At 36.5% G+C, this 144,179-nt stretch overlaps 1 protein-coding gene and 1 pseudogene across 14 annotated transcripts; both read left to right on the top strand.

Annotated features, from left to right (window-relative positions):
- Positions 1 to 65,482: 65,482 nt before the first annotated feature.
- DYNC1I2 (dynein cytoplasmic 1 intermediate chain 2) lies at positions 65,483 to 119,484 on the top strand. Of its 13 annotated transcripts, none has more exons than XM_032408235.1 (18): positions 65,847 to 66,012; positions 67,057 to 67,173; positions 69,360 to 69,477; positions 77,225 to 77,242; positions 77,939 to 78,029; positions 83,212 to 83,271; positions 85,437 to 85,552; positions 97,396 to 97,491; positions 97,706 to 97,868; positions 97,992 to 98,091; positions 98,582 to 98,707; positions 99,593 to 99,739; positions 100,101 to 100,214; positions 100,518 to 100,651; positions 101,535 to 101,679; positions 114,230 to 114,370; positions 116,228 to 116,353; positions 118,145 to 119,484. In XM_032408235.1, the coding sequence occupies exons 2-18, from the start codon at positions 67,066 to 67,068 to the stop codon at positions 118,253 to 118,255; spliced, it is 1,914 nt and encodes a 637-aa protein (XP_032264126.1). In that variant the 5' UTR covers positions 65,847 to 66,012; positions 67,057 to 67,065; the 3' UTR covers positions 118,256 to 119,484. The 13 variants fall into 13 exon arrangements, with proteins under 13 accessions (XP_032264144.1, XP_032264099.1, XP_032264148.1 ...); XM_032408226.1 differs by having other exon boundaries at positions 65,849 to 66,012; positions 118,142 to 118,945; XM_032408208.1 differs by lacking the exons at positions 65,847 to 66,012; positions 77,225 to 77,242 and adding an exon at positions 65,595 to 65,764 and having other exon boundaries at positions 77,885 to 78,029; positions 118,142 to 118,945.
- Positions 119,485 to 128,043: 8,559 nt separating this feature from the next.
- On the top strand, positions 128,044 to 133,013 carry LOC116634643 (annotated as a pseudogene). Its single transcript, XR_004300009.1, has one exon. The product of XR_004300009.1 is annotated as a 39S ribosomal protein L1, mitochondrial-like (transcript).
- The last annotated feature ends 11,166 nt before the right edge of the window (positions 133,014 to 144,179 follow it).

The following is a 144,179-nucleotide window of genomic DNA, read 5'->3' as shown; positions in this document are numbered from 1 at the left end:
GAACAGTCAGACTGTTTTCCAAAGCAATTCCACCATTTTACATTCCCACCCGCAATTTATGAACTTTCCAACTTCTCTACACTATGGTCAACTCTTGCTACTGTCCATCTTTTTTTTTTTTTAAAAGATTTTATTTATTTATTTGACACAGAGAGACACAGCGAGAGGGAACACAAGCAGGGGGAGTGGGAGAGGGAGAAGCAGGCTTCCCGCAGAGCAGGGAGCCTGACACGGGGCTCGATCCCAGGACCCCGGGATCATGACCTGAGCTGAAGGCAGATGCTTAACGACTGAGCCACCCAGGCACCCCACTGTCCATCTTTTTAATCATAGCCATCCTAGTGGGTGTGAAGTATATCTCATTGTGGCTTTTATTTGCATTTTTCTAATGACTAATGATGTTGAGCATCATTTCACGCTTACTGGCTATTTGTATATTTTCATTGACGAAATTTCTGTTCAGATTCTTTGCTCATTTTTTATTGGGTTATTTATCTTTTTATTATTGAAGTATTTTCTTTATATATTCTGGATACAAGTTCCTTATCAGATATATGATTTGCAAATATTTTCTCCTATCCTGTGGGTTGTCTTTAACTTTTCTGTCCATCCTAGCAGTTACACAGAGACCATGATGCTCATAGCTGCTCCTGTCCAATGGCTGAATAGGGCAGGGATACTAAGGCAGGCTCATTCCTAGGAGATGTGGGACTTCTCAGCTTTGGTTCAAGGTGACTCTGCCTCCAGAGTCATCACCCTCATAGCTTATTTTGGCTAAGGATTTCCCAAAAGCTTTCTAAGCTTCCTGAGATTGCTTAGTGGTCCAGGAACCTTGCATCTAATCTTCCTTCCCTTTCTTCTTCACCGGGATCAGACTTGCTTTGCAGTCTGATAACTCTCAGCCTTTTCCCATTCCTGCCCCATATTCTGCCACATCAACATTTCCCCTAATAAAATCTCTGCACATCTGATCCTGTCTTGGGCTCTGCTTCTTGGAGGACCTGGACTAACACACCATGTGATGGTGATATCTACACTAAAGAATGAGTTGAAAAGTTCAAGGCCACAGTCCTTCTGTAATGGATGGCAGCAGTGACCAGAAGCAAAAATAAAAGTAGAGATTTGAACTCTCTAGTTTGCCATGGTGTTTCTACTCAGTGAAAGGAGCAATGATTTTCCAGCCAGGTAGATCCTACAAACTCTGCCACTTGCTAATTTTGTGATTTTGACAAGTTATTTAACCTTCCTATGCTTTAGTTTCCTCATGTGCATAATGTGCACAACAGTGCTATCTCCTGCACTGTTTTGAAGATTAAATAAAATAATGTAAAAAGCATGTAGCAAAGTGCCGGCACATAGTGGGAGCTCGCCAGATGTTAGCCTCCTTCCTATATCCCCTCAGTCAAGACTTAGCAACATCACACTTGACTATTTGGTTTCCCCCCAACCCCCTTGGCTTTATATTGTTTTAAAAATTTTTTTAATTTAAATTTTAGTGAGTGAACATACAGTGTATATGCGTTTCTGGAGTAGAATTCAGTGATTCATCACTTACATAGAACACCCAGTGCTCATTACAACAAATATCCTCCTTAATACCCATCACTCATCTGGCCCATCCCCCACCCTCAACCCTCGGTTTGTTCTCTATTGGTAAGTGCCTCTTATGGCTTGTTTCCCGCTCTCCTTTTTTTCTTTTCCCTCTTCCCATATGTTCATCTCTTTTCTTTCTTACATTCCACCTATGAGTGAGATCATACAGTATTTGTCTTTCTCTGACTTATTTCACTTAGCGTAATATACTCTTGCTCCATCCATGTTGCAAATGGCAGGATTTCATTTTTTGATGGCTGAGTAATATTCCAATATATATATACACACACACACACACATACTACATCTTCTTTATCCATTCATCAGTCAATGGACATTTGGGTTCTCTCCATAGTTTGGTTATTGTTGAAAATGCTGCTGTAAACATCAGGGTGCATGTATCCCTTTGAATCTTAATTTTTGTGTCCTTTGGGTAAATATCTAGTAGTGCAATTGCTAGATCATCAGGTAGTTCTATTTTTAACTTTTTGAGGAACCTCCATACTGTCTTCCAGAATGGCTACACCAGTTTACATTCCCACCAACAGTGTAAGAAGCTTCCCCTTTCTCCTCATCCTCGCCAACATCTATTGTTTTTTGTGTTGTTGATTTTAGCCATTCTGACTGGTGTGAGGTGGTATCTTATCATGATTTTGATTTGTATTTCCCTGATGATGAGTAATGTTGAGCATCTTTTCATGTGTCTGTTAGCCATCTGGATGTCTTCTTTGGAAAAGTATCTATTCATGTCTTCTGCCCATTTCTTAAGTGGATTACTTGTTTTTTGGGTGTTGAGTTTAGTAAGTTCTTAATTTTTTTTTAAGATTTTATTTATTTGAGAGAGAGAGAAAGAGCACAAGTGGAGGAGTGGAGGGGCAGAGGGAGAGGGAGAAGCAGACTCCCCATAGATTATATGGTTTGGGATGTTGAGTTTGGTAAGCTCTTTATAGATTTTGAGTATTAACCCCTTATCAGATATGTCGTTGACAAATATCTTCCCCCATTCCATAGGATACCTTTTAGTTTCGTTGATTGTTTCCTTCACTGTGCAGAAGCTTTTTATCTTGATGACGTCCCAATAGTTCATTTTTGTTTTTGTTTCCCTTGCCTCTGGCAATGTGTCTAGTAGGAAGTTGCTATGGCTGAGGTCAAAGAGGTCACATTTGGCTATTGGAAGGCAAGTAATAATTTCTCTCTAGGATGAGTCACACACACTTTTTAGAAGTAAGCAGAGTGCTAAGTATCAATTTTTTTCTTGCCTGTTTCTCAGGCTCCCTTTCCTTGATCTACTCTGGCCATTGCCCTCTTGAGTTCCTGGACACTGGATGGATGAGCCTTTCTCAGCAGGGTTCCAAAAGTAGGTCCCAGGCTCAGAGCTACACACCAGGACAACCCAGCTACCTGCCCTGGCAAAGCCTCTCTTCCTCCCCCTCACCTCACTAGAACATTCATGTTGCTCTGAAATGTTTGTCTTTGCCTCCAGCACCTATTACTTTTCCAAATGCTATGTCCCTTACACACAGTGTTAACAGTTTACATCTTTCTTTTTTTAAAAAAATTGTTAGAGTCTGCTCCTTTCATGCTTCATCTTGGCATCTCCCCACTCTCTTCCCTTCCACAGACACTCTAATTTCAAAGGGTCTTTGTGTAAGGACGAGTTTTGAAGTAAGTCTCTAGTCATTCTAGCATATCCCTACCCCAGTAAAAACCATGTCATGGTTGGAAGTGTGGATTATGGGTATATACTGCTGTGTGGTGAAAATTACAAAGTTATTTTTTACCTGTCAAAATACATAGAAAATAAAAATATAAGTTTAATTCTGTAAGTTTGTATTTTAAAACTTTAAACACTATAAACACCCTGTTAGCTAGAAATGTTCTAGAAAACATTATAAAAGAGCTGGGATAATACCCAGGGACTACTTTTATTTCCATGTGAAGTAAAGACATCTGATAAGGCATGGGATTCTGTGTTAAAAAAAAAAAAAAAGAGTAGGGACCCCAAACCTGGACCAGTAGTCAAATAATTTTTTCTTAATACAATACTGTTTGGTCTCCACTTGATAAGTAAATAAAAATCTCAGCAAGCTGCCCTATAGGCTTGACAGAGTGTTCCAGCTCTCCATCCATTTTCCAACCAATCCCTCGGCTCCCTGCCCCTAATCTCAGCCACACCCTGGGCACAGCAGGCCACCCCCAGCCCCCCACTCCTCTCCTGACTCACCTCCTCTCTTCCTTCCTCCTTATCCTCAGATTTGAGATGTAGGAGGGGAAGAGGGAGAAAATAAAACCATTTGTGAGAGAGCCACAGGGCTCTCTTTCTTTTTCCTTTGATTGTTCCTGATTTACTTCATGGTATGATGGTCTGCTACGGAGAACAAAAGAATCTTAATTAATGGATTGGACTTCTATTCACAACTAACTCAGTTGTTTGCTATTATTTTATCTACCATCTCACATGCACAAAGTACTTGTAGGCACCACTATCTTACAATTATAGTGGCTTATTTTTTGATTTTGTAAATAATAAATGCTCATTAAAACAAAACCAGACACAGAAAATTATAAAGTTCTAAAACAACAGCAACAACAACAACAAAAAAACAAAAAAAAAATTATAAAGGTAAAAACCACCTAAAATCCCACCATCCAGAGATAGCCACTATTTCTATTTTGGCAAACATCTTTCCTGGTATTTCAATATGCAACCTATGTACTTTAAAATTCTTCAAATAAATCTTGGCTAGAGAAAACAAAGGGAGGGATGCTACTTATTTAGGACACATACATAACAGTTGTGTTGGCTCAGAGCTAACAGTCTCAGAGGAGAGACAAACCCAACACAGAACTTTCCCAGGAACTTGAGTTGCCTCTGTCAGATTCCCCAGAATTTCTCTCTGTTCCTTTGTTCCCCCAACCCTGCCCCCCCGCCCCCGGGGCCACCTCCTCATAGGCACCTGTGTCACTCTCAGAAAACATGTCAGGGCTTGTTTCTTTCTCTTGGGGCCATGTTGTGTTGCAGGGGCTCAAAGGCCACCTTCTCTTTTTCCTTCACATCAGTGTTTTTGTTAGGTACCTCTTCTGTTCCTAGGCCAAGAATTTCCCAACTTGGAGGTCATTTCAGGGAAGCTTGAAAGTAAAAACAGGTCAGCTTTGAGTTTATGGAACTATTTGAACACCTGCTGTTTTTCTTGGGAGCCTTTAGCATCCTGTGGAAATTGTGGATACCATTGTACACAGGAGGAGAGCTTCCTGCATTTTTTACTTCTATAAATATATACAACAAATATTTGGAAGACCAGAGTGGCTTTAAGCTAAATTATCTTTCCTTACCATTTTAAATTATGAAAAGTAAAACCACTGAACATATCAATGGTTCTGAATAATATTCATGAGAGGAGCTTGTTAAATAAGCAGATTCTTTGGCCTCATCCCTGGAAACCCAATCAGGTGGTATGGGGTGGGCCCCCGGAATTTGCATCTTTAATAAGCGCAACAGGGATTCTGAGGAAGTAGCCCTCTGTTTTGGGTTGAACTGTGTCCCCCTAAAAGGGAGTTGAAGTCCTAACTCCTGGTACCTATGAACATGGCCTTATTTGGAAATAAGGTCTTTGCAGATGTGATCAAGTTAGGATGAAGTCATATTAAATTAGGATGGGCTCTAAATCCCAGACTGGTGTCTTTAGAAGGAGAAAGCGACAACACAGAGACACACAGGGAATAAGGCCATGTGAAGATGGAGGCAGAGATTGGAGTTATGCTCCCATGAACCACGGGACACCAAGCAACCACCAGAAGCTAGAAGAGGCAAGGAAGGAGTCTTCCCTAGAGCCTTCAGAGGGAGTCTGTCCCCGTTGACACCTTCATTTTAGGCTTCTAGCCTCCAGAACTGTGAGATAAGAAATGTCTGTTGTTTTAAGCCACGCCGGTTTATTATGGCGGCCCTAGGGGATTAATACACCCTCACACTTCACTTTAAGAAGCACTGATCCACAGCAAACACAAACATGTAAAATGCATATCAATATAATGTACTTGATGGTGGGTACTATGATATTTCAAATTAACTAAAAACTGGGAGCCTTACCCATGGATACCTTAGTTTGCATAACAAACACCCGATTATGGTTAATAGTCTAGAGAGACCCATTTTTTGTTCTAGGGTGTTAAGGACCAGTGCCATCTAAAACATTTTAACCCAATTGTATTAATTTTCTATGGGTGCTGTAACAGATTACTGCAAGATTAGTGGCTTATAACAGCACAATTGATTATCTTACCATTCTGGAAGTGAGAAATCCAAAATGGATCTCACTGGGCTAAAATCAAGTGTTGGCAGGGTAGATCTGGGGGCTCTAGGGGGAGAATTTGTTTCCTTTTCCAGCTGGAGGCCACCTGCATTCCTTGGCTTGGGTCCTCTTCTATCTTTAAAGCCAGCAATGGCTGGTTGAATCTTTCTCACATCACATTACTAACCCTAGACACTAACTCTCTGCCTCCCTCTTCCACATTTAGAAACATTGTGATTACATTAGGCCCACCCAGATAATCAAGGATAACCCTAAATTAAAGTTAGCTAATTAGCAACCTTTATTCCATTTGCAATCGGAATTCTTTACTATTTAATGTAACAAATTCACAGGTCAGGGGATTAAGACATGGATAGCTTTAGGAGGCCATTATTCTGCCACTCACAGTAACCAATCTTTGTACTCATTCAAAATTCTTTTCCTTTCCTCCTTTTAAAAATCTTCACAGTGATTCTCTGAGAGAAGTAGGGCAGATATCATAATTACCATTGCTGTTTTGCAAATGAAGGAGATGTAGTAAGAGGTAATGATAAATCCCACATCACTGAGGCAATTTGCTTATTCATTCAACACATATTTATAAATCATAGCAAAGTTGGGATTAGAACTCAGATGCCTCACTCTGCCAAGTTCTCTCACCACCATTTGACTCAGCTCTGCTCTTTTCTAGAACTGAATAGAAGTCATAGCCAGGGCAATTGATGAAGATATTTAAGTCTACATTGTCTCACAGTTGTAGGAGATTAAACAAAATCAAAAGGTCATTCTTTTCTCTTCCTGCCTTCTGCAAGGAGAGCCAAACCCTCGGATTCTTGAGGCCAGCCTCTTTTTTTCTAACCCCCACACCCCACAACCTCATACCCCATCACTTCCCCTTTCAGAGAAGAGGATTAAAATCTTCTTAGAGGCTTTTAGGGGTTAGTCAGTGTTTTGTTTTAAAGGTTAACCCTTGAAGGAGCTAAGCTAAGCTTGCTCCCTGAAGCACAGTGAGGTGGCTGACTTGTGAGGTAGATTGTGGTGGGTTCCCCAGAGTGGAGAGTGTTAGCTTCCTTGAGACTGGGAGGGAGAGCCGTTAGGCCTGTAGGAGTTTCTATGAGTGTTGTACCCCTGGGACCTACTTGAAAGCAACATTTCAGACGGAGGTGGCTCTATGGATATCTTAACGGAGCTGGGTACATAGTCGATGTTAAATAAGTAAGAAATAAATGTGGCTGAAAATCCCCGAACTGGATTTCAATAAAAAAAAAAAATAATTAAGCAGTAATTTTGTTTTATCTTCCTGTGATCATTAAATTTGTGTGTCAACCTGGCTAGACTATGGTGCCCAGTTGCTGGGAAGGTATTTTATAGATGTGATTAATATCTACAATCAGTTGACTTTAAGAAAAGGAGACTACCCTCAATAATGTGGGTGGGCCTCATTCAATCAGTTTTAGGTCTTTTTTTTTTAAAGATTTTATTTATTTATTTGACAGAGAGAGACACAGCGAGAGAGGGAACACAAGCAGGGGGAGTGGGAGAGGGAGAAGCAGTCCTCCCGTCGAGCAGGGAGCCTGATGTTGGGCTCGATCCCAGGACCCTAGGATCATGACCTGAGCCGAAGGCAGATGCTTAACGACTGAGCCACCCAAGGACCTTTGGCTCTTTAGATCTTAAGAGCCAAAAACTGAGGTTTCCTAAAAAGGAAGGAATTCTGTCTCAAGACTATAACATAGAAATTTTGCCTTAGTTTTCAGGCTGCTGGTCTGTCCCATACATTTCAGATTCCAGACTGTGCCATCAACTCATGCCTAGTTTCTGGCGTACTGACCTGCCCTAGATTTCAGACTTGCCAGCCTTCACAATCTCATGAGCCAATTTCTTAAAATCTCTCTCTCTCTCTGTATAACACAGAGGAAACACAACTATCACTCACTTATAAAAAAAAAAAACTCATTGTAAAGGGATAAATGAAAAAAGAATACAGATCTACTATTAAATTGAAAGATACTAGAAACCAGGAGCTGTCATCATCAGTTTTAAAGACAAATGGTTTTTGAAAATCCAAAGATGGCTATTTGAGGCTGGTCAGTGGTCCTCATCCTGATTTTCCTTTACACTGTCTATGCCCTATGGCAAGTCTCCATCCTGCCTCCACACAGTCTGAAACAGCTTAGGCAAAAGGGGAAATTTGTTGGCTTCCACAGAAGTGGTAGAGCATAGACAAAATGGTCTGCAACCTGGACTCAAACTTCCTGGTCTTACCTTTAATTTCCATGGAAATCTGCCTTATTCTCTTCTACTCTACATTGACTTTCTTCATGTGTGGAGGAACATGGCTTCTGGCAGCTCTAGGCTTTCATCTTTCCCCCTCCCCCACTTTAGAGCAGGGGCCAGCAAACTTTCTGTAAAGGTCCAGATAGTAAATAATTGTAGACTTTGCAGGCTTCTAGTGGTCTCTGGTGTCTCTCATATGGTCTCTGTTGCACCGTACTCAATTTTGCCAGTGTAGCATGGAAGTAGCCATAGACAATACGTAAATATTTTTTTACGTAAATATACATAAGTTTATGTCCCAATAAAAATTTCATTTATAAAAGTAAAACAGAATTCCAATAAAAATTTATTTATAAAAACAGCAGACAAAATAGAATAAAAGATTTTGCAAAGCATGTATCTTACAAGGAATCCATATCTAAAATATATAAAAAATTCTCTAAACTCAACAGTAAGAAAACAAATGATCCAGTTAGAAAATGGGGGAAGACTTGAATAGACACTTTCCCAAAGAAGATGTATAGATGGTAACTAAGCACATGAAAAATGTTCAAAATTGCTAGCCAGAGGGAAAGCAAATTAAAACAATGAGATACTATTACAAACCTATTAGAATGATTAAAATAAAAATGCTGACAGTACTGGGGCCCCTGGGTGGCTCAGTCGATGAAGCGGTGAAGGGTCTGCCTTCAGCTCAGGTCATGATCCTAGGGTCCTGGGATCGAGTCCTGCATCGGGCTCCCTGCTCAGCAGGGAGTCTGCTTTTCCTCTTCCTCTGCCTCTCCCCCGCAACTTGTGCTCCCTCCCTCTCTCTCTCTCAAAAATAAATAAATATAATCTTAAAAAAAAATACTGACAGTACTGATTACTTAGAAGGATACAAAGAAGCTAGATCTCTCATATATTGCTGGTAAGAATGTAAAATGGTACAGCCACTCTGGAAATCAGTCTGGCAATTTCTTTCTTTTCTTTCCTTTTTTTTAAAATTTTATTTTATTATGTTATGTTAATCACCATACATTACATCATTAGTTTTTGATGTAGTGTTCCATGATTCATTGTTTACGTATAACACCCAGTGCTCCATTCAATACATGCCCTCTTTAATACCCATCACCAGGCTGACCCATCCCCCCACCCCCCTCCCCTCTAGAACCCTCAGTTTGTTTCTCAGAGTCCGTAGTCTCTCATGGTTTGTCTCCCCCTCAGATTCCCCCCCCTCATTTTTCCCTTCCTACTATCTTCTCTCTCTCTCTTTTTTTAACATATAATGTATTATTTGTTTCAGAGGTACAGGTCTGTGATTCATCAGTTTTACACAATTCACAGCACTCACCATAGCACATACCCTCCCCAATGTCCATCACCCAGCCACCCCATCCCTCCTACCCCCCACCACTCCAGCAACCCTCAGTTTGTTTCCTGAGATAAAGAATTCCTCATATCAGTGAGATCATATGATACTTGTCTTTCTCTGATTGACTTATTTCACTCAGCATAATACCCTCCAGTTCCATCCACGTTGTTGCAAATGGCAAGATTTCGGCGTTTTTTTGATGGCTGCATAATATTCCATTGTATATATATACCACATCTTCTTTATCCATTCATCTGTTGATGGACATCTTGGCTCTTTCCATAGTTTGGCTATTGTGGACATTGCTGCTATAAACATTGGGGTGCATGTACCCCTTCGGATCACTACATTTGTATCTTTGGGATAAATACCCAGCAGTGCAATTGCTGGGTCGTATGGTAGCTCTATTTTCAACTTTTTGAGGAACTTCCATACTGTTTTCCAGAGTGGCTGCAAGTCTGGCAACGTCCTAAAAAGTTCAGTGTAAACTTGACATAGCAATTGCACTGCTGAGCATTTATCCTAGAAAATGAAAACTTTTTACATAAGAACCATATATGAATGTTTATTTATAATAGCCAGAAACTGGAAACAACCTAAATGTCTTTCAAAAGGTGAATGGTTAAGCAATCTGTTATATATCTATATGATGGAATACTACTCAGCTATAAAAAGGAACAGACTATCGATACACACAACAACTTGAATGGCTCTCAAGGGTATTATGCTGAGTGAAAAAGCCCAATTTCAAAAGGTTATGTGCTGTTTGATCCCACTTATATAACATTCTTGAAATGACAAAATTATAGAGATGGAGAAGAGATTAGTGGTTGCCAGGTTTGGAGAAGGAAGTGGGGAGTATGTTATTAAAAAGGGGTAGTAAAAGGGAGTTCTTTTGTGGTGATGGGACAGTTCTGTATCTTGATCATGATGGTGGTTATAGGATTCTATACACATGATAAAATGCCATGGAACTATACATAAAGACAAAAAGAAAGTGAACAGCTGGTGAAATCTGAGTAAGGTCTGCAGTCTAGTTAATAATATTGTGTCAGTGTCAATTTCATGGTATTAATAATATATGATAATTACATAAGATGTCATTGGGTGAAGCTTAATGATGGGTATTGGGATCTCCCTACTATTTCTGAAATTTCCTGTGAGTCCATAATTATTTCAAAAAATAAAAACAAAACAGGCAGTACTCTGAATTTGGCCAGGACATAGTTTGCTGATTTCCCTTCTTTGGAAAAAAGAGCTTCTTTCTTCCATTTCCATTTCACAAATATCCCAGAAGAAGACTCTGATTGTCCTGGCTTAGGTCATGTGCATCTCCCTAGGATCAATCACTGTGGATAAAAAAGCAAGATCGTGTGATTACATGTTGGAACTGGCATGGGATGAAGGAGGAGTTGATCCCCCAAACAAAGGAAAGGGTGCAGGGTAGACAAAAGCATATATGTCCACTGTAATGGGTAACTTAAAAGTCTCAAAGGTAGGAAGTACAGATGGGCCTCAAGCAGAATGACAGCCAGGAATCCAAAAACCATTAAGAGCTAAAGAAGCTATACTCTTCATGGAACCACATGGCCTCTTGTCTCTTCTCTGTGCATCTGCATCATCCTTCACTTATTCTTCAGTGTGGTTTTCTCTGCTTTTCTGTGGGGGCTCAATGTGGTTCCCCACAGCCACTGTGTTCATATATTTTCCTAATTAAAATGCTTATACTATTATTCTTGCATTTTACATTGTGTTGAAGAATACTGAAAGATAGTAACCTTTTGCTTTTCCACTTTGTGAAATGTGTATTACCAATTATAGGCAATTTTTATTTTTATGGTGCTATTCATCTAGCCTAGCCTAATAAGCTATGTGTATTATTTTTAAAGGCCCAGAAATATGTAACATTTGGAATCGATTTAAAACAAAATGTGGCCTCTAGTGAGGGTCTGTATATACCATTTTAGTTAAAAAGTTTAGTAAATGAAGAATACTTAAAAAAAAAACAACCAACCAATCAACCAAACAAACAAACAAAAAAACAGAAAAACTGTCATCTCTTAGTATGTGATCAAAATTTCTAGAAAGATCTTTGGAGCCAATGTCATCCTTTAATTCAATAACTATCTATGGCAAGTGGTGGTGTTAGATAGTAAAGACATGGCCAAAGGGGCCCACCCTCTGGAAAGCTATACTTCTCAGAGATGGGGGTCATTTACTGAGCAGATAGCTGCCAAATGTGTCTACCACACTACAAGAGACAAACAGGTCCTGACTAGGCATAGCTATGGCGTAGACAGCTTCCTATCCATCAAAATCGTGATCCCACTTCCTTAGGGTTGAATTTGCACTGGGAATCAGCTACTCAGGACTACATCTCCCAACCCTCCTTGCATCTAAGTGGAGCCATATTACTAATGTCTGCCAATGGAATGGGAGTAGAAATGATGTGCACCACTCCAGGCCTGGCTGCCCCCACCACCTCCCCAGCACCCACTTCATATACACTTTGTGTCCCTTCACCGGCTGGAGGCAGAGGTCTAGTAAATATTTTAGGTTTTGTAAACCATATAGTCTCTGTTGAAACTTCTCTGATCATTTTGCAATATATACAAATATCAAATTATTATGTTGTATACCTGAAATTAATATAATGTTGTATGTCAATTATACCTCAATTAAAAAATAAGTAACTAATGGGTCCTGTCCTTATGCTTTAATAAAACCGCCTTTTTGCACCAAAAAAAGGTAAATAAAATGTGAAACAAAACAAAAACAACCTGTTCAATTCTGACAGCGTGGCACAAATGCAGCCATCGGCAATAGAACAAGTGGCTGTGGCTGTGTTGCAACAAAACTTTATTTCCACAGACAGGCAGGGGTGGGCTGGATTTGGTTCTCAGGAGGTCTATATTTTTGCACTGCCTTTGTCACGTGACTTTGGCTACATCATGTAAGTTCTCTGAACCTCAGTTTCTTCATCTGTGAAATGAAGAATTTAAACTTGATCTCAATATCTCTGATAACTCCATGACTCTACCATTTTGGTCCATCAACTATTATTTCCACTCAAGTTCTAGCCAGGATGAATTTCGTGTGCACACGTGCATGCGTGTGTGTGTGCATTTTAAAAGTTGCATGAAATACCGATAACCTTCATAGCATCTTATAAAATTCAGAGAAAATTTACTAAAAATATATAGCAATTAACCTTTTTCTCCAAGTTTGGGGGGTAAGTAGAGGAGAAAATTGTTAAGAGAAGACGAAAAACATCAGGTACCTCTACAGTTAATAGAATTTAACAGATTAAATACAGCAAGCAAGGTAGTGAGTTCCCAGTATACATTCTCATTGAACAAGACTGCAGGGTGCTGGAGCTTGATCACAGCCATCACACAAGAGGAAAATTGGAAGTCTTTCTTTGGGAACTGCACAGCATCATTTATTAAATAAGCATCCTGGGAGCTAAAGAATTGTTTAGTTCAACAGCAACAAAACACATCGAGAAGAGAGGAATGATGACATGAGTCCTCCAAACAACTGAGCAGTTTGTTAAGCGGAGGGAAGTTAATGTGTTAAAAAAGAAATATCAGCTATAATGATAGTAGTAATAACTGAGATTTATATTTGTGTTTGGGAAGCAACCAACTTTCAAAGAACTCTAAGCACATCAACCTCTTCAACTTCACATCAGTGGAACATGAGCCAATGCTATATGATTATTCTATTAAACAGATGAAAAAAGCTTGAAAGGCACGTATTCATGTCACATTTGTGTGTTCAAGTTTCAGTGTACCTAACATAATTTTAGGGGACATATTGAATATTGTATAGAAGTTATCCACACCTAAAACAATGGGAGTAACTATTTTGGTATGATCAATAATATAGGAACAGTAAAAGTCATTTTTCAAATAGTAGGTCCCATGTTATTTTAATCCTCACAGTCCAATGAGGTAGGCTGAAATCATGGTGTGAATCCCTTAGTTAGCTGAGGAAATCAAGGCTAAATGGCATGTCCTCCCTCACCTACGTAGCTACAAGCAGAATAAATGCCAGAATCCAGGTCTCCTGACTTAGAAAACACTTCCTTGTGTTATTCATGGTTAATATGCGGAAGTTTCATCTTGGATAACTGAGTGAACTAGAACCAGTAACGTCTTTTCAGGACTGGCATCATAAGTTGTATGTTCTGATGCCCATGCTTCCTTACACTGACATCTGAAGAAGGATTCACCTATGGTAACAGTGGTACTACTACTCATGGGAAGTGTGCCATTATGGTCACAAAGCAAGCCTGGGACTTTAAGAGGAGCCAGAATGACTGAGGAGGTGAGAGGGAGCCCCTACTCATGTTTTTCTTTAGCTCTGCCAAAGAGGATGCCAACCTATCTTTCAGTCCAACTCTACAGTCATTAATCTCAACATAGACAAGAAGTATTCATTGGTTCCTCCATCTTGAGTACTCTTCCCCCACTCAGTTAAATCCAGCCCCGACTTCACCTTTCATTTCAAGCACCGCTTCCTTAGGGAAAGAAGCCTTCACTGACCTCTAGTCCTTTGTAATGCGCTCTCCTTTCCTTCAGCACACTTAACTCACTGAGCAATTATATATCTACCTTGGTGATTATATGAGTATTGTCACTCTCTCCTGGTGATTATATGATTATTGTCACTCTCCCCAGCTGGAGAGGTTGAAAGTCCCATGAGAGCAGGAATCTTGTCTGGTTTTGCTTATCACTGTGTCCCTGCACCTAGCAGAGTGTCTGGTCACATAGCAGGTGCCCAGTTAGTATCTATTTGAATGGATGGATGGATGGATGGACAGAAGGACAGACAAATGAATGAGCAAATGAATAAATTATACTTAGGTCTAGGATTAGGGTGGCCAGGTAAAATGCAGGATGCCCAATTAAATTTGAATTTCAGATAAACGATGAGCACTTTTTAGTATAAGTATGTCCCATAGAATATTTGGTATACACTTTCACTGAAAAATTACTTGTTGTTTATCTGGAATTCAAATTTACTGTATTTTTATTTGTAAATCTAAATGTTGAAGGTAGGGGAAAACTTAGAAGTGATAGCTCAAATGTTTTAAAATTTAATTTTGTTTTAATTTTTCTTTTTTTAATCCCAGCATAATTAACATACAATGTTATATTAGTTTCAGGTGTACAATATAGTGATTTAACAATTCCATACATTACTCTGTGATCATCATGGTAAGTGTACTCTTAACCTCCTTCATCTATTTCACCCATCCTCCCGCCTGCCTCCCCTCTGGCAACCACCAGTGCTCTATATTTATGAGTCTGGTTTTTTGTCTCTTTTTTTCTTTGTTCCTTTGTTTTGCTTTTTAAATTCCACAGATGAGTGAAATCATATGGTATTTGTCTTTCTCTGATTGACTTATTTCACTTAGCATCATACCCTCTAGATCCAGCCATGTTGTTGCAAATGGCAAGATTTCATTCTTTTTTATGGCCGAGTAATATTACATTATCTATACCTATATACATGTGTGTATATATATATCTCACATCTTTTTTTTAAGATTTTATTTATTTATTTGACAGAGAGAGATAGCGAGAGCAGGAGCACAAGCAGAGGGAGTGGGAGAGGGAGAAGCAGGCTTCTCGTGGAGCAGGGAGCCCAATGCGGGGCTCGATCCCAGGACACTGGGATCATGACCTGAGCCAAAGGCAGACACTCAACGACTGAGCCACCCAGGTGCCCCACATTTCACATCTTCTTTATCCATTCATCAATCGATGGACCCTTGGGTTGCTTCTATACCTTGGCTTCCATATCTTGGCTATTATAATTAAAGCTGCAATAAACATAGGGGTGCATAGATCTGTTCAAATTAGTGTTTTCATTTTCTTTGGGTAAATACCCAGTAGTGGAATTACCGGATCATATGGTGATTCCACTTTTAATGTTTTGAGGAACCTTCTTACTGTTTTCTACAGTGGCTGCACCAGTTTGCATCCCTACCAATGGTGTGAGGGGGTTCCTTTTTCTCCATATCTTTGCCAATGCTTGTTGTTTCTTGTGTTTTTGGTTTTAGCCATTCTGACAGGTGTGAGGTGGTTTCTCATTGTGTTTGATCAAATCTTTCATTTTAAAGACAGAGAGTGAGGCCAAGAGAAATGAGTCTCAAGGGAGATTTTCCTTAATGGTGATTGTATATATGACCTTAATGTCTTTAAACTGTGAGTTTCCTTTCTAGCTCATCTAAATCTTTTCAAGGAAGGCAGAGCTAAGAGATCAGACATTAAGACCTAGGATCCAGCAATACCTAAGCAATTCTTGAACTTTTCAGCAAAATGAGCCAATAAATTCTCTTTATCACTTGAGCTGGTTTGAATGGTATTTCTATCCCTTTTAACCCTGAGAGTCCTCACAAACATTGTAAGTGCTTCTACATTTTCTTATTCAGTTTGTTAGGCTAATCATGATAGTGCCATGTACATAGCAGAAGCTCAATAAATATTTATTAGATAAATCATAGCCTTGGTTTAGGTTATCACTTTCATGTTACTATTTAAACATTTTCTTTTTTTAAAATATTTTATTTATCTGACAGGGAGAAAGAGAGAATGCACAAGCAGAGGGAGTGGCAGAGGGAGAGGAAAAAGCAGGCTCCCTGCTGAGCAGGGAGCCCATCGTAGGGCTTGATCCCAGGACCCTGAGATCATGACCTGAGCCCAAGGCAGATGCTTAACCGACTGAGCCACCCAGGTATCCCTATTTAAACATTTTCTTGGGGCATCTGGCTGGCTCAATCGGTAGAGCATGTGACTCTTAATTTCAGGGTCATGAGTTCAAGCCCCATGTTGGGTGTGGAGCCTACTTAAAATAAAAAAAATTAAAATTAAAAAAAATAAAAATTTTCCTTACCCATACAATGTGTTATTGTTGTTTACATAGGCTCCACCCGGCATAGGGCTTAAACTCACAACCCTAAGACCAAGAGTTGCATGTTCTACCACCTGAGCCAGTCAGGTGCCCCCATGTGGTTGTAGTTGTTGAAGAAAGTCTGAATTTCTTTGCCTGAGTTCAGAGAAAATAAACAAATTCATTATTGTTTTTAAATGTAAATACATAAAATAAGGAAACCGGGGGTTGCTTTCTGAGGATAGCTTAAGCATGGAAATAGCCAGATTAAAGAATTCTGTATTTTCAAATTACTTCCATTCTTCTTCCCCAACCAGTCCTAATTTTTCAGAATAAGAAACCGAGATGTAGACCTCCATAGTACCATTAGAAATAAAACAGGTATTTTAAAATTAATAAAATCTTGGATAATATATTTCTAAGACTAAAATCCCCTTTCTTATAATTTCTTAAATTTTTCTCTCGGGACTAAAACCTCAACACAGATGGATGATTTCAGCATATTTGCTTATTCACACCCAGATGTGAACATTTAACCCCATACCTGAAAAGCCAGTTGAACAGCTGAGTCGATGTTTGCCCTTCTTTCTCTTAATTTTCCAAAGAAAATGCCTTTCTGCATTTCTGAATGCAAATTCCATAGTCTTTGTTCAAGCATCAGACCTTCTATAGACAAGCTTCCAGGACATCTGAGAGCCAAGCTCCAAGAAATTCATGTGAATATCTATTTCTGGATTGGGAATGGACTCACAAACACACCTAAACACAGTCTTCTAAACCATGTGGTGTTCAAACATGACATTCTGACCCCTCCAACCCCCACATCAAATGAATTCATTGCTTTGGATCAAATTCCATATTATTACATCAACAGTCTATTATAAATCTTCTTCACATTGACATCTAGTTTTGGGTGTGGAGGCAAATTTCCTAGTAAAATTAACACCTGGAAAATGTGTTAGACACAAAATTTAAAATCCTTTAGATGCTTTTGTCTTGTTTTGTATCCAAACCCTAAATCTCAATATTATTAAAAGTGAATTTTCCTTAGATAATCTGGAAGAAATTGATGCATTCCTAGAGATGTATAAACTACCAAAACTGAACCAGGAAGAAATAGAAAACCTGAACAGACCTATAACCACTAAGGAAATTGAAGCAGTAATCAAATATCTCCCAACAAACAAAAGCCCAGGGCCAGATGGCTTCCCAGGGGAATTCTACCAAACATTTAAAGAAGAATTAATACTTATTCTTCTGAAACTGTTCCAAAAAATAGAAATGGAAGGAAAATTTCCAAACTCGTTTTATGAGGCCACCATTACCTTGATCCCCAAACCAGACAAAGACCCCATCAAAAAGGAGAATTACAGACCAATATCCTTGATGAACATGGATGCAAAAATTCTCACCAAAATACTAGCCAATAGGATCCAACAGTACTTTAAAAGGATTATTCACCACGACCAAGTGGGATTTATCCCTGGGCTGCAAGGTTGGTTCAACATCTGCAAATCAATCAGTGTGATACAATACCTTAATAAAAGAAAGAACAAGAACCATATGATCCTCTCAATAGATGCAGAAAAAGCATTTGACAAAATACAGCATCCTTTCTTGATCAAAACTCTTCAGAGTATAAGGATAGAGGGTACATACCTCAATATCATAAAAGCCATCTATGAAAAACCCACAGCGAATATCATTCTCAATGGGGAAAAACTGAGAGCTTTCCCCCTAAGGTCAGGAACAAGGCAGGGATGTCCACTATCACCACTGCTATTCAACATAGTACTAGAAGTCCTAGCCACAGCAATCAGACAACAAAAAGAAATAAAAGGCATCCAAATCGGCAAAGAAGAAGTCAAACTCTTTGCAGATGATATGACACTTTATGTGGAAAACCCAAAAGATTCCACCCCAAAACTGCTAGAACTCATACAGGACTTCAGTAAAGTTGCAGGATAGAAAATCAATGCACAGGAATCAGTGGCATTCCTATACACCAACAATAAGACAGAAGAAAGAGAAATTAAGGAGTCGATCCCATTTACAATTGCACCCAAAACCATAAGATACCTAGGAATAAATCTAACCAAATAGGCAAAGAATCTGTACTCAGAAAACTTTAAAATACTCATGAAAGAAATTGAGGAAGACACAAAGAAATAGAAAAATGTTCCACGCTCATGGATTGGAAGAACAAATATTGTGAAGATGTCAATGCTACCTAGAGCAATCTACACATTCAATACAATCCCTGTCAAAATACCATTAACTTTTTTCAAAGAAATGGAACAAATAATTCTAAAATTTGTATGGAACCAGAAAAGACCCTGAATAGCCAGAGGAATGTTGAAAAAGAAAAGCAAAGCTGGCGTCATCACAATTCTGGACTTCAAGCTCTATTTCAAAGCTGTCATCATCAAGACAGTATGGTACTGGCACAAAAACAGACACATAGATCAATGGAACAGAATAAAGAGCCCAGAAATGGACCCTCAACTCTATGGTCAACTAATCTTCAACAAAGCAGGAAAGAATGTCCAATGGAAAAAAGACAGCCTCTTCAACAAATGGTGTTGGGAAAATTGGACAGACACATGCAGAAGAATGAAACTGGACCATTTCCTTACACCACACACAAAAATAGACTCAAAATGTTTGAAAGACCTAAATGTGAGACGGGAGTCCATCAAAATCCTAAAGGAGAACACAGGCAGCAACCTCTTCGACCTCAGCCGCAGCAACTTCTTCCTAGAAACATTACCAAAGGGAAGGGAAGCAAGGGCAAAAATGAATTATTGGGACTTCATCAAGATAAAAAGCTTTTGCACAGCAAAAGAAACAGTCAACAAAACCAAAAGACAACCGACAGAATGGGAGAAGATATTTGCAAATGACATATCAGATAAAGGGCTAGTAACCAAAATCTATAAAGAACTTCTTAAGCTCAACACCCAAAGAACAAATGATCCAATCAAGAAATGGGCAGAAGACATGAACAGACATTTTTCCAAAGAAGACATCCAAATGGCCAACAGACACATGAAAAAGTGCTCAACATCGCTCGGCATCAGGGAAATCCAAATCAGAACCTCAATTAGATACCACCTCACACCAGTCAGAATGGCTAAAATTAACAAGTCAGGAAATGACAGATGTTGGCTAGGATGCGGAGAAAGGGGAACCCTCCTACACTGTTGGTGGGAATGCAAGCTGGTGCAGCCACTCTGGAAAACAGTTGAAAACAACTCAAAAAGTTGAAAATAGAGCTACCATACGATCCAGCAATTGCACTACTGGGTATTTACCCCAAAGATACAAATGTAGGGATCCGAAGGCATACGTGCACCCCGATGTTTATAGCAGCAATGTCCACAATAGCCAAGCTGTGGAAAGAGCCAAGATGTCCATTGACAGATGAATGGATAAACACACACACACACACACACACACACACACACACACACACACTGGAATATTATGCAGCCATCAAAAGGAATGAAATCTTGCCATTTGCAACGACGTGGATGGAACTGGAGGGTATTATGCTGAGTGAAATAAGTCAATCAGAGAAAGACAAGTATCATATGATCTCACTGATATGAGGAATTCTTTATCTCAGGAAACAAACTGAGGGTTGCTGGAGTGGTGGGGGGTGGGAGGGATGAGGTGGCTGGGTGATAGACAACAGGAAGGGTATGTGCTATGGTAAGTGCTGTGAATTATGTAAGACTGTTGAATCACAGACCTGTACCTCTGAAACAAATAATACATTATATGTTAAAAAAGAAGATAGCAGGAAGGGAAAAATGAAGGGGGGGAATCGGAGGGGGAGACGAACCATGAGAGACTATGGACTCTGAGAAACAAACTGAGGGTTCTAGAGGGGAGGGGTGTGGTGGGATGTGTTAGCCTGGTGATGGGTATTAAAGAGGGCACCTTCTGCATGGAGCACTGGATGTTATACGTAAACAATGAATCATGGAACACTACATCAAAAACTAATGATGTAATGTATGGTGATTAACATAATAATAATAAAAAAAGTAAATTTTCTTAACACCATGATAACAAATAAGATTTTCCTTCCAGTCAAACCATGACCATTTGAATATAGTCAGTAACTGTAATACAGGAGGAACTTCAGTGGTTTTCCCAAAAAATTATGTATCCCTCTTCCTCATGCCTCATTGTGCATTGACCAGGCTTTTCTTTGACCTTCAAAAATAAAACCCTTGAGATTCATTTTCCTGTTAGCTCCTGTAACAATTACATTAAACATTATGGAGTTCACTTGTTTGTTTTGGTTTTGGGTTTGTCTGTTTTTGGAATCTGAAATCTTTATGTCTCTTTAGGCTGCTAGAAACCACAGCAGAGTTTGGTCATGTTTCTTGGTGCTGGAGTTTGGGTGGAGTCATTATACAGTTCTCACAGGTCTAATGCCATTGGACAGACTTGTAAGCTTCGCACTAGGGTTGGAAACACATATTTGTTGCTTGATATCTGATTCCTTCAGTCTTTCATTGGACTATGGCTTTCATTACCTTTTGCTAAGCTTTTGGAGTTTCTTCATGAAACTGCTCTTTGTCTCCACTTCTTTTTTTTTTTTTTTTAAGATTTTTTTAATTTATTTATTTTGAGAGAGAGAATGAGAGAGAGAGAGCATGAGAGGGGGGAGGGTCCGAGGGAGAAGCAGACTCCCTGCCGAGCAGGGAGCCCGATGTGGGACTCGATCCCGGGACTCCAGGATCATGACCTGAGCCGAAGGCAGTCGCTTAACCAACTGAGCCACCCAGGCGTCCCTCTTTGTCTCCACTTCTTGTTCCTGTTCCTCGGGTCACAGGTTAAACCTTTCTCCAGACTGTGGAGGACTCAAGGTCTTACCCATGTATGACTTTGATCTTTGTCCATTCCCTGTCGTATGGAGAGTAACATAGGGAATGAAATAAAATCTGAAACCAAGAGCTGGAAGGGGGATTTCCTAGAAAGACAATAATACCTTTCAAAATTTACCTCTTAAGAAAATAAGGTCTGAGATAAGTCTTTCTTTTCCCCAAGGTTGATCTTGTTCAAATGACCTGGGACTTAACTCTCTCCTCCAAAAATTGTGGGATGAAGAATCAGGATGATATCCACAGAGAATCTCAATTTAAATGTTGTTTTCTAACACTTACTGGCTCTCACAGCAAGGAGAAAAATGTTATGTATGTTCTTTTAAAAGCTATGTTTTTGAAATTGCGTCTTTTGATACCTGTTCTTGGTTGCTGTTACTGACTAGGATGACCTATTTGCCAGTTCCAGCAAATGACAGCAGTTTCCTGGGCTGAGACTACTCTATAAGCTTATGGGGAGAAAAGAAAAAAAAAAAAAATTAAAAGCAATTAAGTTGAGGTAGGCTTGTAAAACAATGAATTAAAAATCCAAAGGGAGCAGGGAATGTAATAATTTCTCTGCCATGGCAGTTTCTCTTTGTTATAAATGTCCTTATTTTTAACATGAGTTTCCAGGGTGCTAAACCAATTAAACTGAGGCTATGCTTAAATATTCTCTCTTAAAGCCTATTTTAAAACATAAAGTGAAGCTTGACTTGAAATTAACCTTTCTGAAATAAATAGTTCTGACTTTTTGCTAAGGAATGGAAGAGTTAGCTACTGTCAAACATGCATTTTCTCACAAAATGTACAATTACTGTTCTTTAAAATCTGAACAGAAAAGATAAAAGCAACTTGGTTTCAAAAGCTTAAAAATTCAAGATTTAAGGTAGCTTTACATTGATTTTTTAGGGAGAATGTAATATTTTCATCAACTGCCCCTTAGATATATTTATTTCTTTGGTGTCAAATCTTTGTTGACTTTTTGTCATTAAATTTAAAATTCAACCACATGAACCCAGGGGTGAAGAATCTGAGCCATTTATGGCTCTTTAAAGCTTGTCCAATCTTGTAGGTGTATTTTGAAAATTTTGGACTTGCTTCTACTGCTTAAAAATGCCATTACGAATTATATACACTGTGAATGTAAACAATACATTCTTTGAAAGGCTTAAAACGACATTGCAAGGCAGAGACACATGAGGGCACTGTAACCAACCCCAGCAATCTGAGAGGTGTTTTTATAACAGCCTTTGTGAGGGTGTTGGGGAGAGATGGGCAGAAGGGAGGGTGGGCCTTTATCAATGACATTGATAAACCTGACTTTTAAACTTGGCCAAGACTTGTATTAGCTTTTTTTTTTTTTTTTTTGCAGTTAAATAGTGGCTTCTGTTTTGTTTTGTTTTTTTCTTTTTCTTTTCCTTTTTTTGGTTATTTGTTTATGTATTTATCATAGTTGACATATAATATATTAGTTTCAGGTACACAACATAGTGATTTGACAATTATGTACATTATAAAATGCTCACCATAAGTCTAGTTACCACCTGTCACAACACAAAGTTATTAAATATTATTGACTATATTCCCTGTGATATACTTTTCATCCCCATGACTTATTTATTTTATAACTAAAAGTTTGTACCTTTTCATCTCTTTCGCATATTTCGCCCACCCATCCATCACCTCCCCTCAGGCAACCACGAGCTTGTTCTCTGTATTTATGAGTGTTTCTCTTTTTGTTGTTTGTTTGTTCATTTGTTTTTTAGATTCTGCTTATAAGTGAAATCATATGGTATTTGTCTTTCTCTGGCTATCAGCTTCTTCTTTTTATACCAACTTAATGTTATTTAAAAAAATATTGCTTTGATGATATTTGCGCTCTTAAGTGTAGCCACATTCTTTGGAAAAGAAAAAGAAGAAATGATGATTATTTACATTACATTAGTAATGTAACAGATAACAGCAGTGATTGTGAAAGGTCAGCAACTCAGTATAAATCACAGATTGGATGTATAGGTCAACTTAGACAAAAATGACCTGGAATCAGAAGTGGGCACTATTAGACTATTACCAGGAAGGAATGGGGGAACCCACCAAGAAGCCTCTCCTCTCATCCAAAATTACAGATCTGTGAGTTGTCTGCATTGGTGCTGGAAAAACCTCCGAGAGCAGAAACAGAAAGGAGGGCGCTGGCCCACGTGGTCTCTGGCATGTGGTGCTTCTGTTCATGGGTTTGCTGGATGGTGTTTCCCTGTGGGGGTCTTTTGCCCCAGGATCCGTAGGGCCTTCATGTTCATACTCACCTGGATTGTAGTGTTTGAGCGTCTGGACTATAGACTGTAGATACGCTCACCTGGACTGTAGATTTTAGTGTCTGAGAGCCTCCAAGCGGCCCAGCTGCTACATTTGAATTGTGCCCTTTTCCAGGGTCTGCGCATCGATCGATCCATCCCTTCTGCTCACTCCTGCAGTGTGCCGAGAACCACAGGAAATGAAAGTTGGCTACTGCGACTGAGGGCCACGTCACCGACTTCATGGTAACTACAGCAATTATTTGCTAACAGTTCAAAAGTAGCTCAGGCTTTTGCTAATGGGACAGACATTTTCTGCCTTCAGGGTGAGTTGGTGAGGTGGGACATTACCAAAACAACAGTACCTCCCAGAATTCTACAGAGGTTTTAGGTAGATGTTTATTCTTGCCAAATGCATTTAAGCTTTACACAGTTTTATTGGACCTAATTTTTAAAAAATGAGGCTTGTTTTAGGTTCCAGTTCTCTTTTTCCATTTAAAGTTGGGCACAGTTTTTCACTAATCATTCATCTACATTTCCAGATATTATTTTTTACCTAGTCCGAGGACCAGAGTTTCTGGAAAAATTGGAAAAGCACCCAAAAGTGGCTTTGCAAAATTTATTCTAAAGGAACTCATTGAAAGAAATTTTTTTCTTGCAGTCTTTAAAATTATGCGTATGAGTGAATTAACTTTGAGGGCAGCCAAGTGCAAACCCAGATGCCAATTTTCCCTTCATATCCAAGTAGATTTTTATGCTTTGCCTACACAACATAAGGGTATTTTCTCTGTCATTAGTTTGTTAATGGGTCAGCTGCTGGTAATTTAATGAAGTGGTTCAAAGGGAATATATTCCAGATCATTTTAAGATTGGCCTGTATTAGAAGCGGTCCAAGTGCCCATTGATAGATGAATAGATAAAGGAGATGGGATATATATATATGTACGGAATAATATATATAATAATGGAATATTATTCCATTATTCCATAAAAAGAATGAAATCTTACCATTTGCAGCAACATGAATGGATCTAGACAGTATAATAAGCCAGTCAGAGAAAGACAAATACCATATGATTTTATTCATATATGTAATTTAAGAAACAAAACAAATGAACAAAGGAAAAAAGAGAGAGAGAGACAAACCTAAAACAGACTCTTGACTATAGAGAACAAACTGGTGGTTATTAGAGGGGAGGTGGGGTTGGGGGATGGGTGAAATAGGTGAAGGAGATTAAGAGTATACTTATCTTGGGGCACCTGGGTGGCTCAGTCAGTTGAGTAGCCGACTCTTGATTTCGGCTTGGGTGGTAACCTCAGGGTCCTGGGATGAGCCCAGCGTTGGGCTCTGCACTCAGCGGGGAGTCTGCTGGAGATTCTCTCTCCCTCTCCCTCTGCCCCCGCCCCCACTTGCTCTCTCTCTCTCTCAAATACATCTTTTAAAAAAAAGGGTATACTTACCTTGATGAGCAGTGAGTATTCTGTGGAAATGTTGAATCACTATTGTACACCTGAAACTAATATAGCACTGCATGTTAATTATAATGGAATTATAATTTAAAAAAAGAAAAGTGAGATTGGCCCATATTATATGGTGTTTAAAGGTGCCCAAAAGGAGCTGGTTTGCAGAACATTTGGATTTTGCTATACCCTTCTGTGTGACCTACATAATAGTAAAGCGGACTTCATTGTGCAGATATTTCAAGTCAGTACTGATTTAAAATCCCTACATTCTTAGGCCTTCCTTTTTTACCCATTGAATTAGAATCTCTAGAGACTGGACTAGAATTCACACGGCACTCCCCATGCCAGGTGGAGAATGGGCCGAGAATGGAGAATGCGTAGTACCACGGGGATCAGCCGCGGGCCACCAGCCCTTCCTACTGCCCCTCCCAGAGTGAAGGGAGTACTGCAGCCTGGCTTTGCGCACCTGAACACACAAGTTCAGAGATGTTAAGAAAGCCACACGGTAAGAGAAGAACTGAGATTCATCTGTAACCAATCAGTGCCAGGGCCAGGCTCTCCCCACTTCCTTGCAGGGAGAGAAGAGGTTGCAGAAGAAAACTAGAGGCAGAACATTATGAAGCAATGGCCTGGAGTCCCATGAGACTCCTGACCTCTTGGCAATGACCTGCTGCCCCAGCTGTTTCTGAATTTCCAGAGGGATATTTTCCAGTTGCTTCTAAACCAGTCTGCAAGCTCTAGTCACTCATAGTGTCCCCTCCATTTCCAATCCCTGCTTGCTAGTTTGTGTCATCTATGGATGCTTGGGGAGCAGTGTCCTCACCACGGCTGTGATGCTCAGGGGCTCAGGGGGCTGCTTCTGGGCAGAGGTGGGAGAGCAGACCCCCTCCAAACCCTCCGACCTCCAGACCTGGGCATCGCACCTCCAAAAGTCTCCCAGAACAGCTGTCAGTTCTTGGTCTCTGGACACGGTGGCTTGCACCTTGCTCAGGAAGTCTGTGCCAGCACTAAATCTTGCACCCAGAAGCTTCAAACACTGCCATCACACTAACGACATTTTATTTTTAAAAAGACTATCACTTAAAAATATATACATCATCCACATTTCTATTTTATATTCTAAAAATTTTAATTCCCAAAATGGCCAGAATGTAAATGGACTCAAAGGACCATAGTGGCCAGCAGAAAGCAAATGACAAGAACTGACCTACTGGAGATTTTTATCCTAGAATCAGGTACGAGTTGAAAGCTTTCCTCTGCAGTCTTCATCTCCTCCAGCACCTTTTCTCCTGCCTTTTCCACTGGCTGTGCTTTCTCTTTCACCTCTCTGCGTATCAAACACCTGACAAGGACACTGGCTAATGGCCCTGGTCATCCACCCATGCCCTGCTGCTAGCTCAGGATTGCTGGAAGCTGGAGCACTTGTTTTATATATGTTTTAATATAGATAGATAGATAGATATTGTAATTACACACACACACATAAACTATATTTAGTGATAATCTAGTTACCAGTGAAAACACTAAGTGATTCAAACCTGGCTTCCAATCTCAGCTACACGAGTTCCTTAGCATGGCAAAGTTCCCTAATTCAGTCTCCATTTCCAGATGTACAGATAGTGGTCATTCCCATCTCCCAGTGTTGTTGAGAAGGTGAAATGAGAAATTACTCATAGACAGCATGACGTCTTCAAAATGCTCAGTCAGCATCAGTTGCTTCTTCATGTCTGTGAATAAAGTAGACCTGTAATATCTCTGACTCTGACAGTGGCTTCCAAAGTAGGGGGATCAAGAGCGAGGGCTCTGCACCTGGATCAGGTGGTGGCTGATGTGGAGCCCAGAACTTTGCTGGGTGTGGCAAGGGGGTTTCTGGGTAGACCTTTCCAAATATCTGGGAAGGAGTGATGAATGCACTTGATTGAAAGGACAGATGTCTGAGGATTCTGAGCTCAGCTCTATGATCTGCCTAGATAGGAGAATACAGTATAAAATCAAGTGCTTCTGAGACATTTTCTGAAGAGGGTGAAATGTAAAGTTCTGGCAAATGCCTGGCAGTTTTGAAAAAGCAGAAATATTTTAAAATGAAGAATTAAAATGTTCCTTAATGCATATAATAAAAATATTAATTGATATCCTATGGAATCAATTTTAAATGTATATACATGTCATTTCTCCCTTTAAAGATACTAATGGTTGAGTGATACTGTGAAAATCTAAGAAGTGTTGGATAATGTATTAGCAATTAAAGTCACTCTCACAGTTTCTTGGACATCTTACATGATTCCCCTTAGTGGATTTTGAGGGGGCTGAGATATCCACCAGGGCAGCAAAGAATCTCTCAGGTTAATTACAGCTGTTGAAGGAGAACATATGATTCTTTGCATCCACGAAAACAGAATTTTCCAGAGACCAGTCTCCATGGGAAATTAAATACCACTGATGTGTTCTTTTTGTTCTGTGCAAGCTCTGGTTGAGTGGGTGTGTGTCTGACAGTGAGGATGCTGTCAGCTTCTGGCTGAGGCTGAAGGAGGGAAGGAAAGAGAACCAGTAGGGACAGAGAAAACAAAACTGAGCACCAGATGATGCTTGATATGGGATGAAAAGAATTTTTGCACCAATGAACTTTCCAAAACCATTTAAGGGATATCAATGTCCTGGAATACTCTTCAGCCAATAAAATGATAATTATGTTGATAATTTTGACACATGAAAAAAGGTACATAAAATAGTTTAAACTGCAAAATAGGTGAATTTAAAATGCCATAATATGTCTTTGGAAAGTGTGTCAAATGTATATGTCTTTTGAAAAAATTAGAAGCTAATTTGATGTGCAGGAAATGTGTAGAGTTCATTGTCAGTTTACTTTTGTGGCAATACATTTAAAAAATACCACTTTGGGTGAATATATAAAGTAGCCTCTATTTCATTTAATAATAATTTGACAATCAAGTGGCATTCAATATTTGCTCTATAGTATAAAGGGTGAAAAACCACATATACAAGCATGTGAGTAGAGAGATACCGGATATTACTCCAATAACATGGCAAGCCATTGTTGGTCCAGGGGTAAGTTTTGAAATAGATTTTAAAAAAAAGTTTTTGCTTAAAACTCTCAGTCAACTGTTTGAAACATGGAAACAAAGTGCAATGCAAAATGCATCTATTTGTTGAGATACATGAGGCTTTATGTATCTCAACATATGTTGTCATGTAGTACATGTATGTAGCACAACATGTATGTAGCACAACATGTATGTAGCACAACATGATTTTTTTTTGGTAATTAACTGATCAAAACAGAGTCTCACTGAAATTCTACTTAACATTTTCATTTCCTTGGATGAAAGTCTGCATTTTGAAAAATTGCCACCGCTTTCCTCTCACTAAACTTGATGGCATTATGACTTGTCCTTCAAATTTTATGTTGGGCTTAGTTTCTAGACTATTATTCAGCAGCTCAGCCCATAAAACTTTCTACCTTCAAAGGAAAAGAGCTTCCAGAAAGCAACATCTGCCATTTTCCTTGCAGAGGGAAAGAGACATATCTTCATGAAGACATCTAGTAACAGAATTTCAGACATTTAGAATAGGGATTATGGAGTTTTAGCCAAGATTCGAGATCATCTCCAACCTTCTAAAATCATACTACATATAAAGGAATCTTATAGTGCCACCTTGGGTAGATGTTAGATTTCTATAGTTTTCTATCACCATTTTATAACAAAATCCGTAATGGATGCACACACAGAATTAATGGAGTATGTATTGAAATAGTGCTGATCTGTTTTCCCTTTCTTCTTTTTTTCAGGCTTAGGTCTATCTTGGACAAAACCATCCCTTTCTTCCCCAGGGCCTAATTTCCAGTCCCCGTCAACTCTGCTCTCTCATTCTACCTATTCCTTCCCCAGCCTGGAGTTTTCACACCCATCCTCCTGGGCGCTGTTCCTTCCCTGCCATACCACTTCCCTAGTTTACCTGACCCTAACTTTCATCCTTTCCAGGTCCAAGATCTCAACTAACTAATATAATCAATCAGTGTTAAAATGTGCTCGTGGCTCAGGTATTTAAGTTGATTCAACATTCAAAAATCAATGAAATCTATCACATCAACAGACTGAAAAAGGAAAATCACATGATCTTATCAATAGATGCAGAAAAAGCATTTGATAAAATCCAATACTCATTCATGGTAAAAACTCTCAATAAACTATGGATAGAGGGGAACAGCTCATCTCAATGAAGAATATCTACAAAAATCTATAGCTAACATCATCCTCAATAGTGAGAAATTTGAAGCAGTTCTACTAAGCTCAGGCAAGGATGTCCCTTCTCACCACAGATGACATGATTGTCTACGTAGAAAATCTGAAAGAATTGACAAAAATACCTGGAATAATAAGCAATTTATAGCAAGGTTGAAGGATACATGATAATATTCAAAAGTTAATCACTTTCCTATGTGCCAGCAATGAATAAGTAGAATTTGAAAATGAAAACACAATACCACTTGCATTAGCACCCCAAAATTGAAATATTTAGATATAAATCTAACAAAATATTTGCAAGTTCTATATGAAGGAAATTACAAAACTCTGATGAATAAAATCAAAGAACTAAATACATGGAGAGATATTCCATGTTCATGGGTAAGAAGACCTAATATTGTCAAGATGCCAATTCTTCCCAACTTGGTCTGTAGATTTAATGCAATTCCAATAAAAATCCCAGAAAGTTATTTTATAGATATCAACAAATTAATTCTAAAGTTTATGTGGGAAGGCAAAAGGCCCAGAATAACCAACACAATATTGAAGAAGAACAAATTTGGAGGACTGATACTACACAGCTTCAAGACTTATTAGAAAGCTACAGTAATCAAGATAGTTTGTATTGGTAAAAGAATACACAAATAGGTCCATGGATTAGAACAGACAGCCCAGAAATAGACCCACACAAGTGTAGTCAACTGATCTTTGATGAAGAAGCAGAGACAATACAATGGAGCAAAGATAATCTTTTCAATAATGGTGCTCGGACAAGTGGACATCCACATGCAAAAAGAAATCTGGACACAGACCTTATATCCTTCACAAAAATTAACTCAAAGTGAATCAAAGACTTAAATGTAAAATGCAAAACTATGAAACTGCTAGAAGATAGCATAGGAGAATACCTATGGTATGGCATACGCTATGGGTATGGCAATGACATTTTTTTTTTTTGAGGTTGGGTTAGCCAGTTTAGAGTGTCTATCACTTACTGATTATTTCTTATATGCCAGACAGATTATCCTAGAATCCTACAATGTAGGAAAGTGAGACTTAGAGTTAGTGAACTGCCCAAAGCCTCAGGGCTGTGAAGAGATAGAAACAGGATCAAAGCCTAAGACTGGTCTCAGAGCCCATATCTTTCCAGCATTCCCTGGGGCCTCTAAATTACTTGTTTATCATGAAAGGATATAACTCAGGAACAGCCAGATGGAAGAGATGCATATGTTAAGGTGTGTGGAAAGTGGGGAGAAGCTTCCATGTCCTGTCCAGTTGCACCACCTCCCAGAATCTCCATGTGCTCACCAATTCAAAAGCTTGGCAATGGCTTTTTAGTACAACACCAAACGCACAATTCATGAAAGAAATAAATAATTGATAAACTAGACTTCATTAAAATAAAAAATGTCTGCTATTTGAAAGACAGTGTCAAGAAAATGAGAAAACCACAAAGAAAATATTTGCAAAAGCCACACCTGACAAAGGACTGTTACCCAAAATATACAAATAACTCTTAAAACTCAACAAGAAAGCAGCCTGATTAAAAAGTGGGTCAAAGACCCTAATAGATCTCTCATCAAAAAAGGTGTACCGATGATAAATAAGCACATGAAAAGATGCTCCACATCATATGTCATCAGGGAAATGCAAATTAATACAACAATGAGATAGCACTATACCCCTACTGGAATGGCCAAAATCCTGAACACCGACAACACCAAATGCTGACGAGGATGTGGAGCAACAAGAACTCTCCTTCACTGCTGGTGAGAATACAAAATGGTACAGACACTGTGGAAGACAGTTTGGTGGTTTCTTACAAAACAAAACACATTCTTACCATACGATCCAGCAATTGAGCTCCTTGACATTTACCCAAAGAAATTGAAAACTTATGTCCACACAGAAACCTGCACATGGATGTTTATAGCAGCTTTATTCATAATTGCCAAAAGTCAGAAGCAACCAAGACATTCTTCAGTAGGTAAATGGATAAATAAACCTACAACTGCTCTAAAAAATATTGTCTTAATAAAAACAAAAATGTGCCAATGGAGGAAGACTATGGGCTCTCCCAGGTAGTCAGTGTTTTGTATCTGGTGATTTCCAGAGACAAGACACCAGGCAGGAGTTTACTCTCTGCATTACAGAATGTGGATTGGTGATGTCTCTAGGTGCATTATTTTTTAGCAAGTTGGTTAAAGAGGTGGTGGTCAGATTTTTAAAACACCAAAACATATTTCTAAAGCCGTCCTACCTGGAAATTTCTTCTTTCCTCTTCTCTCTCTTTCTTCCCATTGTTCTACTTTCTAACTTCCTCTTTCTTGTGGTTTTTGGTTCCTTTTTCCTCTGGTTATTAACATCAGCACATCACAAACAGATTAATCTGTTAAGCACAAGTAAGGGCCTCACTTGCCCCATTTGTAAAATCAGACTTATTTTTGTTCTAGGAGTGTAGCTGAGGTGGTGTTAGCTTCCTCTCTTTGAAATGTTTCATAAACTAAAAATATATGTATATTTTATATAAAAAAATAAAATGAACTCCCATGTACCCACATTTGCCCATTACTTGCCTCTCCCTAGTCCTACCCTCCACTCAAAGATAATCGTTATCCTGAAATTGTGCTTATGATTTTCTTGTTTTAACTTTATTTCTTTACCACATAGAGTTGCAGTGCTAAAAGATGTGGCTTAGTTGCGCATGTTTTGGGCTTCATATAATGTACTTTTTATTTCTGCAACTTGCTCTTCTTCTCAACTTCTTCCCAATATCATGTTTATAAGACTCAGCTCTTGATCTGAGCAGTCATAGTTCATTTACATTGTTCCATGGGAGTCTAAAGGATGAACATACGGCCATTTTGTATCCATCCTTTTGTTGAAGGACATTTGAGTTGTTTCTAATTCTTAGATAATATGAGTATCAGTGTTTTTGATGAACATATCAATGTATTTCTGTTGGGTATACATACAGGGAATGGAATCAGAGAGGATGCCCATCTTTATCTTTATTAGATAATGGCAAACTGTTTTCCAAAAGAGCTATATCAATTTCTATTCCTACCAATAGTATATGAGAGTTCTTATTGCATCGTATCCTTACCATCATTTGATATTTTCTGACTTTTAAATGTTTGCCAATATGGTGGATGAAAACTGATATCTTCTTATGATCTTAATTTGTATCTCCCTGATTACTAATAAGGTTAAGCATGTTTTTCATACATTTATTGGGCACTCATATTTCCTGTTTGTGAAATGCCTATTCATGCTTTCTGCTCATTTTTCTACTGGGTTGTTCTTATCTTTTTATATTGATTTCTTAACATTTTTATATGTTCTGGATGCCAATAACTTGTTCATTATGTGTGTTACAAATATCTTCTTCCAGATTATGACTTATCTTTTCATTTTTTTTTTAAGATTTTTATTTATTTATTGAGAGAGAGAGAGAATGATAGAGAGAGAGCATGAGAGGGAGGAGGGTCAGAGGGAGAAGCAGACTTCCTGCTGAGCAGGGAGCCCGATGCGGGACTCAATCCTGGGACTCCGGGATCATGACCTGAGCCGAAGGCAGTCGCTTAACCAACTGAGCCACCCAGGTGCCCCAATCTTTTCATTTTTTTATTGAGGTATGCTTGACATTCAATGTCATATTAGTTTCAGGTGTTTAATATAGTGATTTGACATTTATATACATTGAAAAATGGTCACCATGAGTATAGTTACAATCTATAAATCAATACAGTATTATTGACTATATTCCCCATGCTGTACATTAAATACCCACAACTTAGTTACTTTTTTTGCAAGTTATTGGGGCCTTGTTTATTTTTTTTAATTTAAATTCAATTAGCTGACATATTGTACATACTTAGTTTCAGATGTAGTGTTCAATAATTTATCAGTTGCATGTAACACCAGTGCTTAGTTATTTTATAACTGGAAATTTGTATTTTTTAATCCTTTTTACCCTACAACCCCCCTCTGCTCTGACAACCACCAATCTGTTCTCTGTATCTATGTCTGTGTTTTGTTTTGTTTTGTTTTTTTGTTTTGTTTTTTAGATTTCATATATAAATGAGATTGTGCAGTATTTGTCTTTTTCTGATATATATATATGTGTATATGCATATGTATATATATGTATATCTTATTTATCCACTCATCCATCCATGGATACTTGGGTTGTTTCCATATCTTAGCTGTTGTAAATAATGTTGCAATGAACATAGGGATGAATATATCTTTTGGAATTAGTGTTTTCCTTTTCTTCAGATAAATACCCACTAGAGGAATTGCCAGATCACATGGTAGCTCTATTTTTAATTTTTTGAGGAACCTCCATACTGTTTTCCATAATCGCTGCACCAATTTACATTCCTACCAACAGTGTAAGAGAGTTCCCCTTTTTCCACATCCCCACCCAACATTTGTTATTTCTTGTGTTTTTGATTTTAGCCATTCTGACAGGTATAAGGTGATATCTCATTGTGATTTTGATTTGCATTTCCCTGATGATTAGTGATACTGAGCATCTTTTCATGTGCCTATTGGATTATTTTCTTAATGGTGGCCTTTTGAAAATCAGGGGTTCTTAATTTTAATGTAATAAAATTCATCAAACTTCCTCTGTTAGAACTTTGTGTATCTTGTTTAAAAAACTGAGGTTATAAAATAGTTCTTCCATAATCTTTTTCCTAAAAATTTAAAAATTTTACTTTTCACATTTGAATCTTCAATGCAAACTGAAATTGAAATTTGGGGTATAATACAGATTATGGAGTCCAATTTCATTTTTTTTTTTTTTTTTCTGTTTGGGTATCTAGTTCTCCAGTACCACTAATTGACTAACTCACCTTTTTTGAGTGGTCTGTAATACCAGTTCTGTGCTTGAGCAAGTTTCCACATATGTGCGGGTCAGCTTCTGGACTCTACATTCTATTTACCCCTACACCAGTACCATAGTGGCTTAATTACTATAGCTTTATATTAAGTTTTAATATTTGGGTAGAGCAGGTTTCTTCATTTTGTTATCCTTCAAGAGTGTCTTGGTATTTCTTGACCTTTGCTGTTCCATACCTGATTTTAGAATCAGCTTGCCAAGTTCTATTGACAAGCTCTGTTGGGATTTTAATTGGAATTACATTGATTTTTAGATCAATTTGGAGAAAATTTATACCATTATGATACTGATTCTCTCTTCCTATGATTATCATATTTCTTTTCTTTTTACTTAAGTCTCATTTAATATTTTCATTTAATATCTATTCATAGGGGTTTTTAATATAATATTTAGATGATGAATATATTTAGAATTACATTTTCTGTTTGGGGATTCTAGAAATGTGTTGACTGGGGCGGTCTGGATTTGTAATCATTTGTGTGTTCTTTTAGATTTTCTATGTAGACAAAAAAATCCCCTGAAAATATTGGCAATTTTACTTCTTATTCTCCTTTCCTTCTCCCATTATACCTCCGATGCAATATTGAACTGGAAGTAGTAATAACAGTGGGCATCCCACTCTTATTCGTGACTTTAAAGAGAGGGACTTTAGAGAGGAGAGGAAACATTTCACATTTAATGTTTACCCTATGTAATTGGTAGCTGCCTTTTACCAGAGTGAAAGTTCCTTCCCATTCCTGGTTTGGTAAGCATTGTTTAAAATCATGAATTCTTCTTGCTGTATGTCAAACATTTTTTCTACATTGATCGAAACATTCTTGTGCTCTTTCTCCTTCATTTTGTTAATAGGGCAATGATAAAAAAGATTTTCTAATGTTAAACTAATTCTGCTTTCCTGAAATAAACCTAATGTCATCATGGTTTATTATCTTTTTTATGCATTGCTCAGTTCAGGCTACCAATATTTTATCTGCAATTTGTTCATCCATGTTCATGAGAAGAATGGCCCTGTAAATGTTTACCCTTAGAATGCCCAGATCTGCCCTTTGGTGTTACGGCAATACTTGCTTTGTAAAATGAGTTAAGTAGTGTTCTTGGGTTTTCTATTCTCTAGAAGAGTTTGTTTCAGACTGGAAATTTCTTCTTTGAATGCTTGTCCCATTTGTTTCTGTGCTTTTTAATTTGATTCCTTTCATCCCACCTCCCCAGTATTCCTTTCCCACACTTCTTCCTCCTCTCTCTTTATTTGTTCCCTCATGCTATATTCACTTTCTTTTTCCTTAAAGAGCTTCTTGGACTTAAAAGCATCAAGGAAATTGTACTGAAGCCCACGTATCAAGATATTTTAACTGATGTTTTTAACATTTCCAAATATAACATTTCTCTGTGTTCAGTGTGACCAATTAGTACTGCCTAGATGTGAAAAAAAATCTTGCAGTCATTTAAAATAATACTGATTGTTAAATGAGAATTTCAGTCCTCTGTTCGTAACTACTTATTTTGAAATATTTTTGAAACCAATTCAGTCACATTCATAACACGGTAATTCTAGACCTCTCTGCCTTGTGACACTCAACAATGAAGGGAAACAATTCAGTTATGTAAAGAACACCTCAAAATTTCATGAGGGCAAGAGCCTTTTCACAAATAAGCTATGATGATTTTCCAGGTTTTTCAATGAACCTTTAGTTCTATGCTTTATATTTCATAGACATATATCCTCTCTTCTTTCAGATAACACAAATGCAATTTTCTTGATGGATCATTATTTCTGAATGGTAATGATTGCTTTAATTCTCTGTAAGAAAAATATGGGACCTTTTTTTCCTTTATTTTAGTTGAAATGTAAATATTTTAAAACGCTTCATGTCAATTTGATTTCTTTTTTTTTTTTAGTAACTTTGTGGCTAAATACCAAATGCTCTTACAAAAATGCAAATCTCTTATTCAAAATATAATTAAATTATAACATACACAGTTTATAAGCAATTATAGTCATATAATGTGTATAATTTGGAATTTTTTTGTAAAAAGGCTTGTAAAAAAGAAAGAAATATTTCTTTCTGGAAATCTCATCTAGAGATTTTCAACTTAATTACATCTGCAAAAGCTTGGAACAGCACAGCTACCACATTAGGACAAGAAATATTTCTTTCTGGAAATAAGTTATACTATAGCAAAAATACCATTTCTAGGTAAGAATGAATGTAAAGTAGGTCTCCCTGAAAGAATACCAAGTAAGCCTTCCTCTTTAGGAATTCTACAGGGGTCCTGCTAGGTAATTAGGTCATTTTATGCTGAGAACAGACACCAGCCTCAGAATCTATGTGACCGTAATTCTTTGGTCACATATAACGATTGTTAAGATTGTCAGTGTCTATTTTGTATCACTTCTTGTGAGCAGTCCCTCCCCAAAAACCTTAACTGAATTGGAATACTCCAATACTGGATTTTTGAGTTTTCATAGATTTTAACCAGAAACCCCATTTTTCTCAATCCTAGTTTTGGTAGACACTATGATGAGTTACCCAAATACTCATTCAGGAAGAAGGATTTCGTGTTGGTTTTCTAGGAATGATGGGGAAAAATGCCATAAACTGGGTAGCTTAAAACAACAGAAACGTATTTTCTCCCAGTTCTGGGGACCAGAAGTCTGAAATCCAAGTGAAGCAGGACCTCACTCCTTCCAAAGACTCGAGAATAGAATCCTTGTTTCTTTAAACGTCTTGTGGCTCCAGGTGTTCCTTGGCTTTTGGTTGCAGAACTCCAATCTCTGCCTCTGTCTCCACCTGGCCTTCTTTCCTGTGTACACTCTGTGTCTTCTCTCCTGTCTCTTCTAAGAACACTTGTCATGGATTTAGGGGCCATTTGGGTATTCCAGGATGATCTCATCTAGAGACCTTCAACTTAAGATCTTACATCTGCAAAGGCTCTTTTTTCAAATGAGGTCACATTCACAGGTTGTGGTAGTTAGGATGTGGACATATCTTTCTGGTGATCAATATTCAATCTTCTGCAGACTTATTTCTCCAACTACTGGTGGGGCTACCAGAAGGCAGTCTCTCCTGTCAGCCTTCTTTGGGGATGGCCTCTTTGGGGTATTGCTTTGTCTAAAGCTTCTTTCTATAGACAGCCCATAGGAAAGTGGATATAAGGTGGATCAAAGTGATCAGAGGGAATGTAGAGGCCAGGCCTCCTTGGCCCAACTTGGAGTAACACTGCAAAAACCCTCCAGTTCTAGAGCCCTGCCGTGGTGAGGTGAGGTCTTCATTTCAGACTATACCAGAGCTCAACTTCTCTGATCATCCTCCTCTTCCTCATCCTCTTCCTCCTCCTTCTCTTCCACCTTCTCCTCCTCCTCTTCCTCTTTCTCTACCCACATTCCCTTCCCCCTCCTACTTCTCTCTTTCTCCTGAGTCTGCTTAACAGGGAACCCAGCCTGAAACACTTTGATGAAAATCATTCATTCATTTATCCACTCACTCAATTTATTTAATTACATCAACAAATATTTATTGATTACCTACTGCATGCCTGGTGCTTTCTTTCATAAGTATGTCACAGTGAACATATTTGAATCTTTTTTTGGTATATCAGGATCTCTGGGTGCCTAAAGCTGACCATCTTGGGACTCATTTGTTAGTTGCAGATACTAAGGGCTTAGGAGAAGACCACACAATTTGACCTGGAAGGTCTCTTCTGTTTTGAATTAATCCCAACCTGACATAAGCTTCTTTTGCTGTGATTTTCACTTTTCCCCTAACAAAAGCACCCACAAAAATCCATCAATTGAGTGTCCTGATCTCACAGAGCCTGTGTTGATTCTAGACTTTCCATACTGTTTTAGATCCATCTCTTAAACTTTTTAAATCTCAGTATAGAGACATGGAAAGAGGAAATAATGACAGATTCACAGTGTTAGAAGCATCATAGAATTACAGAATGTTAAGGCACTATCAGAACCAAAAAATTATATGCAGCCCAACCCCCTTTCACTGCCGATGGCCACAGTTGCCACAGTTGCCTGAGTCATGTAGTGTATGTGACTTTGATTGTTTTATGTAGGGGTTGTGGTCTCCCCATCCAGTTTGTTAAGTTTTTTTTTTTTTTTTTTAAAGATTTTATTTATTTATTTGACAGGGAGAGACAGCCAGAGAGAGAACACAAGCAGGGTAAGTGGGAGAGAGAGAAGCAGGCTTCCCGCCGAGCAGGGAGCCCGATGTGGGGCTCGATCCCAGGACCCTGGGATCATGACCTGAGCCGAAGGCAGACGCTTAACGACTGAGCCACCCAGGCGCCCAGTTTGTTAAGTTTTTTTGGACAGAATCTGAACCTCATACTTTCCTACTCTGCTCAGTGTCTAGAAAAATAAGAGGTGGGTTTTTTTTTTAAAGATTTATTTTATTTATTTGAGAGAATGAGCATGAGAGAGAGCACAAGTGGAGGGGAGGTGCAGAGGGAGAGGGAGAAGCAGACTCCCTGCCGATCGGGGAGCCGTGGAGCTCGATCCCAGGACCGTGGGACCATGACCTGAGATGAAGGCAGACGCTTAACTGACTGAGCCACCGAGGCACCCCAAGAAGTGGGTTTTGAATAAATAATTGACTGATTGAGCCCTCTTCATCCAGCAAAACTATTTCAATCTAATAGGTAGGGTTTTAATCTTATGTATATGCAGAGACTTCTAGAGGAAATCCAAAAACCTCCCTTCTCACTCAGATCCTAGGCTTAGCAATGATCCCTATGAGGGAGTTCCTCCTAAAAACATAACCCAGCCTTGCAGAATAGTCCAGAAATGTCATATGTACGCATATAATTTGTACTAGCCCTGTTCCATCAAAAGAAGTTTACAGAGAATGAAACAGGTTAGAAATAAAATAGCACTGTTTTTAAATTTAAGTGTTTAAATAGCTAATCATTACTGGTTTTACTCCATCTCATTCTAAAAAGGATTTGTGTCATTTATAATAAAACACATATTTCAATATATTAAAAAACCGAGAAGGTGAGAAAACTGAGGTAGAAAATAAGATAAAGCTTGGGGTAATGCTAATATCCAAAGTTCATGACATTGCTAGTGGTAGGCCTAAAATTTTGTTGTGAGCATTCCAATTAATTAATAACAGTTGCAGTAGAGTGGTCTAAGCTCCCAACTCATCAGAATCTGTCCGCGCCCGCCCCCCCCCCCCCTTGTTGAATCTAAGTCAATCACAGTAATCCTATTCCTCTTCTCAGGAAGTAGTTTAAGACTGTGTATGTGACCTATTTTTGGTAAATTAGACATGAGAGAAATTCTTCTAGGAGAGGAGGAGCTTTCCAGGAAAGGTCTCCTCATTCTTATTCTTAAAAGAGAGACAAAAAATATGCAGTCCCTTTCTTCCTCTGGATGTTGTCTGTCTGGATATGATGCCTGGGCTGATGAGCCATCTGGGGATCAGCCTGAGAATGAAGCCAAAACATAGGAGGTAAGGGTGGGCAGAGCCAAGGGGATCCCTGTGAAGAGGAGCTGGGGCCCAGGGGAGTTCCATTCTCTCTGACCTCTGGTTATGTTAGTTATGGCATTTTTTGGTTATTGTTTAAGGCAACTCGAGTTGGGGTTTTTCTGTTTCTTACAGCCAAAAGCATCCTAAATGGTTTAAAAGCAGCAGTTAAGGATAAAGTTCTGAAATTAGACAAACCTGGATCCATCATTTAACTTGTTCTATGTAAACACGAAAAAGAATTAAAATCTTTAAATATCAGTTCTTTCACCTGTATTTTGGGGGATGTAATACCTACCATACGGAGTCATTGTACAAACTTAGTGGAGAAACAAAGCATGTGAAATATTTAGCACAGAACCTAATGCATTGTAAGTGCTTAATAAAGAGTAGATTTTAACACTGAGGAGCAACATGGGTAATCAATACCTAAGTGACTAGCGCTTTGAAATGGCAATTGAACTTTCTCAGGCTGTCATTCAGGCTCTCAACCTGCCTTTAGTGAGGATGGAAGACAATTGACCACTTCTCACTTGTGAAGCAATCCATTACATGCTGCACAGTCATTATTAGGGGTCTCATTTGTTAATCTCAGCTAAATATCTAAAACCGAAATCATGAACTAAGCAACCTATATCCAATTAAGTTGTGCTCTTACTGAAAGGACACAGTAGTATGACAAGGACAGGACTCAAATGTCACTGCCAAGTGCCCACCAAACAGTTACCAGGATGGTCTTTACTGTGTCAGCTCTTTTGGGCTTCAGTCTGCTTATCTCTGTAGATAAGCTCTTTTGAGTCTGGGGGGTGCTGTCAATGTTAGGGACCTTTGTTATAAAGGTTCCTTCCTCCTTCAGGCCTCACCGAAACAAATCCTTTGGAGCCAGCCACCAAGAGACAACACAGGATTTTTTCATTTGTTTTCAAGGGGCTGTACGTGGTCAGTCACTAGGCCATCTCCAGACTGTCCAGTGATCTCCTAGCATTAAGTCTTGTCCATTCAGCTGGAGAAGGATTTCAATCTAATGTTGTTTGGTCCAACTATCAGAACGCCCAGCATTGCATTAGTAGCAAGGGTTGGGGAGGGTGGATACGGGAAGTGGTGGGAGCTGAGGGAGAAATGTAGCAGACTACCCTGAACAAATCTCTCTTGTCTATAGACCTGCTTTTCACCTTTCTCCAAGAAGCAGTAAAATATAACTAATTTAGGGGCGCCTGGGTGGCTCAGTCATTAAGCATCTGCCTTCGGCTCAGGTCATGGTCCCAGGGTCCTGGGATTGAGCCCCGCATCGGGCTCCCTCTCCCACTCCCCCTGCTTGTGTTCCCTCTCTCGCTGTCTCTCTCTCTCTATCAAATAAATAAATAAAATCTTTTAAAAAAATAGCTAATTTAATGATGTTTCTTGGGGACAAGGATTGTACCTTCATTGGTACCATTTATTGCGTGAAAGTGTTAAGCATAGTTTGTTGTTGTTCTTATAAATTTTTAAATAAAGTTTAAATGTCAATATCTTCAAAATAAAGACATCAGCACTTTTTTTTTTAAAGATTTTATTTATTTATTTGACAGAGAGACACAGCAAGAGAGAGAACACAAGCAGGGGGAGTGGGAGAGGGAGAAGCAGGCCTCCCGCCGAGCAGGGAGCCCGATGCGGGGCTCGATCCCAGGACCCCGGGATCATGACCTGAGCCAAAGGTAGACGCTTAATGACTGAGCCACCCAGGCACCCCCAAGCACATTTTTGAAAATAAAAGATATAACAAGGTAATTTACTTTTTTAAAAAGGAACATGCTACATTGGGGAGGAGAATCAGGAGCACCAACCACAATGAACTCAATAGCAGAGGCTCTTCTCCAGTGTCCTGGGAGTTCTTTTATATTCTCAAGAAAAGGGAGGGGGTCAGAGAATTACTGATTGGATTCCCTTGGTTTTAAGAGAATAATGACAAAGCCAGGTTTAATTGTAGCTGGAACAATATATAATGCTTTTGGCACTTTGGGGCAATTCATTCCTATTGTTTTAATTTTTTAAATATGCAAATCAAAAAAAGAGAAACAAAATGAAAATTAAAAGCACACATAGCCCACCACTTAGAAATCACACTTTATTTTGATGGCTACTTTTCCTGAAAACATACACATAGGCATCCATACGTATATTCATGTATGTGGAACCATACGTATATACTCTTGTACAAACTGAATTTTTTAAGGCAGCATAACATTACAGATATATTTCCATGTCAATAAATACATTTCTGTATTATATTTCTACAATGTAATTTTAACAGCTACATAGTATTCCATTATATAAGATCTATATGTTTTATATTACAATGCGCATAACTAAACCATTAGTGTGAGATTGTTAGACTTTTCCAATGTTTTTGTTGTTATAATTAACAGCACTATGATAATTGTAACTAAATTCCTTTATACCTCCTTATTAAATTCCTAATTTCCTTAGCATAGTTTCTGAAAAGTGGAATTGCTGGTTCAAAGTGTTTGTACAATGTTAAGTTTTTAAACCTAGATTGCATAATTCAGTAGGCACTTTAAACATTTTTATGAAGTATATTTTCTACTTAGAGATAATTCTGTTGGCCTATTAAATCATCATACCAAAATTTTCACTTTCTTTCTCTATATTTAACAGATTCATAACCGATTGTAATAGGTCTTATTTTTACTCAAAGTTAAAATTTTTTTATTTACTAACGGATCATTTTCTTGAATTTCTTCTGAACTCAGAATCCCAATAACTGGGTTTGTAGCCCAGTGTTTTGGTCTGTTAATATAGGCAAATCTCTCTAGTAATTCTATTCATTTTTTGATTAAATTGATCATATTGCATAGAACAGTAAGCTGTCACTATTTAAATTAAGTGAATTTAAAGTAGAATATACCAGGCCTTTTGGATTTGCAAAATACTTGTAAAAGCCATGCCCACATAGCAGTTAAATGCTCAATCTTTTGATATTAGCACAGCATGAAAAGCAACAGTTTTTATATTTTGGTGACAAACATTTACTTTAAAAATATGTATATATATATATACATATATAATATATGCAATATATATGTATATGCATATGCATATACACACATATATAACATTTATTCTAGAAATATGCTTTATTGCTTACAGATATGGAATAAATTAACTACCAAGCCAAATATTGGCAAATATGTTTTGTTATTGCTCGTAATCTGTATGGAAGACCACTAGCTAGATGCTCCCTTTCCTGCTATTTCAACCTTAGCAAATAAGAATACAATTTAGCACTTTGCTTGGTGATTAACTCAGTTCAAAGGCTCAGGAGACGCTAATGGTTAGACAATAAACAGAGTATTTTAACTTTAAATTTTAGCCTAAGTTCACAGCATGGGTTACTTCATTCAAATAAAACTGAGAAAAATGTGGAAAAATATGACCCTTTTAGGGACAACTGTTATGACATACATGGGTTTCCTAAAGTAAGTGTAATTCGAGTATAGAAGATGCATTAAGAGACAATATACTAATTCTTTATATTTGGGAAGCATTGTGGACATGGGAAGTGGTAAGTCATTTTGATAGGAAAATCTGATTTTTAGAAATACAACAAATTGAGCAGCGGTTATGACTTTAATCATCTGAATGAAACAATGAGCTAATTATATATAATGACTCGCTGCTGTACTTTCAACACCTTCGGGGATCAATTTCATCCCAAAGTGAACAGAGCCAGCACCACATGGTCTGCTATCAAGCACTGACCTCTCTGATTCAAATGCAAAATGCTATTGCAGATGAAATTCACTGGGACAAAATGTTCAATAGAAAGATTACATTTCCAGTGGGGCAGAAAGATATTTGCCAGCATCTCATTAAGGCTTTGATACCAAGTCTTGGATTTCAATCAGCATTGAGATAGAATGGCAATAATCCAGTAGCAAGAATGTGTCTAGGGCTTTGTTTCCTGTAGCATTATGCATTTTCCCCATCTACAATAAAATCTTGAAAAAATTTCCAAGGGAATAGATATGGAAAGAAATAACCTTGTAGTCATTTTAATGTCAGCCACACAACGCATTCAGTGAAGCCTCTGCGGCCCGATAACTTTGCCTCTCACTAGGGGAGGAGAAGGTGATATCATTTACATTTAGCCCAACACGTGAAAAAGCCTGAAATTCTCTGCACCGTAAATGTACCATCAATTCTTCCATCTTTGCAGCCCCACCTCCCATCATTAATATAGTCCAGCCATCTTATCGCTGGCATTTTATCCTCTTCCCCTAGAAGTAATTTACTGACTTAATGGAAATGGGAAAGATTTGCTTTAACAGAGTTTATGAATTTAAGCAAAAGGTCCCACTGAACATTTCCCTTGGGAGAGAGGTTATTCTTTGGCCAGGAGGCATTTGTAATAGTCCAGTAATCAAAAAAGATTTGCCTCGGACTTGCTAATTTGCTCAGTCTCTTAAGTAACAAAAGGGTCTAAACTCTGCCTCTCAATTTAAAGTGAGCCCATAAAAGCTTCCAGCTTAGCAAGAAATCTAAGAATCCACAATCCGAGCTTTTAACCCCATTTCAATTTGTGCAAGTGTAATATCATTAGGGACTGATTTCTACTACAGGGTAGCTGTGGCTTTTCATGGAATTTAGTTCTTTCCCCAAGAAGCGGTGGGGTGGGCGAACACTCTGAAGAAGACAAACTACTGCAGAAATAAAGCTTGTTTCCCCTAAAGGATCAGAAGCTGGGAACACTGCAAATTTCCTGGGAAAGCCTCTTTCCCATGAAACTTGGGGTCACATGCAGCCAGGTAAGAACTCTGGGTTGGAGGTGGAAATTTTAACTGTATTCTTTTTAATTTGCGGGGCTGCCTCTGAAAAAGATACAATCAGGCAGAATTATGACACCGCATCCGCAGATGTATCCCCAGCATCGAGAACAGTGCCAGGCACTGGGATGCTCGGTAAGTACTAGCTGAATGAATGAACTGTAATAGAGCGGATCCACTGTCATTGTTTGGTCCTGGATGCTGTCGCTTTGCCTCAGGCTGCCTCCACATCCTGCCATTCTTTGGCTGGCTTCCTTGGACTGGTTGCTCCAGCTCCTCATGCTTCCAGACGCCTCTTCCTGGAACCAACTAGTCAAACCCCACAACTTAGTGGGGAAATGTGTAATGAAGATTAGGGACTCTTCATTAACCCAGAAAACAAGTAGAAGAAAACGAACCTGTAAATCTAATATCTTGCCCAGCAACCTTGGTATGTAAGAAAAAATTCACGCAATCAAGAACCTGGGATAACTGTGATTTGCTAGATTCCTGAGACGGTTCTAAGTTCCACAATCTTGTTTCCCTGCCGCTTAAATCGTTGGCCAACCAATGCTTATCATAATTAGACTGGAAGGTGGGGAGAGGAAAAAAATAAGATGGCAGAAAGGAGGGAAGAGGTTTTGTTAAAGCTGAATCGAACTGAATTATCTCCTCTGAATACGTCATTCTGAGAATTACTAAAAACCCCACCAAGTAAGCATGGGCAGTCCCCCACACATAAGGTAGAAGGGTTAATAATACAAGCACAGGTGCCTCAGCATCTTCTGATACGCAAGATAATATCAGCAGTGATGAGACTAGTTATGGTTGGTTCATAAATGCAGATGAAGAACCGACTAGAAAGAAAACATGGCACACTTAGGCAACTGAGAATAGTTCTGTTCGATAGAAACATAAGCAAGACTTTTTCCTTATTGATCCCATCTTCATCTCTGTTAAATTCTTCCTGAAATATCCTGCATACTGGTCCAGTTCCTCCTGATCACTCTGTACGGACACCACCAGGACCTTCTCCTGGCCTATCTCGTTGCTTTCTTAATTGGCTAAATCATGCTGAAGTGTTTCAACTTGTAGAATCAACGAATAAAATAAATATCACTTTGGTTAGAATGAACATTCCTGCGGACTACTACTTGCCATAAGCAAGAGAGAGAGAGAGAGTAACGTGTATAGGGATTTTAGCCTTTGTAAATTATGCCTGCATTTGTATTTTTTTTTATTTTACAAAATGTGGACAAATTTTTGTTTTAATTTTGTAGTTACTGTACACATGTAATTTAAGCAGTCAAATAAATAGTATAAGGGCTGTGCCACAAATTTCCCCACCAATAAAATCTGCTCTTTTACCTGTTTATCTTTTGTTTTTGTTTTTGTTTTTGTTTTGAGAAAGAGAAAAAGACAGCTGGGGAGGGGCAGAGGGAGAGAGAATCCTAAGCAGGCTTCACACTCAGCACGGAGCCCCATGCGGGGCTCGATCTCACGACCCTGAGATCATGACCTGAGCCGAAATCCAGAGTCGGACTCTTAACCGACTGATCCACCAGTGCCCCTACTTATCTTTGTTTCTAAATAATATTCTTAGGCTACTATTTCTTCATTTTAGATTTTATCTGACTATCTGCAATGGAAAATGAGAATTTTTTTCTTACCATCATATTCTGTCCTTCATCTCCTCTTCATCTTCCTATGTAGTTATAGCATAATTTCATTCAATCAATATTCAATGTTTACATTATTATCATGTTGTTAACATTATTCACAGCAGACCACACGGTATACCATAAATACATTTTCTTTATGATACAATATTTGTTTTCTCTGGCAATCATTGCCTCAGATTTTCATTTGTGTAAGTTTCTGGGATTCATCCCCAGACTCTCTGAAAGAAGTGTAAACATCCTTCTAGTTCATTTAGACACATCAAATAATCTAGCAGTTGCATTTTAATTGTTTTACTGACATCCTACTGGAGTCCCACGTTGGCCAGCTCCCATCTGGTTCAATGCCTGTTAAATGCTGAGAATTCCCTTCTCCCTCATCCTATATTGCCTTCTCTGTTTCAAAGATCCTATGTCTTTTTTCTTGGCTTACTCACTTGTTTTTGCAGACACTGTCACCAAATTTCTTTTCTTCTTCTTTTTTCAAATATTATTATTATTATTATTATTAAAGATTTTATTTATTTATTTGAGAGAGAGAGAGCACAAGCAGGGGGAGTGGCAGGCAGAGGGAGAAGCAGACTCCCCACTGAGCAAGGAGCCCGATGGGGAACTCGATCCTGGGATCATGACCTGAGCCGAAGGCAGACACTTGACGACTAATTTTTTTCAAATATTATAAATTTGTACAGGCAATGGAAACTATTTCTTTGGGTTTTTTTTTTTAACTCCCTATTTTTCATACTTGAATTTTAATGCAACTTGCATAATATCTGAACATCAAATACCACCAAAACTCCATAGATCACCCTTTGAGACTTTTACTGTGTTAGTTCAATAATCAACAAAAACACAATCATACTTAGACCTATTCTTGTTGCTATGAGAAATAGAAAAATGTGACACACAAGGAGTTTACAGTCTGACTGAGAGATGTGGTAGTCACAATTAACGGCCTTCCAAAGATGGTCACATCCTAACAGAGTTTGTGAATATATTGTTACATGGCAAAAGGGAATTAAGGTGCAGATGGAATTGGGGTGCCTGGGTGGCTCAGTCATTAAGCATCTGCCTTCAGCTCAGGTCATGATCCCAGGGTCCTGGGATCGAGCCCCACATCGGGCTCCCTGCTCCGCGGGAAGCCTGCTTCTCCCTCTCCCCCTCCCCCTGTTTCTGTTCCCTCTACTGCTGTGTCTCTCTCTGTCAAACGAATAAATAAAATCTTTTTTTAAAAAAAGGTGCAGATGGAATTAAGGTTGCTCCTCAGCTGGCCTTAAAAGAAGGAATTGATGATGATGATGATGATGATGGTGATGCTTCAAATGGGTTCAATGAAATCACAAGCGTCCTTAAATATGGAAGTAAGAGGCAGAAAGTCAGTGTTAGAATGATGCAGTGTGAGAAAGGTTTGACTGGCCATTGTTAATTTTGAAGGTGGAAGGTGGCCGCGATCAAAGGGATACAAGTAATCTCTAGAATCTGGAAAAGACAGAAACACAGATTCTCCCTTACCACCTCCAGAAAGGACTACAGCCCTGCCAATCATTTTCACCCAGTGAGACCCATTTCAGACCCCTGAACTACAAAACAATAAAATAATAAATTTATGTTGTTCTAAGCCACTAAGTTTGTGACAATTTGTTATAGCAGCCATGAGAAACTAATACAAGGAGATAAGATAACTCTACACACACAATTAGCCGTTTCCATCAAGTAAGATTATGTCATTATTACCAGCTTAAATTGTGTAGTTTGTATAAAAGGTAAAGGAAATCCAGAGACATGAACGTGTAATGACATTCATTGAACATGTACGAGATGCCAGGCACATGTAAGATGCCTTAAGTCTGATGTCTCAATGGGTTAATTCCAGTGATTTGATAGTTGTAAAGGAAAGATGGAAAATAGAGAAAGACAATTGCCTGTTCATAAGAGGCTTACATACTCATCAGATGTGAATTTAAATGGAATTTAGGAGGTTGTGCTCTGTTTTAATTGTTTTGCAGAATGTTCCATTTAAAGTAGTGATCACTTTTTAAAGTGTGGCTGAGCATGGACCTCAGTCTTTTGAGTTGAAAGCAAATGCCTTAACTCTATCCATTCCTATGCACCATTAAACATGCAGAGATACAAAGACACATACACCTGGACTGAACTAGCCAGCCTACTGAAGTGCCGGGGAGAAGTTTGTATGCTGAGAGTATCCGGCATGATGCGCATTAACTTGGTTGAGTTTTATTTATTTTTATTTTTATTTATTTGACACACAGAGAGAGAGAGAGCACAAGCAGGAGGAGCAGGAGAGGGAGAAACAGGCTCCCATGTGCAGCTTGATCCCAGAACTCTGGGATCATGACCTGAACTGAAGGTAGATGCTTAACCAACTGAGCCACCCAGGCACCCCCTGGTTGAGTTTTAAGTATGTGAACAAATATGTTCAAATCTCTTCATGAAAGCACATTCTCTCTGAGCCATTGATGTATGCCACCTGAAACCTGCAGTTAAACAAAGACAGAACAATTGTTCTAGTCCCCTAAAGTAATCTGTTGAGTCAGCGATTTTATTTCCTCTCATTAAGTAGAGTTTGGTCTTAGAGCTCCAGAAATTAATTACTTATTTGGACGCAAACTTACACCAAAGAGCAGAATTGGACATTGACTCTTCCTTATTAAAGAAGATTAACCCTTCACATGAGGATAAGGTAAGACTTTCAAAGTCACCTTGATTAAATCCTCCTAAAACAATTCTACCTCAAAAGCAGTGCAAGAAAAGAAATGCTCACCTATGCATTCCTTTCACATGCTATGGATATATCTTGCTATATTTTTGCTTTTCTTTGCAATAAGCATTGCCAGTTGTCTCGCCTGTGGGTATTCACCAGACATATAATCTTTTCTCTGAGAATCTGAACTGTTGTTAGTGATTGGAATTCCAAGGCAAACAAACATGCCAAGAAATGACTACAAGGGCCTGATTATCCTATAAAAATATTCTTCAGTCCTTAATTATTTCTCGCATTTGGCCTTAGCATCAACAAAACCTTCTTCCCTTCCCTCCATAGGAAGTTGCAATAATGTTTTCACTGGAGGCTCCAGTTGCCAGGGCTGGTAGGTATCCTCAGTGCCAGGAGTCCTACTACAGTGCCAAGAATATGGGAGTTTTTAAAAAGAGGAGTGTGGGTTTTCAAAAATGACATTAAACAACTCCCTTACGTAAATCAAGACATTCCTTGTCTGGCCTCTCCCTGGTTGCAAGTTCTTGTGGTTTACAGTAAATAGAGGAGAAAGAAAGATGAATCCTCTGTCCTGACTGCTTTGTCTCATATGCCATTTGAAGAGAAGCATCATGCATCGACAGTGCAACCCTTTTTTTTTTCTTCACACACTCCAGACTCGAAAAGAGAAACTACACCAAAATCCAAGGAAACGGAAGAAAAAAATCAGAAGAAGATGGAGGTCAGTAAACATATTAAAGGATTAAGGGCCAAGGATGAAAGAAAAGAATTCTAAAAGACCCTCAGTTCATTAGATTAGGTTGTTTAAGCAAGTCAGCAAGCCAATGGGCTTGGGAAGCTCTAGGGTTTTTTTTTTGGTAATGTTTTTAAGTTTTTAGCCTCTTAATAGCTGCGTTACATATTTGGTCAATTAATGTTTAACCAATAGAGCATATATAGTTTCAAGTTTTTAAAATGAAAAAGACTCAAGGCCAGGAAATATTATATAAGGGAATATTTTGGTTAAGACAATCAGGACTTGAATAATATCTTCCTCTGTTTCTCAGGATAACAAATCTATCTTCTGGTTTTGGACACAACGTCTTAATTATACTCTATGCTATTTTTTTAGGGATATTTGAAAGGGAAAAATTGTTGATTTTTTTTTTTTTTTTAGTAACTTTGCTGGAGTGAACTGAGTGAATGGCAATAGCCCTTCAGGAGAATTTTCCAGAAAAAGGAAACATTTTAAGAAAAAGGAAATTTTGGGGGTGCCTGGGTGGCTCAGTTGGTTGAGCGTCTACCTTCTTTGGCTCAGATCATGATCCCAGGGTTTTGGGATGGAGCCCGATGTCGGGCTCCTTGCTCAGCAGGGAGCCTGCTTCTCCCTCTCCTTTTGCCTGCAGCTCCCTCGGCTTGTGTGCTCTCTCTCTCTGTCAAATGAACAAATAAAATCTTAAAAAAAAAAAAAAAAGAAAGAAATTTTCAAGATTAAATTCTGAACTAAGAAAGCAGTGTAATCTATTTTAAATTAGCATTTTATAATAAAGTAAGTATAAAAAGCAAGGATTTTATATTGTTTTCCTAGTTGCAGAAGATCCTATTCAATTCACTGAAATATTAAGGAATAAAGGAGCTAATGTTTACAGAGTACCTACCGTGTGATTTACAGAGTGCCTACTACGTTGTGGGCACTGTGTGGTCATTTACAGTGCGTGGAAGCCTTAATTAGGTACTAGTATCCTCATTTTTCAGATGAGAAAACTGTAGTTCAGAGAGGTGAAGCAATTTTGTCTGAGTGCATATAATCTGTAATTGACAGGACCAAAAAAAAAAAAAAAATCCAGATCTGTCTTAGTCCAAAGCATGCCATCATTCCACCCCTCACCCCACCCAGCGACTGTGCCCTCAGGGAGTTAGCTGTCTAATGGTAGATATGACAAACACTCATAAACATATATACTATTAAGACCTTTAGAGATGAATGTCTTGGTACTTCAAAGGAGAGACAGAGAGGTCATCGGGTTGGAAATGGCAAGCCTAGCCTCAGCCTTCTGAATGGTTTGGAATAATTTGCACTGCAGAGTGGCAACCACCCCACCAAAACCCTTCAGCCCCACCTTAGAGTCCTGCTGACCGGAAGAGACACATCTGATTAGGACACGTGAGCTAGTCACATCTCCCTGAAAAAAGGCTAGGCCTAGCACATTTCTGACTTCTGCTATGGATACCTGCTCTGGCTCTTGACCGGCTCACCGGCTGTATTCATCTCCACTTGCCACCTTTCTCACTAAAGCCAGCCTCTTCGGTTCATTCTCAGTTCCTCAAACACTCCAAGCTCTCTCTCACCCGCCCTCCCATTTTCGGGCTTTTACACATGCCCGTACCCGCGATGTTCTTCAGCACCGCGGTGTACTCCCATACCTTCCCTCCACGCCCCCTTCCCTATCCATCGGGATACTTAGATGAAATCACCAGAAATTGACCCTGGCTGCTTTAACCTAAGAGAAATGCATTGGAGTATATTGAGTGGTTCACAGAATTTCCAGGAAGGCTGGAATACCAGGTTTGGAGAACAAGGAAAAAAAAACAAAGCAAAGCTAGACAAACAGAACGTCTGGCAACATCATGCCTAGAACCAGTCTGAAGAGGACTCTGTTGCCTTCGCCTCTGAATGCAAAGCTCTCTTACACAAGGGAATCCTGGAGTCGGTGCTCCAGGAACTCAAGGTTACTACTCTAGGCATTGCCGCCAAAAAAAATTCTTGGCTCTGCTTCTTGGTATCCCCGGCTCTTGATTCACTGCCTTGGGCAGGTCACTCTGTTTGTGTGGGTCATGCGCCTAAACCCTAATGCAAGGAAGACTAGGAAGGTGAGTTAGAGTGGGCTTTGGAGAAGCCTGCTTCTTACCAAGATTCACATAGTGGGAAGGCCTTAAACATAGGAAAGGAGTTCAGTTGCCTAGTAGCCAAAAAATTCCATTCCTTCTTCCCCTGCTTGCCTTTTCAAGGCTGGCCACTTTATAATTCAGGTCTTTGTACTAACCCTTCAGAGGCTTTCCCTTGACCACCTTATCTTAAAAGATCTTCAGTCTGTTATTATCTGCACCAGGTTTTTTCCTTCATAGCACTTATCACAGTTGATCATTATTTGTTTGGACTATATGGTTCAGGAGTACAGGGACCGTGACTGTATTGTTCACATTGTTTCCTGGTACCCGGGACCATGGCTCACACAGAGCACTCTCAGTAAATAGTTGTTGAGTGAATGACTACATTCATTAATACGTAGAAGGCAGAGACTCTATCTGCTTAATTTTCTTTAGATTAAATGTAGCTTTACATTGAAGAGAGAGTTTCCACAAATTACACTGGGAATTAATCAAATTACTTTAAGCCAGAGCCACAGTCTTATCAATCAGCACAATACCATGTACAATTTCGCATTTCCATTTTCTTATTTGGTGGTAATATTTACGTAACTGGCATATTATCATGCTATGGGTTTTCACTCAGCAGTTTCTGCTCAAAAGTAGCCACTTCTCTTACCTGAAAACACAGAGATTTTAAAAAATACCTCTTAAAAGGTATATCTTGTTCTCTGTAACAAATTAGATATAATCTTGTATGCTATTATATGCCAAGTGTTTTCTTTCTTCTTTTTTTCTAAGATTTTATTTATTTATTAGAGAGAGAGAGAGAGAGGAGCCTGCTGTGGAGCTTGATCCCAGGACCCTGGGATCATGACCTGAGCCAAAGACAGGCGCTTAACTGACTGAGCCACCCAGGCACCCCCCAAGTGTTTTCTTATACAGAACTTCATAATTGAAATCCAGAGGTGGCATTAGTGACTAATGGCTTTCCATCGGTGTCATTATACCTTTTTAAGAATGTCTTCCCCACCATTACACTGTTGAGTCCCTTAATGGTGCCTTACTTGGTGCTTTTATCAACTGCAGGAGCTCAATAAAAATGTTTTTAATTCACCATTAGCTTTATAGTAATGTGTGTAGCCATCCAGGCGCCACTTCCAACAAGCTGGCTCCTGGCCCTGTGCCTCTGGAATTTGAGTATGGGCTAGTACTTCTCCACCACAAGAGACCTTGACTTCTAGGGTCTTGTCTTATAGATTTTTGCATTTTCCATAATGTTCAACATAGGTCTGGACACGACACACATTTTTACTTGGTGAATGTTGGCTGCATGAGGCTAGTGGCTATTTTATTTTATTATTATTTTTTTAAAAGATTTTATTTATTTATTTGATAGAGACACAGTGAGAGAGGGAACACAATCAGGGGGAGTGGGAGAGGGAGAGGGAGACGCAGGCTTCCCGCTGAGCAGGGAGCCCGATGTGGGGCTCGATCCCAGGACCCTGGGACCATAACCTGAGCCGAAGGCAGACGCTTAACGACTGAGCCACCCAGGCGCCCCGCTAGTGGCTATTTTAAAACCTCTTTTAAATGTGTGTGTGTTCTCTCGCCACCGCCGGCGCTGTCTGCCGTGACTGCAGCTCTCTCCCCGTCCCACACCCCAGGACGTCTAGAGCTGACATTAAATGGGCTTTTAAGGATCCTTTTCCCATTTACAAAATTGTGTGCAATATTTTGTGTGTAGGTGAATTTATTCAAGGAGAGATTGCATTTTCCATCCACTTTTCTAATGAGTTAGAAAAGTTTAAGAATTACTGCTCCAAAGGTTTCTCAATCTCAAATTGTGTGTTGGAAGTATAGGTAGAGAAAGATTCTCCCTACACGCAGACTTCCTCTATCCCTGTATTCCCTGGAAAAGTTGTCACAGTTGTAACAGTAATAATAAAAAACATAAACATCGTGGACACCTATTATGAGATAGTCACTTTTCTAAGTATTTTTCACGTATTTCTTTTTTCTTTCCTTTTCACGAATTTCTTTTTTCTTTCCTTATTTCACCCTGAAGCCCTATGAAATAGGTAAGTCAGCTACCAAAAAATCTGTTTTAAAATATAAATTAGAACATATAATGCCTTGGGTTAAAAATACATCAGTGATTCTCTCTTGCCATCGAGATAACCCGCAGGCTCATTAGCATTCGTAATGTGGACCCTGACTCCACTTCCACCACTTTTGCACAGTGCACAGCTCCAAGAGGCGGACTGTGGACCAGAGCCCTGGGGACCCAGATGGCAGAAGTTTCCACTTCTGTTTTTAAACAGCAGAACCTTTTTTTTTGTCTTTTTACTAACAAAATTGTCATTAACCCTGATATGCAAGATAGGTAAGACCAGCATTTTCTCAGCATGGATTTATTTCACGCATTCAGCTTTATAACATTTAACATTTACTTCTTACATAAGTTAGTCAAACAGCACACTTTTGAAACTGGGGTTACTGGAGTTAATTGCAGTCTTTATGGCGATGTAGACACCGAAGAAATTTGAATTGGAGGCTTATGGCCTTTCTAAAAATACTCATACAGGTTTCAGGGATTCTGTGGAACACAGTTTGACAAACACTGCTTCAGCCTCAAGTTCTTCCCACAAGGCAAGCCTTTCTCAGCCTTACCTGTCCAAAAGCTGCTAAAGATGCCATATTCTTTGATGTCACATTTCCTACGTTTGTTATATGGATGACATCATGCTTTCTTTGAATGTTTGGATCTTTCTGAGGGGTTTTTATATCCACGCCTGTGTGAACACCTTTCTCTCTGGGACCATCTAACTCTTCTTTGCCAACTCCTCCTCTGGGTCCTGCTGTCTCACCACCCAGAGCCATTCACTGTTGACATATTGGCTAATTTCCCCCTAGTTTTTTCCCTCTGTATAATTGTGTACAAGTAGTTGAAGTCATACTTTATATAGAAACTTAGATTCTTATATTTTTCACTTGCCATTATAACAAGGCAGTAATGTTTTCTCACATCATCCAACTCTTTGAAACATCATTTCAGCAGTGGTAGATGTTTCTGCCATGTGGCCTATGCCACAGTTGACTCCAGTTATTCTCTGTAGTTGGGTATCCAGGTTGCTTCTAATTGTTCACAATTATTTTTAAAGGTCATTTACAAATGTTTGTAAATATTATTTTTAAAATTTTTGGGGGGCGCGCCTTGGTGCCTCAGTCGGTTGAGCGTCTGCCTTCAGCTCAGGTCATGATCCCAGGGTCCTGGGACCCAGCCCCGCATCCGGCCCCCTGCTCAGCGGGGAGCCTGCTTCTCTCTCTCCCTCTGCCAGCTGCTCTGCCTATCTGTGCTCTCTCTCTATGTCTCTGTCAAATAAATAAATAAAATCTTTAAAAATAAATAAAATTATTTTTGTAGGATGGACTTTCAGATATTGAACAAACTGTTTAATGATGCAAACATTTTTCAAGCACTAGTTATTTTCCTAAAAGCAGCAACATCGTGTACACTTATTGAAAGCAGGTAAGAATATCCGTCCACCTCTTGAGGCCTAGAAGTTTTAAACAGTTTCTAACATGAGAGCCACAAAGTTATACTTCCTTATTTAAATTTGTGTATCTTCACTACTAGGAATTAATCATTTTCACACATATTAGCCATTTGTAGGTACTCTATTGCAAACTATCTTTTCCTTTGCCTATTTATTTCTGAGTACCCTAGTAATTTTTCTCTGATTTCCATGAGTTCTCTGAATGTCACAAAATAATTTATAAGTAGTACATTCACTGATTTTAATCCAAATGTTTTGCTATACAGATGCTTGAAAACAATATATCAAGCTTCACTCCTAATCTTCCTTGTTCACTTTGTAACAATGAGAAAAGCAAGATTCCAGTTTGTGACATCTGAACTATTAGAATTGTAAATCTGTAAGGTCCAAAGTAGTAAGTACTACTATAATTACATTGTAATCCATCCAAAATTCAATGACTATTTCCTGAGAGCCCATCATGGGCTAGACTTGTTCTTAGGGCTAGGGACACAATGGCACCAAGCAAGGTAGGGGCCTGCACCCCTGCAATTTAGTCTTCACTCAGGTACCTTGATGGTCTAGAAAACACCTGAAAGCAGCCTAACTGATGACACAAATACTGTTCTTTTTAAATTGTGCAATTGTGCAGAGAAAAGCTTCGTAGGCAGTAAGTTAAAATGATGAGGGGGCTATTAGTGAGAGAGTTACAGAGAGCACCTGGTGATAGCTGATATGATAACCTCTCTGGCCCCAAAGTCCTAGAAGCTGACAGTTGGGATCATCTAACTCCACCTACTCCTTCATTTCTATTCTAGTTTCTAAGATTAATTTGGCTCCAGGGTCCGGGAAATATAAGGACAAGGGGACCCATACCTTTTTGGCTCAGCCTAAAGTCATGCTTAATGCTGATCCAGTTCTCACCTTATATCTTTTAGCAACTTTTTGTAGCCCATGTGTGACTGAAGGAATGATGGTTTCATTCAGTGAGACTGGGCACAGGGGAGTTAGCAGGCTTGCTGGGAAATATGACAGGTCAGTTTTGGACATGTTGAATTTGAGGTGCCTGTAGGATCTCCAGGAGATATCCAGTGGAGAGTTAGATGTATGGCTGGAGAACTCAGGAGATAGTGTTACACTGCATAAATATTTCCTAGTGTATAAATATATATATTTATATATTACATATATTATATTTATACATACACAGAGACATTTTTATTTATTTTTTGAGAGAGAAAGAGAGTGCATGTGCACGAGTTGGGGGAGAAGCAGAGGGAGAAGGAGAGAGAGAATCCTAAGCAGGTTCCATACTCAGTGCAGAGCCCGATGCAGAGCTCCATCTCACGACCCTGAGATCATGACCTGAGCCAAAATCAAGAGGCAGATGCTCAACCGACTGAGCCACCCAGGCGCCCCCACACAGACAGCATTTTAAAAGCTAAGCATCTGTCAGTGATCAAGACTTCTGGAAAGATCACTGAACAAACCAAAGTTCTTTTCCCATTATGCAAATCTGTACATGTTATTAATCAACAGTTCTGTATAACTAGAAGTTCATTTCCATGTTAATGTAGAAAGTCATAACCATGCCAAAATTTGCCTGAAGTCAGTAAGGTCAAATGTTGAATAAATATTTATTCAAAGAGGAATATTACAGGTCAAGGCTTCTGACCTGAAAATTAATCAATCTGGGTCTGATTTGAACTTCACATAGGGTTTGTGGTTGTTTAACAAGGTTTTGCCTGCCGATCAGTAATTATTTCCCACCCTTACACTCAAAAGACAACATATTGAATACCCAGTAGTAACTTTAAAACAATAATACACGATTGATTCTACCACAAGAAACCAAATCAATACAAGAGATTCTGGGGGTGAAAGAGTATCTCCCTACCACACTTGGGGGGTACATATTCCTTTAATGGGGCACTCATAATTCCCATTACAGTTAATGTGTGTATCAGCAGGCATGCAAGCCTTGCTTTCTCTATCAGAAAATGATTCCTTTTGTGTTGATCTTCTAGCTGTGTTTTCATTCTACCTTTTAAAACCATTACACCTAACAGAGTTTTGAGTGCATTATAGGTAACTTTCAGAAGCCATCATTATCTCCTCTCTCTTAACCACATAATAGGGGTAGAAAAGTGAGAGCACAGTATATACACCACGCTGAGGAGAAGGAACTTGCCTTGAATTTTTGAACCCTCAGCCTATTTTCTGTAATGCTCAGTGGTGAATCACTCTTAAGTGCTCCATCATTCACTAGGATATGTGCTTCCTGCCAAAGGTTACCAGATTACAAAAGTATCCTCAGCTCAGAAGGGACTCATAATTTACCATCACCTTATTTTGACACTAAGAAAGAAAATATGTGCATCAAGACAAGTAGAGGAAATAATGAAAAAAAAAAAAAAAACCTATATTAAGTTAACAATGCAGCAAACACTCCAAAGGGAAAAATACAGACTAGAACAATAATAAGGATGATAGAAAAGTAATGCTGTTAAATTATGAGGAGAGATTTGCTGGCCAGCTCATGAACACTCCCCTGAGTGAAGATAGTTTCTTAAAGAACTTCATTTAGGCATGAGAGGAAATGGGAAAGTTAAGATAGTTCCCAAAGTTGGAAGAAAATAGGTAGTTGTGCCAATGTCTGAAAGACAAGGTCAAATACATTTCTTGAAGGTGAAGGAAGTATCTGGAAAATTTTAAAAAACACAAATGACTTTGGAAGGAGTTGTTAACATACAAAAGATGAACAATGTAAGGTCACAGAGGCACGGTGGTAGAAACTTCATGAACTTAGACCATCAAAGTGAAATATTAGCAGGTTAACATGTAGAAAAAATAGGAGAGATACAGTATTTATGAAAAGGTCCTGAGAAATGCTGCATGCTCTTTGCCTGGTAAAAAGGCCATGGGAATGTGTATCTTAAATTTTAGTATATTTCATTTTAGCAAAGTTATAACCAAACAAGTGACATTTTACAGAAGAACACTAAAAGTATAATTACCAGAAAGCTTCATGCATTGCTAATGCAACTACAATTTTCTTTTTTGCAACATAATTTCATCATAAACTTTGATGAAAATGCATATCACAAGGTTGTCAACAAACATTTATAAATGCTATAGTAGACTGTCTTGGAAAGACTTATTGAGATCACTGAGTAGTATAACACATTTTTTTCCTTCCTCTCCTGATTTGGGTGTTGTATTTTTCTGATGGGTTATATGTTTGTTGGTTGGTTTAAAAGTGCCACAGTTCAATATGCTACTTTTTTCTTAACTTTTTTATTAAGTATAACATATATACAGTAAAGAAGGCCCTTCATAGGGGTAGAATTTTTTACAGATTACATAAATACATAAAATTTATACACTTTTAATATGTACAATTGTACAATAAATTTTTATAGATTATATAAATTTCTGTAACCTACACCCAAACAAAGATATGTAACATTACCAGCACCCTCAAACTTCCCATGCCCCTTTCCAGTCAGTACCTCCACCTTCATAGCTACTATTCTGACTTATAGCATTAGATGAGTTTTACCTGCTTTAAAATTTCATATAAATGAAACCCTGCAATGGTTGCCTTTATAAAATTTTCCGTAAGTGGGCATATTGAGTTCAAGTGTAATTCTGGATATGAATGTGTTCAACAAATGCATTTTTCCTCTATTTCTACCCTCTTTTACAAACTATTCTGAGAAATTTTAAAATGCAGATCCCCCCAGCCATTCCCCCAAAACAAAAAACCCCTTCAGTACTAATGCTAACTATGACTCCTCTCAGCCCTGCCAACTTAAGTAGAAGTGACATAGTGGTTTGAACTAATATCTGGAGTAGTGACCTTTTCTTAGTCATTACAGTCTTTCTAATCAATGCTGATAATGAGGATTTCTTTAAAGTGTTAAAATGAAATAAAATAAAAACATGTGTGGGTTCTTTTTGTGCTTTTTTTTTTGTTTACACATTTACTTCTTAAAAAAAAAATTAAATGGGCCACAGGAGAAAGTCTTTGTTTTACCCTAGATCCCAAGACAACTAACCCTCTTCTCTAGAAACATTCATTATTCTTAGGAGATAAAATTTTGAAATAAAAAACAAACATTCCAGCAGAAATACAAAATTCTTTTAGGTAAATTCAAATTAGCAAGTGTTATGTTTCTTTCATCTGATGGATAAACTTTTCTATAATTCCATTGAGTCTCTTTCAGATGATAAACTAGAAACATTCATTATTAATTCACTTCTTGTGTGTCTTTGTAAAAATAGTACACACATGGATATGTTTCTTCTTTTTCTACACACATGGAATAATTCTAAGCAAACTATCCTGTACACTACTTTTTCCAATTATAAATTATATTGGAAGTTATTTGCCATCAGCACATAGAGAACCACTATGCCAATTTTAATGGCTTCATAGTACTGCATTCTATGGCTATATCCTTATTTACTTAATCAGATTTTAGGATTTGAAAAACAGGTAAGCATCCTTGTTTGGCCAGTGATTCTTTAATCACAATGAGATAGAAATTTTAGGACACTAAGAGACAGAAATTAGCTAAAGGATTTTACATATCCTTTATTCCCAGTTAAGTGGATGGAAATTCCAAACAATATCTGGATACTTCCCACAGCACTTTCAGCTCCCTGCCTGAAAGCAGGAGTCTTCAGCTGATGTAGTTACCCGGGTGAGTAGGATCAAATAATAGTGGGCGGTGGGGAGCGGGGGCGGGGGGGGGTTGCACATGGTCTTAGAGAAACCAGACTCCACAGAATAATCTTGGCTACTCTTCTAATCAAAGGAAGAGGTATTCTGCTTCAAAAAGCAGTAGTTTCAAGACTGAAAGTTTTCCCCCTGAGATCAGGAACAAGGCAAGGGTGTTCTTTTTCACCACTTTTATTCAACATTGTACTGGAAGTTCTAGCCAGAGAATTAGGCAAGGAAAAGAAATAAAGGCATCCAAATTGAAAGGAAGAAGTAAAGCTATTTCTATTTATAGGTGACATAATCTTATAGGTAGAAAATCCTAAAGAATCTACCAAAAAGCTGTTAGAGCAAATAAATCCAGCAAAGTTGCAGGATACAAGATTAACACACAAAACTCAGCTGATTTTTATACACTAGCAATGAACAATCCCAAAAGGAAATTAAGGAACTAATTACATTTATAATAGCATTTTAAAAAGTAAATGCTTAGGTAAAATTTAACCAAGGAGGGCAAGACTTGTACACTGAAAACAAAACAAAAAATATTGCTGAAAGAAATCAAAGGGCTAAATAAATGGAAAGATATTCTGTGATTGTAGATTGGAAGACTTACTATTGTTAAGACGGCTATCTTCCCCAAACAGATCTACAGATTTAATACACTCTCCACCAAAATCTTAACAGCCTTTTTAGCAGAAATAGAAATATTCATCCTAAAATTCATATGGAATTTCAAGGTATTCCAAATAGCCAAAACAATCCTGAAAAAGAAGAACAAAATTGGAGGTCACACACTTCCTGATTGCAAAACTTACTACAAAGCCACAGTAACCAAAACACTTCCATTGCTCTAAAAAGTTCCTTTATGCCCCCTTGGCAGTGAGTCGTTCTCTATTCCAGCCCCAGGCAACCACTGATTTGCTTTTGTCATAGTTCTGCCTTGTCTAGGATTTCACAGAAATGCAATCATACAGTATGTAGTCATTTCTGTCTGGCTTTGACTTAGCATGATGTTTTGAAGATTCATTCATGCCATTACACATATGAGTAGTTCATTCCTCTCTGTTGTTGAGTAGTGTTCCATAATATGGATATATTAGAATTTTATCTGTTCACCAGTTGATGGACATTTGGGTTATTTCCAGGTTTGGCTTTTTTGTTGTTGTTGTTTTGTTTTGTTTTCCTTTCTTCTCTACAGTTTCATTCTGCGGTGTCAAGTTCTAGATTTCATTTATCCCATTTGCAACTAATTGGAATTCTTGAATCTGTGGATTGATGATTTTTGCCCGTTGTGAAAAAGTGCCTTTTTGGATATTTCCTCTGCTCTCTTCTCTCTCCCTTTCCCTTCTAGAACTTCATTAGATGCTTGTTAAACCTCTTCCTATCCTCCATGTTTCTAATCTTTCTTCCATATTACCTTTTTGTCTCTCTGTACTGCATTCTGGATAATTTCTTTAGTACTACCTTCCAATACAAATATTTTCTCTTCTTGATCTACCCCTAATATTTCTAGGACCCTGGAAAAAAGTACAAATGAAAGGACACATACTATAGAGACACATTTAAAAGTCAGAAATCAAACTAACTAAAAATTAAATAAAATATATTCCCTCCTCCTATCTTGACAAAAACCAGGTTTGAATTTAAAATTCTTGGATACCTAGAGCTCTGCCCTATAATATGGTGGCACAGGGAATGCTGACTCCTAACTGCTAACTCTAAACCCCTCTCTTTTTATCCTCAGCTCCATTCCATACTGCAATGGCCATTGAATATACACACTTAGGCAGCCAACCTACAAATCCAAGTCCCATCATAGTCTTATGAGAGCCATTTCTTGGCCACCCCCTGAGAGTGCAGGCTACCCTCAGGAGGAGAGACCTGGAGAAGAGGTCTCCATAAGGAACCGGAAGCAGGCTTGGGATGATTTGAGGTGGGAATTTCAGGGTCCCTGATGTCAGAAGTATGATCTGTAAGGGGGCATATAGATTTCATATGACTGGCCATATCCTTAGCCATTCAGATTCCTTGGGGCTGGATAAAGGCCAGAGCTGACTCCAAAGTACAGGGCCCAAGATTTGGTATAAGGGTAATACTGCTCTCTTTAGCTATGTTCAACTCATCTCTTGAGTCTTTTATTTTAGTTAGTATATTGTTAATTTCCAGATGATCTAGTTGGTTCTTTTTAAAATCTGTTTTAGTCATATTTTTAGTTCTTTTATCTTTTATAATAGTTAACCATATTCATTTTATATCCTGTGTCTGATATTCTAATTTCAGAAGTCTTTGTGGGTCTTATTCTGGTATCTGTTGTTTTGGTTGGTTGGTTCTTGCTTTTGGTGCCTCCTTTCTTTGTGTGTTTTGTGAATTTGAGCTCATATTTCTTGAAATTTATCTATGTAGAATTCTTCAAAGTGTTGAATTCTTCAAAGCTTGGAATAAGAGGAGCCCCTCCAAAAAGATTCATGTTTGCTTCTCCCAGGCACCTGAGTACATGATAAGTCTGGATAACTTTAAATCACATTTTCAGCCCATGTTTTTATGAACCATCCAGGTACTGAAATTTCAGGTTGAAAAGCCATGTGAGGGCCCACCTGTGATTGCACATTCTCATAAATTTGCCTCCTCATTCCCATCCCATCAGTGCCAAAGTGGCTAGGCATTTCTTCAGGAGTGGGGGTAGATTTCTTACATCAAGGATGTATTTGGAGGTTTCCTTTTGAAATAGCAGTCTAGAGTAGGCCTTGGGCTTTGTCTCTTGTGGTCTCCTGCCTACAAGCTATGAAAATTCACCAAGTTAGGCATATGCTGTCTAGATTCCCACCTTCTTTTGTCCTAAGTACTCTTTACTTTCTTGCCAGCTCATTAAAGCAAGAAGGAAGGTATTTTATCCTGCATTTTTAATTCTTTTCAGGAGGAAGGCCAACTGGGGTACCTAACCTGCTTTACTGTTCTAAAACCTTAACATTTCTCCAGTCTATTTTTCTTAATTCCCACCGTAAATGCATTGGCTCATACACAAGTAGTTTCTGGCTCCATCCAAAAGCCTTCCAACTATATTCCCTGCTTCTAGTCTCTACCCTGCCTCTTCTCTCCATCTCCCATCCCTTCAACCAAGCTGTATCAATTAGGGTCTCAGCAAGAAGCAGAGTTCACCCAGAGTTCAAATAAAGATACTTTGATGAAAGGACCAGTTACAGAAGGGCTGACAGAGGTAAGTGAGCAAATTGGAGTTGATGAGGCACTTGGAGACTAGCTACAGAGGGGATGCTAAAGAGACAAAAGGAGAAAATAAAGTTTCCAGAGCCCAGTGAAAGGTAGAGTCATGGAGGAGGGGCCACTTGCAAGAGCTGTAGCCAGGAAGGAATGAAGCTACTATTGGAGATATAACATCAGAGGAGGGAAGAAGTAGAGAAGAGAAGTCAAATTTCACCTTCCATCTGCCTTCTGAGAACCTTGCTTAAGCCTTTCATTAGGCAAACCCAACTACAAGGGAGTCATCAAAGAAGCTGATGTCACTCCCCAGAGGCATAAAGGTTGGCAAAGAAGGGTAGGAAATGAGTCTAAGGGCCAAAAATATCATCATATCGGACTTTCTTCAGAACACTTTGAAAGGAGGGGCGTCTGGGTGGCTCAGTTGGTTAAGTGACTGCCTTCGGCTCAGGTCAGAACACTTTGAAAGGTCAATGTGTAATATGCTAAACTTATCATACCATCCTCCTATTTAAAATCTGTTAGTGGATTCACATCATCTTCAGGACTCTAAACTGGGATATGTGACTTTGCCCCTGCTTGTGACTTCATTCCCCTGTTCTTGTCCTAGCCTACAGCCGTTTTGAATTATTTCCAGATTTTCCAGTAGTCCATGCTCTCATATTATATACATTGGCCACATTCCTTCCTCTTCCTAAGGCAACTTTCCGCATCTTCTTTACTTGGTTAACTACTATTCAGTCTTTCAAAATCAAAGATTGATCTCTGGAATCACCTCCTTCTGAAAATTTTCTTTTCCAGAGTGTTTCCATCCCTTCTCTACTGAATCTCATCGTAATATTTAGTTGAACTGAGTGTCCTGACAGGGATATGCATTTTAGCTCTTACATACAGCACCCAGTACCATTCCTGGCACGTGGTAGGCAATCAATAACAAATTTTCAAATTAATAAATGAAAACTAAATATTACAAAAGAAGAAAGAAAACAAAAAGGAGTACAGTGTATGCTGATTAACATAACATAATAAAAACAAGGAGTACAGTTATGGGGCTCTTTGAAATTTTAGGTTATGGGGAAAAGTCTTGAAATTGAAAGAATTTTCTTTCTCAAATTTATTTCTGAGTTATTTATCTTGTATATAGGCAGGGTAAGATAAGGAAAAGACTAGGCACAGGCCTAAGGACTTAGAATTTGAATCCTAAAGGTTAATCCTAGATTTGGGCAATGTCACTCTAGACTATAAGAAAGACATTGCTTTGGTGTTAGCTTTAATTATTTCCAAATAATGCTTTATTTAAATAAGAAAATTTAAAATGTGTATTGACCCATAAATTTCTGGTAAATTCATATTCCAATAACTTTTCCTTTTTTATATGTTAAAACACCTAACAACTGTGGAAATCATTCTTGCTTGGTCTCAATAGTATAAAATGATTGATTTCAATAGCGTAAAATTCTCTTTTCAAAAATTCTTGAGAGAAAATCAAAATGCTACCTACCACACTGCAACAAAGTACTGGAGAATTATTTGCAATGCTGAAAAACATTTATTTATCAATTTATTTATTCCAATAGTAATCATTTTATTTGTAGTCTTAAATAAATATTCCATGTGTACATGATGAAACTAAGGAGAAAATAGGGTAATTAGAAGTCTTTATTGCTGGGGTGCCTGGGTGGCTCAGTTGGTTGGACCACCTGACTCTAGACTTTAGCTCAGATCTTGATCTCACGGTGCGGAGTTCAGGTCCAGCTTTGGGCTCCACGCCTACTTAAAAAAAGTTTTTATCGCTAATTTTCATAACTGTAACACTCCAGCTAAGCAAGTTTACAACTGCACGAGATTACTAGTAAAAATTGAGTAAAGACTTCCAAATCTTTTTCTAATTAAAGACAAATGGTCACATTTCTGACAGAATGGGTTACACTACATTTTCAAAATTTAGTTTTATATTTTAGCTATTGCCTAAGATGCCACATGAAACCTCTATGAGGCATTTTTTTCCTAAAACTGGTGTATATATCTAAAAAAATGTTCTTCACGTGCAGTGTAATACGTAAGTTCACCACTGGAAAATAAGCCTTCTTAAAATCCGGCCAATGTTGAGTCAAAGATCTTAATATATAACACATACAACATTGTGAGCAGGGACCAACGGACCAGAATACGTTAAAGGGGAGTGCTGGAAGCTTCTCTTTGGAATACTGAAGATAGATGGCCTTGAAGTGGGAAACCGCAAGCCTAGAAATCACTACACGTCCCAGCATACTTTGCGACTACCATTGACCATAACTCCCAGAATGCATTGCTCGAGGCACGCAGGTTTCCCTTGTAGCTGGGGATTGTAGTTCTCTCTGGTCGTGTCACTCTGTAAGACGAGGGTGGTGTGGTTGCTTACCTAGCCGGAGGACATCAGGCGTATTCTTCCAGTTTTTGGCAAAGTGGAAACACTTCGGGCCCCTAGGCTGACTGGGTTCTTTGTCTTATCTTTTGGTTTCTACTTTACACAGGTAAGTTACGGAGGGGCGGCAATTCACGCAGCGGGGCCCCACCCCTTCTTTCCGGGAGCGACCTCGTTCTGGTGAAGCTATTTGTCCCTAAGCTCTCGCCGTAGTAGCCGCCGCCCAACCCTCTTTGTGTGCTTCGCGAAGCCGCGGAGCTAGTGGCGGCGACTCTTGGGAGTTGGGAGTGAAGGAGAGGGACGTTACCCGGACGTTGGAAGCGGGCGGACTCTTTTTCCCATCACGCCAGCTGACAGGTGGGTTGACTGTGCTTCCCTCAAGGCTTTTGTGCCTGCTGTGCCTCACGTCCCGGCTCAAAGGGCGGTTTGGCAGTTTGTGCTGACAGCGCTGCCCGGCCCGGCTCCTGAAGGGGAGAGGCGGGGAGAGCCGGGTGCGGTGATTCAGGAAAGCCGGGGGAGACGAGACCACTCGCTCCCCTTCTTGACCCACCCGAGGATGGCCCGCGGAGCCTCGAGGCTTACTCGGCGCCCTGTGGCCCCCCTCTCCCAGACGTCCTATCCTGGACCGCGCCCTCTTAGTGGTGACCTCAGAGGAAAAGTGCCTCTTTTTCGCCTTGCTCCATTTTATAAATAAAAGTCATTCCTACATGGCGTTGACAGCGTCTTCCCTCCCCGTGTATGTCGGAAAGTACCCGAACGTGGAGGCTGTAGCATAAAATGACAGAGGCTTTCTCTTCCTTGTAGTTTTGAGAAAGTGAACTTGTCAGTCACGGAGCTTCCGGCCTGGGAGGATGAGCCGGTCAGACTTTGCTGTTGGGCTTTGACTAAAAGTATACTTACTTTAAATATAGTTGATAGTTAATGATGGTAAATTTTGTGTTTTGCTTGTCCTGAATATTATTACTATTACACATCATTTACGGGAATTTTGTCTGAGCGCATATTTTTTTAATCAAATTTCTAGGGATGAATGCAAAACTCTGGTAATAGATTTGATCTATGTCATATAGCCTAAGAGCTCTTTAATGCCAACCCATGTCCTCTGTTTTAAGAGTCAGAGACATTGTGTTAAATCTGGGCATGTGAACATTAAAGAGCTTACTGTGTGCTAGCTACTTTGTTCAACTCTGAATATTTATATACATTTCTTTATAATGTTATTCAAGTCTTAGTAATATATTATGCTTCCATATTTAAAAAGTAGAGTTTATATGTTGTCTTTCGATAGCAGTGAACTACCGGCCTCTTGAGATAATTCTCTTCTTGAAGACTAATTTTTTTTAAAAGAGCGCTACTTTTACCAACCTACTGATGATTGTAAATGATTATATGTTTTTTAAGGTCACAAACATGTCAGACAAAAGTGAATTAAAGGCAGAGTTGGAACGAAAGAAGCAGCGGTTGGCCCAAATTAGAGAGGAAAAGAAGAGAAAAGAAGAAGAAAGGAAGAAAAAGGAAGTATGTTTTATTTTTTTAAGTAAACAATGTAAAATAATTGGGTTTAATATCAAATACTTATACCTTTATGTAATACTTTCAGAATAGTTAAAAATCCAGCAGTTGTGACTGCAAATACAGCACTGTAGGTGAATTTTACTTTAAAGAAACCAGGTATGTGAAAATGACAAAATTGATAAATTAAAATATTTTTGTTATTGAATAAAAATATTTCATATAGATGATGCATTTTGAGGATTTGGTTTATAAAATTTCAATTTACATATTTCTCTTCTAGGCATATGTTTATTATATAAAGTAAGGGACATCTGCCTTGTAATAGCTCATAAAACGGCATATATATTATAACTTAGTTTGGAATTTGAATTTACTTATCTGAATGTTTTGCTAGCCTACACTGCTAACAGTTTGTCAGAATAAATAATAGAAAAGAGAAATATATAATAGATTATTTAAGTGATTAGGGAATTTATCTCTTTCATCATGAAATATTTTCCTTGAAATATTTTTGCCAAGCAGTAGGTTTGATATTACCTTAAAGATAGACCAGATAGGTATGTCTTCTGATTTTTCACACCACCATTTCATCATGTATGGCAAATATACATTGACCCTGAGCTGGAGATATTTTACTTGTTCCTGTATTGATATGTACATTTTCCCCAACTATTTGGACAGATTTGTATACTTTTACCACAGATATGTTTTAAATGGTCAGTGTAAGATAATGTTTCCTAAGTGTTACATTAGTACCGAGGTTTCTATTTGCTAGAGACTTCTAGAAATCTCTTAAGGGAAAAGAAAAATCAGAAAAAATTGAATCACAGACCTGTACCCCTGAAACAAATAATACATTATATGTTAATTAAAAAAAAAAGAAAAATTGAAAGTACAATTTTTGTACAGCATTGCTATGATGCTGTAAAGGCCTTTGAAGAATTTTCTAATTTATTCTGAACCTTTCTGTGATACATTATTGTAAGACCGTTGGAGGTTTAAGTTAGCTGTTTGATTAAAAGTTAACTGACAGAAACATGAGTCTGATAGGCAGAGCCATTCCAAAGTAGTATCTATAGCCTTAAACCCTTCAGTACTGAGAGCATGTTTGATTTTTGTTTTCTAAGGATGGCCGTAAGTGGCATAAATAGCCTAGGGATATCTACTACATGATTTACAGCTAATTTAAAAGTTATAAAACATTAGAAGAGATAATTTAATAGTATTAAATAATGAGTCTACTAATACATTGCTATATAATACAGGTAAAGTGTCAACTTGATAATATAGCCTGTTTGGCTATTTTGATGAAGTTCACAGATGACTTTTTTTTAAATGGTATCATAGAATATTATGATTGACAAAATTCACTACAGGTAATTGTGTGAGTAATAGTTGTCTAGGCAAAACAGGGCATCTGAGCCTATTTTGTATATATAAAACTTTTTCTTTGAAGGCTTAAATTTCATTTGTGATGTTTTGGATGATCTGAGGTTATTGAGGCTTATCTAGTTTACCTGGGAGATTTTGCTAAAACTATAGGTGACTGAAATAAAAGCTGGCAATAATTTTGATAACAAATGTTTTGTGTTGTGCGAAAGTGAATTTTAACTTTACCAAATTCAACCATGTTTTTATTATCATAAAAGTAAGACCTATAATTTAAAAACAAAAATAAAAACCTTTCTCCAGATGAATTTTTGACAAACATCCTCTACATAAAACTGCAAAATACAATGAAGACTTCATACAGAAGTTTGAGGTATTCATACTTGATTTTCAACAAATCACATTGTCCATTTACTTAAAATTTGTTACCTGTTAAATAATTTTTTTATAGTGTTGTGATACTTACATCTAAGCTTTTGTGCGACTGGGGGAGGTTTCCACAATTCCTAACTGTGGATAGCAATTTCATACTGTAGATAAATAGAAGTTGACTATACTTTTTGAATTTATCTATTAGGAAGAACTTTTGTGGGAACTCCTTGATTACATATCATTTGGAGATTACTTACTAGCACTCTATTGAGAATGGTTTTCATTTAGTGAGTATAATGTGTGTTCAAAACTAAGTCACCCCCCCCCAGAGTAAACAGTGTTAGCACACATTATTTAAAGTACACTTTTTTGGCAAGCAGAAATGTTTCATATCCTACGTAAATTTAAATTTTTAACTTTAAAAATAGACTGATCAGAAGAAGGAAGCAGTTGCGCCTGTGCAAGAAGAATCAGATCTTGAAAAAAAAAGAAGAGAAGCTGAAGCATTGCTTCAAAGCATGGGGCTAACTCCAGAATCCCCCATTGGTAAGGATAAGAATATATCCATTTATAAGAGCCAAGAATAGATGCTATTCAGCTCAGACATATCTGAGATGAATGTGTTGACTTTAATATATTTTGCATATTTTTCTTATTTGTGTCTCTTAAAAATGATTAATCTTATACTTAGAATTATCTTTTTTCACATGTGCCAATACATGGTTATTTTGTTTGTTTAAGAGAGCTGCAAGATTATGTGTACTTATTAACATACACTGAACAACCAATTGACTTTTCTTGTTAAATCAGTAATTTATTTCAACATTTGTTGAGCAAGTTTTCTGTGCCATACTGTATTTAGCTCAAAGATGACTGATTCCTGATCTTAACTCTATATTTTTTTCTATAGGTTAAGGAGAGGTATAATGAATCAAAGTTCTAGAAGTATATTAGTTTCAAAGGTATAGGAGTGGAAGGAAAAAATAGCCTTCTGCTCTCACTGCTAATAACGGAAATAATATTGGTAGCCTATTTTGACAGCAATTTGACTTGTTCTTTTTTGGGCCATTCATTTTGATAACAGTACTAAACCAAAAAGCTGAAATAGTAGAGGTACTGAAGACAGTCTAGTTACATGTCAGAAAGCATTAAACACTTGCTTAAAATAATTCTGACCTGGATGTTGTTACATAGTATTTTAATTTGACATGGCCTGTGTCATTTAGGCTAATTCCATCTGGTTCAGGGGACAAATACCAGAAGTAGCAACTGCTGTTTGCCTGTTGTGAACTACAACATGACTTTTTCTAGAGCTGATATTTCTAAAAAGGTTTCAAGATGAAAAAGCTGGTTACTCTCATGGTCTGCTTCATTGTTATTTCTTTCACCTCATTTGCCTTTTCCCTAATGGTAGAATTTGAAGATTCAAATATATTTATATGTCTTTATTTAATAAGTTTACATTCATATTACAATTTTAAAAGTAAATGCATCAGAACAGTATTGTTAATAAAATAGTAACTAAACTAAGTTGCTTATTAGTTGTATAGTCTTTGATCAGTTTTTCTGTCATTGGCTTTGTTTTCCTCCAATAGGAATTTTTTTTCCTTTTCTATTTTTAGGATTTCAGTTTCACTGAATTCACATGTTCATATTTCTGAGTCCATGGCCCTCCTCCATTATCGAGTCTTGAAAGACTGTTCTTCGGAGGGGGGTGGGTGTGAGTGTGTATGTTTCTCCCTCATTCCCCATCTCCAATTCCATTCCATTTCCCAGTCTTGCATTAAGTACCGTTCTTGCATTTTTAACATATGTCCTTTTGATCTGTCCTACATGTGTTTACGTATTTCAGGGTTTCATATATATATGTGTGCATATACGTTTTATACACATAAACGACATTGTGTTATATGTATCATTCTGTTTGTATCTTTTTGTCAAGCAGCATTTGAGACCTGCCCATGTTGCTGAATACAGATCTAGTTATTTATTTTTGACTGATGCATAATATTCCATTATATACCATATTTTACTTATCTGTTCCCCAAATGATAGGCATTTAGATTGCTTACATCTCTTTGCTATCACAATCATCACTGCAAAGAATATATACTTTCCCTTTGAGAACTGTGGAAGAGTTTCTCTGGGGTGTATGCCTAAGAATTGACTTGCTGTGTTACTGTGTATAAGCTTACTTACATTTATTAGATTCTATGTACCACTCTCAAGAATGACTACAAGTTTACCCTCTCAATGCCAGTGATGAGAAAGTAACTATTTTACCATATCCACATCATCACCTGATTTTCTCCAGCTTTCCAATTTTTGCCAACTTGATGGGTATAAAGTGGTATACCAAAATGTTTTAATATAAATTTATCTGTTTACAGTGAGGTTGACCATTTCTCAAATATCTATTATTTTCTCTTCTATGAATTGCATATTCATATCTGTAGCCCATTTACAATTAAGAGTTTTTTATCTTGCTGTAGGATTCCTTGTATATTTTAGAGGAGGACTTCTTTGTTTTAGTTTTTAAAAAAAAAAACCTTCTCCCAGTCTATTACCTGTTATATAGTATCTTTCATTGAACCTAATTCTTCATTTTAATATGTTCAAATCCTTCATTTTGATAATAGTCAGGCCTGCCAATTATAACCCTTTTTTGTGCTTTTTGGTCTTTTTTTTTTTTTCTTTTAAGAAATCCTTTCTTTGAAGACACAATATTATATTTTCCTACATTTTTTCTGTTAGGCTTTATAGTTTCAGCCTTCACCTTTAGACATTTGGGTTATATTTTTGAATATAGCATAAAGTAGGGATCCAGTCTAGTTTTTCTCCATATAGTTAGCTAATTTTCTCAGTACTGTTTATTAAATAGTCCATCCTTTCCCTCACTGATACTGATGCCAACTTTGTCATACAGTTTCCATATATTCATGACATTTCTGGGCTCTGTATTTTCACTGTTATCTAATTTGTTTGATTCTATATTATTAAACCACAGTTTCAATTACTATGGCTTTGTATTCTATGTAATTTTCTTGTACGGTCCATATTCATTGGCCATAATGGTTATAATTTTAAAATAAATTAGACAGCTTTCCCTTTTGATATTTTGTAGAACAGCTTGTAAAGAGTAGATGTTACCTGTTTCTTTAAAACTTGGTAGAATTCAACTGTAAAACTGCCTGGGATTACAACTTTTTTTTTCTAGGGGATAGTTGAGAATGGAGGTTATTCACCATTTCAAGTCTCTTTTTAAGGTTATAGTCTATTTAAGTTTTCTATTTATTTTTGTATTGGTTTGATTTTTTTAAAACAATAATAAATATTTATTATCTCTCATAGTTTCTGCCTATCAGGAATTTGGTAGTGGCTTAGCTGAGTGGTTGTGGCTCAGGGTGTCTCATGGCATTGAAGTGAAGATGTCAGTCAGAGCTGCAGTCATCTGAAGGCTTGCCTGCTGCTAGGATTTGCTTTCAAGGTGCCTCACTCACATAGCTGGCAAGTTGGTGTTGGCTGTTGTTGGTGGAAGGCCTGAGTTCCTATCCACATGGGCCACTCCACAGAACTGCTGGAGTATCCTTGCAGAATGTCAGGTTCTTCAGAGTGAGCGATCCAAAGATAAAGACAGCTGGGAAAAAGCTATTATTTTTATGACTTACTCTTGGGAGTCATCAGTTCCACTACATTCTTCTGTTGATTGGAATTCACAAAGAATTTGGACATTCTTTAAAACTGCCAGAATATTTGCAACAAATTCATAGGTCTCTTCATATTTTGAGATGATCATATGCTTTTTTTTCTTTTAATGTATTAATTTGATGATTTATAATGATAGCTTTTCTAATGTAAAAGCATCTTACATTCTGGAATAAACAATTTAGTTATGAGATGATTTTTTTCTTATGCATTGCTGAATTCATTTGCAAGTATTTTGTTTAGGAGTTCTTCATCTATACTCATAAGAGAATCATGCCTATAATTTTTTTCCTTTTATTATATCTTGTCTGGCAATTATAATAGATATAGTGGTTATAGTAGCCATATTAAAGGGGTTGTGTGGTTTTCACCTTCTTCTATTCCCTGACAGATTCCTAAAGATCTTTCCAGTATTTTTTTTTTAAATTAGGCTTGAAGAATACAGGATACAGTTGAAGGCAGTGTCTACCAAACTTTCTTGACAGTAACCCAAAATAAAAAATACATTTTATATCATGACCCAGGATGGATACTTGTTTTTCTTTTCACTACAGAATGTTTTTAGTAAATATTTTTAAATTATAGAAGTGTAAAAATACTGCTAGACTATTCAAGAGGATTTATTAAAAACATCAATCTCTTCTTTTCCTAAAACAGACTTTTTTCTTTTTTTGATTCTGAAAATAATGTTTTTTAAAAAAGATATAGCTAATAAAATCTCTTTTAGCTTCTCATCATTGGTAGATTCTTATTTATTTGGTAATTGACTGCTTTTTGTCAGAGATCCTTGAGAGCAGAGAAAAGCACATTTTTATCCCTGGTGTCCAGCACAGACTAGACACTTAAATGTTTGTTCAATTATTATTAGGTCGTATGTCTTTCTACCTTGTAAGGCCAAATAAAAGCCATCTGCTTTAAAAGCAAAAACAAAATCTGATTGTTTAAATTTCAGAAAAAAACATAGTGGAAATTGAAATTTGAACATTTGAACATTTCATAAAAGAAGCATGGCTTTTTTTTTTAGACTAAGTGGCCAGTCTTAAGAAAGTTAAATTTAGGTACAACTTTCAAGACATGTTATATCCAATGTGGAGTTCTTAAGCATTGATGATTGAAAAAAATAAAGTGAATCTCTTTTGTATGTATAACTACTGTTTTGAACATCTTGTAAAGAGATGAAAACAGACACTGTCAAGTACTCTGTAGCCTGAGTCTGTATCAGTAGGGCACAGAACATTGATTAGTATGATGGTTTATTATCTGGATTTTCTTTTACTAGGAAAAAACAAAAGGACTTTGCTAGTCAAAAATGAGTATTGCTTCATTTATTTCCCTCACACTCCTTGTAACTTTTGAATACCTTAAATCTCATTTTTTCCCAGTTTTATTGAGAAATAATTGACATATATCACTATGTAAGTTTAAGGTATGTTGTATGATGTTTTGATTTACGTATATTGTAAAATAAATACAATAGGTTCAGTTAACATTCATCATCTTACAGTATACTAAGCAGGAAAAAAAATTTCTTCTTCTGATGACAACTTTTAACAATTTTTGTATGTATCATATAACAGTGTTAACTATAGTCTTCATGTATGTTATATACCTAGTACTTATTTATCTTATAACAGGTAAATCTGATTTTTAGATGGAATGAATGCTTCCCATGCACCAAGTCATTTCTTCAAGTTTAGCCTAATTTTAACAAATTGTTCATTATAGTATTTTAATACCACAGAATTTTATTTTTATTTATTAATTTCTTTTAAAAAATGTATCTGATGCTCTGAATTACATTGAAGAGAATAAAGGAAACGAAACATTTAGAGATTAGTGGAGGATATTTAAACTTCATTATCAGGAGAAAGAGGCCATCGAAGGGGAGAAATTAATATTTAAGAGAGTTAAGGTTTAAAGCAGTACCTTTCAGGACAAAAAGAGGAAGTTACGAGAAAGTTATTTAAATGTTATTATTCCAGGCTAAGAGTATCCACAAGGGGGCATTATTGTAGTGCGGGCTATGTTTGAGTATTAAGTATCCTAGATTAGCTAGAGGAGGCTTTACAACTTTGGGTTAGCTCAGAAGCTCACTCCTTCCATTTTACTGTCTCTACCAGCTTCTACTCCCTACATTCACTTTCCTTGGCTGTTCACCTTTTCTAGGTTCTTCTTCCTGGCAAAAGCCCCTTCTTGCCAGAGGCTTTCTTCTACTTGAAAAATAATTGGGCTGTGCATTATCCTTCATCTCTAAGACGTTTATGTGAAGTTCTGAGTGGTCAACTCAAACTTAATTCTAATCATAAATCTAGGTGGATTCCTAGGTGCTTTCTGGTTTAAAAATATTCTAGGTGTTCCTTTGCAGGCCAAAAGGCAGCAATGTTGATTTTATATCCTTGGAAGGCCAAGATCTAAGCTGGCAGGAAAGGCCTTCTTGATTGGGTTTTTGTTCTAGATAATTAAAGAGTCACAGTCTTTTCAATATTACTTACGTGATCAGTGAATGCCATGGTGTAGATTTTTCACTTTACTCCATGTTTCTCGTCTCATTCTCAAAGAAGGAAATAAGTATCTTCTCTAAACTTCTAATAAGTTTAAATTCGTTCAAATATTCACATGTGTTAACGTTAAATCTTTTATTTTGTGCCTTTTAAAGCCTTGTTTTAGGCTATTTTATAGATATAAAATATATAAAATGATATATATTTTTATATATATATAACTGGAATAAAAGTAATGTGATTGAATCACTGTTCTTATTAAGCTGATTATATCTGAAGATACTTGGCAAAAGCTAATTAGTAGTGGCTTTTGTTATTTTCACAGCTGTTTGGACTCTAAAATCATCTTTACAAATGAATTCTAAAATTGAGTCTTTTTGAGATTTGAGACTCTTGAGTGCAGAGGTTTTTTTAATCTCCCTGAATGCATGCTGTTTGTTCTTGGGCTTGTTTGTTGAATCTGGGAGTATGGTGGCATTGCCTTATTGTGCAATTACGGTAATCTTTGATTTTTCTAGACTAATTAGGTTGAAATATGGTAGTGACCAAACAATACTACCATTCCCTTTTTTTCTGTTAATATTACTCCTTTTTCAATAATGGTAATTTTCTTTTTCTAGGTTTGTCTCTTCTGTAGTATACATTATTTATTATTGCAAGATGAAGTGGGTTAGCCAGATAATAACTTTGAGTCTTTAATGAGTCCTTTCTCTAAACTGGCTTGAAAACTATCTTTTGTGAGAAATGATACAGTTCTGGGATGGAGATTTTTATTGAATTACAAATGTGATGCCATGGTGATTAACCTTGCTTCTGACTGACAAACTATGATAATTTAGTAGCATCACCCCTGTAATTTATTTTTTATCTTGGGAACTTTTATTTCTGACACTTTTATTGGCTAGGTTAGTGTATTTATGTACATATAATTACTGTTTAATCTGTTTCCATAAAGAATTTGAGGTAACATTTTTTTATAAAGTAGTTTTAACCAAGTAAGATACTATTTATTTTTGCATCAGTTGGGACTTAGTCTAGGGAAAGCCTCACATTGAGAAACAGACAAAAAGATGAGGAATATAGCCTAAAGGAAGTTAGGGGACATTAATGTTCTTTTATTTTAGATACAAATCATAATTAGCTACTTTGAGTTGTACACGCAGCACCTAGCACAGTGCCATCCATCTGTGAACTATGTGAAGGTGATCTGGTTTTATCATTGTTTCTGAGAGATGTAGTCACAAAATTAGAAACATTCAATTAAGTTTTTATAGTCCTTTGGAACTTAAGCAAGAATTACTCACTGTATCTCAGGAAACATTCTAGTTATGATTTTTTTTCTTCTAATCTTACTATTGGTTGCCAATAGAATTTGCCATTGGAAAAATAAGGATGATTAGTTTTGTACCTATGTTTAAGATGTAATTCATCATGGGGCACCTGGCTAGCTCAGTCAGTACAGCATGTGACTCGGGGTTGTGAGTTCACGCCTCACGTTGAATGTAGAGTTTACATTACCAAGAAAAAAGAAAAGGCAAAAGATGTAACTCATCATACTATACTTGTACATTTTGTTAGATTAGCAAACCTACCTTTTTTATTGTATCATGTATAAACATTTAAATATAATTTTAAGGGTTCAATGAATGTGACTATCCCCAAACCATAGATTTTTAATTAAATACATAGTTCTTTAGATTAGTTCATTTATAATTAGGAACTTACCTTCTTTTCAGTAGACTATTAAAAGAAGGGCGTGCAGCTCAACATAAAATGTGTTAGTTACTTAATATTATATACTGAAAAATTATTTTACAAAGATACTTGGGATTGGGGACATTTATGGTAAAATTTAACCAGAAGATGGCAGTGATGATCCTCCTATACTCCTGCAATGGTAATCAAAATGTTTTACAAATGTAATAGCATGAAATGTGCACGTTCAACTGTTGATATATAATGTTAAGAGTGATGATTTAGGGGAAAGCATTTGCTGTTTGTTTTATATACTATGAAAAATGTGTATTTTTCTATAAGAAGGGATTAAGAATATTTTGGGTGTCTGTATCTTTGTCTGTACACTTCAGTTTTTTCTGAATACTGGGGTAAGGAAGTTATCATAAGTCTTGCCTTGTTTAAGTTGCATGCATCATTTTATGTTATGCATCATGTCTAGAAGGCATGCTGTTTTATGGCCTGTTTGCATTTTTCACCCAAATTGCTGGAAACTAATGGACATTTTAAAGGAGCCATTCCTTTAGCTGTGGTCATTTTCTCTAAATTGGCCAAGGGGAAAATGAAATCATTTAAGGCATTAATTTCTGAAATAAAAATTGTTAGACAAAAATTAACATTTTAAAATAAATCTAAGAAAACCAAGGGTAAATGACTTGAAGGATATTTCAGAGTTTTGATTTTTGACAAGTAATATTTATAATCTGGTGATCTTAAAAGTGAGAAGTTAGAAAGGTGGGGGGAAGGAATGCTCTCCTTTGAAAATAAGTACCCATATTTGGTGTTGGCTGGGATGAAGATGCATCCTTTCATAATCTTGCTTTTTTTTAAATATAAAACCCAAATGCATTTTGCCAGAGAAATTGCATGAGTCTTCAGCATGCATTGTTAACTTTGTCTTTCTCCTCTTTTTTCTACTATTCATTTTCATTCATGTATTTTTGTTTTTTGGTTTGCCATTTTTTCTTTTTTGTTAATTACTTCATGTTAAATTACTTTTGAAACGTCATAAGCTGAGCAACCTCTCCGTGTAGTAACAGCGGATACCTGTCTATTTCACTATTTAGTCCCTCCTCCTATGTCTCCATCCTCCAAATCTGTGAGCACACCAAGTGAAGCTGGTAGCCAAGACTCTGGAGATGGCGCAGTGGGATCTAGGTACAGTAAATTTCTTTTAATAGTTTAATGATAGAATGTATTTAGTGCCTACATGCTGTTGATGCTTTAGAGGAACTCTAAATAGTTATGTTAAAATTAACATTTTGAAATCTAAGTGGCATAGAAATTATTTGTTTTAAATTGGGGGAATTTTTTTAATAGTATTTTAACTGTCCCTCTTGATTAATTTAGACTCAATAGTTAACTGATTTCACACTAATTATTTTATATTAAAATAAAGAGATTAATTTAATTTTTTTCTGTTTAAGCATACTTCACAGGTTATTGTGTAAATGTTCTGTATGTATAATATAATATAAACAATGTAAGTAGTGTGTAAATAGTGTATGATAGTATAAAATAGTATAAATATAGTATAAAATAGTTTATAAATAATGTAAAACCTCTGTTGTGCTTAATTGTCCATTCAGTAATTGAAAATCTAAACAATTCAGGTAAGCACTTCAATTGTGTTCTATTGAGTCACTAGTTCTAATTAAAATAGAAAATAATAGTGCATAAAATATCAAATAGAGATAACTGCTAAGGAAACAGGAATGTTTACTGTCTTGAGGGCATTATGCTAAATGAAATAAGTCAGAGAAAGACAAATACTGAATTATGTCACTTATGTGTGGAATGTAAAAAAAAAATACCCCAAAACCCAAAGAAATCCAAGCTCATAGATACAGAGAACAGATTGGTGGTTGCCAGAGGTGGGGGATAGGAAATGGTCAAAATGGGTGAAGAGTTTCAGAAGGTACAAACTTCTAGTTATAAAATAAGTAAGTCATGGGGATGTAATGTGTACAGCATGGCGACTACAGTTGATAATACTATATTGCATATTTGAAGATTGCTGAGAGAGTAGATCTTAAAAGTTCTTATCACAAGAAAAAAATATGTTTGTTAACTGTATATGCTGACACATGTTAACTGGAATTGTGGTGATCTTTTCACAGTATATATAAATATCAAATCATTACTTTGTACACCTGAAAGTAATATAGTGTTATATGTTAATTATACCTCACTTAAAAAAAATGTTTTCTGCCTAGTTTTCCCATACTCATGTCTTCCTTGTAAAACTATATTTCATATTTGTTTTAGGATCCTGTACACATGTTGGGACTTGCTTTCCAAAAGTTCAGTAAGATTTCAGCCTCTCTCCAAAGATTGTCTTGGGGAAAGTACTTTTACTTATTCCTCTTTGTCACACACACACACACACACACAATAACAGCAAGTCTTTTAAAAACAGCGTCATACTGTTTGACTCCTTGTGTCAGCTGAAATGAGATTAAACATAGTTAAAGTCTTTATTCAGAATCCTTATTTTGGGCAGGAAGTTAAATGTCCTCCTCAGAAAAATATCTTAACATACCTTAATATCTTAACATACCTCTTAATAAGAAATAAACTTGAGAAGTCTCATCTTCTTTGTGCCTAAGTTCCTCTGATTGAAGTTATAAATAAGTAATGAGTATCTAAAAGACAGGCAAGAAAAAAGCAAGGAAGCTATATAATAAACTCGATATTTTAATCAATTCCTGCATAATCAGGTTATCATTAACAATTAGAAGACAAAAAAGTCTCACCAGTTTGGATTTGAGATGTGTTTTCCAAAACTGTTTTATAAATAGAACCAAAATTGCAAATCTAAGCTGTACTGTCATTGGAAGTAAATAATAAAACCATCATTTAAGAAAAATCAAAACTTTTTTTTTAGAAATAATAGTACCTTATAAAATAGTATATATTCTAGATTAAAGGCTAAATTTATTTAGTCTGAACTCATTTTTAAGACTAAATTTGTTTCATACTTCATGCTTCTCTATTTTTGTACAAATATGTTAATATTCCTCTGCTAATAAGCTAGTGGTGCTTTCAAGAGAAGGCTTTTTTTCCCCTTCTACAGCTTTACTGTAGTACAAATATTTACCCAAACAAAGAATTATTATATTTATTAAATTTATTTGTATTATAAATTACTTTTATGTAGATATTGTACTGTGTTCATTCTGAACTCTGTGTTCTTGATTTTGAGTAGTAGAAAGATTATTTTAAATGTTGCATTAGCAAGTTTGCTTTCAAAACTATGTAACATCTACTTGACTTTGTTCTTTTTTTGAAGATTATTTATTTGAGAGAGAGAGAGAGGGAGAGAGGGAGTGCAAGTGGGGGGGAAGGGTCAGAGGGAGAGAAACTGAAGCAGACTCCCCACTGGAGTGCAGAGCCCTGTCATGAGGCTTGATCCCATGACACCTGAGATCATGACCTGAGCCAAAACCAATAGTTGGATGCCCAACCAACTCAGCCATCCAGGCACTCCCATCTACCTGGTTTTTGAAATTAATGTGAATTAGAACATGTCCTTCTGAGTTTCATTGGGAAACCTAGAGTTTATTAGAGACCCATTGAAATATTGTGAATTGGTACAGGGAGTAAATACTGTTAAGAAAAATATTTATTTGTATGTAGAACACATATTCATCAAATTGCCAATTTAATGTTAAATACTATATAGATTACCACAGAAAATGAAATATTCATGGTCCTTGTCTTCATGGAACTTATATTCTAGTGATTACATCATTAATTTAAAGATACTATTCACTGTACTGAAAAGTTCCAAGCTAACTTGTGTTTGTTTAAGTTTAAAGTATAAATTTTTAATGATAAGTTATAAAACAAGAAAACAGGTACTTAAATATCTTCAGGGGTTTGTTCTTATTAGAGAATGAATGTAAAATTTAGTTTCTTCTCAGTTTAACAGGAGAGCAAAAAATACTCCTCTTTTTGAATGAGATGACCTTGTATCTTTTTAATCTTACTACATACATTGTCTCCTTTGAGAGCACAGACTTGGTTTTAATCATTAATTTTCAAGAAGGCTGCATATGTTCTTTTTTGTGTATATATGTATACATACAAGAGTAAAAACTATGAGTTCTACTACATCATCTCCAGATTGCATAGTAGAGAGATAATTAATCTGGTTGATTAATTGGTGCTATTGGCAGTGAAATAATAGCATTTCTAAATATATGGCTTTTGAAAAGTATACTAAGATCTGAGAATGAAACTGAATGAACTTGAATTGAGCAGGCATGTTGGTAATGAAAGAATGAAGAGAATATGAAGAAATATCACAGGAAAATACATGAAGATGTGTGGGATGTATGAACCTACACACTCAACTCTGTTAACTGGGCAAGACAGTCCAAGATTAGTACACTCAAGGAGTAGGAAAAGATATATTAGACATTACCAAATATGGTATCAAGACATATCTGAATGCCAAAAATTTCTATTGGGCCTGGTTGTAATTTATGAGTAAATGTTCAAAGGCTGTGAAAAGTGATATCTCTCTAACTCTGCAGATTTGGAGTTGAATTTCATTAAGTTTCTAGTTCTCTTTCTCAGTCATTTCTGTTATCTCTACAGTTTAGCTGACAGTTTCTCAATTGGGTAATCCATGTTTCTTCCTTTTTCCATTCTTGATCAGTTTATCTCTCAGGCTTTTGGATTATATTGGAATTTTACTTTATGTGTCTGCTGATGCCTTTAATAAACATGATTCTGTATGTTGTGCAGTGTATTTTCAGTACTGGCTATATTTTTAGGTAGAGTTTTGCTTAATTTTTTTTTTAAGATTTTATTTATTTATTTATTTATTTGACAGTAAGAGAGAGACAGCGAGAGGGGGAACACAAACAGGGGGAGTGGGAAAGGGAGAAGCAGGCTTCCTGCCAAGCAGGGAGCCCGATACGGGCCCGATCCCAGGAACCCTGCGATCATGACCTGAGCTGAAGGCAGACGCTTAACAACTGAGCCACCCAGGAGCCCCTGCTTAATTTTAGGCTTAAATGACATCCTCAACAAGGAGCTGTAGGTCACTGATAACAGCTATACCTCTCATATAATGTAAAGGCTGGGGACAGAACATTAGTTGGAGAGCACCCAATAGAACCCCTTCTGATTTAACAAAGCCTAAGTTTGTTGCTGTTCATTGCTTAGTACAAAGTAGATCTTCAGAGTGACCTTTTCTTTGCATACACACAATCGTGTTTAAATCCCCAAGTGTTTCTTTATATTTTTAATATGAAGAATTTGTCTAGTTCAATTCATCTGAGTGTTTTTATTGATAAATTGTATAGACAGGTAAAATATAGAAATCATTTGTTGTATTTAAATATTGTAGCTGTTTTAGTTGTTTGTTATGACTTATGTAAGTGAGTATATATATAACCAAAAATAGTAGTACTGAATATATTGTGCTTAACTTTTTAATAGAAACTATGAGTATCATACAGTACTGTACATAATTATCTTATATACTGCTACCTTGTAAGCATGCCCATGTGATAAAGTACCTTTTGTTCTAGTCATACAAGATTTGGCTTAAGTGGAAAAGATCCTATGTAAGTTATTTACCCAGTAGGCAAGGCTAAAACACAACCAAATATTTATTTAGAATTGATACTCTCTAGAAGTTTAGTTAATTTAGTTAAGTCCTTTGAACATAAAATATTTTTCCTGGGAAAATTTATTTTTTCCTAGAGACAGAAATCTTTAGTTGTTTTCTAAAGCAGATGACATGTAAGCCCAAGGCAGTGCTTAACCCATAAATTACATAGGGGTCACATTTTGGAAACTTTAGCTTTTTTGAATCCCAGTGGAATAGTCTTTGGTTTTCTTACCAAAAGGCTTATGTGTTGATTCGTTTCCTTTACCAATATGACAATTTACTGCACACATTTAGTGCTTTGGGCAAGATTATAATATGTTAACCTAAGATGTTTTTAATAATGCTTTTTTAATTAAGAAAATTAAAATTTTAGCTATTTTTATAGCCTAGCTTGTTATCCAAAAATAATATATTATTTGGGTTGTCGGATGCTTTGGCTGTTCTTGTCCATTATTAGGCAATATTAGTTTCCTGTAATCTGAAAATACTGTTCTTAACTAATCTGGGTTGTATGTTTGCATCTTTAATCACCTTCTGCTTATGACATGCACGAGAGCATTGAATGATACCTGGGGTTTTTTTCTACTAACCAGAACATGCGGTTTTTAATTGTGAACAGTATTTTAGCTTTACCTATTCATAGAATGTATTTGCTTGACTAACTTATGGCCTTTTTTGCTAATGCTTCATGGTTGTCCTACAACCGTTTAGGACGCTGCATTGGGATACAGATCCATCAGTTCTTCAGCTTCACTCAGATTCCGATTTGGGGTATTGAATAGATTTTTTACCTTCCCTCTTTTATAATTAATTTGATTCTTTGTGAAATTGTCCTAATTTTATTTAAGTTTCTAATGTACATTATACAGTTAGGAAAAGCAAAAGAGTTAATATTTTACTGTGACACCTCATTTATCCTCTATCATTAGTGAAAGAAATATTTTATGTATCTGATTTTCTAGGTTCCCTGAGTTTACCCATTTAAGTGTCCAGAGTCCTTTGATTATGTCTGTATTTTTGATGTGAAATTTTCTAAGCTGTATTACAAACTTCCCAGACTTTTTCTGATACGTATTCTACATAAAATTGAACCTTTTCTGGGTTACTTGATATAAATATTAATTTATTTTCCTATATTAAAATTTCCTGATGATTTCTAAGGTTTTTAAGAGGAACAGAGCTGTTGGTCATCTACACTATGGCCCCAGATTGCTATTGATTTATTCTTTAATTCATTTATTCACTCATTTATTTTTTCTAGTCTCCAATGCAAATTATGTTTGTTGCTGCCATTGTGCCTTACTCAGATAGTAATTTGGTAATTTGTACCTTCTAAATCATGTGACCAACACCTTTTGGAATTATGTCTAAAGTAAGAGTAAATAAGCCTTAAATTAGGGCACATAAGAAAAGTATATGAGCTTCTTGTACATTAACGGGAAGCTTCTCTGTTGGCTGCCCTGAGACTCCCCCCACCCCTAGTTGCTTCTTTATTCTCAGGAAAAGTGGCTTTTAGATAAGTGAGATATTACTTCCCTACCCTTCTACCCCTAAATCTTAGAGTATTTTGTTTGTTTGTTCTAATGTGATTTTTGTCTAATTAGACCCTATATGCAGCCAAGTTAGTAACTTATTCTTAATGTTCTTGGCTTGGCCTTTTTTTCCCAGATATGTGAGTGATTTACTTTTTAAGTAGTTTGTATCTTAAAATTCAGAATACAGTGTTTCTTATTTTAAATTTTATTCTTAGAATACGAGATTACTTCAAATCTGCTTAAGTTTTCCCATTTAATTCTTTGATTATGCACCTTTTTTTCTCTTTAAAGCTAAGATATTCCTAAAGTGGAAAACACATTAAAATTTATTATAGCCCACATTTGGGACCTTAGAGAAAACTAACCCATTTAGTGTACTAATTTTATTATACTTTTTTGTATAGGATTTTGAAAATGTTTTATAAGAAAATAGTTATTATTACATATATGTATATATTTCAGGTATCCTGCTTGATATTCTAAAGTTACAGCAATGCTTTTATTAGATATCCTTTTAAGACAGTCTTATAATTGAGAACTTCTTTGGGAGCTTGGAAGCATACTGTATTATTTGATTGAGCATTTAGATATCTAATAAATCAAGAAAAGATCCTCCATATATCTAATAAAAGATATTTTTCTTTTGATCCATTTTCCTCAGCTATAATTCTTTTCTTCTGTTTGTCAAAAAAGAATGTATTCCCTCTATTTAAAACAGAAGTGACTTTAATAGTTTTATTGTATTCAAAATATCTGTTGCTTTAATCCAGGTGTAGAATATCTGCATTGTAGTTTGTCTGTATATGAATCAAGGACAGTACTGACCATGCAGAGATTAGAGATTTAAAAGTTTAAATATTTCATTTTAAAATCTAAATTGACTGTATGATTCTCAATTTCTGCAAAGTATAAGTAGAAAAAAGGTTTTCAACAGAAACTTATTTTTCATTCTTAAAGTTTAAGTCTCCTAATGGTGAAGGAAACTAAACGTGGTCTGAGATCCATGTATCTGCCTCTTCAAAAAAGTTTGGAATCAATATCCCTTCTAAGAAGTGTTCTCATAACCAACCATATTTAGTAGTCCACTCTGAAATTCCTATCCTCCTAGTCTATTATTACCCACACATTTGCTCTAAGAAACTAAATTATTTGCCTTTTTAAAGTGAAAAACAAACATCTTGAATGATTCAGAAATATCTTTTGTTTTTGCTATCTTCTAAATTCTTTTGTTAAAATAAAGCCAATTCATTGTTCATCTAAAATTTCTTGAATAAAACAGGGATTTAAATTACAATGTTGGATACACAATGTTTAATTCTTAATTTTCCAAAAAACATGGTTTGATGTAGTTAAAATGTCTCATTTGTTGTATTTAAAAACATTTGTCTTCACTTTATTTAGACGAGGACCTATTAAACTTGGAATGGCTAAAATTACACAAGTTGACTTTCCTCCTCGAGAAATCGTCACATATACAAAGGAAACTCAGACTCCAGTTATGGCTCAACCCAAAGAAGGTGAATATCTATCCTTAATATGATGATCATTAAATTCCCATATTGAATAAATAGATTCTTTTTTTTATCTTTCTTTTTTGTTTTTTGGCATATATTCTAAGGGAAACATCCTAAAACTAATGCTTTAAGGTTTCTGTATTGATGTATTTGTTTCTTAGAGTTTTAAACCTTTTTCTTTTAGAAGTTAATAAAAGTATAAACTGTATATATGGTTTTTAATTTTGTTGACATAAGCTTAAATTTTTAATCTTCATTTTGTCATTGATATGTGATGCTTTAGAATCAGAAAAGCTTAGGAATGATCTATTTCTCTGTCACTGAGCACAATCCTTCCTAAAAGAATGTATCACACAGTAAATGAAACCATGTAAATTATTTTCTTTAGAGCATATGATATTCTGATATGCTGTCGTTGTTATCCATATTAATGAACACATCTAGACCTAATTCTAAAACTTTTGCTTTTATGATCTAAGGGCTCTATTATGTTGATTTCATAAGCAGCCTTTAATTTGTGTGTAATAGAGAGATGTATACACAGACATTATATTGGATGTCGAGTCTTTTTATTCTTTTTTTTTTTTTAAGATTTATTTATTTATTTTAGAGAGAGAGAGAGGAGGAGCAGGGGCCTAGGGCAAGGGAGAGAGAGAATCCTCAAGCAGTTTCCCTGCTGAGTGCAGACCCTGACGTGAGGCTTGATCCCAGGACCCTGAGATCATAACCTGAGCTGAAATCAAGAGTTGGCCACTTAACTGACTGAGCCACCCAGGCGCCCCAGGAGTCTTTTAATTTTTTTTTTTTTTAAGATTTTATTTATTTATTTGACAGAGAGAGACACAGCAAGAGAGGGAACACAAGCAGGGGGAGTGGGAGAGAAGGAGAAGCAGGCTTCCCGCTGAGCAGGGAGCCCGATGCGGGGCTCGATCCCAGGACCTTGAGATCATGACCTGAGCTGAAGGAAGATGCTTAACGACTGAGCCACCCAGGCACCCCAGGTCTTTTGATTCTTAAACCAGGAGTTACCATTTTTACATTGGGGACTAATTTTTATTTTTATTTTATTTTAATTTTTTTTCTTAAGATTTTATTTATTTATTTGAGAGAGAGAGAGCACCATTGGAGAGAGGGGCAAAGGGAGAGGGAAAGGGAGAAGCACACTCCTCAACTGAGCAAGGAGCCCAATGTGGGGCTCGATCCCAGGACCCTGGGATCATGACCTATGCTGAAGGCAGAAGCCTAACCGACTGAGCCACCCAGGTGCCCCGGGGACTAATTTTTAAAATCTCATCAGATAATGATTCAAGCATAAAGTTAATATGATAGTTCTTGTTTTTTCCAGTTAGGCTAATAAATTTATGTCACACATAAAAGAGATTTACATAATAGCCCTAATACAGGTCCATAGTTCCTTACCTGAAACCTTTGAAGCCACGTATGTATTTGAATTCAGAATTTGTCAGATTTTAGAAAAGTTACTAGTAAAGTCTATGTACTGTAAGTAAACACTCCAGCAGCAACTTGGGCATTAATACTTTAGCAGCAGAAGATATGAATATTCAAACTAAGTAAGATAAATAATGATTATAAATAGCTTTACCTCTGGTTATGTCAACGTTTATCACCAAATGAGCTATGGATTTTAGAGTTGTTGATATTTTGCACTGTGGTCCAATAATAAAAATTCCTTTCAGCAGTCTGTGCATAAGGAATGTTTTTCCTCTTTGGCCAGGAAAATTTATTCCTGTTTAATTATGGAATATCAAACATTAAAACTTTGTTTATCAAATATTTAAATTAATTTATTTTTAAAATTTGAGTTTCATTACCACCTTTCTCCATTAAGGAGAATCAAAAACAATATTCATTTCAGAAAGCCCAGAAAATACAGGTAAGCAAAAAGGAGAAAAAAAAATCCTTGGAGCGCCTGGGTGGCTCAGTTAGTTAAGCATCCAACTCTTGATTTTGGCTCAAGTCATGATCTCAGGGTTGTGCGATCGAGCCCATGTCCCAGCATGGAGTCTGGTTAAGATTCTCTCTCCCTCTCTCTCTCTGTCCCTCCCGCACCCCCAAAAGAATCCTTGAAACCTTTAGCTGTTACCAAAGAAAATCTTTAAATTTTCATGTTTATATATACCTCAAAAGAAATTAGGATTATACCTATTTACAATCTATGTACTTTTTAACAACTCTCCTTTCCCTGTCCATTAAGGATGGAAGTGAAATAAATACCTTAAACTTTTCTGTTCACTTTCATCTTGTTCCCCAAAAAGAGTTGACATTATCATACATACTATTACACTTCAAAAAATTTGAGGAAATCAGGGTAACATTTTTATCCAGGTTCTTTTTTTTTTTTTTTTACTTGATCATGTGAATGTTCATTTCTGTGGATACATTTTTTTCATTCCTACTTGCTCCATTGATTGGTAAAATAGCTTTCACAGGAGGAAAATCCTCATCTTACTAGAAAAAAAGCCACTGATGGTAATCATGAGACATAAGCAACTTAAACGAAAAAAAGGAAAGATGAAGTGTTGAATTAACAGTATGGAGAATACTGCAGGATTCCATAATTTCTGGAAAATAATATTTTATTAATCAGTATATTCAGGTATTTTAATGTCTGTCTTTCTGAAGCTACATTATTATATATGTTAACTCAAAAAAGTGAGCAAAATAGCCAAAATGAGGGCACAGTGACTCATTTAAAAAGTATATTAGGCTGATTTTCTTCATCTAATAACTTGGAGATTTATTTTTAGTTATTCCATCATACTTATGCAATGCATTTTGGATTGTTTGAAATGTAAAGCATTCTGAAGCTATTTGGGGTAATGCCTATCCTATTCAGTTTAAGTGAAGAATTCCTTTTTTTAAAAATAATTTTTTTCTAATTATTAGAGTAGTATATCATGGAGAATTTAGAAAATACAGAGAATGAAACTAGGCCACTATCTTCCATCATATACAAAAATAAATTCAAAATGGATTAAAGATTTCAATGTAAGACCTGAAACCATAAAACTCCTGGAAGAAAACATAAGCAGTAAGCTCTTTGACATCGGTCTTAGCCATACATATTTTTTTAGACCAGTTTCCTCAGGCAAGGGCACCAAAGGCTAAAATAAACAGATGGGATTACATTAAACTAAAAAGCTTTTGCGAAACCATCCACCAAACTAAAAGGCAATCTGTTGAATGGGAGAAGAACTTGGCAAATCATACACCTGAGAAGGGGTTAATATCCAAAATATATGAAGAACTTAGACAATATCAAAAAAACAACCCAATTAAAAGATGGGCAGAGGATTTGAATAGATATCTTTCCAAAGAAGGCCTACAGATGGTCAATAGACACATGAAAAGATGCTCAACATCATTAGTCATCAGGGACATGCAAGTCAAAACTATAGTGAGATATTAACCTCATACCTGTCAGATTGGGTAGTATCAAAAAGACAAAAATAACAAGATTTGGTGATGATGTAGAGAAAAGGGAACCCTTGTACACTGTTAGTGGGAATGTAAATTGGCACAGCCACTCTAGAAAAGAGTATGGAGGTTCCTCAAAAAATTAAAATGGAATCACCATACAATCCAGCAATTCCACTTCTGGATATTTATCTGAAGAAAACAATCTTCGACCAATAGTTGAAGATACGGAAGCAGCCTAAGTGTCTGTAGATAGATGAATGGGTAAAGGAGATGGAATATTACTCAGCCATAAAAAGAATAAAATATTGCCATGTGTGACAACATGGATGGATCTAGAGGGTATTATGCTAAGTGAAATAAGTCAGATAGAGAAAGACAAATACTGTATGTTTTCACCTGTATGTAGAGTCTAAAAAACAACCAAAAAAAAACCAAGCAGAACAGAAACAAGATTCATAGATATAGGAAACAAACTGTTGGTTGTTACCAGAGGGGGGGCAGAGATTGGGGGTGGGTGGTGAAGGGGATTAAGAGGTACAGACTTCCAGTTATAAAATAAATAAGTCATGAGGATATAATGTACAGCATAAGGAATATATTCAATAATATTACAATAACTTTATGTGGTGACAGATAACTAGACGTATTGTTAGGGTCATTTTGTCATGTATAAAAATACCAAATCTCTATGATGTATACCTGAAACTAATAGGATATTTGTGACAATTATACTTCAATTAAAAAATACAGAAAGGATATAAAGGAAATGTCATGATTCCATTGTGTAATAACCACTGTTAATATTTTGTTTCCAGTTTTCTAGAATGTATTTTTTCAAAAATTCTCTGTATATATACACACATAAATATATATATACACATATGATTTTATATCCTATTTGAAATGTGCATTTTTAATTGCTTATTTTGAGATGTGTGTAAATATTTAAATATTGACATGTAACTTATTGCCATTGAACTAATTTGAGTGTATAGCTGTATAAGACTGGCATTTTTAAAAAAATTCTTTTTCCTATTTTTATTTTGTAAGTAATTAAAAATGTGAAAGATCATGATTTGTTAGATAAGCTGATGATCCAGAAGCACAAGATAAACTCTATTCTTTCCAGTTTTAAATTATTTGGGGCAAGGCTTTTAGCATTAGCAAACTTTAGCTTCTTTGCCAGATTTTCTCTGAGTATAGAGACTGTTTCTTCTTCATTGCTGTAATGCCTGCGGTTGAATAGTGCCTGGCATGTAGTAAGAACATAGTATTTGGCGAAGGAATTAATTGCTTTTATCTACTAAGGAGAATGATTTTGCTTACTTGCATTGTTTATTGTCATGCATTTACTTTGGAAGTAACTACTAGGAATAGGTTATTTTCAAATGTTAATGCTACAGTATAATTATTGATGAAATTGGGTGAAAAAGTATGATTAGTCTCAGTTCTCGGTTTTAATATGACTATATCATATTCTAGTCTTTATTTGCTCTTATATCCATAAATGAAACCATTATAGATTCTCCTTAAAGCCTTCTTGAGTTCCATGTTGACAAACTATGTAGATACAAATGTGTTATTTTGTGTTCTATGTATCCCTCTGAATGCTTTGAACAAAATTGAACCTGTTAACATCTTTCAAATATATTATTTTAGCTATTCGTTTGTAATGGTTCTTCAAACTTTGTTTAAATTAATAGCTGAAATTTTTAACCACAAGGAGTGCTCACATATCAGGTACAGTGTGAAGCACTTTACATTTAATCTCTAATCCTCTCACCAAAACTATAAGAGTTAACTATAGGTTCTATTTACACATGAAGAAGGTAAAAGTCAAAGAGATAGTTTATCAAGGGTCACATAGCTGGTGTAGCTATTCTAAACCAAGTCTGATTCTAAGGTGAGCTTTCTCTCTCATGCTGCCACTGAAGCAGCATTTTTGTGCTTTTATGGTACTAACCTATGATAAAAAATTCAATTTATAGTGTAATACAGTACAAGCATGGATACAGATGTATAACCGAAACAAAAGTTTTATTAAATAGCACCTCCCCTTCTCCTGTTATATTTCATTTTTTAAATGACAAATGACCATAATATGCTAAATTCATTGGTTTAGTTAGACCAGTAGTTTGAAAAACACTTCATTAAAGGATAGCGTGGTTTAATTAACTTATTTATTGGTATATCTGCATCAGGATAATATTTTATAGTAATTGTTTAAGATAAATGAATAAACAGCTTTGTTCTTTCCTAGTGCTAAATATAATTTTTCTTATCTTTACTGATCGAAGGTGAAAGTGACAAGATAAGTGAACTCAGCCCAGTTTCTAATGAGTATGTCTGCGTCAGCACCACTACCTTTAAAATTTTCCTATGTGGACTAGACTTAAATGCTAATTTTTAAAGGTCCATGTTTATTCATTTGCAACCTAACAAGCATTCATGATTCTACAGTTTTATTGAGTATATGCTATATATATGAAGGCACTAGGTCATCCTTTGTTTTTTTTTTTTTTAGTTATGTAAGTGAAGGAGAATGAGAAATTTATCCTGATACCATGGGGCCATCCTTAGCCTTTGAAGCTATTTATAAAAATGAGATCATTTCCTTTCTATATTATTATTATAATTATTTTCATGTCTAGGGCTCTTACCATTAAGTTTCTTTTCCCAATTTGTGGAAGTTTTAGAAAGAGGGAAAGAAAAACCCTGAAATTAAGGTTTTATAATGAAAACACTTTGTGTTTAACTATACTTGTACTTATCCATTGCTTTAATACAGTGGTTCTCAAACTTAGCCTGGTTGGTTTCCATTTAAGAATTATGTAACAAATTCCAAAACTCACTATGAGACAAAATTGCTGAAATTACAATTTGAGTGTAGCAGACAGTAAATTAAACTTGGGTAGGCAGTGTAATCAGTGCAGGAGTAATATGAGTTACTAAATTGAAGATAAAAATTGGTCTTAGGCTTAACTCTTATCTTTCTACCATTTTTTTTTTAAATGGCTGAATCTTAATCTTTTAAAAAAGCAGTGGTTTTTATTCTGCCTTGTTTTTCTTTTTCACCATTCTAGCCATCTTCTTGCTTTCAAGTTTACTCTGTAAGTTGGTAGTACTGTTTCTGAACTGAGGTGCTTTCCTGTCTTAAAGCACCTACTGTGAAAGAAATTGACTAAGAACATGTGACCTCAGTCAATTTCACTCTCTGCAGGTAAAAAGCTTCTCATGGTGCCCACAGATAAACTCCTGGAAAAGTTACTTTCTTCCCTTAGCTTTTAAAAGTCTGTTAACTCTTTTGAAAATGGCATTATTTTTTATCTAGCTTTTCGGTATGGATTTTTGTTGTTGCTATTTTTAGATAGATTTTTAAAGAGGAAGAAATCCTATGTTATCTAATATTATCAGTTTATTTATACCTGAGGAAACTGAGGCCTGAAGAAGTTAATTGTGATGAGCCTGTGGTCACAGTGTGGGTGACATAGGGCTACAACCAGAACCTGGCTTTTGATTTCCAGTGAAGTGCAGTTCTTAACACTATTCTAATTTCTTATCTGTGTGGAGTTTTAAAATTACTTTTGGTATTGGTTTAGTAGCCAGATATTTTTCCTTAGGAACATGTCAATTAGTATTTATAATGTATAGAAAAGTATTACATGTAAATAGCTCTAAATTTTTTCTTGCATGATCTTAACATTTGTCTGTAATCCATGCTTCCCAGGTAGACTAAATTTCTGGGCCCTCTGGTTAATATTACCTTTGTCCAAAATGGAATTTTTAAAAATTCTAGAATAAATAAGACCTATAAAAATGAGTTTTAACCCTCAGAGAATCTGTGAGAATATAAATATAATTGAAAATTAAAGCATTTCTTCTTAATCTTAAAGACTTTTAATCAGCATATCTGAAATTACGGCATCAGAAAAATGTAATATTTATGAGATCGTAGATATCAGGGTCTATGTCAATGATGCCAATATTGCCTAGATAAATCTGAATTTTGTATTAAAAAGACCATACAGAGAAACAAATTGTGTTAAAGTAAATGGTATAGTTGAAATTTTACTTCTTTCTTATTTTTCCCCCAAGTTAGCATTAGATCTGTATTCAAAATATTTCCTGATTTAAAAGACTGCTACATATTTTCGCTTGTTGAAGATCTAAATTATTAAGGAAATCCAAGAGAACTTGCATATCATTCTAGATATTTAAAAATATAAAAAGAATGGGGTCCATTGATCCATTCATGAAGCTTTGTCCCAATACAAGTTTCTCTTAATATTGATTTTAAAGAGTAAGGTATAAGTAGATGAAATTATGGACAACTGGATTGAAATGAAGTGATTCAAAATGATTTTGATCTAGAAAAGAAAGGGTTATTTTGAAAATATTAAAGGAAAACTGTTTATATCTAACTTATATTTTAAAATTAATGATTAAAGCATTTCCCTCTAATCTCATGAAAGATTTTGTGAAGTTATTCATAAGTTGAATTTTTGAAAATTAAATCATTTTTATATACAACAAATTTTCTGATTTTTAGAACTTGGTGGCAACTTCCTTTGTACCATAAATAATCAGGCTACTTGGTAAATAAGGAATACTCCATAGGACATTAAAACTATCTTAAAATACGGCACACCAATATAATGAAACTACATAATACATTTATAGACAACAAACATATTTTCTGAACAACATTAATGCACTAATGATGGGACTTGTTTTTCACTTGATAATGAGAATTAATCATGATAAGTGATAGATTTAAAAGTATCAGTGTTTAGTGAGGATTTCCTAGGATGTTGCATATTACCTGTTAAATGTGTTGTAACATTTTAAAATAGTTCAAAGTGTACTTTGTGGCTTATTCTTGGCTTAGATGTCTCTTAAGTGTAATGTGACATACAGATGAGAAAACTTGCTCTGAAGACTCCTTCCTTCAGCTTAACAAAAGCCACCCATTTTACAGATGATTTAACTTTGATTAACCAACTCCATTGTAACAGATTATTCCGACAACTGGAATTTCACTCTTTGGTGTTATTTCTAGGTGCAGCTTAATTTACAGAGCAGCTTTTCTTTCCATCTCACCAAAATACATCACAATTTTGATGTTAACTCAAAGTAAAAATTCAATGGTTCATTAAACCTAGTCTTAGCATTCATTGACAAGAGATTTGTCATTTTAAAAGTAACTGCTACTTTTATGCATTCTTTACTGCTCAGTTTATAACCTTAGATTCCCTGTCAGAGAAAGCATGGAGTTAACCACTTAGCATATTGCAATGAATATTCATCAATAAATTGATGTGACATGGCAGTCCCATTTTTCAGTCTTCCTGCTCTGTTGCATTCTTTTTCTGTTTTAAATACATTATAGTTTATCATGTAATAAGGACTAGCTTAGAAAATCTTCAGAATTATGATATTATATTTTTGATCATGTCCATAGTCCTTTAGTAGCTATCATATTAGTTTTTAAAAAGAGAGTGTATTTATTCAGAGGAACATTCTCTAATCTGGTATTACTGATGGGCATTTTTGCCAAATATTTGATATATATAGATAATTGTTTAAGACCAGCTTTATAATAAAAATACAATGTTTTGAAGTTTTTAAGAAGAGCAGATCATTTGTTTTTTGTTCCTTGAAATTTTATTTGGCTTAATCTTTTGACCTGTCATAGTTTTTAGATTAGTTTTTCATCCATGTAGAAAGGGAGGTAGGTACATTAACTCTAAAACAAAGTCCTGAAAACATGTATCTAAATAGTTGGTAATCCATCATTCAGCTACAACTAAACTGATCTATATGGGCAAATAGGCATAGCAAATGCCATGTAAGAGGCAGATATAGATCACTGTCTAACATACTTCATCTACATTTTAAATTTTAGAAGGAAAAGATGGTCTATAAACAAGATCTTTTCTGTTAAATATGTAGATTATGAGGTCACTTGGCACTAAAGTACTGACCATATGCATTATGACAGGAATTTGACACCTGTCATTGGAAATAGTACTTAGAAGCCATATAATGCAACAAAGTTGAGGGAGGAAAATACAATGTGGCTAGGAGGCTGTAATTTATAATTCACAGTGCTCAAGAAGACCTGTCCAGGGTGTCTCAAAATCCCCCTCTTTGATTTTAGGATTTACATACCGTAAACCCTGCTAGTAAACAAAATTGGTTAGGATAACTGATAGCCAGAAAATGAAAAAATATATATATATTCTCAGACTTAATTTTTAATTTGTTTAAATATATCATTATTCTAAAAGTCAACCTCTGAGTTAAATGTAATTAAACTGTTTTATTACATTACACCTACAGGTGATTTTATGGTAGAATTTCATCATGTTGGAGCAGTACAGTATAGAATTGTCAACAGTTATACTGTTTTCAGATTAATAATCTGTTGTATATGAGAATTCATCTAAAAAGGAGTACTGTCTTTCTGTTTCTGTGTGATTATTTTGCCCAAAAAAAGCTTTCATTTTTTTAAGTAGCACAAAAGCTGTAATTGGCATGCTTTGTAAGGAAGTGTCAATGTGCAAGAGAGTGGCGATCACTAAGAATTCTTTTACGTGTTCTTTCCCCTTTGCACCACCGCCTCCTCAGCGGGGTCACTGAGATCACTAGCTTTTCTTGAAATGGCCATTTTCACTGGCAGGTGCATTATACCCTGTATTTTCAGATTGTTTTTCCATTCTGAATGTTTGGCAGGTTGATTGCTCTGGCTGCATTGACGGAGAAAGGGCTGACAAATGCGGTTGGGCTGGCTGAAAAGACAGTGATTACTGTTTTCCTTTGTGGCTGATTGAGGCCCTTGAAAGGAAAAATTTTAACCTTCACCATTTGGTTCAAAAGTATGAGCATATATTGAAATCATTCGTGCCATTTATCCTAGTTCTGTAAACTTGTCAGAACGTAAAAATCGCTCAATTTCAAGTAATGTGGGATTGGCATACGTCATTATCATTTTGATTAAGTTGGAGGTTGTATCATTGTGTGCATTATACAGTGTCATTTAAAGCTTTCTTTCCTACAGGTACAGCTATATTTTTATTGCTTATACTATAGACTTTGAAAGATTTTCATAGCTCTCCAAACCTAACACTATGTGTGTGGTTTGGCAGCTGGTGTGGCCTACAAGCTGCATTTTGTTTGCAGGGTAAAGGCTTATCTGTAGGCCTCCTGGAGTGTGGGTAATTGCACAGTCTCACCAGTGGGGAGAGATGGGATTGGAAGCAGCCAAGCGGAAGAATGTTGTGCCATCCTTTTGCCACCTTGTAGCAGAAAGACACAATCCCAGCAGTGCCATCTGGTTGTTGCTATCTAGTCAGCTGGCCTGGCTGCTGGGACCATGACTTGGCAGCTGGTTCCCATCCTTGACCATTCTTTTGTGTATGGAGCATGTATGTGTGCTTTAGATAATTTTGAACATGGATCAGGGAAATGACTATAAATAACAAGTCCCCTTATTGAATAGGCCCTCATTACTTAAGATGCACTCTGCTGCATACGCCTGCTGCCATTCCCTTATAGACAAATGACACATCTGTTTAGGCAATAAAAATAAGCATTTTCCTCATAAAAATCTGTCTCAGTATATAGTAAAAGAGAAGGTATGCAGAGTTGTATGCTCTATAACATTTTAAAGTAAGTGATTTTAAGTTAGTTCTTGGTTTGGAGAGGAGATTTAGTAATAAAGTCTTCTTATAAACATTGTATATTATCTCAATGTATATTTTTGTTCCAAGTTAAGAAAACATTATTTTAAGTGCTTATTGCCACATCATGCAACGGTAGATAATGAGACTTGCATTTAAAATGACAGAATAGAAAATGTGGTCTCATAGCTATTATCTTTAAAATCTGCCTCTCAAATAGCAATCTGAGAGTTAATGTAAGCCGTCTTTATGCCATATGAAGACCCATTAGACACTGATGGTTTCAGATCACAAGTAAGCAGCCAGCTCTGTAGGCTATTTTAGACATTTGATTTTCTTCATTCTACAGCATTAATGTGTCAGCATGCTACATAAAACTATGCAGGAGTTGCATGTTGTTCTGTCTGGAATGATAAATGCTTGCAAGCTTTTAGAGATTTCCATGAGGAATTTGTCCTAGTTGCTTATATATCTTAATTCAGTTTACGTGCTACAAAATTTGGAATGACTATTAGAGGTACCACATAGGTATGTATAAACACCAAGAAGTTCCACTTATTTCTTTCTTTAAAATTGTGTTGATGAAATTCATATTATTCTTGTTCTGTCTTATCAGTGGTTTACTTTTGTGTTTATGTAAAGTTAGTTGTATACCTTCTGAACTGTTGCTCAAAAGTTCAGTTATTTTCATAATAATTTTTGTGTTTTTCTGTTTTTTTTCAGATGAAGAGGAAGAAGATGACGTAGTGACTCCTAAACCACCTATTGAACCTGAAGAAGAGAAAACTTTAAAGAAAGATGAAGAAAATGATAGTAAAGGTATCTTAAAGAATTAACTTTAAAAAATTTTGTTGATTCTTATTAAAATTTTTTTTGTTATTTATGTGTTAAAGTAGACTACAATGCTCTAAATGAAAGAGGTGAATCTGGTTGGAAAAAAATATGTGGCATTCATTGATCCAAACTGATAGTGAATTGACAGGATTTGACAGACGTAAATTAGACTGACTTCAGGAAAATACTTGTTTTCCAGCTCCCCCTCATGAGCTGACTGAAGAAGAAAAGCAACAAATCTTACACTCAGAGGAATTTTTAAGTTTCTTTGACCATTCTACAAGAATTGTAGAAAGAGCGCTTTCTGAGCAGATTAACATCTTCTTTGACTACAGTGGAAGAGATTTGGAAGACAAAGAAGGGTAATGTTTAATTGCTAAAATTATGGCTTTAGCAATGTTACTTTAAGGTTACTTAAATTACTTTCAGATCAAGAGTGAGAAGTTGTAACATGATCTTTTTTTGGATTTGGTTTTTTTCTGTAGAGAGATTCAAGCAGGTGCTAAACTGTCATTAAATCGACAATTTTTTGATGAACGTTGGTCAAAGCATCGTGTTGTTAGTTGTTTGGATTGGTCATCTCAGGTAAATTGTAACAAAATTGGTTACTCATTTTTAAATTAAAATTAACAAGAACTTTTAATTATGGAGACTTTGGGTAATTAAATCAGTGTGTGTCATTTAGAGTAATAATGGATGATGGTTCTGTTATTGTATTCATTTTATCTTAAATACTTTGGAAGAAAGGATTGGAAACATCATTTAATTTAAAACTCAAGATTGAATTTATGCCACAACCCAGGTTTACTAATTTCAGTTGCTCACCATATTCTTTGGTTAAAATTGCAATGTGTTTTAATAAAATGTTTTAATGTTAAAACACTTTAAATCACTAACTATACTAATTTAGAGTTTTACTAACACCCCAGTAATCGTAACTCTCGTGACACCTTTCTTGGGGAAATGTTAAGTATTTGTATTTTCAAAATAATTTGATAAAAATAGTTGAGTCACTAAGAGTGTGCAACATTTCTTATGCGTAGCAATTTTTTCCCCACTTGATTCTTGTGAGCAGTATCCAGAGCTACTCGTGGCTTCTTATAATAACAATGAAGATGCTCCTCATGAACCTGATGGTGTAGCCCTTGTATGGAATATGAAATACAAAAAAACTACCCCAGAATATGTGTTTCACTGCCAGGTAAGATGGTGTTTTAACAGTTTTCCCTAAGTTTAAGAATTCATTAATGAATTTAGACAAGTGCCTTTTTTCTTTTCTTGTCAACATAATGATTTCATTGGATTGGCATTTACTAAACCACCTCGTATTTGCAAACAGATGTTAACAGAAAACTGAAGACTTTTCAGTTCAACATGATCAGCCTTTTGTAGCTTTTCTGACATCTCTTATATAAGTTTAATCACACCTGAAGTCCTTTGCAGTTGTGATTTTCTGTTATTGTGATTGATTATATAAAAGGAATCTTTTATAAAATGTCTTCTCTACAGGGAGTTTCTCATGAACTTATTTGCTGAAAAAACAATTAGACGGTCGGCCCACTGAATTACTTATACATGGCCTGAGGAGTTGGAACTAGATAGTTTTAAATAGAAACATATGTTTGAAGTAGGAAACAGATGCAGATTTTTAAAGTGAGTTTAGTGGAAGGTTAGAATTTGCGAGCCTTTTCTAGTTGCATAAGTTATCTTTTAATAATCATAATTCTGAAAAAAATGCTTAACTGAGTCAAAACTAGCTTATACTCTGTTGTCAGGTTACTGTTAGAGCCAGTTGTCTTTTGATTTAATACTGTAATCAAACAAAATAATTTTTTTGCTTTCTTTATAAATTGTTTGAATACATTTATGTAAACAATCATTACATTTGACTTAAGCAAAAACTATTCTAAAGGTATATTTTTATATTCTGAAATAAAATGAAATTTTTAAACGAATTAATTTACTCTTTTTATAATCTCTAATACCTTACAATAAAAGGGAAAATGTTTGTGTGTAAATTTATTTTTATAACTTATCAGGCTTCTTCCATTTGAACCTTAAGTATAGAAATCTTACTTATTTACAGTCAGCTGTGATGTCTGCTACATTTGCAAAATTTCATCCAAATCTGGTTGTTGGTGGTACATATTCAGGCCAAATTGTGCTGTGGGATAACCGTAGCAATAAAAGAACTCCAGTGCAGAGAACTCCGCTGTCAGCTGCTGCACACACAGTAAGTAGTAAAGAGGTTATTTCCATTAGACTTCTGTGCTGCTTCACCATTAAATGCTTAGTAGTGTCCATCAGAGTAGTCTCAGAATGTGTTTCCTTTGATGTATGAATTCTTCATCACTTGGCCACCAAAAATGAAGGCCTTTTTTTGTATTTTTAGAAATCTGTTTTATTAAAAATTCATCTATCTTCTGAGACAAGCTTTTATTAATTAACAGAATAGCATCAAACTTCACATTAAAAATACCATGAAGATATGAGACTGTTTTGATGTGAAACGGAATACCTGTGATTTTAGTGTAAATATGGTTCCATCTTTTTGGCAAAATAATCTCAGAAAATGTCTTTTAACATCTCTTTAGCATCCAGTATATTGTGTAAATGTTGTTGGAACACAAAATGCTCACAATCTGATTAGCATATCTACTGATGGAAAAATTTGTTCATGGAGTCTGGACATGCTTTCCCATCCACAGGTAGGTTAAACTTGGAAAACTGAAATTTTGAGACAAATGTTATTCTTTAAGTCCATGTAAATCCCAGCTTATGTTTTTTCATAAATGTTTTATAATAGTATTATGATAACAGCTTATAAATCTAACCTGTTATAGTTTGTCATGAGATACTTTATTTTCAAACCTACTTCATTTAATCAAAGTAAATTTGTATAAGTATTATAATAAAAGAATTGTTTATAAACCAATTAAAACTAGAAATGTTTCTTAGAAAATTAAAAGTTGCAAACTTAGAAAATAATTTCCTCAATTTTTTCTACATAGGATAGCATGGAATTGGTTCATAAACAGTCAAAGGCAGTAGCTGTGACATCTATGTCCTTCCCTGTTGGAGATGTCAACAACTTTGTTGTTGGGAGTGAAGAAGGTTCGGTGTACACAGCATGCCGCCATGGCAGGTAAATCTAAACTGGAATTTGCAATTATTTAAATTTCTTCCTTTAATAGTCTCATTAAAACAAATTGCCCCTTGTTTAAGTAGAAATTTGTCATAGAGCCACTCATTATTTTTGACAAATTGTATTTGAGTTCAGGTATATAAAATTAAAACTTAAATACTTTTTAAAATAAAAGGTTATTTTGGATCATGATATGTTCTGGATCTTATGGGTTGTGGTGTGCTGTGGTTTTGTATGTATGCATGTACTCACAGAAGTTAGTGGTAGGAAGTAGCTTTCAGCAGTTGCAAATATAATATGCACATGCCACATACTGACCCTTAAAGTTGTAAATAAGATTTTCAGCCGTTTTTCCATTTTGATTTATTTGGACTTTGAGCTTTAGTTCATCTTCCTGATAATTGTGTAGTAATGTCACGTACACATTTTAAATTGACTAGTATTTCTCCTGCTGTTCAATCTGTTTTGAAATTGTCTAGCTGTACCTTATCAATTGCTTCCTTAAAAAAGAAAAATGGAGTGTCCAGATTTCATCTCAAATACAGATCACCTTCACTTCAAAGCTTTTGATATAAAAATAGTAGCCCAGATTTTCTCTCTTACGTATAGCCTCCCTTTGTCTCTATTCCATCACCTCAGATAATTGGACTTGTGAGTTGTATTGTCAACAAGCATGTTTATAGTTCAAACTGTACTTACTGTTTTAGTAGTGTTATCAAATCTGGATTGAGTAACACTCAACATAAGTTACTCTGATGTGTTATGAGCAGAGTTAGGTTGGTTGAAATTATGTAAAAATCTGATATATAATCCTTAATAAGATGTATTTATAAGCAGTTTACTTCCAAGAGATTTTCCTAATATTTTCACTTTTATGAAATAGCAAAGCTGGAATCAGTGAGATGTTTGAGGGACATCAAGGACCAATTACTGGTATCCATTGTCATGCAGCTGTTGGAGCAGTGGACTTCTCACATCTTTTTGTCACTTCGTCATTTGACTGGACAGTAAAACTTTGGACAACTAAGGTATCTAAAAACACCAGATGGCTGCTCATTTCCTTGGGTTTCTGACACAAGGTGGTGCTCTAATACTACACAGGAAAGGCGAAAAGCTTTCTAATAGCTTAGAATGATTCATTGATAGATCAAACCTGCTAAGAAGTTATACTGAACATGAGTGAGCCACTGGATGTTGTAGTTTTCATAAAAGTGTGCTGACAAATATGTTAACCCCACGTAACCAAAGACCAGTCTTCCCATTTCAGGCTCTTAAAGCACAGAACTGTTTACTCTGAATTGAGTTCGGGAAAAAGCACCTGAGTATCTCTCATAGCACCTTACATAGCTGTGTATAGCCCAGCACAAAAGCCATACATTTGCTCTTGGAAGAGCTTTTAGAGGCTGCAGTGGCTCCCGGAGCTGCTGGAAGATGGAGAAAAGACAGATAATGGATGTACAATAAGTCCTATACAATAAGGCTATAATAACAAACTTAAATCATTAAGGAAATATTGTTAAAGGCAGGGATGAATATATATTTTTGTTTTCCATAATAAAAAAATTAGTTTTTTTTTTGCTTTTAATTAGCTTCAGTTATTTGAAAAACCTACTATGTTATAAAGTGATTCCTGATCCTCTAGCATTCCAGATAAATGTGACATTGCCCTGCTCCAGTGAAAGTCTCAAGGCAAATCCAAGTAGGGAATGTTACTTCTTGTGATAGGCCTTATAGTTTCATTTGACCCCATATTAAATTTAAGAAGCCTTGACTTTTCTGTCTGGCTTTTCTGCAGTATTACATTGTAGTTGGCAAAGCTGCATAATCAAAATATCAGATTCTATTTAAATGAAGTTAAATTTTAAGCTGTATTTTTTCATGTTTCTATTTGCCTTACTCTAAATGTTGACTTTTTGAATAGATTACCATGAGACAGAGTTTAGAAACCTTATTTGGTTCTTCAGCTTCTTTGAGGAAACCTAGTGGTCTTAAGAGATGTTCTTTACTGTTAGAGTGAACTCATATTTATATATCAAAGGTTGGCCTCAGAAATCTGGGATGGACTTACTGTCCACTCTTGTTCTTTCATGATGCTTTCTTTCAATGTAATATGAAGTGAGTTAGAAAACTTTGCCTCTAAAAGCTTGCCTTTTAAATTTGAGCATTTTCATGTTTGGCATTAGTGAGCATAAAAATAGCACTTAAGGCTAATGAAGGAAATATATAGAAAAGGGCTTAACACAGTGTCTAACATGTAATAGGCACTTAGCAATGTTCACTTCCTCTTTCATGGGGATCAGACAGAGCCCTGAATGCATTTAATCAATCATCTGTTTTCTTTCTTGGATTGTTCTTGAATTTTTGTTTTTTTTAATGAGAGTTTTCAGTGGAAAAGTATAGAAGAAGATTCTTACAACCATAAGCAAAGAAACGTATAATCTAGCTCGTAAAACCAAAGCAAGGTGTAGAATAGGAGAGATGAAGCCAACTATTTCTGCATAGGCTGCAGGTAACCATACAAGTAGCTATATTTCTTGATGTGCTTTCACCTTGGTAGTCCTTTATATAGACACGGAAGACATCTTTGTTAGGTTGTTGGCCAACTTCCTTTTTCAGTAATTGAAAAGAATCTTTTATAAATTTGTAGATTTATTTTAATATCTCAGGGCTTCAGTTGCCAGTCTTTAGCTTTAAATTTGAGGCTTCCATCCTTGCATATATTACCAGCAGGATTGGAAAGTGAAGAATTCCTCTTCATTGCCTAAACAAGAACAGAACTTATGTCTGTGATAGCAGACTGATTGATGCTTGCTTTTGTGGTACTCACACAGCTGGTTGATTGGTGGTTGGTATTTTTTGTTCTGGTATTTTGCTGTATTTCAACATAGAACTGCCTTCTGAATAAGAATGACAGGAAGGCATATCTCTTTCTTTGCTAATTGAGCTAGGCATTGCTTCCCTCTGTGTGCTTCATTTATTCATTCAACTGTGATACGTGTGTCTCCTCCCTCCACACATACACATGTACATACCTCTCCAGTGTTAGTGGCCAAAGGATGAGCCAACAGAGAACAGAGTGTTTTTATACATGTTTACGGGCCCTCTAAAACTTTATCAGAAGATTATCTTTTATTCTAACTTTTCTGCACACAAGTAATTCTCTATGAAGGCTAGAACAGCAACAATCTGCTGAGTAAATATTTTTTTATTCGGTTATATCATGGCTCCCAGTGTCACTGTTTTGATCTTGGATTTATACTTCATGGTACTTGTGTTGCTGGTATTTATTTCTACCCTGCCAAAAAACTTGATAGAGTCTCTGTGCTCTCCAACACAATGGTTATGAATAATAGGCAGGTGATTTTTTTTTTTTTTTAGTTTTTTTTTTGATAGTTTGTGGGGTTTTTTTTGTCTTATTTATTTATTTATTTTTTTGAAGTTTATTTGAGGGAGAGCTGGGGGGGGCGGGGTGGGGCAGAAGGAGAGTAGGAAGAGAGAATCTCCAGCAGACTCCTGCTAAGCCTGGAGCCCAACACGGGGCTTGATCTCATGACCCTGAGATTATGACCTGAGCTGAAACCAAGAGTCAGTCTTTTAACTGACTGAGCCATGCAGGCACCTCAGTAGGCAATCTCTTTAGAAACATTGTTCCAATTCCATTTTAAGCTTTTTAAATCAGTATCTTCACATTCGTGAATTTAACAGACTTTAAATGTTTTTCTTTTTGGCCTCTACTTTTTTAAGGGTTTTCTGACTCACGGGATTGAGCCCCCGTAAACTAGAAGGAACGAGTTACTAAAAATTGTTGTATCTTTGTATCCTTTAAGATCTGGCTCTGCCCTAATAGCAAAACAAGATTTCTCCTTTTTCAGAAAGGGGAACCCTCCTACACTGTTGGTGGGAATGCAAGCTGATGCAGCCACTCTGGAAAACAGTATGGAGGTTCCTCAAAAAGTTGAAAATAGAGCTACCTTACGACCCAGCAATTGCAGTACTGGGTATTTACCCCAAAGATACAAAATGTAGGGATCTGAAGGGGCATGTGCACCCCAATGTTTATAGCAGCAATGTCCACGATAGCCAAACTATGCAAAGAGCCTAGATGTCCATTGAGAGATGAATGGATAAAGAAGATGTGGTGTATATATATATATACAATGGAATATTATGCAGCGATCAAAAAAATATGAAATCTTGCCATTGCAACGACGTGAATGGAACTAGAGGGTATTATGCTAAGTGAAATAAGTCAATCAGAGAAAGACAATTATCATATGATCTCACTGATATGTGGAATTTGAGAAGGCAGAGGATCATAGGGGAAGAGAGGAAAAAATGAAACAAGACAAAACCAGAGAGGGAAACAAACCATAAGAGACTCTTAATCTCAGAAAACAGAGGGTTGCTGGAGTGGAGGGGGGCGGGAGGGATGGAGTGGCTGGGTGATGGACATTGGGGAGGGTATGTGCTATGGTGAGCACTGTGAATTGTGTAAGACTGATGAATCATAGACCTGTACCTCTGAAACAAATAATACATTATATGTTAATAAAAATAATTAATTTAAAAAAATAAAACTGCCAGCAATATTCTTCACAGGTGCAAAAAAAAAAAAAAAAAATCCTCCTTTTTCTCCCTTTTTATAAGTCCTCTAAAAATATCCCAGAAATCTCAATTTGACACTGCCTCAAATTTAAAGTAATCTACTTCTGTAGTCAGCATCTACTTTTTGCCTAGTCAGGAATTTATAATGCAGTGACAGAGTTCTGGGTCATCAAATTGTTTTCATGACTTTTTTAAAACTCAGTTATTTTTAGTAAAGAATATAAACAGAGGTAGAGGATTTTCCACATTTTGGTAAAGTTTATACCAACCAAGACATGGCTTCTAATATATTTGGAAGACACTATTACCTTTCAAAATGCCAAATTTGAAAATTCACAACAGAAGTACTTTGGCAGCCCTGAAAAACGGTAGGAAGAATGCGTGAGGAGTGAAACTACTGGAAGGTAACCAGAGGATTCTGTAAGAACTTGATTAGGGGTAGACCTGGTAAATTAGCTTGATGTCCTACCACATTTAACCATACTTGTTACAAATTACTTTGTAATAGAATTGTTTAATTGGGACCAATATATTTTCATGTATGTACAGTATATTCTAGTCTCAGAACAAATGCCTGTCAGGACTCTATTTACCATTAAGTGTTGAGGTTAAAATCATTAATGGGGTAATTTCTTAGAGTAGGTGGTTTTCAGACTTCAGTAGTCCATATACACCTTAAATTTTTTCACAATCTCTGATGTCTTAAATCCTCTTTTATATTTTAATAGCTTCATTATTTAACTCTCAGAGAACACCAGCATTTAAAACAGGGTTAAAGAGATTCTCCTAATGCTTGGAATAGCAACTGTGCACGTACTAGACAAGTTCAAATGAAAAAATGCTTCGAATTTGGAGTGTTTCTTGGGGAAGGCTGGGACCCGGTCCTCCATGTTAGCATTTACTATAGTGACCTGCTGCTGGCCAGTATCCAGACTGTTCTTTGTATATTCGGAAACTTAGTCTTGTCAGTCTACTAGAGTGATTAGCTAGGGAGTGCTGACTGGAACTAAAGGCTTCTAAAACACTGATATGGAGAGGGTCAATTTATTAATTTAACAATGAGAAACAACTGCCAGAAGACCCAGATACTCATGCTGGCCTGACCAGCTCATTGTTTCCCTGTAGACAACCCACGTGGGAAGCCAAATTATAATCAGAAGATTGCTTGGTGAGCAAGGAATTGGAACAAAAGAAGTTTTCTAATTTGAATGTTAATGATATCAAGCAAAGATAGTGTGATTCATTCATTTTCACATGGAGATAGCCTTGCCATGGGTGGTAATTCTTAGAATCCATTGGCTGAGACTCTCTCCTGGACAATGCTTGAATTGAGTACTGTCTTCATTTTTCTTTTAAGACTCTGCTTCTTTGTATTTCCATTGCTTTTAATAGAAACATTCCTTCTCAAAAAGTTCATATCTTCAGTCAGGTTATATAGGAAGATATTTTTGACCTTGGAATTACTTCTTTTTAAAGAGATTCTGTTGGGGTGCCTGGGTGGCTCAGTTGGTTAAGCATCTCTCAGGTCATGATCCCAGGGTCCTGGGATCTATCCCCGAGTCGGGCTCTTCGCTCAGCGGAGAGCCTGCTTCTCCCTCTCCCTCTGCTGCTCCACCTGCTTGTGCTCTCTACCCCCACCCAAAATAAAATCTTTTTAAAAAAAGACATAAATAAGTTTAATCTAATTTGCATACAACTTGTTTCATATTTTATAAAAATGGAATCATAATATTTACTTATTTGTGGCTGGCTGCTTTTGCTTATTAAACTTATGCTTGTGAGATTCATTCATATTGTTGAGTAGAGCTGTAGATTGTTCTCTCGGTTGTATACTATTCCATTATGTAAGTATATCACAATTTATCCATTCTACTGCTGATAGTATTTGGGTTGATTCCAGTTTGGGGCTGTTATGAATAGTGCTGCTACTAGCATTGTTTATACTTCTATAAAGTTTACCCTCTGGGGCGCCTGGGTGGCTCAGTCGTTAAGCGTCTGCCTTCAGGCTCAGGTCATGATCCCAGGGTCCTGGGATCGAGCCCCGCACTGGGCTCCCTGCTCAGCGGGAAGCCTGCTTCTCCCTCTCCCACTCCCGCTGCTTGTGTTCCTTCTCTCGCTGTGTCTGTCTCTGTCAAATAAATAAATAAAATGTTTAAAAAAAAGAAAAAGAAAAGTTTACCCTCATGAATCACTTGTAGATGTCTTTTTGATGGACATAAGCACTCATTTCTATTGGGCATATATCTAGGAGTGAAATACTTGGCCATAAGATATGCCTACATTCTGCTTTAGTAGATATTGCCAAACAATTTTCCAAAATGGTTTTACCAGTTTGTAATCCACTGGTAGCATATGAAATCTCCCTTTGTTCTGCAGCCTTCTCAACACTTGATATTTTCTACCTTTTTTTCATTTTAATAATTCTGATAGGTGTAGTTGCATTGCATTGTGGTTTTATTTTGCATAACCTTGAGACTAATGAGGTCAAACACCTCTCATGTGTTTTTTGACCATTTTGTGACATTCTTGTTCAAATCTTTTACCCATTTTTCTGTTGATAACTCCTTCTTTAGAAAATTATGTAGGCCAATATATATGCTTACAGAGTTGAGCATGTGAACATGATTTTGATTTTGAACAACTGTTTTAAGTCCTTGATTGGAGACCATAAAATTGTCTAAAAATGGGATGTTCTTGAGGAAGTACACTATCACCTCAGGAATAATACACCTTAGCATGGTGGCTCTTAATCATGGTGTGCATCAGAATCACTAGTGCAGCAACAGCAGAAACACTGATGAATTGTCTGATGGGGGTGGCTGCATGTGGAATTTAAAAAGCTCTACAGATGAATGTGATACCCATCCTATGTTGAAAACCACTACTTCAGAGTGAGACTTCATTTGGCATTGTTGCCAAAGAGAGTTATAGAAAGTAGTGATCTTGAGAGGGAAAAAAACCTCTTAGTTTCAGTTTCTAGCTTACTTTTAAGTTTTGTGAAAAATTTCTTAATTACAAGCAAACATTTTTGGCTATTAAGCCATGCTCTTGACATTTACTATAATATCTGAATGAAAATTTTAAATATTTTTAAACTCTTTTATGAAAAATTCCAAGTAGATACAAAATCAAAGAGAAGAGTATAATGAAGCCATGGTACCCAATACCTAGCTTCCATGGTTATCAACACATGACCTGTCTTGTTTGAGACAGTTCATGTACATTCCCTCCCTACCCCTGGATTTTATTTTATTTTATTTTTTAAAGATTTTTTTTTTAATTTATTTGACAGAGAACACAAGCAGGGGGAGTGGGAGAGGGAGAAGCAGGCTCCCCGCCGAGCAGGGAGCCCGATGTGGGGCTCGATCCCAGGACCCTGGGATCATGACCTGAGCTGAAGGCAGATGCTTAACGACTGAGCCACCCAGGCGCCCCTCTACCCCTGGATTTTAAAGCAAACCCAGACATGTTATGTCATCTACAAATATTCAGTATGTATCTCTAAAAAATAAAGTCTTTTTTTTTTTTTTTAAAGATTTTATTTATTTTTTTGATAGAGACACAGTGAGAGAGGGAACACAAGCAGGGGGAGTGGGAGAGGGAGAAGCAGGCTTCCCGCAGAGCAGGGAGCCCAATGCGGGGCTCGATCCCAGGACCCTGGGATCATGACCTGAGCCGAAGGCAGATGCTTAACCGACTGAGCCACTCAGGCACCCCTCTAAAAAATAAAGTCTTAAAAAATAGCTATGATACTCTATATTACACCCCCCAAAATAAACAGTGATTTCTTAGTTTCATTAAATAGCCAGTCAATGTTCAATTTAAATTTTTTTTTTTTACTATTTATTTGTTTGACCAAGATCCAAATGAGGTCCATATATTTGCAATTGACACATCTTTTGAATTCCTCTCTTAAGATAGGGCTTCCTTCCCTCTCTTCTTGCTTCGTTGTTGAAGAAGAAACCAGGTTGGTTGTCCTGTTAAGAGTTCCTCACAGTCTAGATTTTGCATTCTTACTGTATTGTTCATACTGCTGTGTATAGTTGTAGATTGTTTATACTTCTGTAAAGAAGAGTTTACCCTCATGAATCACTTGGTATCTCCCTGTCCTTATGTTGTTGTCTCCTCAGTTTTTTTGGTCATCTGAAGCTCATTTTGCAGTAGCGTGCTTGTGGATGCATTATTCTCATATTCACAAGAGCCTATTGGGTTACAGAGGTCAGTTTGGCTGTATATAAAATCCATGACTTATGCTGGTTTTTTTTATTACCTTAAATATATTATTCTGTCGTCTTCTGGCAAAAAGCATTGTTGTCAGAAAGTCTGATGACAATCTGATTTTTTTTTCCTTAATTGTGACCTGGTCTTACAAAACCTGGGTGATCAAATTTTTTTTCTTTTTCTTTCTTTTTAAAGATTTTATTTATTTGTCAGAGCACAAGCAGGGGGAGCAGCAGGCAGAGGGAGAAACAGGCTCCCCGCTGAGCAGGGAGCCCAATGCGGGACTCGATCCCAGGATGCTGGGATCATGACCTGAGCTGAAGGCAGACGCTCAACCGACTGAGCCACGCAGGCGTCCCTTTTTCTTTTTCTTTAAAGGGTTGATTGTCCTAGATGCACAGGATACTCTTAAATATTTAGTTTCAAGCTGTCTTTTATTTTAGGAGAATTCTCTTACTATTTTTTGTATTCTATAGTATTGCTTTGGTTTTCTTCTTTAGGGGCTGCCTTTATAGGTATATCTTTGTTAATTTCTGTCTATCACTTTATGTCTTTTTTAAAAATAACTGTTATTGAGATATAATTCATACACTATAAAATTCACCCTTTTAAAGTGTACAGTTCTTAGATTCACAGAGATACGCACTATCATCACTGTCTAATTTTAGAACATTTTCAAATTTCAGAAAGAAACCTTAAGTCCATTAGCAGTCACTCGTCCTTTCCCTCCACCCAGCTCCTGGAAATGACCTACTTTCTGTTTCTATGGAACTTCCTGTTATAGACATTTCATGGCATCACAAAATGTGACTGGCTTCTTTCACTTTGCATATTTTCAAGGTTCATCCATGTGTGGCATGTATCAGTACTTCATTCCTTTTATGGCCAAATACTATCCCATTATATGGATATACCACTTTTTGTTTATCCATTCATTAGTTAATGAATGTTTAGATTGTTTACCCTTTTGGGCTGTTGTGAATAATGCTGCTGTGAACACTCATGTACATTTTTGTTGTGTATATATGTTTTCATTTCTCTTGGGTATATACCTAGGAGTGGAATTGTTGGGTCATATGTTAACTGTAATTAGCATTTGAGTAACTTTTTCGAAACAGCTGCACCAATTTACATTTCCATCAGCATGTATGAGGGTTCTGATTTCTCACCTCCTCACCAACACTTGCTATTATCTGTCCTTTTTATTATAGACATCCTAGTGTGTGAAATGATATCTCCTTGTGGTTTCAATTTGTATTTCCCTGATGGATAATGATGTTGAATATCTTTTCAAATGATTATTTGCTGTTTGTGGATCTCCTTTAGAGAAATGTTTGTTCAAATTCTTTGCCCAATTTTTTGATTAGCTTATTTTCCTTTTTTAATAAATGAGTTGTAAGTGTTCTAGATATAAATCACTTATCAAATGATTTCCAGGTATTTTCTTCCATTGTATAGGTTGTCTTTTCACTTTCTTGAAGGTATTGTTTGAAGCACAAGAGTATTTAATTTTGATATGGCCCAATTTATTGACTTTTTCTTTTGTTGCTTGTGCTTTGGGTTTCATATCTAAGAAACCATTGGCAAATCCTAGCTCACAACAACTTACTCCTATGCTTCCTCCTAAGAGTTATACTTTTTACCTCTTTATTTAGTTTTGTGATACATTTTGAGTTATTTTTCTTTTTTGTTTGTATTTTAATCCCAGTTAGTTAACATATAGTGTTATATTAACATACAGTGTTATATTAGTTTCAGGTGTATGATATAGTGAATCAGCAATTCCATACATCACCTGGTGCTCATCACAATTGCACTCCTTAATCCCCATCACCTGTTTAACCCATCTCCCCCATGTACCTTTCCTATAGTAACCATTAGTTTGTTTTCTATAGTTAAGAGTCTGTTTCTTGGTTTGTCTCTTTTTTTTCTTCCCTTTGTTTCTTAAATTGCACATATGAGTGAAATCATATGGTATTTGCCTTTTTCTGACTCACTGATTTTGCTTAGTATTATACTCTCTAACTCCACCCATGTCATTGCAAATGGTAAAATTTCATTCTTTTTTATGGCTGAATAATATTTGTGTGTGTGTGTGTGTCTATCCATTAGTTGATGGACGCTTGAGCTGCTTCCATATTTTGGCTATTGTAAATATGCTGCTATAAACATAGGGGTGCATATATCTCTTTGAATTCGTGTTTTTGTATTCTTTGGGTAAATACCAGTAGTGTCATTGCTGGGTCATAGGGTTACCTCTGTTTTTAACTTTTTGAAGAACCTTCATACCATTTTCCACAGTGGCTGTGCCAGTTTGCATTCCTGCCAACGGTGCAAGAGGTTTCCTTTTTCTCCACATCCTCGCCAACACCTGTTTCTTGTGTTGTTGATTTTAGCCATTCTGACAGGTGTGAGGTGATATCTCATTTTTTTTTTTTTTTTTTAAAGATTTTATTCATTGATTTGAGAGACAGAGAGAGCACAAACAGAGGGAGGGGCGCATAATCAGACTCCCCACTGAGTGAGGAGCCCAATGCGGGGCTCAATCCCAGGACCCTGAGATCATGATCCAAGCTGAAGGCAACCGCCTAACTGACTGAGCCACCCAGGTGGCCCTCACTGTAGTTTTGATTTGCATTTCCCTGATGATAAGTCATCATGAGCATCTTTTCATGTGTCTGTTGGCCATCTGGACATCTTCTTTGGAGAAATGTCTGTTCATGTTTTCTGCATTTTTAAATTGGATTATTTGCTTTTTGGTGTTGAGTTGTATAAGTTCTTTATATATTTTGGATACTAACCCTTTGTTAAATATGTCATTTGCAAATATCTTCTCCCATTCCATAGGTTGCCTTTTTTTTTTTTTTAAGATTTTATTTATTTTTTGACAGAGAGAGAGACAGTGAGAGAGGGAACACAAGCAAGGGGAGTGGGTGAGGGAGAAGCAGGCTTCCCACGGAGCAGGGAGCCCAATGTGGGGCTCGATCCCAGGACCCTGGGATCATGACCTGAGCCGAAGGCAGACGCTTAATGACTGAGCAACCCAGGCACCCCATCCATAGGTTGCTTTTTAGTTTTGTTTATTGTTTCCTTCACTGTGAAGAAGATTTTTATTTTGATGTAGTCCCAATAGTTTATTTTTGCTTTTGTTTCCCTTGCCTCAGGAGACATACCTAGAAAAAAAGTTGCTACAGCTGATGTCAGAGAAGTTACTGCCTGTGCTCTCTTCTAGGATTTTTATGGTTTCAGGTCTCACATTTAGGTCTTTAATCCACTCTAATTTATTTTTGTGTATGGTGTGAGAAAGTGGTCCAGTTTCATTCTTTTGCACATATCTGACCAGTTTTCCCAGTGCCATTTGTTGAAGAGACTTTTTCCCATTGGATATTCTTTCTTGGTATGTTGCAGATTAATTGGCCATATAATTGTGGGTTTATTTTGGGTCTTCTGTTTTTGTTCCATTTATCTGTGTGTCTATTTTTGTGCCAGTGTCATACTGTTTTGGTGACTATAGCTTTGTAATATAACTTGAAGTCTGGAATGGTGATACCTCCATCTTTGCTTTTCTTTTTCAAAATATCTTTGGGTATTTGGGGTCTTTTGTGGTTCCATATAAATTTTACAGTTGTTTGTTCTAGTTCTGTGAAAAGTGCTGTATTTTGGTAGGGATTGCACTGAATGTGTGTAGGTTACTTTGGTTCAAATTATAGACATTTTAACAATATTTGTTCTTCCAATCCATGAGCATGGAATGTCTTTCCATTTCTTTGTCATCTTCAGTTTCATCAGTGTTTTATAGTTTTGGGGGTACAGGTCTTTCACCTCTTTGGTTAAGTTTATTCCTAGGTATCTTATTATTTTGGGTGCAATTGTAAATGGGATTGCTTTCTTAATTTCTCTTTGTGCTGCTTCATTATTGGTGTATAGAAATACAACAGATTTCTGTACATCAGTTTTGTATCCTGTGAATTTACTGAATTTACTGAATTTGTTTATCTCTTCTTGCAGTTTTTTGGTGGTCTTTCAGGTTTTCTATATACAGTATCATGTCATCTGCCATATAGTGGAAGTTTTACTTCTTCCTTACCAATTTGGATGCCTGTTATTTCTCTTTGTTGTCTGATTGCTGTGGCTAGGACTTCCAGTACATTTTGAGTTACTTTTTGTGTATGGTATGAGGAAGGAGGGGTTCATCTTCATTCTTGTGCATGTGCAAATCCATCTTGTCTACCATTCTTTTGATGAGGCTCTTCTGTTCTGTTCTCTGGCTGTCAGAAGCCCCAGGCCTTTCCACACTTCTTCCTGCACAGATGTTTGTACCATGTAGGTCTTGTTATTGGCAGAAGTTTGTTTCTACTCACTTACATTTGGAGCTTTGTCAACTGATTTTGTTGTACATATTGTCTTTGAATCTTTGGTTTTGCTATCCTCATTGCTTTGTTTGGGTTTATGGGTAGAGTTAGAGGAATTCAAAAAGTGAACTGCCATTGCTATCATCCTCCCAGCATCTTCTCATGGACAAATGTTTTTGAAGCACATTCTTTTCCTTTTTTAAAACAGTATGGTGTCTGCAAGTTAAAAAGAAACTGCAATCCAATAGTTGATTCTTAGTTTATAACTCCAGGTAATTCTGTAGTGAAACAAATAAGAGGAACTTTTTCTAGGCTGAGTTAAATATCATAAAATGTTATCCATACCTATTGAATGTGTGTTGTATTTTGACTATGCTAAGAATCAACTTTTCCCTTTCAGAATAACAAGCCTTTGTATTCATTTGAAGATAATTCAGACTATGTTTATGATGTTATGTGGTCACCCACCCACCCAGCCCTGTTTGCTTGTGTGGATGGCATGGGGAGGCTGGATTTGTGGAATCTCAATAATGACACAGAGGTGAGTAGGAAAATAACAAAAATTGCATTGAAAAATAGAAAATTGGAGATTTATTGAATAATTTGTGAAATTCCTTTTATCCCAAGGAATGTGAAAGGGCTTGGTGATTGTAGCTTCATCACAAAGAAACCAAATAAGCTTTGTACCCTTAATAATAAACACCATGCTGTGCAGTACTGAAGGGAGAAATAATGTTGCCAAGAGCACTGGGGCATTTCCTTTTACTTCTGAAAAGCACTATCATGTCTGTAATGTCCTGGCAAAGTCTCATTCATAAGGCAACTGGGATATTTTTCACTTGCAGGCTACAAAGCAGATAGTTTCAGACTGTTGAAGTATATTAACCTTAATTCTGAATTTCTAAATTATCTCTTAGCCTTGACAGAATTGTATTATCATCCATAAACATTAGTTTTAGCCTGACTTATTTAAATGAAAGAGAAATGCATTTTGATGACTTGTTCGATGAAGGATTGAAAACAGTGTTTATTGTTACTATAAAATGAATATAGAAACCACAAAATTTCCTAATTACTATGCTAAAATCACTTATTGGCAATGAAATTTAACTATAGCTATTACTTATTTTTAGGTATGTGCATTTTTACCAACTTAGGCTTAAAATGTTCCTTGAATTCTGTGTTGATATGAGGTGGTAAGAAGTAATGTTTTAGCAGTTCTGTCAGAAGCAGTTACTGAGGGGAAAATCTCTTGGTGCCTTACCCCACATCCCACTCTTTCCCACATTTCTTCATATTTCTGGTGGCAGCCATCCAAATCCCTCGAAGTAAAATAGTTGGTTATACAGGGCAAGGAAGTTACGGATTTGAAATGTAAGAGTAGTAAAGTGTGCTAACTCCTGGTTTAGTAGTTTGAAGAGGAACATTCAGATACTCCTAGGAAAAGGTATTAAGCCCTGACTAGATGGTTGGGCTTAATTATACTTTTATAGTTACCTCGAATGGTACCAATTGCATTTTTTTAGTTTGGGTTTTGGTGTTTGAGATTTGTGGTTACCCTTAAATTTAGGTCTTTCCTATAATCCTTAACTCAAAGAATATGTCTAAATTACAGTTTTTCTCTGTAACAGTTTTGGCATTCTAGGAGTTAAATTAGTCATCTGGGGATGACTAGTGTCAATTAAAAGGATTATTTTTAATCAGGTTTCAAAAATTTTATTGTGCTTCCAGTCTGAGTCAGACATTGGATGTTTGCTCTGTGTGTGGCAAATAAATTTCGTTTTCTTCAGCATGAGAGAAGTACAATCAGATTCCGGGGAAGTGGTGCCATTGTTTTGGTGCTATCATCCTACCCTGTTCCACAGTTTATGGGAATAAGAGCTTTGGAAAAACCCATACTGTACCTTCACTATGAACTGTTTCTAGGAACTGTGGATCAAATCACAGGTTTCAGCTGACAGAGTCACAAGCTACAAAAGTAATTTCTGTCCTCTAAAATTGAACCATAATCTGTTTATGAGGGCTTTTGAAATGTTTCTTTAAAATGGGGTTTTGGCCATCTGTTTTCAAACAGCTTGATTTCTTAAAAAAGTTAAAATAACAACAAAGAATCCTTTATTAAAGAGAAGATCTTTCAAAATGATGTATGTATGCAGTCATATGAGAATTTCTTATATAAGAACTTAAGTTATTTTCCCAAACCATTTTCAAGGATTGACTGTAATGTCATTCATAATGTATCACTGAACAGGAAGAAAGTTGGGAAAATTCTTTATCTATTTTCATCTTTGTTTTAAAAAACGTAGCCCGATTGGAGGAAAGAAGAGTTACTGTTTTACATGTTTATAGAAATCTTGATGAAACTTTTAACACTGCACTATATTTTAAATGACTTCAGGTGCCAACTGCCAGCATTTCTGTGGAGGGTAATCCTGCTCTTAATCGTGTAAGATGGACCCATTCTGGAAGAGAGATTGCTGTGGGTGATTCTGAAGGCCAGATTGTCATATATGACGTGGGAGAGGTATGGGGCTCACTGCCTATAATTTTGATACATCTGTTTAGCTTTCAGGGCATTGTAGTTACGGTATCTTTGTGGCTAAAACTAGTCTTCAAGGTTCATGAGTGGTATAAACCATATGGTTGTAAAGATAAAACTTTTTCCACGACAGAAGCAACTCCTAAGATTAATTTTCTTTCTAAACTGGATGTTCTGTGTCTCCATGCAACAGATTTTGAGGATAATATCATACATTGGAAGTACCTTATTTCTTGAAGCATAAATTACTAGAAATTAGAAACTCTTCAGGAAGAAGAAATTTGGAGTTAACAGTTGAGTTATCCTTTGTGTTACGGACTTCGGGGCTTTACAGATTTAAGTTCTTATTTTTCTGTATTTGTAGATTTGCTCGGGCCAGGTAGTAGAAATCAAAAGTAGTATCTTTGAGAGTTATTTGATGACTGTGTGAAATGTGAATCTTGACTTGTGAACCTTGTTGCAAAGCCATTATCATTGAATCCAGCAGGATAAGTTGCAGCTCTTTGTCATCTTTTGTACTTGGGTTGGCTATACACAATGTTCAGGAGCAATTTCCTTCTTTTTAGCCCTAGCTAAAAGAAGCCTTAGTCACTGTTTCTTTTGCTATGCCTTATGATTCCCCATCCCCTCTGGACACCCTGTGGCCTCTAGTAATTGGATCTGGAGGGAGGTAGATTGAATCATTTAGAATAGCCAATTGAACTGTCCACGCAGATGGAATTGTTCTGTATCTGCACTAATCTAGTAGTCACTAGCCACATATGGCTGTCAAACACTTAAAATGTGGCTAGCGGGGCACCTGGGTGGCTCAGTCGTTAAGCGTCTGCCTTCGGCTCAGGTCATGATCCCAGGGTCCTGGGATCGAGCCCTGCATTGGGCTCCCTGCTCCGCATGGAAGCCTGCTTCTCCCTCTCCCACTCCCCCTGCTTGTGTTCCCTCTCTCGCTGTGTCTCTCTCTGTCAAATAAATAAATAAAATCTTTAAAAAAAAAAAATGTGGCTAGCACAACGAAGGAACTAAATTTATATTTTATTTCATCTTAAGTAATTTAAATGTGAATAGTCACCTGTGTCTGGTAGCCACCGTATTGGATATCACTATCCAATCTAATCTAATATGGTAGATTAAGAAGTAGGCACATTCATTTGCTATACTGAGTGGTTTGTGCCCTAATATGGCAGTGTTGAGATTTCACCAATATTATGATGACAGTTACCAAAAATTTTTGGTCATTGGATGCTTCATGGAGGCAAAAGCATCATGAGCCTCTTTTCCCCTTTAGCTATTTGTAGATCACTAAAGTGGTAAGAGATAATGTACCTTCTGATGAAGGGATTAAGATATCAAAAACAGTTATCTTATGCTCCAAACAGAAATAAATACTCATAAGAAACCAGCTCTTTGAAGCATGCTTCAAAAACTATTTCATATTTGGAACAGTGCAAGAAGTAAAAAATTTTAAGGAATTCCTCCCCACCAGCAAAATCTGTGAGATAGTACATAGGAATTATATTTACAGAGTATCATTGTTATTCTCTCTTGTACTGATGGTGATAACAGCAAAAGCATTTCTGAGGCTGTCACAACACACTTCCCAAACATCATCTTTTGTTTTGAAATGTGTTGTGAAGCATTGTTACAGTCCCTGTAATTATGGAAAGACCATTTACAGCATTACTTTTTAGTGGAAAAATTATTTGAAAACAAACCAAAATACTGGGTAAGATAATCATTTATTTCAGTGTATATAAAACGTTGTCTTTCTTTTAACAGCAGATTGCTGTCCCCCGAAATGATGAATGGGCACGGTTCGGCCGAACACTCGCAGAAATTAACGCAAACCGAGCTGATGCAGAGGAGGAAGCAGCTACCCGAATACCTGCTTAGCTCCTGAAAGGGGGATATTGTAGCCTTAGCGGATTTGGGGAAGTCTCTAAGTAGAACCTAAGACTATTTGCATGTTTCTGTCTAAATGTTAATTAAAAGGAAATTTTGTGGATTTAACCATGGATTTAATGCAGCAAGTAAATCTTACAATGTCCCTTTTTATATAACATGCATCTTGTTCTGGATTTGTGTCATTTTTAATACAGCTGATTGACTTTACAGATTGCAGCCTTTTCTGAATTCTTATACACAGGTGTATATTTGGTATTAGTTATTCTTTTGAATTCTTTTCAACTTATAACACTATATAAGTTATTTCTCAAGTACAGATTAAATCAGTTCTGCATATTTTTAGTCACAATTCCCTGTTATACTGATACTGTCCTCACTAACCATAACATGTAAGAACATTGTTTATTCTTAGCCATAGCATGCATACATCTACCCAAGCGCCATTCTGATATCCTTTTTCTTCTTTATAATTCATGTGATAACTGTCTATAAATAAAAACAAATATGCTTTAACTTTTCAGATTTTCATTTTGATTTAGCCTTGCAATTTTAATTTTCCCTTTTATAAAGTGTCTTTTTTTCCATATCTTTCTTTAAGCTCTGGTTGTAAGCAGCCACCTCAAGTCTCATGAAGTTTTGTGTCTTAAATATGCCGTACATTATAATGTAGATCTCTTGATGAATTATGGATTGATGTTTAACCTGTCAGTGAAAAAATGTCTCCTAGGTTAACTTTTGCTTTACTCCCTTATTTACTTTCCATCTGAGATGTAGTTCGTCTAAAGAATAAACAGAAAGCTGCCTATTATTTTCATTGATTGAGATTATTATGTATGTGAGCTCTCTGAGACTGAAACCTGTGAGAGAAATTGATTTCATGGTTGCAGTAGTAGCTATGAAGGAAAAGTGTTCAAATGAGCTTTGTCATTGAATCAACTCCACATCTTGAGATCTGTTACCATACAACCTTGTATAAGCAAGTCTGAAAGGTGAGTGACAAATACCTAAGCATGAATGTTGAAATCAACCTATTTCAGAATTAGAGGAAAGCATTATGATCAGATCTGTATTTTATCCACTTTAAATTGTCCATTTCCTTGATCCTAACCTCTTATCCTTCTAAAGTTTAACTATTTATTCAACAGAACATGAACTAGGAAGGAAGAATAGATATCAGAATTTGAGTATTTTTGTTGTTGTTTTACAATTCTAACAAAGATCTATTGGAAGATAAATTTCCAAATAATAAAATTTCTAAACTATGAGTATTGTGTAATGTAAAAATAATCACCTATGAATATTAGACCCAACTCTAGTTCTAGCTCTGGCACTCATGAGAAGTGTGATTTTAGCCAAGTCTTTCCATCTGTTTGTGCCTCATTCTTTTCATCTAGGAATTAAGTTTGGATTAGATGATTGTTAAATTTCCTTCCAGCTCTAAAATTATTGATTGTAGTTACTTCAGGCAATTCTCCATTTTTATATATTTAGTTTTTACAAATTAGCACCCCATAATTGCCTAGTATATACCAAAGATAAGTTTTTTATATTAGTAGGCAAACATCTCAAGTTAGCTCATGGTAGCAATGTCTGTGAGTCAGAAGTTCAATTTCAGCAGTCACACTGTCTTTGTTTTTTTTGTTTTAAGATTTTATTTATTTGAGAGAGAGAGCACACACAGAGGGAGAGGGGAGAGAGAGAAGCAGACTCCCCACTGAGCAGGGAGCCCGACGAGGGGCTTGATCCCAGGAACCCGGGATCATGACCTGAGCCGAAGGCAGACACTTAACCAACTGAGCCACCCAGGCACCCGCTGGTTATTACATTTTGCCATCAGTTTGTAAAAAGGACTAGGAAAAGGGAAAACATCATTATAACTAAGGTTGGAAATCAAGAGATGGGGCAAATCAGATGCTCATTGGACTAAAATTGATGTGTTCGATTGTGAAAGAATAAAATTGGTAAGTAAAATACTTAGCACCAGAATTTTTGCTTTTGAGGAATAACTTCTCTCCCTCCCAACCCCAGCCCCCAAATGCAATGTGGACCTTTGCCCATATAACTTAGTCTACATTTTTAGGAACAGATAAATTTAATGTGAGTAACTGCCTTTTAAGGTTGAGTATATGATAGGGCAAAAAGGAAGAACTAAGACTGTCAATATTGATGTAAAATCTTCTGACAAGTCAAGCTGACTAGAAAAGTGTAGCACAGCTCTTTACTCTTTTACAAATGAAAACCTTAAAATTTTCAGAAATATCGAGTTATGGAAATTGTACCTTATTCATTACCAGTTATACTTTTTTGCTGAATGGGAAACAAGCCATAGCTTTCAGGCTAATTTCTTATTTTGTTTATTGTTTGGTTATTATCTTTTGAACGAGAAATTAAAGATTTTGGTTATTCTTGTTTGTGTTGAGGAAGAATACTCAGTTTAATTAGCTTACACTAAGTCTCAGAAATAATTTTTGGTATAATTAAAGCAAAAAAAAAACCCACAAAAATTCACTGGTAGAGTCTATCTTCATGCTTATAGATTCAATTCCCTACAAAGTTTAGAAAATCTTTAGTTATAAAATATTGTTGCAGTAATGCTGACATACTGCATCTTGAAGGAATGGATGACTTAAAATTTAGGGGGGAAGGAACTAAAGGAAAGTAGTATTAGGAGTGATCCTAGTCTTGCAATATTGTAAGAATGCTGATTTCATTCTCTTTTGTACTAGGACTGAATAAACTGTTAGACTGTAACCTCTTCCTCTTGAACCACATGGAAAGGAAGGGCTTGAATGAATGAAAGAAAATCTGATATGAAGCATGTGATTTTTCATCGTCCCATTCTATTGGGCAATGCATTTTTAAATCTTTTCCACAATCCTGGTATTTCAACATTGGTACTGTGATATTTTCTAAATAGGAAAAGCTCTACAATTAGGTATATATTGGAGAGGATGGATCTCCAGTTACAGCTCCAGCTGCTCAATGGTTGTGAGAACGGAGTTGTTTGAAACATGACAATAGCATCCAAGGTGGTAGTGGCATTAGTGTCATGTCTGAATCTTGGGCATAAGTCTAGGCTAAAAAGCCATTGGCTTTGCCTCATTTGATAATTTAGTGATGAGATTCCCACTCAGATTTTTTTTTTCCAATCTACACAGAAACAGGAAAGGAGTTCTTGCTTTCCTGCTATCATCTTGCTCATTGATAGGCAAATAAAGCCTTACAGGTTTGGGAAAAAGACCTGGGGCTCTTCTTTTTGACTCATCAAAAAGTGCTGGGATGGGCGCCTGGGTGGCTCAGTCATTAAGCGTTTGCCTTCAGCTCGGGTCATGATCCCAGGGTTCTGGGATTGAGCCCCGCATCGGGCTCCCTGCTCGGCGGGAAGCCTGCTTCTCCCTCTCCCACTCCCCCTGCTTGTGTTCCCTCTCTCACTGTGTCTCTCTCTGTCAAATAAATAAAATCTTTAAAAAAAAAAAAAAGTGCTGGGAAATTATTTACTTAAAGACCTGGTTTACAGATTCTGGGGGCTTCTAGTGCTATCAAAGAATTTGAAAGTTGCCCCAAAGATAAGAATGAAAGATCACCTATGTTCAGTATGTCTTTTGAATTCAGGGATTACAATTAAGAACATTAACCAATCTCTTTAATCTTACTGCCCCAAAAAGTACTAATTTGCTTATACTTAATATGTTGTATTTTTAAAATCCTTTTCACATATAACAAACACATTTTTTAAAAAAGACGCTACAATCCTAACTCAATGCCAACTGGAAGACTTTGAATAGTCATCACATTGCAATGCTTTTCTCAATAGGCCAATGCTCCTGGATCTTTTGTTGGACTTTAGGTGTACGGATTCGTTCTGCCTGCCATGTTTGCAATTCCCCAACTTCTTAAAGTTCAAATGGCTTTTAGGTTTTTAAGTTTTCAGTATGTAGTTTCTAACCACTGATAGTTTCAACATAGCCAATCAGCCATCTTTTACAAACTTTTCTAAAATTACAGTATTTTGTGTTGTTAGTTTCATAGCAGGAATCTCAGTTTTGGCTTCTTAATATTCCATTACCAGTTCCCAGTCAGAGGATGGAACAGCTTGCACTCAGGTAAGCTTTCAGAAAGGTCTGTTTCACTTTGTGAGGTCATTTATTCAGGTCTCTGGTAATGTATTATCATGCCTGTCTTTTAATGTACTTGATTTGGTCAGAAAGCTGTGGGGCAGTGATTGTGTAGGGTGTAGAACACACCTACGTGGTGCTGAACATGCAGAGACCTGCCTCTGGTGACTTCAGAAATCAGGTATACCACCGGTAAGGCTTTGATGGCAAGTAATTTTATCTTTTGTGAATTTTTGTACTAGATTTTTAAAGAAAGTTTTTTCTGAACTAAGTAATAGAAATGCTTTGGAACAAAATCTGTTATGCTGAAGTGTGGCTGGTATATGAGAAAGAGAATACTGGGCTCAAAAGACCCAAAATCTATTCCTGATGCCACCATTACCAGTAACGTCACCTGGGACAAGGGTCAATATGCTCGTTAAGTGAGGAAAATACCCACTTTCTGTGAAGATTATAGGAGATATGGTGTACGTGAAAACTTGTAAATTATAAAGTACCACACAAATAAGGGATTGTATTATTTTTTTTTTTAAGAATACAAAAATGGAGAGACCATTTTGTATAGCCATCTGTGCAATGTAATAAAAGCACACCTTCTAAGGATTTAAGTGGCTTGGTGTTCAAGAAAATCTTATTTTAATTCTAAGACATCACAGCATAATTTAACCCTCAGACATTTAGGAGTAGCAGTGAACTGAGGGATATAAATTGCCCTTAATCAGTGATACTTTTCCTAGGAATGTTTTATCACATTCTATGATAAAATCACAAATTATGAAAATAGAAAAAAAATGACCCACTCTGAATTTCCAGCCTATACTCAGCTGTTGCTCTTATGTTACTTACATATAACATGGGTTGTGATATCTGGAGACTTAGAAAAGAACACGTGAAACCCCTTTTTCAAGTTAGTGAGAAAACAAACTTGGTTCATGACTACCCAGCTAGATGTTAGCAGAACTGGAATCCAACACTTCCACAAAAATCTGGGGAACAGCATTATTCAGCTGTTGTAACTTACATAGTACCATTCCTTCTTCTCTAATGTTAGGCCCCTTGAAAATAACTTGTGCTCCCTGTAGAAAGATGATCACTAGAAGGGGGGCTTCAGTCCTGATGACCTGACCTGTGTGTGGCTTTTGGCTTAGAGGAAGCCTTAAGATTAGTCCTGCAGGAATAGCTTTTATCTAACTTACATCTGGATTGGCAGATCTCTGCTGTCTTGTGTCCAAAATGTGATTTTGAAATAAGTCAAAACCTGACTTACTAAGGAATGCCAATTGAGCAAGAAACATGGTAAAATGACTAGGTCCTTCCTAAGGGGCCTCATTTCCAATAATGTTTTTGATACAATCATGAATCTGTCAGTACATTGAGGGTCATTAGATGACTTTGGAGGACCTTTAGTTTTCCAAAGGCAAGAGAAATGGCCTTATCCCTCCTGAAACTCAGGGGCTACTTGAGTAGAATTGGTATCAACTGAGAAAAAGGACTTTTATATTTTGTGTTGAAAATCAGACAAGGAGAACAGTGTGATTCATAGGAGACTGCCCTGGGTTCCTTATCTCTCTAAACCTTCATCCTCACGATTGTAAAATAAATGCTGCAGTGGTTAATAGCGTAACAAGAGAATAACTGGAATAATACCTCCACATAGATCCAAAGCCCAAAGAAGGCTATAGCTGACTATCAGGATGTCGCACCTTAGTTGGAATTCTATCAACTGATAGGAAACAATTGACTACTAAATTCTAATGTTTGGTTGGGAAACTCCTTCAAAACATGGTGGTCCTGAGATTTGTATTTCTAATACAGTCTTGGACTTAGCAACCTGTGTTGAAACTCAGTTAACCGTAACTTTGAGTAAATGGTTTCACCTCTCTAAGCTTATTTCCTCATCTACTGCTTCACAGGGCTGTTATGGAATTAAACCAGAATCTGTGTGAAAACGAAGAATTATACAAATATGAGGCATTGCTATTATGGGAGGTGATGAGTAAGTAACTCTTAACAGGTTCAATAACTGCTCTTCAGTAGCTCTTACAAGTTTATGGGCTTTATCTCTTGGCTGTTAGAGGCTAAAAATAAGCCCTTAGAAATTCCGAGATCTCTGCTTGACCACACATGGCTTTCTGGCTTGACCACTTAGGATTCCCTTTTTTTTTCCCCCTCCTGCTTCCTCTATTGACAGAGACCACAAAACCAGTAGGAAGTAAGTTTCAAAGAAATGGAATTGGGAAGGTGACTTTCAAAAATCTTGCATCAGCACTTCATCTTAATGGAAATATATATCTCGTTTCCAAAGTTTCCTCTGCCTTATAAAGAACTGGCCTTTGTACATTCCGTCCATGTAGTATTAATAACTGGTAGCATTTATTGAGTACTTGCTAAATGATTATATATGACACACATATTCTTATTTATTCTAGCTTCCCTATAATGTGGGAACTATTATAAAGGATTACTAATTTACAAAAGTGGAAACTAATTTGAACCAATATCTGGGGACCTGATTTGTAGCCAGTTTCCCCTCCCACAGGGCCAATAGCAAACTACCAATGTGATGTCACTGAACATGGAATTGGGAATATACACATGTAATGGGCTCTCATTCAGCTGGTGCAAGCCGGGTCCAGCGTATCACTAGGCCTGGGGACATTAAGAAGTGACTCTCTACGCACTAAACAAAGGCAGCCTGATTTTAGAGCTGTGTTCTTTTTTTTTTTTTTTTTAAAGATTTTATTTATTTGAGAGAGAGAATGAGAGACAGAGAGCACGAGAGGGAAGAGGGTCAGAGGGAGAAGCAGACCCCCTGCTGAGCAGGGAGCCCGATGCGGGACTTGATCCCGGGACTCCAGGATCATGACCTGAGCCGAAGGCAGTCGCTTAACCAACTGAGCCACCCAGGCGCCCCTAGAGCTGTGTTCTTAACCACTATACTACACTGCCTTTATGATCTTAGCCGATCAACAAGTCCGTTTTTTATTCAGATGAGCCTACGGTGCTACATGATTAAAAGACCATAAAAGAACTCTGTAAGAAAGAGAGCAATTAAGGCTTCTGGGAACCTACAAAGTAAGTTTCCACTGGCTGAAGATGATGGCAGTAGCTGTGACTTAATTACAACTGAGTAGGCTCCCTTGTGGCATCTCTGTTAGCTAGGGCTGTACCTGAAACCCATTTAGCAATCACTACTTTTCTCCTTCCTAGGCCCTTCCCTAGTATTTGCAGGCCCTGAAGCAGTAGGTCAAAAGGTTTCACTGTTATAAAAACAAGCTATTAAATTATGTTCATAGCATGTAATAGAGCTTGGATTTGAGAATTTTCAGGATTCCATGTCAAAGTGTAGCAGCCAGAGGAGAACCACCCCATAGCCCATTCCTCTCCTCTTCTACCTGTTTTGTGAATGACAGGCCTCAAAGGAACTTTTGTGGACTCTTCAGCCTACATGCCTCAATTTTGAACTACTGGAAAATAGCTACCTCTTGGCCACCCTTTAGATTTAGGGGTGCATTTTGGGGAAGATGGACCTGGGTGAAGAGGCTCATGCAGGCCCTGTAAGCGGAGCTGTTCAGGCAGGAAATTTATCTCAGGTACCTTGAACATGGTCTTTAAAGGAATGAGATGGGCTCCAGGTGGGGATATCCTGTTGGCCCTGTGGTCTCTGCCCTCAGGGGCACAGCTACAGGAGGGCCTCTAAAATGAGGCAGCTAAGGGCAGTGCTGGGCCTTTTCTCCTAAAGTCAACTGAGTAGTTTGTTGGGTTTTTTTTTTAAAGACATAATTAAAATATAAGATTGTGTAAGTTTAAGGTGTCCACGGTGTTTGAAATACTTATATATTACAATATATAAACAGGTATAGCGTGTGTGTGTGTGTGTATATATAAACACTATTAGCTAATACCTCTATCAGTCCCATGATTATTATTTTTTGTGGTGGGAACAATTAAGATCTAACCTCTTAGCAACTTTGAAATTTATAATATGGTATTGTTTGTAATCACTACGCTGTACATTAGATCTCCAAGTCTGTATCTTTAAGTAATATGTCCCCAATTACCCCATCCCCCAGCCTCTGATAACCACCAATCTATCCTCTGCTTTTTTTTTTTTCAAAGATTTATTTATTTTAGAGAGAGAGCAAGCAGGGGGTAGGGGCAGAGAGAGAGAGGGAGAGGGAGTCCCAGCTGAGTCCGTGCTACACATGGAGCCCCACGCAGGGCTTGATCTCACAACCCTGAGATCATGAGATCATGACCTGAGCTGAAACCAAGAGTCAACTAGTTGCTTAACCAACTGAGCCACCCAGGCGCCCCTCTGCTTTTATGAATTTGGCTCTTTTAGATTTGACATATAAGTAATACCATATAGTATGTGTTTGACTTATCTCACTTAGTATTAATGCCTTCAAGTATGCATCCATGTTGTCACAAATGGCAGGATTTCCTTCTTTCTCATGGCTGAATAATATTGCTGTGTGTGGACCATAATTTCTGTATCCATTCATCTGTTTAGATAGACTCTTAGATTGTTTCCATATCTTGGCTATTGTGAACAATGCTGCAGTAAACATAGTAGTGCAATATCTCTTTGAAATCCTTTGTTCATTTCCTTGGATATATATCCAGAAGAGGAATTGCTGGATGATATGGTAGTTCTATTTTTAATTTTTGAGGAACCTCCATAATTTTTTTCCATATTGGCTGCACCCATTTACATTCCTACCAACAATGTACAAGCATTTCTTTATGCTCACATCCCCACCAACATTTGTTATCTCTTGTCTTCTTGATGATAGCCATTCTAGTAAGGTATGAAGTGGTATCACATTGTGGTTTTCATTTGCATTTCCCTAATGATTAGTGATGTTGAGCACCTTTTCATGTACCTTTTGGCCATTTATATGTCTTTGGGAAAATGTCTATTTATTGAGTTCCTATGCCCATTTTTAATTGGATTTTTTTTTTGTTTTGTTATTGTATGAGTTCTTTATGTATTTTGAATATTTACCTCTTACTGGATAAATGGTTTGCAAATGTCTCCCATTCCATAGGTTGCCTTTTCTTTTTTTTTTTTTATCATTTGTTTGCTGTGCAGAAGCTTTTCAGTTTGATGTAGTCCTACTTTTGGTTTTTGCCTCTGTTGCCTGTCCTTTTGGGGTCATATCCAAAATATCATTGCACAATTGAAGGAGCTTTTTCCCTATGTTTTCTTCTATGAATTTTACAGTATCAGATCTTCTAACACTTTAATCCATTTTGAGTAATTTTTGTGAGTGGTGTAAGATAACGGGTCCAATTTCATTTTTCTGCTTGTGGTTATCCAGTTTTCCCAACACTATTTGTTGAACTTCTTTTCCCACTAAATATTCTTGGCTCCCTTGTCAAATAGTAGTTGACTGTGTATGCAAGGGTTTATGTCTGAGCTCTCTATTCTGTTCCACTGGTCTCTGTGTCTGTTTTTATGTCAGTACCATACTATTTTAACTATAGCTTTGTAGTATAGTTTGAAATCAAGAAGTGAGATGCCTCTGGTTTATTTCTTTTTTTGGATTGCTTTGGCTAGTTGTGGTCTCGAATTTTAGGATTATTCTATTTCTTGAAAAACGCCATTGGAATTTTGATAGGGTTTTTGTCCAATCTGTAGATGGCTTTGGGCAGTATAGAATTTTAACAATATTAATTCTTCTGATCCATGAGCATGGGATATCTCTCCATTTGTTTGCGACTTCAGTGTCTTTAATCAAAGTCTTGTAGTTTTCATTGTACAGATCTTTCACATCCTTGGTTAAATTTATTCCTAAAAGTATTTTATTGTAAATGGGATAGCTTTGTTTTTTGAGATGTTTCAGTATTAGTGTATAGATATGCAAACTGATTCTGTATGCTAATTTTTATCCTGTAACTTTGAGTTTTTTTGTCCTTCAAGCTGAAGTGAGTCTCTAGTAGGCAGCATATAGTTGGGTTTTTTTTTTTTAATCCTTCCAGCTACTCTGCCTTTTTAGGGAATTCAACCCATTTATATTTAGAATTATTGATAGATAAGGACTTACTAATGCCATCTTATTAATTGGTTTCCAGTTGTTTCATATTTCCATTTTTTCTTTTTCCGTTTCTGCATACCTTTGTAAATTGGTGACCTTTCATGGTCGTATGTTCTTTTTCCCCCTTTCTGTATCTTTTGTGAATCTATTCTAGGTTTTTGCTTTGTGGTTACCATGAGGCTTACATTAAATATCTCATAGGTAAAATAGTCCATTTTAAGCTGATAGCAACTGAACTTCAATTGCCTAAGAAGCTTCATCCTTTTGCTTTTCCTTTCTATATTTTGAAGTCATTATTTACTCTTTATAATGTTTATTAACAAATTATAGTAGCTATCATTTTTAATCTTCCCCTTTAAGCTTTATACTATAGTTAAGTGGTTAACAAACACCCTATTACAGAATTAAGAGTTTTCTGACTGTATATACATATACTGCATATACAACATCTTCACCAGTGTGTTTTCCTGTGTCTTCATGTTGCTGATTAGTGTCTTTTCAGCTTGAAGAACTCCGTTCAGCATTTACTGCAAGGCTAGACTAGTGGTGATGAACTCCCTCTGTTTTTGTGTGAAAATACTTCTCCTTCATACCTGAGGTATAACTTTGCCAGATAGATTATTCTTGGCTGGTAATTTTTTTCTTTCAGCACTTTGATTCCACTCTTTCCTGACCTATAGTTCTGCTGAGAAATCTGCTCATAGCCTAACAGGAGTTTCTCTGTAGGTTACAGGCTTTTTCTCCTGGCTGCTTTTAGGATTCTCTCTTTATCTTTGATTTTTAACAGTTTTATTATAATGTGTCTTAGAGAAGGTCTTTTTGCTTTAAGATCCTAGGGTGACCTGTTAGCTTCATGAACTTGGATGTCCAAATCTCTCTCCATCTTTGGGAAGTTCTTGACCATTATTTCTTTAATTTTCTGCCCGCCTTCTACATCTCTTCTCCTTCTGGAACCCCAGTTATTCTAATATTTGTTCTTTTGATGGAATCCTATTAATCACACAGGCTTTCTTCATTCTTTTTTATTTTTTTTTCCTACACGGTGTTATTTCAGAATTCCTGTCCTCTAAATCACATTTTATCTTCTATTTGCTTTTATTCTGCTGCAGATGCTCTCTGTTGCATTTTTTTTTTTTCATTTTATTCATGGAATTTTTCACCTTCAGAATTTCTTTTTGGTTCCTTATGATTTTTATCCCTTAGGTAAATAACTCATTTTGCTCATGTATTTTTTTTCCCCTGATTACACTGAATTGTCTGAGTTTCCTTATAGTTTATTGTGTTTCTTCAGAACAGCTATTTTGAATTATCAGGAGGTCGCAAAATTCCATACTTTTGAGAGCATGGTTGTTGGAAAATTATTTTCTTTTGGTAATGATGTGTTCCCTTGATTTTTCCTGTTGCTGTTTTTTGGCTTGCTCCTTTCACATTTGAAGTAGCTGACATCTCCTTAAATCTTTACCAGTTGCCTTCAGATGGGGTATACTATTCATTGGTGCTGTTATATTTGGGGTTTTCTCTGCTTTTGTATAGATATACCTGGATACATACACTCCTCTTGTCCCTCTTATGGAAGAATTCTTAAGCTTTTGTGGCTTCCCTGGTTCTTACCACTCACCAGTGCCCACTGGAATCCTCTCATTTTCCAGAAGGTGGTGCTACAGCTCAAGTTTGTGGTTTCTCTCTAGCCCACCTAACCTGGTCTTTCTGATGGTGTTTACACAACTTACTGTTGCATTTGCACCCCAGCATGTACAAGGAGCTGACTGCAGGGTCGGTGGAGATGTTGGTTTAGCCCTTGGGGTATTGGAGGTGCCCGTGGACCTGACCCAGTGGGGTGAAACTTGGGTGAATCGTGCCCAGAGGCTTGTGGGCAGACTTCCTGAGCACTGTCAGCAGGAACTACATTCCTTTAATGCCCTTCGATATTATTTCACTCTTTTTCCCAGACCACCCTAGCCCCAGTTATAAAGGTCCCTCACCACTGGGGTAGCCAGGCACTCACTGCTTTCCTCTCCCCCATGAGAGGAGTTACCACTGCTGGATAGTTCAGCCCTGTGTAGTGTTACTTTGTGAAAGTTCCTCTTATAGTCCTAACTGAACCAAACTTCTGTTTTTTGCTCCCATGGTGTGCTGGAATCTCCTCTTGTGAAGTCTGGATTTTTGTGAATTGTCATCCATGCATATCCACCTAGGACAGCACTCTCCAGGTTTGTCCCTTACTGCAGCAAGAAGGTTTGAGGCAGTTTTGCTGGTTCTGCAGCCTGTAACAAGGTCTGTCTGCCTCTTACTGGATGTGCAGGTGGGCAAGACTCCTCCCAGGTCCCTTGGCAGATGGTGCTCATTCCCACAACAGTGCTTTTGTTCATGGATGCATGTCTAATTCATTGTTAAAAAAGGAGGACAAAAAACATTTTACACCACTATGATCCTGATCAACTGAGTAGTTTTTAAGATAGTTCTAACTGGATCAAGATGGCAGACAGGACAGAACCACCTACTATCCCTCTTAATGCTAAATCCTATATAAGTGCTAAAGCAGAAGAAAAACTTAAGATAGTTCTATTATCCCTAATCTTTCAATGCAAATAAAATCAATTATCACTAAAACTATTTCACGATCCCTAAAAGAGTATTCTAGGAACTGCTTTTTAGTATTGATAGGTGCATCACAAAGTTGTGCATGTTAGAGAGCAAAGAGCTGATATTTCAATAGTTCCTTGTAAATAATACTTTCTGTGAATGATAATAGTACAACATGTTTTATAACTAGAGGACCATCCCAGGAGCCACTGTAACACTAGTTCTTTTCAAGGAAATTAACTGGAATAAAAGAAAGGCTACAAAAGAGTTTTTGTCCTGTTTTCTTAAAGTGGTAGTAAGACTGGATCAAGATGGCAGACAGGACAGAACCACCTACTATCCCTCTTAATGCTAAATCCTATATAAGTGCTAAAGCAGAAGAAAAATTAAAAAAATCTGCTACAGCACTGAAAAATAGGAGCTAGCAAAAGTAGACATTTTGAAAAATGCCAGAAACATCAAAGCAGATGGAATCGGGAATGGTCAACATGGTGACCGCCATAAGTTGCCTCAGTAGAGTTTTGATACATCATCAAAAGTATAGTCTTTCCAAGATGGCTTATCAGACACCTCCTTATCCTTGTTCTGTATATGTTCAGGTGCCCAGCAGACATTTTGCTGCTGCTACAAAGCCTGCAAAGAAAACTAAAAGAGGTGTGAAAGACAAAGCATCAGATGAGAAAAAAGATGAAATAGAAAAAATAAAGTCCTACTCCTTTATGGAAGGTGAACCTGAGGACGATGTCTACTTAAAGCACTTATATCCAAGGCAGATATAGGAGGTGGAGAAAGCTATTCAGTTACTTAAGAAATTTTAAACTCTAGAGTTTACTAATCTAAAGTAAGGTGTTTATCTTGATTTGACACTGGATATGGTACTGGGGAAGAAGAAAAAAGTGGAGCCATTTGCCAGTGTTCTTTGTTTTCCATACCCATTCGTTTCAAAAATCAATAAAGTTGCTGTATTTACAGGGAATGCAGCAGAGATTAAAATAGCAGAAGAAAATGGAGCTGCATTTGCAGGAGGAATTAATCTAATTCAGAAGATTTTGGATGATGAAATTCAATCAGACTTTTATGTAGCTGTTCCAGAAATAATGCCCGAGCTTAATCCATTAAAGAAAAAGCTGAAAAAAAAAATTTCCAAAACTAACTCGAAATTCCATTGGCCGTGACATCCCCAAAATGCTTGAATTATTTAAAATTGGACATGAAATTAAAGTAGATGAAGAAAGGGAGAACTTTCTCGAGACCAAAACAGAAACACTGCATACGCTAAGTGACCAGATAGCTGTGAATCTGCCAGCAGTTATCAGTGAAATTTATAAGCACAGACCACTCAGTTTGGGACCTTCATGGTATGAGCTTTCCTTCATACTTCAACAAGTGAAGGTTTGTTACTAAAGATCAAGCCATTGTTGTCTAAAGAAGTAGAAACCGCAGAAAGTAACAAAGAAGATGCCTAAAAATATTATATTATGAAATTATTTTCAGTGGATTAAGAAGCAACAAAGAAAATTATAAAACTGTGTAATTTCTTTAAAAAAAAGGGCAGATGGAATCAAAGCTATAGGCAAATAAAATGAGGAAACTACAACACAAAACCAGTAAAGACTACTACAAACAGAGGAATGGGTTAGAACCTAGAATCAACAGATGCAGAGTAGGAGGGTACTGATGGATGCTGGGCAGGGTGATTCATTAGGGAGTTGATGCAGAATAGCTAAGTAAGTCCCATTCCCCAACCATGGGCCAAGTGGTAGGTAGAAGGGATGTCTACACCCAACCTATTCCACAACAGTAAGTGAAGCTGTTGGAACTGGAGAAGCAGGGCAGTGCCCCCCAGGTACTTGCCTACCCTCAAGAGAAGAGCACCCTATACTCAGAATCAAAATACTGCATATATTCACCTGGTAGCACAGCTCACTGCTCCCATCCACCGATGGGTGGCTCAGTCGATTAAGCATCCCACTTGGTTTTGGCTCAGGTCATGATTTCAGGGTCCTGATAGGAAGCCCTGCATCAGGCTCCATGCTCAGCGTGGAGTCTGCTTGTCCCTCTCCCTCTGCTCCTCGCCCCCCTACCTGTGTACTTTCTCTCTCTCGAATAAATAAAATCTTAAGAAAAAATCCACAAAAAGAAACTCCGCAACACAAAAGTGAGCAACTAAATAAACTGCAACCATGAATCACTGAAATATTTCAAGAAAGCCAATAATATGAAAGGCCCAAACAACAAAAAATTTTTTAAAAGTCCACAGAATAAAGAACTCTATTAAATATCCCAGAGGCATAGAAGAGGATATCAGAGCCATTAAATTTAAAAAAAAAAAAAACAAAAATCAGGCCAAATAGTCAAGGGATACAGCTGGAGAGCAAAGCTGTCAGCAGGATGATCACAAGGTGTCTCCCATTACTCACCCTAGAAGTACAGATGGAGAAAGTATGAAGGAAAGCTAAAAGGTACTGAGACAGGTCCAAAAATTACAACATCTACCTAACAGAGAGGAGATAAATGAGAAAATGTAGAGAGACAAATCGAGTGGAAGAGATTCCTTTGGTCTGGAGTCTTGGGTTCTAAAGGGTTCATCCCCAGTCAGTATAGAACCAGATGATTTTTTAAAAGGAAAATTTCAAACAGAGAACCAACACTACAGAACAAATCCTAAAAACTGCCAGAGGCTAAGGAAAACAAGTTATATACAAGTTAACACTACTGGCATCAGGCCTCTCTTTGACAAGAATATATGAAGACAAAAAAAAAAATTACTCTGAACTAAGAATTCTAGACTTCCAGTTTCCAGTCCTGCATGTAAGAAGTTTAGAAGTTGCTACTCTGTCCTAATAGCAAGAAAAAGCTGAACAAACAGCTCTTCCTAGATCCATAAGGGAAGTGAGGTCAAGTGCAAGCCACTGTCCCCCAAATGGGAGAGACAGGCAAAGCTAGAAAACTACAACCTACTGGAGCAGTTACCTCCAAGGGAATCAGTGCCAGGGCAGGAAAACCTGAACAGCAGCTGACAAGTTGCTACCTACCTTATAGGTGAAAAATAATTTAAGAATAACATCCAACTTTGCAGAAACCATGGAAGGAAGAAGAGAGAGGAGTAAATATTTAAGTGTTGAGAGGGGGGAAAACCACCAACCTAGAATTCTGTAGCATAGCTCAAAGTAAGCAGGAACGGTATGATTTCTATTCTGTAAAAATTTTCAGTGTGGGGGCGCCTGGGTGGCTCAGTTGGTTAAGCGACTGCCTTCGGCTCAGGTCATGATCCTGGAGTCCCAGGATCGAGTCCTGCATCGGGCTCCCTGCTTGGCAGGGAGTCTGCTTCTCCCTCTGACCCTCCTCCCTCTCATGCTCTCTGTCTCTCATTCTCTCTCAAATAAATAAATAAAATCTTTAAAAAAAAAAAATTTTTTTTCAGTGTGTTTTAGGACCCAGAATGTGGTCTTCAAAAGTGAAGACAAAGATTTTCTCAAAACAAAAATTGAAGGAATTTTTGGCAGGAGAGCTGTCTTGCAAAAAATATTAAAAGTTCTTTAGAGAGTAAAAATGATATAGGTTTGAAACACTCTGATCCAGAGAGAAAGGAAGAGCATCAGAGAGGGAATAGTGAAGGTAAAATTAAAACCTTCATTTTTCTTATTTTTAACTGATCTAACAGATAACTTTGTTCAAAATAATAGAAACACTATATTCAACTATGTGTACTTTGTGTGTGTGTGCTTATGTACAAGTGAAATGAATGATAACAATGAAGGGACAAAAGGGAGGAATTAGGATTATTTTGTTATTATAAAGTATTCTCACTACCCATAAAGTGGCATAATATTACTTGAAAGTGAACCTGGATTAGTTGTAAGTTTATATTGAAAACTCTATGGGAACCACTAAAAAGGGTAAAAGAAAAAAAAAAAGTATGATATAAAAAGGAGAAAATGTAATCATATAAAATGCCCAATTAAAGCCAAAAAAAGAAAAATAAGAAAAAGGGCAAAGAATTGAAAACAGTAACAAATACGGTAGATATTAATATATCAATAATCACTTTGAGCATCAGTGGTCCAAATGTACCAATTAAAAGACAGATTTTGGGGCGCCTGGGTGGTTCAGTTGTTTGAGCATCTGACTCTTGGTTTTGGTTCAGGTCATGATCATGGGTCATGGGATCGAGCCCCACAGCGGGCTCTGCACTCAGTGGGGACTCTGGTTGAGATCCCCCCACTCACACTATCTCTCTCAAATTTTTTTTAAAATAAAAAAGATTGCCAGATCTGATCAAAAAAGAAGACCCAAATATGTGTTGTCTATAGTAAACACACTTTAAATATAAAGACACATAAATTAAAAGTAAATGGATAGAGAAAAATATACCATGCCAACACTAACCAAAAGAAAGCAGGAGTAGCTATATTAATTTCAGACAGAGCAGACTTCAAAGCAAGACAAGTTACTGGGGATTAAAAAGGGTTTATATAATGATAAAAGGGTCAATTTTTCAAAAAGAAATAATAATCCTTGATGTGTATGCACCTAACAGAGCATCAAACTACTGGAGGTAAAGACTAATAAACCTGCAAAGAGAAATACATAAAACCACTATCATAGTTGGAGACTTCAACATCCCTCTCTCAGAAAGGGACAGATACAGCAGGGAGAAAAATCAGTAAAGATGTTGTTGAATTCAAAGCACCATCAATCAACTGAATATAATCAATAATCTGTAGACTACTTTATCCAGAAACAACAGAATACACATTCTTCTCAATCTCACAGGGAACATTCACCAAGACAGACCACATTCTGGTCCTAAAACACTGAAAAAAAATTTTTTTAAATTATTAACATATAATGTATTATTTGTTTCAGGGGTACAGGTCTGTGATTCATCAGTCTTACACAATTCACAGTGCTCACCATAGTAATACCCTCCCCAATGTCCATCACCCAGCCACCCCATCCCTCCCGCCCCCTCTTCACTCCAGCAACCCTCAGTTTGTTTCCTGAGATTTAGAGTCTCTTATGGTTTGTCTCCCTCTCTGGTTTCGTCTAAACACTGAAAATTTTTAAAGAATAGAAATCATACAATATCTACCCTCAGACCACAATGTAATTAAATTAGAAATCAGTAAGATAAAGACAACTGGAAATCCCCAAATATGTGGAGATTAAACAACATACTTCAAATAATATGTGGGTCAAAAAAGAAATCTCAAAAGAAATTTTAAATGCAAACAATGAATCATGGAACACTACATCAAAAACTAATGATGTATGGTGATTAACATAACATAATAAAAAAATATTTTGAATTAAATGATAACACCAGAATTCATGGGATGCAATAAAAGCAGTGCTTGGAAGGAAATTTAGCATTGAATACATATATTAGAAAGGAAGAAAGATCTAAAATTTATCATCTAAGTTTCTACCTTAGGAAACTAGAAAATGAGCAAATTAAATCCAAAGTAAGCATTAGAAAAGAAAAATTAGAGCAGAAATCAATGAATTGAAAACAGGTAATCAATAGAGAAAAATCAATGCAACCAAAAAGCTGGTTCTTTAAAAAGATCAATAATATTGATAAACCTCTAGCCAGGCTAAAAAAGGAAAGGAATTATTACTAATAACAGAAATGAAAATGGGAACATCACTTTAGATCCCAAGGACATTAAAAGGATAATAAAGGAATACCATGAACAACTTTATGCCCACATATTTGATAACCTAGATGAAATGGAATAATGCCTTGAAAGACACAATTGCTAAAACTCACAAAAGAAATAATCTGAATAGGTTCGTATCAAAGAAATTGAATCAATAATTAAAAACTCTCTGAAACAGAAGAACCAGACCCAGAATAGTTCACTGGTGAATCCTACCAAACATATTAGGAAGAAATTCTACTAGTTCTCTACAATCTCAGAAGACAGAAGAAGAGGGAGTATTTCATCATATGAGGCCAGCATTACCCTAATACCAAAGCCAAAGACATTACAAGAAAACAAAGTATAGACTACTATCTCTCATAAATATAGATGCAAAATCCTCAATAAAATATTAGGAAATTGAATCCAACAATGTTTAAAAAGAATTACATACCACAACCAATTGGGATTTTTTTCCCAGGCATGCAAGACTGGTCAACATTTGAAAATCATTGTAATCCATCACAACAGGCTAAAGGAAAAATCACATGAACATATCAACAGAGGCAGAAAAAGCATTTAAAATCCTGAACACTCATTCTTGATTAAAAAAAAAAAAATTGTAAACTGGGAAGAGAAAAGAACTTCCTCAACCTGATTTAAAAAAATAAAAAAGATCTACAAAAATCCTACACCTAACATTATACCTAATGGTGAGAAACATGAAGCTTTCCCACTAAGATGGAAGAGGGAAAGCTTTCCCATTAAGAGAAAGATGGCAAGGATGCTCCCTCTCACTACTCCTTTTCAACACTGTACTGGAAGTACCAGCTAATGCGCTATAGACAAAGAAAGGAAATAAAAGATATACAAATTGGGAAGGAAGGAATAAAACTGTTGGTTTGAAAATCAGCATAATTGCTTATGTAGAAAATCTGAAGGAAGTGACCAAAAAACCCTTCCTGGACCTAATAAGTGATTATAGCAAAGTTAAAGGATATGGGGCTAATGTACAAAAGTCAATTCCTTTACCATATTCCGCAATGAACAAGTAGAATTTGAAGTTAAAAACACAATACCATTATCATTAGCACCCGTAAAATGAAATGTTTATATATAACAAAATATGTACAAAGATCTACTTGAGGAAAACCATAAAACTGATGAACAAAGTGAAAGAATGAAATAAATAGATATTCCATGTTCATGGATGGGAAGACTCAACATTATCAAAATGTCGGTTTTTCCCACATTGACCAATTGATTTCAATGAAATCCCAATTGAAATCCCAGTAAGTTATTTTGTAGATAACATCAAACAGATCTAAAGTTTATATGGAGAGGCAAAAGACAGCCAACACAATATTAAAGAACAAAAAAGGGGTGCTTGGGTGGCCCAGTCAGTTAAGTGGCTGCCTTTAGCTCAGATCATGATCCCAGGGTCCTGGGATCGAGCCCCTCATCAGGCTCCCTGCTCAGCCGGGAGCCTGCTTCTTCCTCTCCCACTCCCCGCCTCTGTCAAATAAATAAATAAATAAATCTTAAAAAAAAAAAAAAAAAAAAAAAGAACAAAGAAGACTGACACCACCCCTCCTCGAGACTTAGTATATAGCCACAGTAGTCAAGACAGTGGTATTGTTAAAAAAAAAAAAAAAAAAACAAGCAAACAAACGGAACAGAATAGAGAAGCCAGAATGGTATAAATACAGTCAACCAATCTCTGACAAAGGCGGAAAGAATGGAGCAAAGATGGTCTTTTCAACAAATGGTGCTGAAACAACTGAACAGTCACATACAAAAAAAAAAAAAAATCTAGACACAGACCTTCCACCCTTCACAAAAATTAACTCAAAATAGATCCAGAGAGCTAAATGTAAAACATGCAACTATAAAACTCCTAGAAGGTAACACAGGAGAAAGCCTAGGTGACCTTGGACATGGTGGTAACTTTTTAGATACAACACCAAAGGCACGATCCATGAAAGAAATAATTGATAAGCTGGAGTTCATTAAAATTAAATACTTATGCTCTGCGAAAGACAATGTCAAGAGAATGAGAAGACGAGCCACAGACTGGAAAAAAATATTTGCAAAAGCCACATCTGACAAAGGGCTGTTATCCAAAATATACAAAGAACTCTTAAAAATAGGTAAACAATCCAATTAAAAAGTAAGCCCAAGACCTTAACACCTCACCAAAGAAAATATACAGATGGCAAATAAACATATGAAAAGATGTTCCACATCATATATCATCAGGAAAATGCAAATTAAAACAAAAGTGAGAACCACTACTATTAAAATGACCAAAATCTGGAACACTAACATCAGATGAGGTGTTGATGAGGATGTGGGGCAACACGAACTCTCATTCAATTGCTGGTGGGAATGCAAAATGGTACAGTCACTTGGGAAGATAGTTTGGTGGTTTCCTACACTACTAAACATACTCTTACCATATGATCCAGCAATAATGTTCCCTGGTATTTACTCAAAGGAGCTGAAAACTTATGTCCTGCACCTGGATGTTTATAGCAGCAGCTCTATTATAATTGCCAAGACTGGAAGCAACCAAGATATCCTTCAGTAGGTGAATGGATAAATATGTGGTATATCCAGACAATGAAATATTTAGGACTAAAAAGAAATGAGTACTCAAGACATGAAAAGACATGGAGGAATCTTAATTACATATTACTAAGCCAATCTGAAAAAGGCTACATACTATCCAATTCTAAATATATGACATTCGGGAAAAGGCAAAAGTATGGAAATTAAAACATTAGTGATTACCAGGTGTTAAGGGGCTGAGGGGAGGCAATGGAGGAATAAGTGGAACCCAGAGGATCTTTAGGGCAGTGAAAATACTCTGTACAATACTATAATGATGGATAAATGTTATTGTATCTTTGTTCAAACTCATAGAATGTACAACACCAAGAGTGAACCCTAATGTAAACTATGTACTTTGCGTGATTTTAATGTGTCAGTGTAGGTTCACTGAGTGTAACAAATGTACCACTCTGATGGGGGATGTTGATAATGAGGGAGAGGCTATGTATGTGTGGAGATACAGGGGGTATATATGGAAAATCTCTATAATACCACTTAATTTCGCTGTGAATCTAAAACTGCTCTAGAAAAAAAATAAGTATTTTTTAAAATGGTAAAAACAAAGGAATTAAAATGGTACACTACAGCTATAAATATAAATACCTAATAGATCTAGTTAAATATATCTGTTTTACACATGAAAGCAGTACAGAAGGAAGATAGGAACAAAAAGATATGAGACATATAGAAAACCAAACCCAATTACCAAACTAGTAAGTGAATTCAGCAAGGTCATAGGATACAAGATCAATATAGAAAAATCAGTTGTATTTCTATATAGTAATAGTGAGCAATCTGAAAATATAATTAAGAAAACAATCCCATTCATATTGGGCAAGACTGTTGAATCTCAGATCTGTACCTCTGAAACAAATAATGCAATATATGTTAAGAAAAAAAAAAGAAGAAGAATGTAGCAGGAAGGGAAGAGTGAAGGGGGGGAAATCGGAGGGGAAGAAGAACCATGAGAGACGATGGACTCTGAAAAACAAACTGAGGGTTCTAGAGGGGAGGGGGGTGGGAGGATGGGTTAGCCTGGTGATGGGTATTGAGGAGGGCACGTTCTGCATGGAGCACTGGGTGTTATGCACAAACAATGAATCATGGAACACTGTATCTAAAACTAATGATGTAATGTATGGGGATTAACATAACAATAAAAAAATTAAAAAAAAAGAAAAAAAGAAAACAATCCCATTCATAAAAACATCATAAACAATAAAATAACTAAGAATAAATTAACAAAAGAAGTGCCAGACTTGTGCATTGAAAACAAAACAGCATAGCTGAACTTTTAAAATATCTAAGTAAGTAGAGAGAGATTCCAAGTTCATGGATTGGAAGAGTAAAGATTAAGATGGCAATTCACCCCAAATTGATTTATAGATCCAACAAAATCTGTATCAAAATACCAAATGACTTTTTTGAAGAAACTCTCCAGCTAATCTAAAATTTATATGGAAGTGCAAAAGATCCAGCCAAAACAATTTTGAAAAAGAACAAAGCTGGAGAAGTTATATTTTCCTATTTTGAAACTTAATAAGAGGCTATAGCAATCAAGAAAGTGTGGTACTGGCGTTAAGTACAGTCATATAGATGAATGTAACAGAATGAAGAGTCCTAAAATAAACATGTATGGGCAATTCATTTGTGATGGAAGTACCAGAACCATTCATTAGGGAAAAGATATGAGACAACTGGATAGCTGCACGCACAGAGATGAATTTAGACCCTTCACACTGTACACAAAAATTAACTCCAAATCGTTCACAGATCTAAATATAAGAGCTAAAATAGAACATTTTTCAAAGAAATCACAGTAGAAAATCTTGATGACCTTGGTTTAGGCAGAAGTCTCAGATGACACCAAAACATGATCCATAAAATTCAAAAATTGATAAACTAGACTTAAACTTTAAGACTCTTGCATTCCGGGGCAACTGCGTGGCTCAGCTGGTTAAGCATCCAACTCTTGATTTCATCTCAGGTCATGATCTCAGGGCTGTGAGAATGAGCCCCATGTCCAGCTCATGTGCTGAGCATGGAGTCTGCTTGAGATTCTCTCTCTCCCTCTCCCTCTGCCCCCACCCAAACAAAAACAAACCAACGGAAAAAAACCCTCTTGCATTTCAAAGACATGATCAAGAAAATAAATTGGGAGAAAATAATTGCAAATCTGATATAGGACTCATTTCCAGAATGTATAAAGAATTGTTACAACTCAATAATAAAAGGACAAATCCCCATTTTAAAAATAGGTAAAAGGCTTAAACACAAATATCTATAAGCACATGAAAAGATGCCCAACATCATTAGTCAATGTGGAAATGGATGTTAAAATCACAAAGTGTATCACTACATACCCACTGAGTAACTATAACAAAAAATAATAAAGTGTTGGTGAGAATGTGGAAAAACTGTATTCATAATTACTGGTGGGAATATAAAATGATATATTTTACATTTGGGGAGGTGATGGAAATGTACTAAAATTGAACTGTGGTGACGGTTACATAGCTCTTTAAAGCATACCTCAGCAGTAAAGCTGTTAAAAAGAAAAATTAACCACTGTACCACTAGACTTCCAGTTTATAGTATTGGGACAAGTTAGACCATACCACAAGGAAACAATAAGATAAACAATGTAAGATACTCTTTAAGACAAATGACTTACAATGTTAAGGACCGACAAACAAGTGAAAAAGCATGGAACTATTCCAGAGTTAAGAACTAAAGATGCATAACCAAGCATAATGTATCAATACTGATTAGAATCCACATCAGAAAAACAGACATTTCTGGAGTAGTTGGGAAGGTTTGAATTTAGACAATATCAGATAATATGAAGTTATTGTGGATTTTTTTTTTTTATGTGTGATAATGGTGTTTGGTTGCAGAATGTCCTCACTGTTAGGAGATGTTTGCCAAAATATTTAGGAATGAAGTACCATGTCACCTGCAACATACTTTCAAATGGTTCAGCAAAAATAACTATTTGCAAAGATAAAGCAAGCATGGAAAAATGTAGATAAGTGAATCTAGTTGAAACACATTCAAAGAGTTTCATACTACCTCTTCAAACTTTTCAGGTTTGTAATTTTTGAAAATAAAAAGTGGGGAGCAAACTCAATCATATTGCTATGTACCAGGAACGACTTTTTAAAGAAGGTATAATAGTATATGATATATACTATGATATATATATAGAAACAAATATACATACACACAATGTGCAAGACCTCTTTGGTGATAATAAAATTTTATTAAGACATTAAAAAGACTTAAATAAGAGATATATCATGTTCATGGATTAGAAGGTCCAATATAATGATGTAAATTCTCCCCATATGGCGTAGAGAGTCTTTGCAACTCCAATTAAAATCTCAGTGTGTTTGGTTTGCTTAGTCTTTGGAAGGAAATTCACAAGTTGTTTCTAAAATGGATATGAAAGAGCAAAGAACCAAGAAAAGCCACAAGCTCTTGAAGAATAACAAGGTGAAAAGACTTGCAATACTATATTTCAAAACTTTTTTCAAGATAGAGTAATGAAGAGAGTGTATATTGGCACAAGGAAAGACCAATAAAACAAAACAAATAGTCTAGAAGGAGATGTCTGCACACATCAACGCTCAATATATAACAGAGAAGGCACTTCAAAGCAGTAGGGAAAGGAAGGTCTTTTCAATAAACAGTGCTGGAACAACAGACTAACCACATAATGACGCAAAAAAAAAAAGTTACCTCATACCACATGCAGAAGATGTTTCCAAGTTGGATGAAATCTCAATGTGAGCCGCAAAGTTATAAAGCATTTATGAAGAAAATATCAACCATATTCATGACCTAGAGAGAGAACAATTTTTAAGTGAAATCTAAAACATGCTAACCATAAGGTAAAAATATATGTGAACATATTAAAATGTTAATATATCAAAAACACTGTGAAAAGACAAGCCACAAATTGGGGAAAGATTTTTGCAAACACAACTCATAAAGGAGTAGTATCCAGGATATATATCAGAATCCCCTGCAAATTACTGGGGAAAAAATGGACACAAAACTTTACAACATACTAAACTCACCAAAGATGAAATCGAAATATCCAGTAAATATGTTGGCCTTCTCATGTGCTAAATAAGTCTTTTTGAAGAGCAGTGTGGCAATATATATGAACATAATCTGACATAAGGAAAATGCTAAGTAAAACCACAGTGAGATAACATTATACACCCAACAGATTGGTAAAAACTAAGAAGCCAATATACCCTTGGAGGAATGTAAATCAGTACAAGAATCTCTGGGGAAAGTTTGGCATGATCTGGCAAGAATCTAACAAACCTGTGCCTCTGTGGTTCTACTCTTAAGTATATGTCCTTTTAAAAGTGCATACTCTAGGGGTCCCTGGGGGAGCATGTGACTCAATCTTGGGATTCTGAATTCGAGCCCCATGCTGGGTGTAGAGATTAAATAAACTTTTTTTTTTTAAGTGCATACTCTAGAATACACATACAAAATATCCAGAGCAGCACTGTTCGTGATATCCTCAAATTAGAAACCACTCAGATGTCCGGAGTAAAATGGAAAAATTATAATATATTCATATAATGGAATAAGCAAAGTATAGATATACATGATTATATGGATGAATCTTATAAACACGTTTAGCAAAAGAAACAAGTCTTAAAAGACTACAATATAATTTGAGTCATATAAATTTCAAAAATAGGAACTAAATATTTAGGGATATATTTAGGGATATATACATAGGTATAAAACTATAAAGAAATGAAGAGTAGGGCTGGTGTTAAAGAGGAGAGAAGGAGTATGATGGGGAGGATATGTGGGAATTTCTGAGGTGTTAGAACTATTCTATTTTTTGACATGGGTAGTTACATGGATGTTCACTTTA

The sequence above is a fragment of the Phoca vitulina genome, unplaced genomic scaffold, assembly GCF_004348235.1.
Source record: "Phoca vitulina isolate PV1807 unplaced genomic scaffold, GSC_HSeal_1.0 scaffold1, whole genome shotgun sequence".
Taxonomy (NCBI): domain Eukaryota; kingdom Metazoa; phylum Chordata; class Mammalia; order Carnivora; family Phocidae; genus Phoca; species Phoca vitulina.
The sequence above is the reverse complement of the archived record's forward strand: the minus strand, read 5'-3'. Positions and strand labels throughout refer to the sequence as shown.

Excerpts from the sequence above, each read along its gene's own strand:
- DYNC1I2 (XM_032408200.1), top strand. The coding sequence starts at position 67,066 with ATGTCAGACAAAAGTGAATTAAAGGCAGAGTTGGAACGAAAGAAGCAG. Across the intron at positions 78,030-83,211 it reads GATGGCGCAGTGGGATCTAG|GACGCTGCATTGGGATACAG; the intron begins GTACAGTAAATT and ends ACAACCGTTTAG. Across the intron at positions 101,680-114,229 it reads TAAAACTTTGGACAACTAAG|AATAACAAGCCTTTGTATTC; the intron begins GTATCTAAAAAC and ends TTTCCCTTTCAG.